The sequence below is a fragment of the Dermochelys coriacea genome, chromosome 3 (genome assembly GCF_009764565.3).
Source record: "Dermochelys coriacea isolate rDerCor1 chromosome 3, rDerCor1.pri.v4, whole genome shotgun sequence".
NCBI lineage: Eukaryota > Metazoa > Chordata > Testudines > Dermochelyidae > Dermochelys > Dermochelys coriacea.
In genome coordinates, this window is record NC_050070.1 from 170459069 (window position 1) to 170570761 (window position 111693).

Genomic DNA, 111693 nt, shown 5'->3' on the forward strand with positions numbered 1-111693 from the left:
TGGAATTTAGGTCTTGGTTGACCGGAGCCAGGATTTGGCAACCTTCATGACACAATGCAAAACACACTTGTTTTCCAAGGCTTTTGCATGGTGAGGGGCAATAAGTGAAAAACAGTAAGGTGGTGAAATTGAAGCCATTCTGCAGCTGTGAAGGTCTGTTATTTTATGATTTTGAGAAAAAATATTTTTATTGTGTGTAATGCATTTATCATGCAACTGAAACATCAAAATAAATATTTATGAATCCAGTTCTAGAGACCTTAGTCAAGCTAAAGAATTTCAGCATTGGGCTCTATGTTTTTTACCACTTTGCAGAATAAGTAAATCCCACAGGAAGGACAGTAAACTTACACCATAGAACTTTCCTTTTCAAGACCATCGAGGCCAGTATTTGTTTGCGATTCCTGATTTTATTCAGCCACCTACTATAAATCATATACTAGTACTGCATACAGAGAATGTCCAAACAATAGACTACAGTAAGCACCATTGTACATTAAAAGATCTGCAGAACACCCAGGAGGATTAGAGGTGTATGTTTAAAAGCAAAGAAGTCTGAAAAGAAATCTTAATGTACCAAAACAGCAACGTTAAAGTGAGAAAGAGTCAGAAATGTAAAAAAGGTGTGGTGTTTAGGAAAAGAGCCAAGTTATTCATTGCAATAGCCAAGTTAAATATGACACAATTCATGTTAACTTGCACCCTCCTTCCTAAGCTCCCAAGCATGGGGTTATGAATTCCAGAGGTGAAACGAACAAATTTGCCCCCTTTTTTTTTTGTCTTGTTTGACTTGGCTTTTGAAATGGCTAACATTTTACTAAATTGGCTGGTTTAACAGATAATCACATCTTTACATGGCTGTCCCTTCCTTTCCATCCCCAAAGCTTTGTGAATGGCTATGTGCTTTTGTCCATCACCTGTAGCTGTGTGTATGTATATCTTGTTTATAAAAAGCTTCTTCTTGTCATTTCTGTATTGCAGGTACCTCACTTCTCTGGTTGCGCTTTGACGTATTCTTCTTGTATCTTAGAGCACTTGAAGTTGGAGATGTCATGTTTCATGTTGGGAAAAATTACCGTTACATTTGTAGCTTGAGATTAGAAAATTAGCTAAAGGAAAAAATGACACATACCTGTAAATACAATAGTATAATTGAGCACCTTATCTTTGGATGTCTCCTGAACATTTCAGAGGTTTCCTCTTAAACATGCTACATGGTCTTGTTGAACAAAAGGCTCTGAAAGTCACCTTTCCTTCCTTATCAGAACCTTCTGAGGGCTTTTCCCTGCTCTTCCCAACCTACATAGCAGCAGCACATACAACAGCTGTATGTTTATCTATTAAACATGAGTTATCCCTTTTTACCAAGACTTCTGCTTAGTGTTGAAAAATTGCAGAGTGCAACGTCACATAAGATTTAAAAGATGGTATGTCAGCTGCTAAGTACCATAGACAGGATGGTGCAATACCATCTTATTTTTAGTAAAGGGTAGGAGGCACTGGTAGTGAAGTATTTTAAAATATAGATATTTCATTATCCAAGGCATCCTGAGGTAGAAAAGGCTGGCCTTATATGAGAGTGAGACAGGGATTCTTCTGGGCTGCCACTCTTCAAAAATATTTGTCATAACAAACTTTTATAAATATTAAGATGGACCTAATATTAAGAAGGGAGTCCCAAGATTAACCCACCTGTAGTTTAACTTATTACAAGTTATCACAAGACTCCCACTGACTTTAATGGAACCAGAAGCAGGCCCTATATTTGACAAAATAAGTGATCTAACTAGTCTTACATTTAGTTACATTGAAAGTGTTAATCAGAGGCACAAAGCTGACCCTGAGATATCTTTATCTTTTCCAGTCACTAAAGAGATGGCTCCAAATCTGTATCCTATCTGTATACCATCCATAGCCCCATTTCTGAAAACAAAGCAGTGTTTAAATAAATCCAGTTAATGGAATAAATTGATGTAGTAAAAACACAAATCTCAAATTATCTCATAATTAACCAAAAATGTTCAGACAGAAAAATCTCTCCCTGTATACAGAAAAGTAACTTTTTTGACCCCTTCATTGTCAATAAATGTCATATAAATAATCAACTGTGAAATCTTCACACAAACAATGTATCAACCATAATCTCTCTATCACCGAGAGTGGTAGGAGGAAATTTATAGAAAGATCAATCAAAAACATTCTGTCAAGGCTTCTGAGTGATCAAGAAGTTTTAGACTCAAGGAGTAGATACTGCCTTTTTGGGAGAAATAACAGGACACCAACAGTGATCTGGACCAGACAATGAGTAAGTTTGCTAGTCTATTCACAGCTATTACAATTCCTCAAGAATATAGTTTCCAGCAGAGATACTAAATAGTATAGAAAGGAAACTCAGCCTTATGTTTTCACAAATTGCAGCCAATACACCCATAAAAGTGCTTTTAAAAAATCAGTCCTGTTCCATTTGGGTTTGTATCAGCTTTTGTTCAAACATTTTTTCCTTGTGAAAGCTCTGCCTCCTGAAGCTACTCCTCTAACCTTACACAGCCTTTTTTGTTTGTCAGACATGCTTCTATCTGATGTGTAGCCACTTTCCACCACAAAAGAAAAGCTTGAAGTGAAAGATGGTCTGTGACCTATACTTTTAAAGACAATGATGTGTGCTCTATCCTATTCGCTTGCTCATTGTTCCAACTTGTTTTTAGCTGAAACACTTTGCAGTGGTTTTGAGAGTGATATTACTGATAAATATATCTCTTTACCATTTCTGCTGCAGTATTCTCATTGTAAGATAACGGTTTGGAGTATTTTTGGTTTGTATTGCTCCTGAGCATTCTCTGTTTCTCAGAAAAAGAAACTATAGTTTATTCTTAGGGACAAGTTTATAAGCCCTGGGAATTTCAGGCATTATTCCTTTAAAAATAACTGCCAGAGGCATTTGATCTTCACTGCTTATAATATTATACATATTATACATATAACTGTTGCTCTTTTATATTGAGCTCTTCATATTAATCCTAGCACGTATACTGCTTGTCATCTTCATGCATTAAGTTTCACAGTGTCCTGTTAGTTTGGCTGATAAACAAGTAAATATCATCACCATTTTACAGACAAAGAGATTAAGTAGCTTGCCCAAGATCCTGGAGGGAATCATTGTCAGAGCTCAGATCAGCAGGCTTTCCATTTTGTGCTCAGAACAATACATCACGCCTCTCTTTCTAAACTTAATTTCCAGTAATAGTCCCACTTTACCAAGCAGCAGGCCATGCTGCAAGCCACATTTGCTTTCCTGAGACGAGAGAATGGGAGGATGACTCTGGTGAGAAATCCTAAATGTCAGAAGTCTTTGGCTGCTGGGTTAATAATTATATTACGGTTTGGGCAAAGAGTTGCTCCTGGCGTAGTCTATTTGGATAACTATGTTTAAGATGACTGGGAGTGCTTTGAGAAAGGGATAGGTGCTCTTTTTTGCTAAATGCATGTTTAAAATAAGTAAATAATTTATCAGTATTTTCTGTCAGTAACTGGTCTCATTTACATCCAACAAGGATGCATTTTCTAAATAGAGGCAAATCAGCAGAAAAGAGTCAGATCAAATAACTGCAGGGTTAGACATACACCTTCTTGGAGAAATTAAAGAAAAAAGTGCACAAATTACTGCAGCTTGAAAGAAGATAATTTATATGGAATTTTTCTGAAAAGGAGAGTAAGTAGATAAAGAATCATGATATTACTGTAAAAACTGTCTAAGACAGGGTACTTATGCTCCCTTTGAAAGAAACATTTGCTAGCTAGGGTTCCTCAGAGTGTTATTCTAAAGCGGAACAACATTCACACTACCTTCGAAGAATTGAGATTTGCAATGTATTTCAAAAGAATAAAATGTGATCTATTAGGCAGGAATATTTTTCAAATAAATAGGTTTTTTAGAACAAACCTAACATTAGCCTCATTTTCCCCCCTTCATTAAAAAAAAATAGTCAATTTTTGTGACTGAAGAAAAAATGAGGAAAAAAGTATTTGCACCCAATACTACAGGTTCTGGGAAAGTTTTCTGCTCTGCTACCTGTTTTGCTCCTGCTGCTTTTGTGGAAAAAAGCAACAGAACACTGCTTGCTACTAGTAACACCTTTAGTATCTGTGAATTTCAAATGGCATGAGCAAAGTAGGGCATTTCCAAATAGTCTTTTTGATTCCCATTCAAAAAATCTGCACTCACTTAAACCTCGCCTGCATGACAGTGCACACACCCACATAAACAGGACATTGTTCTTTGTACATCATGCTTGGAAACCATGTATAAATTTGTACATTAAAAAATCCTGTGGATTTAGAATCATAGAATATAAGGGTTGGAAGGGACTTCAGGAGGTCATCTAGTCCAATCCCCTGCTCAAAGCAGGACCAATCCCCCAATTTTTGCCGCAAATCCCTAAATGGCCCCCTTAAGGATTGAACTCACAACCCTGGGTTTAAGCAGGCCAATGCTCAAACCACTGAGCTACCCCTCCCCCTCTGAGTGGTGGCCCAGAAGCATAGTTTTGTCAACAGCATATAAAATAGATGCACTATAGTTCTGTGAGGTGGAATAGACTACTACTACCTTTACCACTGCAACTCAGCCCTTATCACTGCTTTGGGAGTTAGTGAATAAAAATGAAATAGGCTTTATTTTTTAGGCTTTTTAAAAAAACTTTAGGAGGACATATTTTAGTAATCTTGGAATTTAGTTAATCTTCGCTAGAACCGGTTGTTAAATTTAGAAGCCCTTTTAGAACCGGTTGTTCCGCGAGGGACAACCAGTTCTAAAAGGGCTTTAAATTTAACTGGCCAAAGTGGCACCTTAGGCGCCGACTCCATGGGTGCTCCAGCCCTGGAGCACCCAAGGGGAAAATTTGGTGGGTGCAGAGCACCTACTGGCAGCTTTCCCGCCCCACCCCTGGCCCCAGCTCACCTCCGCTCCACCTCCTCCCCTGAACGCGCCACCCCACTCTGCTTCTCCGCCTCCCTCACCCCCCCGGCTTTCTGCGAATCAGCTGTGGGCACGGGAAACCGGGGCAGGCTGAGAAGCAGGCGGCAGCTTCCCGCTCAGGCCCAGGGAGCAGAGCGGAGGTGAGCTCGGGTGAGGGGGGGCAAGGAGGGCCACCCATGCCGCAGCAGGTAACCCGGGGGGGGGATGTGGGCGCGCAGGGGAACCGCTCCCCACCCAGCTCACCTCCGCCACCAAGGGTCCGGGGGGGTGTGTGTGTCAAAGAACACAGGGAGGTTGGATAGGGGCAGGAGTCCTGGGGGGCAGGGGTAGGCAACAACCCCCTCGTGGGGTGAGGAGGGAACCCGTTAAAATTTTGGCAGCTCATCACTGGTTGGACCTAGAGCAAATCAAACAACCCTGAAAAGGTTTTAGATCAAAATCAGAGAGAGGAAGGATTCTAATTTTACTGAGTAAAATATGTGTAACCAAGAACAGGGATGGATAAGTCATGGTCAATTGATTCAGACCCTGAGTCCAAATTTTGGATCCAGAGGTAGAAGCTGGGCCCTAAGGGGACTAGGTAACAGGACGTAGCATTAGCAGGGCAGGGAGACATCTTACAGCTTCTGTAAATGGGGAGGGCTTTGATTTATTGTGAGACTAGACCCATTATTTATTCCATTTATTCTTAATAGACCGATGCCCCAAAATGGGTGATCTGGACATGCAAGCACATCATGACCAGTGCAGTTCCATTTGAATTTCATGTAGTATTCCCATGCCCATTGTCAGCTCTCAATTAATAATTCGTAACATTCCCTCAGCCCTATGTGCCCCAAGATAGGCCAAGACCCAGATGAGCCACTCCCTAATTTGGGCAGGGTTTTCCTGGATACAAACAGTAAGAAATTTAGATTGTTTTCACATACACAGGCAGGAATGCTGTATGGGCTCGGATGGGGCATCTCTTATATTTCTAGCCCAGAATACAAAATTGCTTCTTCTCCCCGCCCCATCTGTACAAAGTTATTCCTTAATCTTGAAGCAGAAGAGCATTTTCTTGACCCAGACAGGAGAGGTAGCACTTCTGCTCACAGAGACAAACCTACATAAAGGCATTTCCAGGAATAATCAAGGTGTTCCCTCACACAAATAGTCCTACATGGAAATGGCCCACAAGTCTTCGCTCTAGAGAACTTGATCCATCTCTTCTGATTTATTAAATCATGACTAATAGCTCTGACCCGCACACCCTGAAAAATAATATTAAAAGACAGATTGAAAATTTCTGGGACACCATTAATAGTTTAAAAGGTTATTTCATTTCCTATGTCTTATAAAAAGATTAAGAGGTGAGCACCAAGGAATTTGTTCTTTCTTCAGACCAGCTTAAACTACTGCCGCTGGGGAAAATGGGAATTGTTGTGTAAAGCGACCAAGGAGGTAATTCCCAACCAGTCCCTCCCTAACAAACAGGCAGCTGTGAATTACGAGCTTATGGATCCATCAGAGGTTTCTATCCTATCATTAACCATGAAAGCAAAGCTTTATGTAGCTACCAGAGCCCTCAGGTGCAGTTATAGAATCTAAAATGTGTATTTTTTTTTCCATTTTATATATGGAATTCTGGTTACATCCCCATAACAGGTTTCTGCTCACCCTGGACCAACCCATGAAGGCTGCCACTACTGCAGCTACTTTCTAGCTCCCATTCATCACGCTCCTATGAAAGATGGAACCCTAGGATGAGGCTTCTCAGAGGACACCTGGGCTTAATGCCTTCCCTTGGTGTCTTCGCTGTGCCCTCTTCCAACACAGCCCAGCCCAGCCCAGGTCAATATCAACCTCCTATTCTTTGGTGGGAGGATGCACTTATTTCATGCAGGCAAACTTTATGGCCCCTAGGACCTTCATCAAGGTCTGGGCAGGAATAGACCTTGTGATGAATCTTGGCCCAGGCTGATAAGACCCAGAAGTATTTGGCCTATTTTTATGCTTATTTGTAAAGTTTATCTAGTTCACTTTTAAAAGGGGAGGACCTCCAAAACAAATACTCCAATGCTTTTTTAGGCCCCAGCTCAGCAAATCATTAAAGTCAATGGGAATTAAGAAAATGCTTCACTGAATAGGAAAGATTTGGCAAATTGGGGCCTCTAGCTGAAAAAAAGAACCATTGCCACCAGCCCAGCTCTCATAAGCAACCCTACAATAACAAATATCTGTGTGTGTATTATGTGTGTATATTCCTGGTGTGTGTATTATGCAAGGGGAAAACCACAAGATAAGAAAAGATTCCAGTTTAAATATTCCAACATGTTTTCATAGTGAGAATTTTTTTTAATTATGAAAGACTCCTTGACAGTGGAGTTTTAAGTAAATTCTCTACAAAAGTGTATTACTTATTTTTTACCATTTCCTTCATCAGATATTAGCTTTTTCAGAGGAAGCCCAACTTGTCAGACACAAAACGTATATTTCAGATTTGAATAAGATCATTTATTGTTTCTTTCCTCTGAAGAGTATAAACGTGATGGGTAAAATATAAAGAATAATTAGTCCCAGTGGTGAATAAACGCCAAACAATATGTCTTTTCTTTTCACAGTCTGTTAAAAAGTTTGCTGCATCCAGATGCAACTGATTTGAACAACAGTGTGTGCAGGGGCCTGAGAACAGATTTCATGTGAGCAAGTGACAAAATTAAAACTAAAAGGCTTTCCCTGGTACCTGAAATAAGATATAATAAGGAAAAGAGTTTAAACACTAAAGCAGAACATTTGAAAGTGATTGATTCTTGTCTGGACACTTGCTAAATAACGACCAAAGTTGCTGTAGATGGTTGGAATACCTAGTAATAAATACGAAGTAATCAAAGTGGCTTGTACCAATAAATTTTTCAGAGGAGCATTCAATAAGTATCAGCAAGTAGTAACATTAACCATTGCTGCCTAGTAAAACATCTTCATAAGATCATACATGACCTTTCACTTGTTCACACGAGCAAATGAAACCTCTAAGTTACGTAGCAGAAAACTTACTAAATAACAAATTTTAAACATAAGATAGTGAATGATCAAATTCCTGTAGCATTGCACTTCTAGAATATTTAGCTTCAGGTAATAATGAAGCATAGTGATAGATTCAACTTGGATAAATACAAGCTAGCACAACTATGGAAAAATAATCCAAGACAAATATTTAATGAGAAAGAACTATCAGGAACAGTAATGCCAAGAGATTTAAGGTTGATCATAGAAAGTAAATTAAATGTGTGTGCAGTGAGATCACAAGAGACACCAATGCAATTTAGACAGCTAGGGTATGTCTACATTGCAATAAAACACCCACAGCTGGCCCATCTGCAATCATTAATGATCTGGATGATGGGATGGATTGCACCCTCAGCAAGTTCGCAGATGACACAAAGCTGGAGGGAGAGGTAGATATGCTGGAGAGTAGGGATAGGGCCCAGAGTGACCTAGACAAATTGGAGGATTGGACTAAAAGAAAACTGATGAGGTTCAACAAGCATGAGTGCAGAGTCTTGCATTTAGGAAAGAAGAATCCCATGCACTGCTACAGGCTAGGGACCAACTGGCTAAGTGGCAGTTCTGCAGAAAAGGACCTGGGGATTACAGTGGACGGGAAGCTGGATATGAGTCAACAGTGTGCCCTTGTTACCAAGAAGACTAATGGAATATTGGGCTGCATTAGTAGAAGCACTGCCAGCAGATTGAGGGAAGTGATTATTCCCCTCTATTCAGCACTAGTGGGGGCCACATCTCAAGTAATGTGTCCAGTTTTGGGCCCCCCACTACAGAAAAGATGTGGACAAATTGGAGACAGTCCAGTGGAGGGCAAAAAAACAATTAGGGGGCTAGGGCACATGATTTATGAGGAGAGGTAAAGGGAACTGAGCTTATTTAGTCTGCAGAAGAGAAGAGTGAGGGGGGATTTGATAGCAGCCTTCAACTACCTGAAGGGGGGTTCCAAAGAGGATGAAGCTTAGCTGTTCTCAGTGATGGCAGATGACAGAACAAGGAGCAGTGGTCTCAAGTTGAAGTGTGGGAGGTCTTGGTTGGATATTAGGAAAAACTATATCACTAGGAGAGTGGTGAAGCACTGAAATGGGTTGCCTACACAGATGGTGCAATCTCCATCCTTAGAGGTTTTTAAGGCCTGGCTTGACAAAGCCCTGGCTGGGATGATTTAGTTGGGGATTGGTCCTACTTTGAGCAGTGGGTTGGACTACATAACCTCCTGAGGTCTCTTCCAACCCTGATCTTCCATGATTCTATGACTCAAGCTTGAGGGCTTGGACTGCTGGGCTATACAACTGCAGTGTAGACGTTCAAGCTCGGGCTGATGCCCAGGCTCTGGTATCCTGTGAGCCGGTAGGATCCCACAGCCTGGGCAGCCCAAGCCCCACAAGCCCAAGTCAGCTGACACAGGCCACCATGGGTGTTTTAGACATACCCGATGTCAGTAAGTAGTGGGGGTGAGATCTTCCCTATGGCTCTGGTGTCACTGACCCTGGTGTATTACACTTGTTCACATGCACCATTTTATTAGAGCGATATTGGCAAACTGGAGGAAGAGTATCAAAGTAGGGATTCAAAGAAAATATTTGAAGGGCATTAGCACTGTGTAGGGAGAAGAATTATTTAATATGGTATGCTGAGGTAAAAACTAAGAATAATGGGATGAAATGTAGAGAGGGACAATGTCACTTTCCCTACCCTCAACTAACCTCACCTTTAACAACAGTGCTTTCTAATCTGCAGATCTGAAGGCTGCTGAGAAATCAGATAGTATAGGCATGGAAATTTGACCTCTGACCAAGCCCAGAAGGTCATTGTGACACAGTGTATCTGGCCTTTGTGGCTCCCTGTGGGAGGCCCCACAGTCCTACTACACTCCATCCCAGAAAGCAGCGAGGTGGAAGGAAAAGAGCAACAAAAGTGGGTCTTCCAGGGCTGCCTAGAGAGGCCTCACTTGCGCTGTCATCTTGGAAACTAGAGAAACCTGGTCCTCCAATGGCTAGAAGGGCTAGCAACAGCCAATCAGGGCCCTGTTGACTGAGATAAAAGGAGCTGCAAAGGCTTAGTAGTTCAGTCCCGGGCTGGGACCAGAGGAGTTGGCCTCTGAACTTGAGGGACAGCAAGAGCATGTTTTCTGGCTGCATTTTGCATAGGTGGGTTTGCAGGGGGAGAGAGGACCTGAGAAAAGGGTGAAGCTACCCAGGGAAGTAACAGCAATGAATCAAAGTGAGCGGTATGTGGCTGCTGTATATAGGTCCCTGAGTTTGAACCCAGAGTAGTGCACGCCCAGGTTCCCCCACTGACCACAGGTAAAGTGGCATCAATCCCAAGAAAGGGACCGAGTTTATCCAAGAGCCTGAACAAAGGGCTGAATTTAGAGGGCCCATGGCTGAAGACCCTAATGAGGTCAAATATACTGGTTGCTTATTGGACTCTTTACTATCCCCAAAGGGGTGTATTTGGACTTTGTGACTTGATTGCAGAGCCAAGCCACGGTAGACCTACCAAGGTCGGTCTGCAGGGGGCACCAGAGGTGAAAAGAGGACTGTGATACTGCACTCTGCTGCTTGTGCTCCAGAAATAAAGAGGTGCTCCAGAGATGAAGGCTCCTTTACAGACATCCAATGGTACCAAGAGCATTGTCTACAGGCCATCTTTTGTGAGTGGTCACTGTAGGAGTTTAGGTGCAGTTGGGTCACTCAGGGACTTTGCTCAAGAATGGTAGGTTGGAAGTGGGACAATAGTTTGTGAGGTAATTTGCATCAAGTGTAGATTTCCTCAAATTTGACTGGACTGTTGCTTTTTCCAGCCTTGTGTATTTAGGAGGTCTCCTTTCTTCACCTCCCTATGCAAAGAGATCCTTTCCTGGACCCCTGACAGACTCCTTCCTGCATTTTTCCCCATCATGGGGCTCAAACTTAGTAACTGGTCAGAGCCCGACAAGGTTATCTTCAAATGTTGCCGCTATTGGGATTTTCCTGAGGGCTAGAAGCAGCAACTGTTGGAACACTCTGATCTAGTGACACTCTGGAACTCATGAAAAGTGAAGGCAAGGCAGCAGATGGCCTTCACTGCGAAATTCAGAGACCTTTTAGATATATTTCAGCAAAGCAGAAAGGCTGCTGATGAGAAGAAGTGGGTAGTTATCAGAACTGATCCAAAGTTCAATAAGTCTAAGATCCAAATAGATCAACATTTGGAATGATGGTCATGTCACATTTATTTTTCTGAACTGATTTGTGCCTATCTTCATTAGCTTTTTTAAATTTATAAAATTGCTAAGTAAACAATTTGTAATATATGATTACACGTGTAAAACAATTTTAACAGCCCATTTTAACAATGCAAAACATTTCATCCACATGTGATTATTGCTTAAATATATATTAAAAGAACCTGCAGTTTTTAGAACCCTATCATCTGTTCCTTGCAGCAAAATGAGTCCATTAATTGGAAAGATGTTATGATAACAGTCTCTTCGAAACTGATACAGCTCAAACAGAAAGCGATCATCCCAAAACTTTTTCCTGATCAGAGATGAGTACCGAAAATGTTAAAACTCTTTTTGTCAATCAGAAAAGAAAGTATTAAATTGAATTAAATTCTAGGTCTGGGGGGAAAGGGGGGAATCTTGAAGTGTGCATCTTTCCTGAAAACTAAAAATGTTACCTTTCATTCTATAGAGCTTCTGCCTTTGTGTGTCCAAAGTCACATCTACTTGTATTACTGATTAAAATAAGGGTTTTAACGCCTGCTAGTTGTATTGGCTCAGCGATCTGGATTTGATGCTGGCTCCCACAACAGGAGTGGAATTATTAATTAGCTCTAATGGCAAAATCTTTAATTGTGGTAATGCATCAGCCCTTAGGTTGACTTTCAGATCTCAAGTTGAATGTGTGGGCCAGAAAGTTAGAAAGCCATCTTTGTACCTTCATGGGGAGCTGACATAGGTGCTGGAACTAGGAGTGCTGGGGATGCTGCTGCACCCTCTGGTTTGAAGTGGTTTCCATCATATACAGGGTTTACAGTTTGGTTCAATGGCTCTCTGCACCCCCACTATACAAATTGGGAGCAGATATATTGTGGAAGTCCTGGCAAAAGCTATGGATCCCCAAGATGACATTTTTACAGTGCTACTTTCTAAAGTCAAACAGAACTATAAGAAAAAATAAACATTTTGGATGGGCTCCATGAAGGTACTAAGTGCTACAGCAATCCCCAGAACTCCTGCTCAGCTGCTGCCTAACCCTGTGGGTAAAGTCTCTCAGTGCCTATGTTTTTAATATTAAAATTTCCATACGCACTTACATTTCTTCCTCTGGGCATGTGCACTGCTGCCTTCCTCTAGGCATCTGGGCTCCTACCTCCCACCTAAGCCCCAGAGCAATTCATGAACTGGGGAAGATACATGCTTCTCCACCTAAGTCACAGGCAGGGCCTGATCCAGTCAGCATTCTCCGAGGTCACCTAACTCCACACTAACCAAGGCATGGGGACAGGAAGAGGAGGAGGCTTCTTTTATAACCTTTAGCCTTGTGCTTAGGGCACTCAACTGAGATGTGGGAAACCCTTGGAACAAGTCCACCACTCTACCTGATAAGAGTTTTGAACAAGGATCTGCCACCTTGCCTCTGAATGCTCTAACCATTAGGCTATAAAGTTGTTTCACCTCTCTTTCTGGCTCAGTTATTCAAAATGAAACAACTTCAGTAGGAGCCCGAGGGAGCCTCACATCAGAATATCGTATAGTCCAGTAGTAAGGGCGGTCTCCTGAGAGGTGGTAAATCCCTATTTGAATCCCTTCTCATTGGTCGGGGTTGTGGTGGGGTGGCGGGGGGTACATGAACTGCTGGTCTCCCATATCTGGAGTATCCTAATCACTATGATAAAGGCTATCAGGGAGGTACTCCTCCCCACCGCCCAACTATTTTGTGTGGAATTAGGTGGCCTCTGATCAGACCCACAAGCAACTTTCATGGTCAAACTGATCTTCCCCTAGTTTGTGAATCATGAGCCGAGATCCACACCGGGCTGCAGTCCGGACTTAAGCACTGAACTCCAAGAAGGGCTGGGCTTAGCACACACCCCTCTTATTGGTATCTGCCATTAGCTAGTTTCAACAGCTGCCTGTCTACAGTGCTGGCTTTGAAGATTGCATTCTAAGGTGCCTCTCTCTCCCCATTCATTGTATAGGAGTCTAGGCACCTAACTCAGGTTTTGTGGCTTGCAGCATTGTTCCTGTGGTTTTCTAGGAGCCTAAAAGATAGGCATTGTGATATTATAATGCCTAAGTCCCTCTTGTGAATCCAGGCCTTTGCTCCTACTGATTTTTCTGCTTTTCCATGACATAACTGGCAATGAAGCAAACTGCGTGAGCATAAAATTTTTAGCACACACCCAGTCAGATCCTCGACAGCTGTAAATTGGCAGAGCTCCACTGAAGTCAACCATCTGAGAATCTTGCCCTAAAGTCTCAGTATCCATCATGTGCTTAAGTGTTGCCTTGAACTGGGCCTAAATTAGGCAGAACACAGCAAAGGATGACAAAAGGGAATAGGAGAGGGTTGGTTACAACAGTGAAGGATTGGGAGATATGCTCATTACACGCATATTGGAACTAATGTGTATTTGGCACTCTGTCTCTCATCTCCCACTAAAGTCAATGGGAGGTCTGCTAAGGAAGGCCAAGAGCAGTGAGCACTGAGGAGGGATTTGAAAGATAGAGAGGTTTCAAGGCTTAAGGGGAGGAGGAGGGTTTCCACCAGTCTGAGTTTTCCCAGGATCCTCCTTTTTTGAGGTAGCTATCCTGGGAAGCCTGTACACGTGCTCCGTACACACTGCCAGCTGTCCAGTTTTGTGGGCTCCAGATCATCTTGGATATCCAGGGTTTTTTGGTTTTTTTTTTGTATCTCAGAGGTGGCAACCCTAATGAGGGGATTTTCCAGGAATCGAGGTGCAGCCTGAGCACACATGGAACCTCTTAGGAAAAAGAGGTAGAGAGAGTATCAAGACTAATTGAAGTGGCAGAGCATAGCTGGTATGGCGGGAAATAAGAAGCAGATAGATATCAACAGCAGCATGATTGATCTGTGCAGGACCTTTGAAGACCAAACACTCAGTAGTAGGCAACCAATCCTCATGTTAATAAGGCTAAGGATGGTATTTAGCAAGAGGGTTACACAATTTACAGCTGTCTGTTAAGTCACCTACTGTAATCAACAGCAAATTTTGATACACTGTACCAACTATCAGGAAGTTGACTAGGCTTAAGTAACACAAGCAGCATATTGATATCGGTTTAGGTTGATCCTTTCCAAAGTCATTGCATCCAGCCATTAAGGAAGAGGAAGCAGAAATTATAAAGGAGTTTCTGAGCATTGTTGTCCTAATCCACATTCCTGGAATCAATGCCAGGCTTGCATTGCTCACAAGGAAGCCTCTGTTATCCTTGTTATATATTTAAGGAATTCATACTGGACTATCATCACTGAAAATTCCAGACTATGTATTAATATGAAGAGATGATAGGGTAGAGCATTATACACCTGTGAAACTCTCATGAGATTATTTCCTTTTGAAACCAGACTTTAGCCTCTTTGCCTTGAGCCAGTGAAGTTTGGTTATATCACATAAAGCAGGGGTCGGCAACCTTTCAGAAGTGGTATGCTGAGTCTTCATTTATTAACTCTAATTTAAGGTTTTGCGTGCCGGTAATACATTTTAACATTTTAGAAGGTCTCTTTCTACAAGTCTATAATATATAACTAAACTATTGTTGTATGTAAAGTAAATAAGGTTTTTAAAATATTTAAGAAGCTTCATTTAAAATTAAATTAAAATGCAGAGCCCCCCTGGACCAGTGGCCAGGACCCGGGCAGTGTGAGTGCCGCCGAAAATCAGCTCGCGTGCCGCCTTTGGCACACATGCCATAGGTTGACTACCCTGACGTAAAGGATGCCTTTTCTGCCCACCGTCAACACCAGAGAAACAGATACCTTTTTGTTCCTGCTTAAAAGAGTTGGAAAAAGTAGCAAGTTTCAAGAGAGCTACTCATTTCCCTTTGTGACTGGGGACTAATTGCTGCAGCCACAGAAGCCAAAATGACAGGGAATAGAAACAAAAATCCTTACAGTAACAGTATTGGCAGCTAACATAACATAATTATATTATCTGTTGAAGAAGTCATGCTGAAAACTTGTTATATTCCAAAGCATATTTGTTTTTAATGGGTTAAGGCAACATCTTGCTTTAATTTTTCACCACAAATGTCAGAAAATAAATGATTTAAAACAGATGTACAATTCTGGTGCACATTTTATGGCAGCTTTGCTTTAACAGATGCCTTGTATTAATAATGTACAGTTGTGACAGGAAGTGCGGTTTAGATTCCTGGAAAAACATAAAAGCTAATTCCCTTACTCTTTTTCATTGTACCTACTTTCTCAAATGCTAAACTGGTTTTGATTATAGTGAAACCCTATAGTAAGAATAATTTTGTCAGGAGTATTAACTTATCTGTGCTTCTCTTTCTTTGTACATTACTCCACCCTCTGACCTACATTCTGAGCTACCTGCAAACAAATCTAAAGAGCACACACAAAACTATCACAGAACAGCCTGTAATACTATATTGTTCTATATGTTTCTACTGTTTCAATACATACTGTTTATTATCTTCATGAGATATTAAGTTGTTTTGTGGTTCCTCTCCTTTTCATACTGAGTCACTCAGAATTTTCCCCATATCTTTCAGATTAAGAACATTTTAAAAAAATCTTAGACTATAGTAACTAGATAAATCCTGGTAATAGATCTCTAGAGGGAATTTGTTAAAGGCCTAAGTACTGCACTTCCCAGAACACTGCGGTAATATGGATTAATTTAAACAAACGCTCAATTTATTATCTGTATTTCATCACTTGATACCTTCTGAGCAACTGACTTGAAAATGGCTTTTCTTCAGGAATACAGAAGCATATCTTGGTGGATTACAGAAAGAGTTGTAACAAATTAATTTCAGTTATACTGCATTGCCAGAAGATGCATACATCTTATATGTCATTCTATACATAGAAAAGAATGGGAACTATTCAAATAGATATAAATACAGTGGATGCTCTTATTGTATCTAGTGGTCTATATCCTACATGCACCAGAAAAACTTCATTGAAAGTCCTGAATTCAAGAGCAAGAGGCTGATGATTGCTGAAGCATTTATTAACCAAAGCAAGATAAATTAGTTTATTGCCAACTAGAAATTGAAGGGATAATTTTGGAGAACAGCAGGCAATGGAACGGTCCAACACAACAGACGGTTAATATTGTGTTTGGCGCAAAAGTAAGTGACTGGAGGTGAATTAGAAAATTAGAAGAACTTAATAAGAGCTAACTGAACTGCACATAGAGGTGGGGGAAACAAAGGGGAAAAAATTGTCTCCCAAAGTTCAGCCCTCTAAATTCTCCATCAGGACAATGCACTCTCTCTCTCTCATGTAGTCTGTCAGTTCAACTATGATATTTTCATGCTCTCTCTTTTTGTGGATTCCAGAGTGACTCTGAAGTCCAAAGCATGACACACATGCTCATGAGCAGATTGGGCAGACAAAGTCATTGGTGAGTGTCTTGGTAGCTATGGCAGTGGTATGATGCTTTTCCCTTGCAGCTAACAGTCGATTATTTCTGTCCTCTTCAAAGGCTTGGAAAGCTCTGAGTGTTGTGTGTCACCGTGCTGATCTATTAGATGCAGCCTTCTCAAGATCATCCAGTTTTATTGCACCAAAGTTTATGCTGTTATAGTAGCGCTTTCTGGGGAGGCCTGGATTCCAATGTCCTTGTGCCAATTCTCCATAGAAAATTTTTCTGGGGAGTCAATATTCAGGCATCCTAATGATGTGTCCAACCCAGCATAGCTGGATTTTTATTAGCATGGCCTCAATGCTTGTGGTATTTGACTTTTGGAGAACCTCCAGATTGGTAATTTTGACTTGCTAGTGGATCCCCATAATGGTGCACAGAGACCACATATGGAAGGCCTCTAGATGTTTGATGTGCCATTTGTATAACATCCAGGTCTCACAGCAGTAAAGAAGAGATGTGAGCACAAAAGCATTGTAAAGTTATATTTTTGTTGAGAGTGTTATGTTGTGGGATTTCAGGACTTTGTTACGTAGCTTTCCTAGTTACTGAGAAGCTTTCAGTATCCTGTTCATGATCTCTTTGTCAAGAGATCATCACTGGAGATGTTGTTGCCAAGATAGGTAAACATGTCAACTTGCTTTAGTTGGATTCCACTAGTGGAGATGCTCGGGGATGTGGCACGGAGCGGTGAAACTGACTGATGCAACACCAGAGTTTTCTCCAGGCCAATTATAAGGCCAAACAATTTTGATGCTTCAGCAAAGCGATCTACGATGCACTGGAAATCTCCCTCTCTGTGTGTGCTAGGTGAGCACAATCATCTGCAAAGAGTGCTTCTCCTATTAGTAGTTCTGTTAATTTTGATTTTTGCTTTAAGCCTTGTAAGATTGAGTACTGAGCCGTTGTGTCTGTATCTGATGTATATGTCTCTGTTGAACCTGTTTGTAGCATGGTTGAGAACTTGGGTGAAGAAGTCTTTGAACAGTACAGGGCAAGGACACAGCCTTGTTTGACTCCATTTGAAATGGGAAAAGAGTCAATGAGATCTCACTTAAAAAGTACCTGACCTTGCATCCCCTCACAGAATAAACTAATTATCTTTACCAACTTTTTTTTTAAAGTCAAAAACTGCCCCAGGACCGACCCCCGGGGCACTCTGCTTGATACCGATTACCAAGTAGACATCGAGCCATTGATCACTACCTGTTGAGCCAAACAATCTAGCCAGCTTTCTATCCACCTTATAGTCCATTCATCCAATCCATACTTTTCTAACATGTGGCTAGAATACTGAGGGATACCGTAACAAAAGCTTTGCTAAAGTCAAGATATATCATGTCCACTGCTTTCCCCATATCCACAGAGCCAGTTATCTCATCATAGAAGGCAATCAGGTTGGTCAGGCATGATTTGCCCTTGGTGAATCCATGTTGACTGTTCCTGATCACCTTCCTCTCCTCCAAGTGCTTCAAAATGGTTTCCTTGAGGACCTGCTCCATCATTTTTCCAGCAGGCTGTTCTTTCTGTTGTTAGTTGTAATCCATATCAGGGAGTTAAGTTATGTCTCACTCCACAGCTGACAACTGTGATTTTGAGGCATCTTATTACTTAGCCAACAATTCAGTTTTGATCTACAATGTCAAAAAAAAGCTAACTACCCAACTCACTTTCCAACCCTGCAAATGCTGACTTTTTAGTCAAAAAGCCTGCATTCCCAAAAGATGCCACAGTGGGTACATCTACAGTGCAGCTGAGATCATGCTGTGCAGCTCAGGTAGATAGACATGCACTAACACTGCTCAAGTTAGCACACTAGAAATAGCAGTGTAGCCAGGAGTAGCATGGGCAGCAACTCAGGCTAGCTGCCTGAGTACAAACCCAACTAGACCCTTTGGGATGTATTTGGATGGCAGCCTAAATCACTGCCCCGTCATAGAATCATAGAATCATAGAATATCAGGGTTGGAAGGGACCCCAGAAGGTCATCTAGTCCAACCCCCTGCTCAAAGCAGGACCAAGTCCCAGTTAAATCATCCCAGCCAGGGCTTTGTCAAGCCTGACCTTAAAAACCTCTAAGGAAGGAGATTCTACCACCTCCCTAGGTAACGCATTCCAGTGTTTCACCACCCTCTTAGTGAAAAAGTTTTTCCTAATATCCAATCTAAACCTCCCCCATTGCAACTTGAGACCATTACTCCTCGTTCTGTCATCTGCTACCATTGAGAACAGTCTAGAGCCATCCTCTTTGAAACCCCCTTTCAGGTAGTTGAAAGCAGCTATCAAATCCCCCCTCATTCTTCTCTTCTGCAGACTAAACAATCCCAGCTCCCTCAGCCTCTCCTCATAAGTCATGTGCTCTAGACCCCTAATCATTTTTGTTGCCCTTCGTTGTACTCTTTCCAATTTATCCACATCCTTCCTGTAGTGTGGGGCCCAAAACTGGACACAGTACTCCAGATGAGGCCTCACCAGTGTCGAATAGAGGGGAACGATCACGTCCCTCGATCTGCTCGCTATGCCCCTACTTATACAACCCAAAATGCCATTGGCCTTCTTGGCAACAAGGGCACACTGCTGACTCATATCCAGCTTCTCGTCCACTGTCACCCCTAGGTCCTTTTCCGCAGAACTGCTGCCGAGCCATTCGGTCCCTAGTCTGTAGCGGTGCATTGGATTCTTCCATCCTAAGTGCAGGACCCTGCATTTATCCTTATTGAACCTCATTAGATTTCTTTTGGCCCAATCCTCCAATTTGTCTAGGTCCTTCTGTATCCTATCCCTCCCCTCCAGCGTATCTACCACTCCTCCCAGTTTAGTATCATCCTCAAATTTGCTGAGAGTGCAATCCACACCATCCTCCAGATCATTTATGAAGATATTGAACAAAACGGGCCCCAGGACCGACCCCTGGGGCACTCCACTTGACACCGGCTGCCAACTAGACATGGAGCCATTGATCACTACCCGTTGAGCCCGACAATCTAGCCAGCTTTCTACCCACCTTATAGTGCATTCATCCAGCCCATACTTCCTTAACTTGCTGACAAGAATGCTGTGGGAGACCGTGTCAAAAGCTTTGCTAAAGTCAAGAAACAATACATCCACTGCTTTCCCTTCATCCACAGAACCAGTAATCTCATCATAAAAGGCGATTAGATTAGTCAGGCATGACCTTCCCTTGGTGAATCCATGCTGACTGTTCCTGATCACTTTCCTCTCCTCTAAGTGCTTCAGGATTGATTCTTTGAGGACCTGCTCCATGATTTTTCCAGGGACTGAGGTGAGGCTGACCGGCCTGTAGTTCCCAGGATCCTCCTTCTTCCCTTTTTTAAAGATGGGCACTACATTAGCCTTTTTCCAGTCATCCGGGACTTCCCCCGTTCGCCACGAGTTTTCAAAGATAATGGCCAAGGGCTCTGCAATCACAGCCGCCAATTCCTTCAGCACTCTCGGATGCAATTCGTCCGGCCCCATGGACTTGTGCACGTCCAGCTTTTCTAAATAGTCCCTAACCACCTCTATCTCTACAGAGGGCTGGCCATCTCTTCCCCATTTTGTGTTGCCCAGCACAGCAGTCTGGGAGCTGACCTTGTTAGTGAAAACAGAGGCAAAAAAAGCATTGAGTACATTAGCTTTTTCCACATCCTCTGTCACTAGCTTGCCTCCCTCATTCAGTAAGGGGCCCACACTTTCCTTGGCTTTCTTCTTGTTGCCAACATACCTGAAGAAACCCTTCTTGTTACTCTTGACATCTCTTGCTAGCTGCAGCTCCAGGTGCGATTTGGCCCTCCTGATATCTTTCCTACATGCCCGAGCAATATTTTTATACTCTTCCCTGGTCATATGTCCAACCTTCCACTTCTTGTAAGCTTCTTTTTTATGTTTAAGATCCGCTAGGATTTCACCATTAAGCCAAGCTGGTCGCCTGCCATATTTACTATTCTTTCGACTCATCGGGATGGTTTGTCCCTGTAACCTCAACAGGGATTCCTTGAAATACAGCCAGCTCTCCTGGACTCCCTTCCCTTTCATGTTAGTCCCCCAGGGGATCCTGGCCATCTGTTCCCTGAGGGAGTCAAAGTCTGCTTTCCTGAAGTCCAGGGTCCGTATCCTGCTGCTTACCTTTCTTCCCTGCATCAGGATCCTGAACTCCACCAACTCATGGTCACTGCCTCCCAGATTCCCATCCACTTTTGCTTCCCCCACTAATTCTACCCGGTTTGTGAGCAGCAGGTCAAGAAAAGCGCTCCCCCTAGTTGGCTCCCCTAGCACTTGCACCAGGAAATTGTCCCCTACGCTTTCCAAAAACTTCCTGGATTGTCTATGCACCGCTGTATTGCTCTCCCAGCAGATATCAGGAAAATTAAAGTCACCCATGAGAATCAGGGCATGCGATCTAGTAGCTTCCGTGAGTTGCCGGAAGAAAGCCTCATCCACCTCATCCCCCTGGTCCGGTGGTCTATAGCAGACTCCCACCATGACATCACTCTTGTTGCACACACTTCTAAACTTAATCCAGAGACACTCAGGTTTTTCCACAGTTTCGTACCGGAGCTCTGAGCAGTCATACTGCTCCCTTACATACAGTGCTACTCCTCCACCTTTTCTGCCCTGCCTGTCCTTCCTGAACAGTTTATAACCATCCATGACTGTACTCCAGTCATGTGAGTTATCCCACCAAGTCTCTGTTATTCCAATCACGTCATAATTCCTTGACATCACCAGGACCTCCAGTTCTCCCTGCTTGTTTCCAAGGCTTTGTGCATTTGTATATAAGCACTTGAGATAACCTGTTGATCGCCCCTCATTCCCAGTATGAGGCAGGAGCCCTCCCCTCACAGACCTTCCTGCCTGTGCTTCCTCCCGGTATCCCGCTTTCCCACTTACCTCAGGGCTTTGGTCTCCTTCCCCCGGTGAACCTAGTTTAAAGCCCTCCTCACTAGGTTAGCCAGCCTGCTGGCAAAGATGTTCTTCCCTCTCTTCGTAAGATGGAGCCCGTCTCTGCCCAGCACTCCTCCTTCATGGAACACCATCCCATGGTCAAAGAATCCAAAGCCTTCTCTCCGACACCACCTGCGTAGCCATTCGTTGACCTCCACGATTCGACGGTCCCTACCCAGGCCTTTTCCTTCCACGGGGAGGATGGACGAGAACACCACTTGCGCCTCCAACTCCTTTATCCTTCTTCCCAGAGCCACGTAGTCCGCAGTGATCCGCTCAAGGTCATTCTTGGCAGTATCATTGGTGCCCACGTGGAGAAGCAGGAAGGGGTAGCGATCCGAGGGCTTGATGAGTCTCGGCAGTCTCTCCGTCACATCACGAATCTTAGCCCCTGGCAAGCAGCAGACTTCTCGGTTTTCCCGGTCAGGGCGGCAGATAGATGACTCAGTCCCCCGGAGGAGAGAGTCCCCGACCACCACCACCCGCCTTCTCCTCTTGGGAGTGGTGGTCGTGGAACCCCCAACCTCAGGACATCGCATCTCATGCCTCCCAACCAGCGGAGTCTCCTTCCGCTTTCTCCCCCCAGACATATCATCTGGTCCACTCTCCGCAATGGTACCAGTGGAGAGAACATGAAAGCGGTTAGTTACCTGTGTCTGTGTTACTGGAACCCGGACATTCCGCTTACCTCTTCTGGAGGTCACATGTTGCCAAGCTTCTTCACTGGCCTCTTGGCTCCTCTGTGCAACCTGCTCTACATCTTTAGAGCTTTGTGCCCCTAGAAGGCTATCCTGAGTTTGGTCCAGAAAATCCTCAGTCTCTCGTATACAACGCAGGGTCGTTACCTGTTGCTCCAGACCTTCAATCTTCTCTTCCAATATGGAGACCAGCTTGCACTTTGTACAGACAAAGTCGCTTCTGTCCTGTGGAAGAAAGACAAACATGGCACATCCAGTGCAGGTCACAACAGCTGAATCCCCCCCTTCCATATCACCTACCTACTACGGAGCTTCCTCAGAGACGTTGGCAAGATGTAAGCCTCACTGGGCTCACTCCAGGCGAACTCCCAGGCAAACTCCTGCTGTGAGCTGCTCTGCTGTCCCCGCTGCTCCGCTGGTTCGCTGCCGCTCAGCTGGTTCGCGAGGCTCTGGCTATTTTTAAACAGCCAGGCTTCCCTGACGCAAACACACAGACACCCTAATGCCCGCCCCCTGCAGGCTAGCAGCCAATCAGACACTCACTCAGGCTCCCTCCCAGCAAACACACGCTCGGATACTTCCTGCACTTCCAGCACCGTCATAGGTGCTGACTCTCTGCTCCAGCCCTGGAGCACTCACAGAAAAAAAAAATAGTGGCTGCTCAGCACCCGCGGGCAGGCCCTGCTGATCAGCTCCTTCCCCACCCTCACAGTGCCTCCCGCCCACCGCAGATCAGCAGTGGGAAGGAAGCCCTGGGGGAGGGGGCGAAGCGAGAGCAGGGTACGCTCAGGGGAGAGGGTGGAACAGGGTGGGAAGAGGCAGGGCAGGGTGGAGCATGGGCAGGAAGAGGCAGGGTGGGATGGAGGCTTTGGGGACAGAATGGAGTGGTAGCAGGGTCTTGGGCAGAGCAGGGATCGAGCACCCCCAGGGAAATGAGAAAGTCGGCACCTATGACTCATGCTATCCCTGGCTACACTGCTATTTTTAGGGCACTAGCTTGAGCAGAGCTAGAGCCTGGCTGTCTACTGACAAGCATACCCACAGCTGAATTGTTGACATGCCCATAGTAAATAACTGTGGAAACTCTCAGTCACCACCCTGTGGTAATTGTTGGAATTGTGACTTTCAATGGCAGCGATCTACTGTACTTAAAGAGGCTAACCCATAACTTTAACACAGGGTGTGTGAGGGTGGAGCCGCTGTAAACATGTTTTGTTGTTACATTTACACTGATTTTATTATGTGAGGGATATTTTGAGACAGGAAACAGGGCTGAGTCAACCTCACCCCTTGTATTTCATTCTTGAACAATTCCATTAAGCTCGGACTGGCAAGGCATCACACACTGAGACAAAGTCATTTTCTGCATCTTTAATCACTCTTTAGACCCAAGGTAAAAACGTTAAGACCTTTTTGAGACTAGCCTGAGGTATATATCCCAGGTCCATACAGAGAAGCAGTTATGCTAATACCAGGTCCTAGTAAAACAAAATAAAGCTTCTTCACAGGCTTTGTACCAGGAACACCATTTCAGATTTCAATGGAGGGGGGTAAGTTTCAAGAGGAGTCCAGGGGATGCTTAGGCCCTTTAAGCTCTTGGATTTTTTGAAGGTTAAAAATATAGAAGTCAGTCTATTTCAGAAGTATTTGTTGTGATTATTTCCACCACCACCCAGCAGTGTGCCCCACCTCCATACAGCCCCAAATCACATGGAAGTGTCCCTCACCTAGTAGTGCTGCCACACCCATACTCCCCCCAAACAACCTGGCATTGCTTCCCTCCCCATTCCCACTGTACTGCCTCATATCACCTGACAATGCCCCCACTAGGCAGCTCCCCCACCCCTCAAACACACATCCATGGCGCCCATGGACAGAGATAGCAGAAAGGTCAGAGACATGCAGGGGGTTCACAAGGGGGCTCCCTGTTCCATACCCTGCAGGCACCCCACTCACCTAAGTCAGTGCTCCCTGCTGCAGTGTGGGGGTTTCAGCAGGGGGAGCCCCCTTCAACCCTCAGTTGTGGTGACTGACAGCACAATGGACCCATTACTGCTCTCCTGTGAGGGTAGGGCTCAGTGATACAACCCTGGGGTCCACTCAGAGAACCAGCTGCAGCCCATCCTCTGGGCTGCAGTCAGCCTACACACAGTTCATTTACAATCTGGGAAAGCTGCACCATGATTTGGCCAGGGCTCCCCAGGATCATGGGGGGAGGCACATATGTGCCTCCCCACCCAACCTACCTGGCACTACTAGCTTGTATTTATTTTTAATACCAGCTGACTCCAGTTAAAAAGCATGAAAATTAAAGATCAACCAATCACTTTCTACAGCTGTCTTCATCTGAAGCCCAAAAGCACCATGATGAAAACCTTCATCGCTATCCTGGTCTCTCGGACCGAGTCTACAATAGCTTCTCTCGCCCCCAAATTTCCCACTGTTGCTAACAACAGTGCAGCTCCACCAGCGGTGGCTAAAATGAGAGCATTGGTGTATACTGTCCATTGACATTTTAACCACCTAATCCAGAAGACATCCAGATAGGATGCTTAGAACCCAGAGGTGATAATAGCAGCCTCACCATTGCTACCACTGGAGGAGCTTAAATAGTTGTGGCAATAGCGTAAATTTGAGGGAGAAGTCCTACTGTAAACAAGGCCTTGGACCTAGTGATGATTGAACCTGCTTTAAATTTCAAAGTATTATTTTCTGTTTTCCTTGTTGATGAGATAATATATCTAGTCGTTAATGCAAGGGACTGGGATTTGGAAGGCCTGCCTTATACTCACAAATGCCTCTAATGTGACCTTTAGCAAATCACTTAGAATAGGTCTACACTGCAATAAAAGACCCACAGCATGACCACGGCTGGCCCAAGTTAGCTTACTTGGACTCGTTCTGTGGGGCTAAAACTTGCAATGTAGATGTTTGGGCTTGGGCTCTGAGACCCTGCACTCCAACCTGAGCATCTACACTGCAATTTTTAGCCCTAAGAGCCCAAGTCAGTCAACCCAGGCTCTGAGGCTGGAGAGGCCATGGCTTATGTACTCAAAAACCCAGAATGCTGCATACTGTTTTTGTTGCAAACTCTTCCAGTTTAATGTTCCAGCCACATTGGATTCTACAGGAACAAAGGACTGGAAAAATCTGGTTAGAAATCTGGCATGCCATAAGGCGGCAGCAAATCACCAGAGAGCATTCCATAGGTGGAAAGAGCTTGAGATGAGACTAAAGTTAAAGGTCACCATAGATGATCAGCATCAAGAGAAGATTGCATCAGAGTCTCTTTACTGGCAAAATGTTCTGAAAAGGCTCATTGCCATTGTGAGAATGCTTGCTACCCAAAACCTAGCACTGCACGGCACTTCAGATCAGCTGTATGTGCCAAACAATGGGAACTTCCTTAAAATTGTGGAGCTGATGGCTAAGTTTGATGCTGTACTCCAGGAGCATCTAAGAAAAGTCACCACCCAAGAAATGTACACACACCACGACCTTGGAAAAATATATCAAAATGAGATCAGACAGTTACTAGCAACAAAAGTAAAACAGAAGATTGTGGCATATCTGAAGTTAGCAAGATATTACTCTGTTATTCTGGACTGCACACCTGACATCAGCCATACAGAACAAATGACTTTAATGGTGCGTTTTGTAACAACAACATAACCTAGTGAAAATGTCCCCGTAATGGTGACTGTTAGAGAGCATTTTCTAGAATCTATTGACATTGATGATACTACAGGAGCTGGTATGACAAAAGTGCTTCTTAAAAAGCTGGAAGATACGGGAATTGCCATAGCTGACATGACAGCTACGATAATGGTGCCAACATGACAGGAAAGAACAGAAGAGTGCAGACACGGATCCGAGAGTTAAACCCTCAAGCTTTTTTTGTCCCATGCAGTTCTCATTCATTGAACTTGGTGGTCAGTGATGCAGCAGCAGCTTCTAGTGAGGCTGCTGAATTTTTTAATGTAAGTCAAAGCATCTATGTATTTTTCTCTGCATCAACTCATTGATGGCAAATTTTGAAGCAACACCTGGGAACATCCTCTCTGACACTGAAACCACCGAGCGGCACATGATGGGAAAGTCGCGTGGAGGCGATAAAGCCTATCAAAAACCAAATTGGGAAGATAGATGATGCCATACTTGCCATTATGGAAGATAATGCTATGACAGGAACTGTTCGTGGGAGAACAGTGGCAGAGGGAAATGGAATCACCAGAAACATACATAACTTCACACTTCTGTGTGGCTTAGTGTTGTGGCATGACATACTGAAATAAATGTTGCAAGCAAGAGACTCCAAGGTGTTGACCTTGATATATCTGGAGCAATGGAACGACCGGACAAAGCAAGGTCATACCTACAGTCTTACCGGTCAGATGAGGGATTTCAAAACATTCTGAAGAATGCACAGAAGTTGGCAGAGAAATTTAACACTGAAACTATTTTCCCACCCATTCAAGAATACAAGAGTCACAGAAGAAGATGACATTTTGATTATGAGGCATGGGATAATCTGGTAAGACCCCAAACAACAATTCAAAGTTGAAATATTTAACCAGAGCTAGATTGTGCAATACAGTCAGTTGAAGAACGTTTCATTCAGCTCAAGGAATACAACAGTATATTTGGGATGCTGTGTGATATTCCAAAACTTCTCACTATGCCTGAAGAAGACCTACACCAGCAATGCAGGCCACGAGAGATAGTGTTGACACATGATGATATACACGATATTGATGCGAGTGATTTAGGTGATGAACTGAAAGCCCTTTCAAGATACATTTCAGCAGAATCAACTCCAGAGTCTGTTCTGGAATATATGTGCACAAATAAAATGACCACCCCCTTTCCAAGTGCTTTTGTTGCTCTGCGCATACTTCTAACACCTCCTGTAACAGTTGCCAGTGGAGAACGCAGCTTCTCCAAGCTGAAGTTAACAAAAACACATCTACACTCCACAATGACACAGGAGAGGCTGGTCGGCCTTGCAACCATCTCAATAGAGCATAAGGTGGCCTAGACTGTGGACCTTCAGGAAGCAGTTCAAATCTTTGCAACCAAGAAGGCACGGAAAGCACCACTTTGATTATTCAAACAGATATAAATGCCAGTGTTTACTATGCAGACTAGAAAAGTTAACTTTCAAATGCCTGAACAGCAAATGTAAGTGTTACTTAAAATTTTTGAACAAGGCATTTTAAGTTGTTAGTTCTCCTTTATTGGGGTAGGTAGCAGAGCAGTACCATGAGAGGAATAGAACAGGAAGAAGGCAGAATTGAGACCTTTCAAAGTTTTGGCCCAAGCGAGGGGACATGGGGGTGTCATTTGAGCTCCCCACCTCTGGTGCCAAAATGTTGTGGGCCAGCCCTGGCCATGTTTTTTTTATTGCTGTGTAGACATATCTTTAAGTTCAAATTTTCTAAAGGGGCCAAAAAAGTTAGGTGTCTCAGAGATTGGGTGGTCAACTTTAGACACATGCTCAGCATCTCCCAAAAAATCAGACTTTAGCTCTCTTGGTTTGGATACTAACAACTCAAGGCACCCAAATTAGTGGACATTTCACCATGTAGACCTTAATCTCTGTGCCTTAGTTTTCCCTTCTGTAACACAAGGATACTACTACTGCCCTTTAATGTCAAGGGCGTAGTATCCTTACATAAAAAGGATTGTCAGGGTTCCTACAGCATGGGACACGCTGCCATGACTGGGTACAAAGAACTAGTCTGGGGAATTGGACGGACATCTCAGTTGTCCACCAGAGTCTCAGCTTTTATTAAAAAGGTAAAACTCTAGCTGTTATGAAAATCTTCAAAGAATGAAGTATGAATAATTGATGCAGAGATGTTTACCTGAATTAGCAGAGAGCCTGAAATAATAGCTTTGAGTTGTGAACTGTCCCATTCAATTTCAATGGGTGCTAACTCAGATGACAATGGTGTTAATTCATAATGTTAACATTTAGGGTATTTCACTATTGAAAGAACAGAAAAAAAAAGTTAAGTTATATTATGAAGACTTACACCAGCATTTCCTAAAGTGTAAGGAGCCCGCTGTTGGGGGCTGTGAAGGACTAGCTGGAGTGGCACAGAAAACGTATGTGTTAAGATGGGTCGACCTTTAACACCACATTGTGGAGCTGCAAGGGGGCACTATGGTTTCATTTTCCCTCAAATGTAGCACTCAGATTTCAAAAGTTTAGGAAACATTGTCTTAAGTGCAATGTATTTTAGAGGGTTTTTTAATATCACATACACACACACACTCTATATCTCAGACAGAACCCCTGTAGGGAGAAAATCTATGTACCTGCATGATGTTTTCTTGTATTCTTATTGATAGCAATAAAAATAGTTGACAATTATTTTCTGCAGATTACTTATAAGAAGATTAGGTTACACTTATCACACTATATAGTGCTAGAGATAAACTATCCAATTTGAGGATATTGGTTATCCTCCTAGTTAATAGGTATACGGATAGTATTTTCTACTTATATCAATATATTCTGAATTTTCTGTAGTACTCTGTAAAGTTCTTTGAGTAAGAGCATCATGAATATTTGGTAAACAAGTGTACATAGCCAGTGAATTCTACAGCTACAGGTAGCGTTTGTGTTAGTGTGATGTCATACTTTTCATTGATTCCCACTCCATAAATCATTCTCATACTGAAATACATGGGTATAGCATTAATGACAGATAGACTGTTTCATTACAGCTTGTAGAAGAGTCAACTTACTGCTAGTATGGCCTCATTAGGGCTGGGCATAGCACAGCAGGCTCTTCTCAGCGCTCCAGCTGAGTGACTTTAAAGTCTCTCCCCTTTATGTGCCAACTCAAACACCAAAGAACAGAACTTCTTCCATCCTCCTGTGCTTGACCCTGGATCAACTCTTGTCCCCACCCCTGGAACTCTGAAAAGTTCCATCTTGCTTTTATTACAGAGTGCTGCCTCCCAGGTCTTTCTGGAATCACCCCTCCACAGGGGTTGCTGCAGGAGCCTATCCCTTCCTGCTGTCCCACAAACTCCAATCCAGACACACCCCTCCAGTTTCTTCCAGACTCAGGACAAAATGCCTCTTGCCCCAGAACTTCCTCCTGGCTCTAGGGTTCTCTCTGCTTTGAGAAGCAGTGCAAGTGAAGAGGACTCTAGTTTGGTGGTTAGGGCACCCATGTGGGAAATCCAGGATCTGGTCTTGCTGCTTTAATAACTATTTATCAAAAAATGGAAGAAGTTTGAGAAAGATCCACCTCAGACTATCCCATAGCTCAGTGGTTACAATAGTCTTCTGAGCAGTGAGACACCCCTGTTCAAATCCTTGCTCACTTTCAGCCTCAGGGTGAATTTGAGCATGGGTCTCTCACACCCCCTGTGAGCGCTCTAGCTACTGGGCTAAAAGCTTATGGTAGGCACCACCACATCCTCCTCAATTCATTTTGTGAGGAGTGAGGCAGGAACCTCATGCTTTCCCACAAGAATGAATTTAGGTGTCTCAGCTGCCTACGCCAGGAGAGGGTGTTGTGTTTGTGGAAGGAGATTCACTTGGGACCTCAGGTATAGATCATTTGTTACAGATTCAGCTCAGCAACTCAGAGTATGGTGTTACTGTTTAGGTGGCTGTATTAGAATTGCTTACAATTCCTCTTAATGTATCTATTTAGCTAAGCTGAATACACCCACCCCAAGGTGCGCCACTTACCACTGGTCTGGCACCTGTTCTTGATCACTTTGGGGGATTAGCTCCTGAGCCAACACCCCCTTCTACACCATTGCTGTCTCTCCCTCTGGTCTGCAGCCCCAGGAACCGCAGGGCCCTCTTCATGACTCAGCCCTCCAGCAAGGTCACTCAGTATTCCTCCCTTCAAGGGTACCAAAGTCCCTCCTCTCTAGCAGTTCTAAGCAGTCATCCCTTCTACTGCCTTGGTGCCACTCCCTCAGTGGCTGGTATAGGAACCCTGGGGTCACTCTCCACTCCAGGTTCCAGTCCAGAGACCCTCAGCTCAGCAGTTCTGAGCTTTCCTCTCTCAACCCTCACTGTTCCTTCCCTGGCCTGTTTCCTACCACACTTAGTTCCCCTTCTCTCTCTAGGTGTACCAGCTCCAAAGCCCTCAGCCTAAAAAGTGACTACACCTGCTATCTACCTGCAGCCTTCCCCCACCAGACCCTGTCTGTTACTAACTACCTGGCTTTATATAGGCCCCTCAAGTTACTGCACAGCTGAGCCTGCTTTCAATTAGTTCCCTGCTCCCTGGCTCCTCCTCCAGGTGCTGCCTGTGGAGTTAATTGGCCTGCCTGGCCATTTTAATCCCTTTCAATCCTGTTTCAGAGTGGCAGCTGTGTTAGTCTGTATCAGCAAAAAGAACGAGGAGTACTTGTGGCTCCTTAGAGACTAACAAATTTATTTGAGCACAAGCTTTCGTGGGTTATAGCCCACTTCATCGGATGCATGCAGTGGAAAATACAGTAGGAAGATTAGATATAGATATATAGATATATATAGAGAGATATATACACACAGAGAACATGAAAAAATGGGAGTTGCCATACACACTATAATGAGAGTGATGCATCTGATGAAATGGGTTTTAGCCCACAAAAGCTTGTGCTCAAATAAATGTGTTAGTCTCTAAGGTGCCACAAGGACTCCTCATTCTTTTTTCAGTCCTGTGTGGAGTGGCTGCCCCCCCACAACCCCTTAAAGGGATATATCCTCACATCCTCCCTTTTCCAGTTAAGAATTTATGCTACATTAAGCAAAGCAGCTATCTATATATGCTTAAACTTAGCTTGTTACAGTTTTAACAATTCTCAGTCTGTGATGTTTTCTGTGCAGTCTGTTTGATCTGCATGACAACAGGACTGTCTCTGCATCAGTCGGTTCAGCCAACTGCTACTCTGTCACATGCGCCACTTCCCTTTCTGTTTTAGACATTGATGTTCCCTCCTTATCCTCCCTTTCTTTGGGAACATATTATAGATGTCTCCTGTTCCTTCTGTAAATCTGCTCTTCAGGAGTGACCATGTCATGTGACCTTGGAGCCACTGCACCAGTAACTAGTGCCTTTTGTTCCCCATAATTTCTATCATATATACATACAGTATCCCGAGGCTGCAAAAGCTCTACTTGTTGTGATCCTCTGTCACAATACAGTTTTTGTTTTTCTATGTCAGCTTTCTGCAATCCTTTTATGTCATCATGTACATTTTTATCATTTTCTACAAAATTAGGTAGTCTAGTTTTTAGACATCTGTTAAACAGTGGCCTGCTAAACCCAGGGTTGTAAATTCAATCCTTGAGGGGGCCATTTAGGCATCTGTGGCAAAAATTGGGGATTGGTCCTGCATTGAGCAGGGGGTTGGACAAGATGATCTCCTGAGGTCCCTTCCAACACTGGTATTCTATGATTCTGTGATCTCTTCAGGAGATGACCTGTGTCTCGATGCTGCCCTATAGTTAAGCAGGGCCAAGTAAGGATCTGAATTAGATTCTTTCACCCTTTTTAGTAGTCTCATTATTGTTTTTACATCATTCTCAACTAGGCCATTTGACTGTGAGGATCCAGGACTCGCTGTAATATGTTTGAACCCACAGTCTCTTACACATTTTTTGTATTCATATCCTGCAAATTGTTACTCCTGAGGACATTTCTGTGCCAAAACAATTCTGCACACATTTTAAAATTCTGCAAAATTCTGAAAATTTTATTTGACAAATAAATGTGAATGCTCCAGCATGGCATTGGGGAGCAGAGGCCACTGGCTGCACAGAGGTGGGAGATCACTGGGCAGCTCCCCTTCCCACTCCAGGACATGGACTCAGTGGAGAAGCTGCACCCAACCCTGACACAGTGTAAGGATCGGGCCTGCCCCAGAAACACCCTAGGGACCTGCCTCTCCATGCCAGGTCCGCCAGGTGTGGGCAGGCAGGCTCAGCAAGACAGGATCCAAGTGTGGAGGGGGTTAGTGTGGGGGGATCCAGGTGTGGGTTGAGAGGGGTCTGTGTGGGGCAATTTGGGTGTGAGCATCTCAGTGGGGGATCTGGGTGCAGAGGGGATCTGGATGCACAGGGGCTTGTTGGGGGGTTCTGCGTGCAATAGTAATGGGACTCTGCAGGGGCGTCTAGGTGAAAGTGGTTGGGGCTCAGTGGGAGGTGTCAAGGTGTGGGGGGGATAGAGCTTGGCAGAGGGGCCTGGGTTGGAGGGGGGCTGAATGAGGGGTCCAGATGCTGGGGGAGTGGGACTTAGTGGGGTGGGGATCCAGATGCAACTGGCTGGGGCTTGGTGGGATGGGGATCCAGGTGCAGGTGGCTCGTCAAGTGGTCCAGGTGCAGGGGGAGTGGAGCTCATCGGGGGGGTTTTGAGTGCGGGGGGGTGAGGCTCAGCGGGAGGGTCTGGGTATGAGAGGGTCTGGATGCACAGGGGTTGGGTGGATGGGGGAGCAGCTCCCTGCAAAGGGATCCCTCCCCCTGCAGCTGAAGAGCGATGGGTGCAGGAAGCGGGGGAAGAGGGTGTTTGCAGAGCTTCCTGCAGCTAGGGGAGAAATTTGGGGGTGGGTCTGAGCCGGCCCCAGATGCTGTGCAGGGGAAGAGGAAGTCGCATCCTCCCCAGCCCAGCCTGGACTAGCAGCTAAGTCTGGCGCAGGGTAGGAGCCACCAGCCAGGTCTTCCCCAATCCCGCTTCCTGATCCACAGTAATGTACCTCTCTGCCAACTGCCCTGGGCACCCAAATCATACTGTTGGGGAGAGTCACATGACTGCTCTTGTGGCTTCCCTTTGCTTCCCCGTCAGAAAGTCATTTTTCTGTGGGGAAGCAAATAAATCTGTGGGAGGACATACATTCTGTGCATGCACAGTGGCGCAGAATTCCCCCAGGAGTAAAATTGTGAACCATTGTTTGACATTACCACTGCAGGAATATCAAGCCTAGAAGACATTGATATAATGCAGGTTATTACATGCTTTGCCAAGATATTGTCCATACATCAGTCTTGGGAAAGTGTGAGCAACAGTCCTAAATCAAAACATAATTTTTGTCAGCATAATTGAATAAATCAATACCAACATTGTACCAAACTTCTAAAACTTCCTGATGTACCAGCATAGGCTCTTTTGCAGGCGTAGCTTGAATTTTTGATGTTTCTTATTTCTTAATTGTTTTTTCTATACTATCATTCGAGGCCAATACAATATATCTCTGTACCTTCTTTTGCATTATGCAATTCCTAAATGTGCTTCATGAATTCTAATAAGCATGTCAGACAGTAACACTTAGGGGATGATCAATTGGTTGCCTCCAAACAAAATACGATCAATCACTGAAAGTTTTTCTTTTGAAGTGAAAATATGGACTATGTTTATGGTGCCCAAGCCAACCTACTGTTATTGCTTTGATCACTCTTTGCAAGGTCTCATCTTGTGATGTGGCTGCTGAAAACACAGTCCACATTGTCAGAGATTGGGTAGTTTTTCTTTATAAGGTTCATATGCTCTATACAAGATTCTGAATAATTTTCAGCTACAGTATTGTCAAAAACTCTAGATAGAGTGTCCGGTACTACTGGTTTATATTCCTGGTTTATATTCTATTTAGAAATCATATAACTGCAACTGAAAAAACTGTCTCTATATTCTGGGAGGAGTGTCAGCCAGTCCTTTCTTTGCAACGGATATGAAAAATGTATGACTTGTTTCAATGATAACTGGTCACCCATAGATGAACAGATGAACTTTCTTTCAACCATGCACCAAAGCTAAAACCTCCTTCTCAATTTCTGCGTGTTGACACTCAGTTTTAATGAGTCTCCTGGAAGCATGCACCACTGATCTCCAGGATTCATCACAAATTTGTAATAAAGTTGCCCCTATGCCTTCCTTTGAGGCATCTGTCGCAGAGGTGGATTAAGATTTATTGGGGCCCTGGGCACAAAGAACATTTGGGCCCCCCGCCATGAGACCTCCAATCCCTGCTCCTTCCTTTCCCCCCAAGACCCAGCCCTCTGGCCTGGCCAGAAGCCAGGCTGTAGTAAGAGCTACCCAGGGAGCCCTAGCCACTGTGAGAAGCCCTGAACCCTCCACCTGCCCTGCGCTGTGTGCCCTGGGGGGCAGGAACACAGGCCAGGGGCTGCTTTCAGGTATCCTGTGCAAGGCAGGTGGAGGGTCCAGGGCTCCCCACACTGCTCAGGCTCCCTGGGCAGCTGTTACCACATCCTAGGGCAATGGTCCCCAAACTGTGGGGTGTGCCCCCCCAGGGGATCATGGAGGAAAGTTCAGGAGGGAGCGCAGCTCAGCCCTGCTCTGTTCCCAGCTCTGCTCAGGCCCCACCCCTGCCCTGCCCCCAACCCCAGCCATGACTCTGCTCCTGACCATGGCCTCAGCCACAGCTCCAGCCCCACTTCCAGCCACAGCCTCACTCCTGGCACCTGACTGCAGTCCCCAGCACCCTCTCCTAGCTCTGGACTCGCTCCTGGCCCCGGCTCCGAGTGGGGCATGGACTGGGTAAGGAGCAGGGCAACCAAAAGAGTTAGGAGACCCCTGGCCTAGGGTGACCATACGTCCTGTTTTGGCCACGGATGTCCCAATTTTTTTGGCAAGACTGGACATTTATCCTGTTTGTTCTTGGCAACTGATCAACAACCCGGTATGGGGGAGGGGAAGGAAGGGAGAGGGGCTCAGGCCAGCTCCACACAGGGGGAGGAGGAGGAAAAGAGAGGGGTTCAGGGGGAGAAAGGGAGAGGGGCTTGGGCCAGCTCTGCATGGAGAAAGGAGGAGGAAGGAAGAGGGGCTCGACTAGCTCTGTGGCAGGGGAAGAAAGAGGGGCTCAGGCCAGCTCTACCCGGGGGGAGGGAGAATCATCACCCTACCACAGCCCAGCTCCATGTTTCGGCTTAACCAGGTGGTGGGGCCTCAGGAGGAAGAGGAGGAGCAGGGCGGCAGAGCCCCAGGGTTTCAACCTGTTTCAAGTTTTCAAATTCCTTGTCTAGATTGGCCTCCCATGACCACTGATTATTTTTGTGCAAGAGTTCTCTAAGATTGCTGGTTTTAGCCACCAAATTAGATACAAACTTTCCCACAAAGTTGACTACCACTAAGAATCTTTGCACTCCTTCTTTGTCTACTGTGAGTGGTATGTTTGTAATTGCCTGTACTCTGTTAGGATCTACTCAAACTCCATATTCTGTGAGTCTTTCTCCCAGGTATGTGATATCTTGAACCCAAAATTTACATTTCTGCTTGTTTAATTTTAATCCTACTGCTCTAGCCCTTTCCTATACTCTCTTTAACCTGTGGTCAGGTTCTTCTATTGTTCTTCATATTTATGTACAGTAGAACCTCAAAGATATGAACACCAGAGTTACTGACTTACCAGTCAACCGGACACCCTGTGGAACCGCAAGTCCTCAATCAGGCAGTGGCGCAGACCAAAAAAAAAAAGCAAATACTGTACTGCCTTGGGGCTTTAGCCACAGAGGCTGCAGTCGTGAGGTGGGGGAAGGCTTCAGGCTGGGGTGGGAGCGTGTGGCGCTTCTGATGCTCAGGAGCACTGGGGCTCAGGGCTTTAGACCGGGGGAGAGCACTACGGCTTGGGGCTTCAGCCCTGCGGCTCCTTTCCTGGCTTCAGCCCCATGGGGGTGCTGCGGCTCAGGGCTTTAAGTATGAGGGGAGTGCTGGTTTCAGCCCTAGCACTCCCCTTGTAGTAGCTAAAGCCCTAAGCCCTGGCTCCCTGCACCCACTGAAGCCGGGAGCAGAGCCGTGGGGAGCCCCGAGCCCCAGAACTCCATGTGGGGCTGAAGCTGGGAAAGGAACTTATGGGGCTGAAGCCCCGAGCCCCGGTACCCCCGTGAGGCTGAAGCTGGGAGCGGAGCTGCGGGGCTGAAGCCGTGAGCCCCAGTGCTTCCCCCAGGTCTAAAGCACTGAGCCCTGGTGCTCCTGAGGATCAGAAGCCCTGACTCCCGCACCCCGCCTGCCCGTAGCCCTAACCCCACCCCCCCGCATCCTGCAGCTGCAGCTCCAACCCCACACGTGGCTGAAGTCTGTAACCTCATCTTCAGAGTTACGGAATATTTCAGAGTTACGGACAACATCCATTCCTGAGGTGTCTGTAATTCCTGAGGTGTCTGAGGTTCTACTCTATAGCATAGAACATTCTATACTTCAAATATTTGTTGCACTGTCCTATGAAATACCTCTGGTGCAGATCTTAACCCAAATGGCAGACTGCACAAAAGTCATATCTTCCATATGGAGTATTAAAAGTATGTAAACATACACTACTCTCATCTAAGGGGATTTGCCAAAATCCTGCTGATGCAGCCAACATGGAGAAGTATTTAGTACCAGTCATTTCTCTAAAAATTTCTTCCCTAGGTGGCATGGGAAAATATGCTCTTTTGACATACTTGTTAAGTTCTTTAGGGTCTAAGCATAACCTAACAGTTCTGTCTTTTCTACAAAATTACTAATGAATGAACCCATTCTGTAGGCTCTTCTACTTTCATGATGATCTCTGGTGCCACTAATCTTTCTCTTTGTTTTTTCTCAGGTCTAGAGGAACATTCCCAGGGGAATGTATGATGGGACTATTATGTTAGAACATAAGAATGGCGCTGGATCAGACCAAAGGTCCATCTAGCCCAGTAGCCTGTCTTCTGATAGTGGCCAGTGCCAGGTGCCCCAGAGGGAATGAACAGAATAGGTAATCATTAAGTGATCCATCCCCTGTCGCTCATTCCCAGCTTCTGGTAAACAGATACTAGGGCACCCATCCTGGCTAATAGCTATTGATGGACCTATCCTCCATGAATTTATCTAGTTCTCTTTTGAACCCTGTTATGGTCTTGGCCTTCACAACATCCTCTGGCAAGGAGTTCTAGAGGCTGACTGTGCATAGTGTGAAGAAATACTTCCTTTTATTTGTTTTAAACCTGCTGCCTATTAATTTCATTTGGTGACCCCTAGTTCTTGTGTTATGAGAAGGAGTAAACAACACTTCCTTATCTACTTTCTCTACACCAGTCATGATTTTTATAGACCTCAATCACATCTCCCCTTAGCTGTCTCTTTTCCAAGCTGAAAAGTCCCAGTCTTATTAATCTCTCCTCATACGGAAGCCGTTCCATACCCCTAATCAATTTTGCTGCCCTTTTCTGAAGCTTTTCCAGTTCCAGTATATCTTTTTTGAGATGGGGCAACCACATCTGCATGCAGTATTCAAGATGTGGGCGCATGGATTTATATAGAGGTAACATTGACAGGTTCTGTCAATTCTATTTGATATTCTGTTGGCAGTTTTCCCATGCTCGTAAAAACATCCTGAAGCTGTCTCAGTACCTAAGTCCCCTTGCCCCTCTAATGAGTATAGTCTCTATACTAACTCTGGAGCTTGACATGTGTTCAAGCCCAGTATAAGCATATTTTTCCTGGCACAATTACAAATATTATTATTTCAATCTTATCTTTTAATGTTACCTCTACTTCACACATGCCCAGAGGGTATAGGAATGAGCTCTCCACTGCAAGCTCTTAACTTCACTAATGTGAGGTGATGAGTCACTCCTGTGCTAGGCTCCAGTCAATCCACAACCCAGGACCTGGTCATGTTATTCCCAGACCAGGAGGAACAGCAGCTCAGTCTGCTCAGTGTCACTTTTAGGGCTTGGAACTCTCTTCTGCCTGACAGTGGCAACAGACTCCACAAGGCTTAACCTACTACAGCCTTGCTCTTGCTCCAGTCCTGTTCCAGCCCTGCCCTTTCCACAGTTCTGCTCCTAGTCCTGCTCCAACCCCACCCCAGACTCCTGATTCCAGCTCCAGCCACTAAGCCTGACCATCTCCATCCCAGTGTCTGACAACCTGTCAATGTATCCATTTTTTTTCTTCAGACTCTTTAAAATATATTGTGTCAAATTTGAAAGTCACAAAAGTTCCATTCATTTCCAAGGAAACAATCCAATCATTTGGTGCAGCTGCTTCATTCAAAGCTCCTAAAGAAAACTCTTCTTCTGTGCTGCTAGCACTGTTCTCCTCCTGGTACACAACAAGAATACCTTGTTTCTTTTTGTGCACCTGGTGTTCTTGCTTGCACACTCTTGCAAAATGATTGAATTTGTTTGCACTTGTTGAGACATTGACCAAAGGCAGGGTATTGTCGAGGTCTTTGTTGGTATCCGCATCTTGTGCAATTTTTTGTTGTCCTCAGTGAACTCCCTTCTTGCAAAATCACTTGTTGCAAGCTTGTTGTATGTTTCTGCTCTGCACTGCCTTTGTGCTTTCATTTTGTATTGAGGATTTGTAATTCTGCCCATCAAAGAAGTGTCTTGTTTTCCCTCAAAAAATGTCAGTCTGTTCTGCATAACCTCTGCTGCTTGACATAATCTTACTGCCTTTCTAGGTTCATCTTCCAACAGTCTTTAGGTAATCTTTGGATCTCAAACATCTATCACTATTATTGAATCTGTGAGCTGTCCATAATTACATGTTGGCTCAATAGTTTGAGATCCAACATAAATTCTTCAAAGATTCTGAGTTCTCATATGAAATTTATATCTTTCAAAAATTTTGTATGTTTTGGGTATGTGGTGGACTTCAAACTTCTGCATAACTGTGTCATAGCATGCTTGCTCTGCCTGACTTAACTGCACACTATTATAAACATTGAGTGCTTCCAGCCCCACAATATTTAAAAAATAGTTACCTTCTGCTTAACTTCTTTCTCAATGAAGCCGATTGCTCTGACAGGCTGACTCTCTGTTGAAATCTCTGTCAGGTATCTACTGCATTGCTTGATAACTTCAACTCCAGTGGAGCTCTCAATTGCTCCATTTTCTTTATCCCTTTGGTCTTGTACTCTCTTCTCCAATATCTCTTATCTGTCCACTCGGGGTACCAACTGGTGTTTGTGGGTTTTGCTTAAGGAAATTCAGACAGGACATTAAGATGATCATAATATATAGTTTATTATAGATGGGCTACTGCATAGGTGGCTATATTAGAACTGCTTGCAGCTCCCACTAATGTAAGCTGGATACAGTCCTTAAACGGACATATCCTCACAGGGGGGCTCCCACTTGTGGATTGCAAGCAGAGTTAAATGCTTCCCTGCAACCTGTATTTATCTCCATAAGAGGGGTGGGACATAAGACACAGCCCTATTATCTGCAACTTTCATTGGCTAGTTTGGGCAGGGAGCCACCTAACATGCTGGCTTTTTGGATCACATTCTAAGGTACCTATCTCTCCCTATTGTGCAGGGAGCCTAAGCACCTAACTCAGGCTTTGTGGATCACAGTGTTGTTCCTGTGGTTTTCTAGGTGCCTAAAAGTTAGGCACTGCAACACTCAGCATTGCAACACCTAAGTCTCTTTGTGGATCCGAGCCTTAAAACCTCATCAGTGCAGGTATGGAAAAATGTGTACAGAGGTGAAAGTAAGCTGGTCTGGTATGCCATACTGGACCGGCTTCCCCAGGCCAGCCATTTAAAGGGCCTGGGGCTCCTGGCAGCAGCTGGAGCAGAGGTTTGCTGCATCTGGATTTAAAGGGCCTGGGGATTTAAAGGCCCTGCCTCTTCCGGTTGAGGCCCTGCCCCCTGCTCAGGTCTCCGGCATACCGATAAGTCCTTTAAGTTACTTTCACCCCTGAATGTGTATTGACTAATTTATTTACACTAGTAATAATGAAAGCTTAATTAAAACTAACTCTTTGGACAGGTCAATAAACTCTGCTGCAGTTGGTTGATTTCCATCCATTGCTACACAGATTTATTAAGAAACTTAGCTTTTCTGAGAAAGGCTTGCCAAAGATAGTAGACTGTCAATTTTTTATGGTTTACAAAAATATTGACTCTAGGTCATTACAGAACGTGAAATTTCTTGTGAATTTCATGGACTTTCTGTTAAATCAAACTATATGTAGGATCCAGGAGTTGCTCAAAATAACAGATAGAAATTCGCTAATATAGTGCCTGAACACAGAATCTGATTTCAAGGGAGGCACCATGGGAGTTTGGTGAGGATTCAAGCTCTGTAGTTCCTAAATTAAGATAATGACACTGAATCAGCAATATTCTAAGAACAAAGAGAAGGAAAAGTTTAAAAGGTCTGGAAGAGATCTTTATCAGTGCAGATTTTGCTGATTACATCTAAGGTTATACATAACATATGAACAAAAAGGGGAGTTTTGCAAATTAAGGACAATACAATTTGGCACTTTGTTATATTATTTTTGTAAGAGAAGAATTGTAATGTTGCATTCCACTAAAGATTAATAGAGATGTTCTTTCTAGAGACAGGTAACTCGCCTAAGGAGATATGCTTTCTTGTAAGGATTCTTGTACATTTGTTCCCCCGCTCACTTGAGGATCTCCTATAACACATTCCTTCCACTGGGTCCTTTTGCGTTCAGTAAATCTGTTTTGGCAGGAGAGGTACAGATTAATTACCCTTTAGGCATTAAAGTACACCCCAGTCCCATTAGATGTTAATTACATGGCTTCCCTTAGAATTCACAGGTGCTGTTAAGTTTAATATCTTCTCTCTGACTTTGATGGTAAAGAGGTGGATTCTAACCGAGGGCATCTTCTGATGAAGATATAGTATATGGAATTCTCATTGTACATACAGCTATTCTCTGTTGAGTATGTGTATTCTCTAAAGGCCCAATGCTCCTCTCGCACTAGTTTAAATGAGAGGTAACTCCACTCAAGTGAGAGGAGAATGAAGCCTATAGGGTGAAATTCTGGTCTCATCAGCTGAGAAGGTGGTAACAGGGGAGGTCCAGGAGACAGTCCATGGAATGATTACAGAGATGCAGTAGCCCTGAAACCTGTAAGTGGCACAGAAGGAATGTGGGCTCAATTCTAGCCAATAGGCTGGAGTGACAATGGTGAGGAGAAGTGCCGCTGCCTTACTCCCTGGTTCCATTCACCACCCATTCAACCAGCATGAAGCTCAGTTACTCTGCCTTTATGCAGGCAAAGGCAAATCCCAATGGCATTGACAACACATAGCATTCAGTCTGACCTCAAAAACAAGTAGAGCCATTCTAATGACAATTAACTAAAACATTATACCTGCTCCCCTTTACGGATACTGTGTATTTAGCTACTCAGATTTAACTGGTTCTTAGGTGTGAGAATATAGAATGGTATTTTTAATGCAACAAAATGAAGCAAAAATTTCCCATGGGGTGCTTTTTAGAAACTAAAGGCACAGGATTATCAAAAGCATAACATGGCACCTTAGCAGTTAAACACTAGTTAAAGTCAAAAGTGCAATAGTGTCATGAGGCAAAAGATAGTCCTGTGTGGTGCTGGTATGCATGGAGGGCAAGAAGGTATAGAGAGCCTCTTGTGCACAGACTCAGCAGGGTAGGAACCATCCACAGTGCTAACAGAAGGCCCAGCTGAAGTGTGAACCCAAAGACCACATCCTTAAGGGACATGATCTTCAAAATAGTGAGCGTGTCCAGCTCCATAAACCAGCTGCAGTCAGTAGCAAGCACCAGCAGATCACAAACACACACCTTGCTCTGGCCCAGAGGAACAGCTATGCAATTGCATACCAGAGTGTGGTATCCCAGCCCTCAGGATTAGTGAGCTGCATCTATGCTCTCTTTCATTTTGCTGCCTAGTCCAGGATTTGGTCTGGTGTCCTCGATTTACTGTAATTTCATTTGCCAGTAACATCCTATACAGATTTTTCCCTTCAAAGGAAAGCTATTCATCTGTAGTAGCGCATGCAGACATTAATAAGAGAGCAGGTATGGTGGCAAACAGAGGTTTGCTGCACTGACTTAGTCAAACAGAATGACCTTGTCCTAAATTCACTGTAATTCCATTTTGTCAGAATGAATCCCCCATTTGTTCACAAGTCAAGGAGTTGCTCTTGTACTCGAATATCCTCAAGTCCATCCACACCCTCCTGCTCCTGTCTTGCTGTGACAGGAGGCAGTAAAGTGTTCAAAAGGTTCTGCCACTGGACTGCCAATAAACATAACACAGTTACTCAGATACCTACTGACTGCTTCCTAACAAGCGCTGTGCTCACAGAATGGGGTTTAAATTTAGACCAGCCAGCATCCAGCTCAAGCGAAGTGAATATAATCCAAGAACTGATAATGTTGTTAGATAAAACGTCTGAAAGCACCAAGCATGGTAAAGAATAATTTCTTAATGGACCGTGACTTTTTTTTTTAAAAGAGAGATGTCTTTTTTATTATTCTCGTCCTTGCCAGAATGAGCTATCATAGCACAACATCAGAATATGCATGAAGAAACAAGAAAACCAGAATATACATATGCATGGCAATGTCAAATCAAGATAGGGTAAAGGAAAACAAATGCTTGTAGGATTGTGAACATAGTTATTAAGGCAAAATATCACCCATCAGACATTTGTAGAAACTATCCTTAAAGGAAACATTAGGACCTCCATAGATCAGCCCCTAGTTAGAGTATTTAATAGGAGAGAAAGGTAAACTGATCCAATAACCTGAGTTCAAAATAAGAACTACACAAAGATACTGAAAATATCTCTTCCTGAGACTATTACAGCACTTTGGTATATTGCAGAGAAATGGAGGCTGATTTTTATACATGGCCCTTCACCCAGAACAAGGGAATCCCAGGGCTAAGGGCCCATATAAAAGAAGACCAGACCTCATAGGAGGGCCAGTGTTTGCCATCCAGGCCGCCATTATGGATCTACAAGCTCTTTCTCATTGCCACCCCACCGCCTGTACCATACAGTGAGCTCTCTCCTGCACTAGTTTCTCCACCTCCTGAACTCACTGTCTTTTTCCTCCCTCTTCTCTTCACTCCAAGCATAGAAAAGGAGCATTCCACTGGACTTGGTTCACCCTCAGGCTCAGCAGTATTTCCTTGGAGAAAGCTGCTGGCCTTGGAAGGTGATATCTAGTTCCCCACCATTCTTTGTCTTTCCATGGGTGTTGCTAAGCACAGCTTCTTCTAGCACTGTGGTCTAGTCTATGCAATAGCCAGAGGCAGCCATGCTAAGCGTAATCCCTATTTCCCTCCTCCTCTCTCTGCCAACAAGCCTCCATGTTCTGGTGGAGGTGGGCTGCAGACAAGAGGCCAAACAGCCATGTCTCCTTCCTCCTATGCATCTACAGCAGTCCATGAGGGCAAAACCCCAAAAAAGGGTCAGCTTAGAGGTTAGGCGGCAACCTGCATGTGAATTGAAGCTAGTTATTTGAAACTTTGGCCATAGTGCTTGGCAATCTACGGCCTTGTCTACACTACCGGGGTAAGTCGACCTAAGTTATGCTACTTCAGCTATGTGAATAACGTAGCTGGAGTCAATGTAGCTTAGGTCGACTTATTGCAGAGTCTACACTGCACTGCGTCAACGGGAGATGCTCTCCCATCAACTGACATTACTTTTCTTATTCTGGTGGCGTACTCCGGAGTGCACTCTGTGGTTGATTTAGTGGGTAGACCCGCTAAATGAACCCCAGCTACATAGATTGCAGCAACGTTGACACCCGATAAGTGTAGACATGGCCTGTATATACAGACATTTCTAGGGATCACTTCACCCATCACTGAACTTCAGCTGCTTCAGGGGAAATGTGGTGAACAATCTGACAGTTGAGAACAGGCAGCATAGAATACAGTGCCACTTACCAAGGGCTTGTCTACATTACCTGCAGGATCGACAGGCAGCGATCGATCCAGTGGGGGTTGATCTATCGCGTCTAGTCTAGTCGCAATAAATCGACCACTGAGCGCTCTCCCGTTGACTCCGGTATTCCACTGGAGCAAGAGGTATAGGCGGAGTCGATGGGGGAGCGTTGGCTGTTGACTCAACGCAGTGAAGACACCGCAGTGAGTAGATCTAAGTACATTGACTTCAGCTACATTATTCACGTCGCTGAAGTTGCGTGACTTAGATCGATCCTTCCCCCGCCCCCCCCCCCAGTGTAGACCAGGCCCAAGTCTCCAACACCACTTAGAACTGTGTTCCAGGAAAGTTCTGGATTTTCAGGTTACCTGCTTCTATCAGTTTTAATCACCGTAAGTGTTAATTGTTATATTCAGAGGCCTGAAAGCTTTCTGACCAGCTATCTATATCTCATCAATGACCAAATTTCCTATGAGTTCCCTTCCTCTGTGCTGCTGGGGCTTGCACACATTTGTGAAACAGATATGAGACTACATTGCTTATTAATAAGACCTATTTGAAGCAAAACAAAGCACACTAGAGGCCATATTTGAGGGGGGAAATGGACCCCCCACATAACCAAGCTGCTCCAAGTTCTGCCAACTCCGTAGGAATCACTCTGCCATTTGAGGACCGGCTAGAGCACTGTGTAGTCCAGCCCTACCTACTCCTCCCTGCCCCTTTCATGCCTTCAATATACCCCTATCTGAAGGACTAGTAAAGCTTGCTATGTGAGGGGAATACTCAATTGCCCTTATAGAGCAGCTGTCTGGTTTCTTTGTGCTGCAAAGTTGCCAGAGCAGAGGCCTAGAATCTGGCCCAATGTCAATGCATCGTCCCTGTGTTTCAATGGAATATGGTCTGTATGACCCAATGGGCAATCAGATTCCACCCCACCTTTTCCGTTAATTTAAAACTCAACTCCTGCCTGATATTTTTTGCAATATATTTGCATCTAGGGAAATTCCGTTTTGCTAACTGGTATGTAATTCTAGCATGGTTATACGAAGACAAATGAACACAAAATCCCCAAACCTCTTGTATTTCACACCACATGTAGAGAGAACCCCCCAAACAAGCTTATTTGAAGCACTTGTTGTGTCTATTACTTATTTAATTGGCAGTGACTGATAGAGCTCTCTTGGGGAAAAAAAAGATATTTGCACAGACTTTCGTTCTACTTTTGCCAGTTATACCCAAATATTTGAGTGAATTCTAGTCCTTGGAGGGTTTTCTTTTCCCCTTGCATATAAAAGACAATTGCAAGTTTATGAAAATAAGCTCCCAAGAAAAGTTACAAAATAAAGTTTTATTTTATAACAAAAGTATAAATATCATTTAAAAGCCTTCCAGACTTCTGCCATTGGTGGTACTCTAAATTATGGCGATGTTTGTTTGCCTTTTGGAGGGGTTGGGATGGAAGCAAACAACAAACCAAAAATGTTTGCAGTGCTGTTCTAGCCGTTTTGGTCCCAGGATATTAGCAAAACAAAGTGGATGAGGTAATGAGGTAATATCTTCTGTTGACGGAAGAGACGAGCTTTTGAGCTACACAGACCTGAAGAAGAGCTCTGCATAGCTGGAAAGCTAGTCTCTTTCACCAACAGAATTTGGTTCACTAAAAGATATTACCCATCTTGTCTCTCCAAACCAAAATGATCACTTCCACACTCAGGGAGATGACAAATATTTTGCGTGTGTGTTGAGTTCATACAGAACAATGCCATTTTTCAAAGATTTATATACGGTTGAATAGTGTGTGATGGACCTGGAGCTGTTTTCTGATAGTTTATGAACACTGTAGGTTTGCTTGTTGTAAGGGGGTTTACTGTATGAATCCATGGGGTAAATGCAAGAAGAAGCTGACTGCAGGTAGGCAGGAAATAGTATATGGCTTCAGATAGCCACCCATCTACCAACACTTAATGGACAATGCAAGAGCCATTTGCTTTGAAATCTACCTCTGACATGCTGCTGAGCGGTTTGGGGCAGCAGGGCCAGAAGGCCGAAGAAAAGGAGACAGAGGGCTTCTGGTTGGATAAGAGTGATTCTTCCTAGGGAGGGGGCAGTTGACTGGGATCTGTTTGGGGAAACAGACTGATACACACAACCCCCTATTGGAGGGTCTGAAGAAACTAGGACTTCCTAGTTTGCCTTCACAGGATGGAATGGCTTAGGTAAAATAGTCATGTGTGTAAACTTTGTTATTTTAACAGTAATTTCTCTTGTGTTATGCTTTGTTCCTACTGTTAAGATGAAACAATAGTTAGGTGGCAAAGGCTGTCTGGTCATTATTTACCACAGGTTACAAACTCCCAAACGGAAGGACTGCAGGTGCCAAACACATTCAGACCTGCTTGGGTAAGCATGGCTGACCACAGGGGACTGTAACCCAGGGATGAGTCTAAGAGTGGGAGAATTGTGTAATTTCACCCCAGGAGAGGTAAAGGCTTGAGGCCGAAGACCAAGGGGATGCACTCAAACCCGAGAGGAGTCAGAGATGCCACTAACCCTGTAACTATGACATAGTGATCTGAGCAAAAGCATGACTAATGAATACATCTGTGTGATTCAGAAAATGTGATATCTAGAGAGTCAGTCACTCAGATGCAGCCTGATCCCACTATGTTTGGGTAGAGTTAATTCCCACAGATTTCTTGAGTACTTTTTTGTAGGAAAGTAATCTTTAAGTCTATCTTTGCCAAATGGTTTCCTTGAAAAGGAGGTGGACATAAATCTTACAGACTGTTCATCTTGAAATTTTGTTCCAACAAAAGCTTTAGTAGCACTGAACTTCAAGATGGCTCAGAAGTCTCCTGATAAGCTCTGGAGAGCAAATAAAGAGCCAAACTACCTTACTGAGCAGTATGAAGTAGATGCAGTTTTTCAGAATACCTTTCAGTAAAGCATCTTGAATTTCCTCATACTCATCTAATTAAAACACATGACTTATGCATTTTTGCTATGGAGAAATCATCAGGAGTATATAGGAACTGTTCAGACTCTTAGTAACTATTTGTACTGTTTTCCAGAGACTATGTAAATGAAGTGAGTTAACGTCCAAATCTTATAGAAATCACCATATGCCACAAACTGCCTGCACCCTACTCTGTTAACTTAATTTGTGACAGAGAAATATAGGGACTTAATATAGTGGCCCAGACCTGGATTTCATCTTGTCCACCAGACCGTCGCTCATAGCCAGCACTAGTGAAGAAAGTACAATTAGGTTGCCAACCCTCCAGGATTGTTCTGGAGTCTCCAGGAATTAAAGATTAATCTAATTAAAGACACCTTCAGGAATACATCCAACCAAAATTGGCAACCCTAAAGTGCAAGAAGCGTTGCGGTACAATTGGAGGGAGTTCAGAGACTGGTGACAAGACTCCATCTCAGAAAGGATATTGCAGAATCAGAGGGGGCCAAATATGGGTATCGTGTCAAACTTTTGTGACACATCACTTGGATTGATTTAGAAAATGGCCTGTGATAAGTTTCAGAAAGAAAAGGAGTACTTGTGGCACCTTAGAGACTAACAAATTTATTTGAGCATAAGCTTTCGTGAGCTACAGCTCACTTCATCAGATGCATTTGGTGGAAAATACAGTGGGGAGATTTATATACACACACAGAGAACATGAAACAATGAGTTTTATCATACACTGTAAGGAGAGTGATCACTTAAGATGAGCCATCACCAGCAGCGGGGGGGGGAAAGGAGGAAAACCTTTCATGGTGACAAGCAAGGTAGGCTATTTCCAGCAGTTAACAAGAACATCTGAGGAACAGTGGGGGGGGGAGAAATAACATGGGGAAATAGTTTTACTTTGTGAAATGACTCATCCATTCCCAGTCTCTATTCAAGCCTAAGTTAATTGTATCCAGTTTGCAAATTAATTCCAATTCAGCAGTCTCTCGTTGGAGTCTGTTTTTAAAAGTTTTTTTGTTGAAGGATAGCCACCCTCAGGTCTGTAATCAAGTGACTGGAGAGATTGAAGTGTTCTCCAACTGGTTTTTGAATGTTATAATTCTTGACGTCTGATTTGTGTCCATTTATTCTTTTACGTAGAGACTGTCCAGTTTGACCAATGTACATGGCAGAGGGGCATTGCTGGCACATGATGGCATATATCACATTGGTAAATGCGCAGGTGAACGAGCCTCTGATAGTGTGGCTGATGTGATTAGGCTCTATGATGGTGTCCCCTGAATAGATATGTGGACAGAGTTGGCAACGGGCTTTGTTGCAAGGATAGGTTCCTGGGTTAGTGGTTCTGTTGTGTGGTGTGTGGTTGCTGGTGAGTATTTGCTTCAGGTTTGGGGGCTGTCCAAAAGCAAGGACTGGCCCGTCTCCCAAGATCTGTGAGAGTGATGGGTTGTCCTTCAGGATAAGTTGTAGATCCTTGATGATGCATTGGAGAGGTTTTAGTTGGGGCTGAAGGAGATGGCTAGTGGCATTCTGTTATTTTCTTTGTTGGGCCTGTCCTGTAGTAGGTGACTTCTGGGTACTCTTCTGGCTCTGTCAATCTGTTTCTTCACTTCAGCAGGTGGGTATTGTAGTTGTAGGAATGCATGATAGAGATCTTGTAGGTGTTTGTCTCTGTCTGAGGGGTTGGAGCAAATGCGGTTATATCGTAGAGCTTGGCTATAGACAATGGATCGTGTGGTATGATCTGGATGAAAGCTAGAGGCATGTAGGTAGGAATAGTGGTCAGTCGGTTTCCGATATAGGGTGGTGTTTATGTGACCATGGCGTATTAGCACTGTAGTGTCCAGGAAGTGGATCTCTTGTGTGGACTGGTCCAGGCTGAGGTTGATGGTGGGATGGAAATTGTTGAAATCATGGTGGAATTCCTCAAGGGCTTCTTTTCCATGGGTCCAGATGATGATGATGTCATCAATGTAGCACAAGTAGAGTAGGGGCATTAGGAGACGAGAGCTGAGGAAGCGTTGTTCTAAGTCAGCCATAAAAATGTTGGCATACTATGGGGCCATGCGGGTACCCATCGCAGTGCCGCTGATTTGAAGGTATACATTGTCCCCAAATGTGAAATAGTTATGGGTGAGGACAAAGTCACAAAGTTCAGCCACCAGGCTAACCGTGACATTATCAGGGATACTGTTCCTGATGGCTTGTAGTCCATCTTTGTGTGGAATGTTGGTGTAGAGGGCTTTTACATCCATAGTGGCCAGGATGGTGTTTTCTGGAAGATCACCAATGGATTGTAGTTTCCTCAGGAAGTCAGTGGTGTCTCGAAGACAGCTGAGAGTGCTGGTAACGTAGGGCCTAAGGAGGGAGTCTACAGAGCCAGACAATCCTGCTGTCAGGGTGCCAATGCCTGAGATGATGAGACGTCCAGGATTTCCAGGTTTATGGATCTTGGGTAGCAGATAGAATACCCCAGGTCGGGGTTCTAGGGGTGTGTCTGTGCGGATTTGTTCTTGTGCTTTTTCAGGGAGTTTCTTGAGCAAATGCTGTAGTTTCTTTTGGTAACTCTCAGTGGGATCAGAGGGTTAGGGTTAGGGTTAGCTTGTGATAAGTATCTCACATCATGACCTGATTCATAGTAGCTTTTTGGAACTTTGCTGAATACCAGGCAGCTACTGTGCGACATGGTGTATTATTTTGAAGTAATTGGTAGAATGTAAGTTAACATTTGAAGGAAAAACTAGGGGCAGAGTAGGAACAAAGAGAGAATGAAACACAGGACAACCAACAACAGAAAAACAGACTGCCAAAGCCACCACTTACCAGGGGCAATGGCTTCTGACATGCCTGTCAATTTCTGGCATGATGGCAATAGCCTTCCCCTTCCCTGGGAACTACCAAGGGACTTGCACAACATTGTGGATGTATGGGATACCCAATCAGCCTCCACTTCCTTGGGATATGCTCTTGGGTATATTGTACAAATGTGACGCTTGAAGAGATTGTCTGGTGCAGTCATTTATTTGGTAATGATGGCCTGTTTAGGCCTTGGGATTATACAAGCCTACCACACCTTGTTATTAGGTGGGCCTGCTTGCGTTTGGAGGGTTAGAACACTCAGGATTATTGGAGTACTGTACTAAGAGCAGGGAAAACTGGAAAAACTACTTTCATTTCCCCCTATTTAAAAATCACTATCAGGATCTATTGTCTTGTTAAAATCAGTTTAGTGAAGTTACAGCCCCTTGGCCATTTTATACATATTTGCATGTCTGTCCTCATTTTGTTTTGCTCTTTGTTTCTCCCCATTTCATTTAAAACTATAGACCTAATCTGTTTAATTTCGCAGTTGCATAAAATTTGTGCTTTGTTTGACAGAGAATTGGGGAATAAACAGAACGTGTCTGTGTGTTACATACATAGTGACTGAGCAAATAACTGTGGAAGGCTTCAGCAATTGTTACCGTAACTGGTGTTTATGATTAAGCTACTGCAACCACAGTTCTAAAGATCAAATTGCTCCTTTTTGGGCTGAGCCTACACACTTATGCTTTACGATGGACATTCACAGACAAGGGGGAGGGAATCATGCAAAAATGACCGGCATAGGAACATGCAAACTACATGGATTTTTTTCATGCAGCCTAAGTAATAAACACTTGAAATGTATATTTAATGTTCTTTTAAAAAAGAGAGAGACCTTTTATTTGAGAAAAATTCATAAAAAGAACCGGTTCTTCTACAGTTAAGTGTGGCAGTTATACTTAATTTACACACATGCACAGCTAGCTGATTTGCACATACCAGGTGACTGGGTATCAGTGTATCCCAAGATTACCCCCACAAATGGAATAGAGAGATGGATAGTTAGGTACAAACTAAAAGGTGTTCACTTCACCCATAGTCAAACTGATTTCTACCTAAAGACTGTAGGCCATCTGTATAAAGTGAGTCACAGATCACACAACATTAGGAAGTATGCATAGAGTGGAGATACAAGCAGATACAGAACAGAAGCCAGCCACTGTGGGGTCTTGGAAGGTTCAATCTCTTCTCAGTCCTGATCCTTCCTGCACCCACGAGGTTTTCCCTGAAGCTTTTCCTCCTTAGCCTTTCCTCATTCTGCATTTTCATACTAGAGTGTCCATCACCTCCTTCCGCAATGCCTTGTCACAGGAAACCCTGCAGAGAGGCCACAGTAGGACAGCCCACTAACACAGACACCTTACTGCGGGAAGTTCCAGGAAATCCAACTCCAGCCTCAGGGTTTAAAACAGGCTAGACTTTAGTCTTAGCACCATACTGCTTCTTGAGACTGCTTCCTCCCGCTCAGCACGAATGACTTCCGTCAGACACACACACATGCACACACAGGGAATTTATGCAGTAAGTGCATGTAAATTAACATGGGCAACAGCACACAACTCATTTGAAAATATGGCCTACGTCTGCCTGATTATAAAATTTTATCACAAAACTCAGTATTTTCTGGCCTCCAGCTCCTAGCTCTGCACTAAACAGAAATCACTCTGGTAACATTATATGCCCTAACATGACTATCCTCAAATTCTTGGTACAGAAATGCTATCCAACACTCCAGGAACACCTAAAATTCCCACTAAAATTAATGGAAATTTGGGCAGTGCAAGGACTGTAGAATTAGGCCCAAAACTCTCTAAGGTCTGAATTGTGTCTTTAAAGCAAAGTGCTGTACTGGGGGCAGTGTGGCTCCACACTACCCTAGTGAGAGAGTGGGCAGGCATTCTACTTGATGGAGAATTCCTTCCTGAGTTCCCTGGCATGCACAAGGAGCAAACCTGCACTGAATCCCTTCAGAGTATGGAGCATACTCCTGCTAATGTGCTGGTCCCACCCCAGACTACTGTGGAGTGGCAGATGGCAAGGGCCATGGCTGCCGCTCGGAAGTGTGGAGGGCGAGTCCTTGCATGTCCCTGAATACCGGGCCTGCCGTTGTTCCTGGTCCTTATGCAGGCTGTGCAAGCTGTGGGAGCCCTCCCCCATCCACCCAAGAGCCAGGAACAATTTGGCCCTGCATTCTTGTGGCTCTTTAGGGATAGACAAACTGAGTCAGCTGAAATGCTGTCTGTGCTTCTGGAGCCTCCAGCCCCCAAGCCCAGTTTTGATTGAGATCCCACATTTTCTAATTGCCCAACTTTTGACAGCCTGATTCCTTTGTATTTTTGATTATTTGAAAATCTCATTGGCAACTTACATTTTTTCCTGTCTCTAGCAATATTTTCAGAGAGTCCAATCTTGCAGTCATTCCTCAGGACAAAACTCCCACTGACTTCAGCTGAATAGATAAACAAATATGAAAGCTCTTAATCTCAGTTTCTTCCTATTCCCTGTAATCCTGTTCTTACTTAATCACATTTCTTTTTTGCCTATATATGGATCTTTATAATGTAATAGATATTGAATACCATGTCTATGAGTAATTTTGTGAGGCAATTTGAATATCAAAGGACAAAATATACTAGATTAGTAGATGTTACTGTGTCATATTCTTTATGATGGATAATGTACTTCCAGCATCTTGTCTTTCATATTAATAGGGAGTGGGATTCTGTTTTAAGTGACTCATCTGTCAAGAAATTAAAAGTAGATGCTCAAATTTGTAATACAAACATATTTAAGTAAAAAAGGATCTATTTACAAATACATTAATGTGTGCAGTGAACAGTTCATTTACTCCTTTGACATTTGCCCTTATAACATTACAGTTAAAACTTAACACTGTTTAGCCCAGGATTTCCCAGGGGTAAAGGGCCAAAACACAATCCTGAGAATTCTGTGAATTGCTAAGGATATTAAACACTAAGTATAAGATTACAGAGAAACAATGCAGCCATTTTGAGCGGAGCTTTCCCACAGTGAGAGGTTCTGTGAGGCCCAGCTGGTTGTTTTGACTTCAGACACTGACTCAGGGATTGAAAAATTGGACACCACGGGTGAAACAGAGAAACAGTTTGGCAGGCAGAAGAAAATTTTTTTTAACCTTTTCAGTCTTTGTGCTGCTTACTGCACCCGAAAGTCATAGTAGAGTACAAAAACTTGGCTTAGTTCATGTATATCTTGGTTTTAATAACATTTATCTAATTTTAAATGTTTCCTCCTGCCCCTCACTTGTTGTGTTTCATCTTAAAATGAGAGGTTATCTTCAGGTCAGGGATCGTATCTTCCTGAGTGTTCGAACAGCATTTGTCATAATGGGGCCTTGACCCTAGTAGAGACTTGTGGGTGCTACTGTAATACAAATAACATACATGTATAGGAAATTATTATAGATTAAATCTGCAAAATACTTCTATAGAATTTAATTTACTAAAATTCAACAAACCTAATTTTTCAGATTTTTTTCTCGATTTGTTGTTTTCATTATTTAGATTTTTCCACTGGTGACTTGACAGTAGATCAATAATCTTAATAAACTTCTTAAATAATTTAACATTTGTTCAATACAGCTCCCTTTCTAGATAAATATAATTAGTCTAATAATTTATACCACACATAGCTTTAGGGTGACCAGATGTCCCAATTTTATAGGGACAGTCCCAATTTTTGGGTCTTTTTCTGATATAGGCTCCTATTACCGCCTCACCCCCATCCCGATTTTTCACATTTGCTGTCTGGTCACCCTACATGACTTGTCTTCACTGCATTATTAGCTCTAGGAAGAATGTGAATGTTGCCCCTAGTCCAACCATTGTCCACATACAAAAATCTCTAGCTCAAATTCAGTGGTCTTTAAACCTCAAGCTGGCTGGCCATCAGAGTGTATGAGTTGAATTTTGAATGTCAGGGCATGGGCTGAAGCTTGAATGCTACTGATACTCAAGTTAATAATGCTGTGAGAATGCAGCTAAAGGTTATAGCTTGAGTTAACAACTCATCAGATGGTAACCCATTTACTCTATGCTGATCATGTTGTTTTGTAGTGTGGCTGCTTTTACATGAGTTAGGCTAGCTGGAGTGGATAATTTAATATAATTGTTGCAGTAAAGACAAGACTTCTACCTCCATTCTGAATATACACGGGGCAGCAATTTTAGAATTGCACACAGTTACTGAGATTGCATATGCAGTCGTGATAGCTGTGTGTACAAACAGACAAAAGACCAAACAGACACCTAACTGGTAATTTATATGCACAATTATTGTGATTGTTTTGCACATTTGTTTAAAAAAAAAAAACAAAAAAAAACTCAACAACAGGCTCCTGGTGCCTGGAGTTTATTCCCAATGAAAGCAATGGTAGTTTTATTCTCATCGGGATTGCAGCCCTGTAGTCAATCAATCAGTAAATGGCAATTAACAGTGTATTTTATCTGACAGTCAGTGTGGGCTAGTAGATGCAGAAAAGGACCATAAATCAGGATGATTGGGTAGTATTCCTTGCTCTGCCTCTTCCTTGCTGTGTGACAATGGGCAAGTCACTTAATTTCTCTATGCCTCAATTTCCCCAGCTGTAAATTTGCAACAACAATTCCCTACCTCACTGGGTAGTGATGAGTCTGAATTTCCATTTGTAAAGCACTTTGAGGTGCTTGAGTGAAGGGCACATGGTAATCTCAGGATTATCAATTCTAGAACTCAGCCTTGCCAGTATTAAAACAGACGTTTCTGTCTTAACATATCTATTTTTAGGAGTGACATATTTTTGACTAGGGAAGCCTCAGAAGCCTTACTAGTGCTATATAAGTACACTGTGCATGTTTTTTCCCCTTTTTGAGGTGCTAGTATTCAATTTTCTGTCACTATCCACTCACCATTTAGTGAGTACTGACAAATATTATCAACATGTCAAGAAAGAATAAAGTTCTGCCTAGAACCCTTTTACTTTCTCAAGCATGTTGAATTAAGAAAGCTAAAAAAGAAGCAGGGGGGAAGGGGAGAAACAAGGAACACTTCCAAACATAACATAAAAGGTCTTGCCTTAAGACCATGGATTTCCTTTTTGGTACTTTCAAAGAATGTGTCTTTAGTTCTCTTTGGCTGTGGGACAACAGTTGTGGGGTGTGTCTGTGGTTGTTTTTTTTTTCTTTTCACAGTAACTCTATTGTTCAGAAACTGCAGCCAATTTATGGAAAGAGGTGGAATGTTTATGTAACTTACTTTGCTTTAGACAAGAAATAAAAAAAAATGACTGATGGAGGAAGGCCAGTCAAAACAGGATTTTTCTTCCTTTCTGGACACAGATGTTGGGAAAAAAACCAACTCTGTCTTCATGTTAAACTAAACAGCCCTTCCATTTTTAGACCCTTTTTTAATTAAGTAGGTCAGCAAAACAAAAATCAAGCATTTGATTAATGCTGTAGTTCTCGTTTTCAAATATGCCGTGTTTGAGAGCTGCTCTGTTGACATACTCACAACACCATCAACTGGTAAATGAATATATTAGGGTTAGATGATACCAGTTTTGCCAATACCTAGACTGTTGGGTCCCAAATGTACAGTTGGCCAGTACTGCTAGATTGCAGATGTTGAGTGTCTCTTAATAACTAGAATGGAGTTTCCTGCCATTTTCAGATTAGCTGGGCTACACAGAAGATTTACAAAATGAAAACCACAAGAAGCTAGCCAAAAATGACTCCCCCTAATTTAATTGCACCTTCTTTTTGTGATTACAATGGAGAATAATAAAGATCACTGACTGTCTGCAATTTATCCTGCCCTACCAATACAGTATCTTGACAAGTGGCTCCAAGGCTTCTTTAATGCAAATATGCATTTAATACTCTTTGGGCCAAATGCCATTTTCCTTAATTGAGTAAGACTTACATTGACCTCAGCAGAGATATTGCTAAACTAAGGCTTAAATAATTTGGAGCTGTAAGACTTAAAAAAATATTGAAATTGATTTTGGAATAGCTTGTATACCCGGGGCCAAGCCCTCTCTCAGTTAGACTGGCATAACTCACCTGAAGCCAGAAGTGAAACCTGATAGTTTGGGCCAAAATATATATGACAACTGCAAATCATTGAGGTATATGTCTACAGAACAGATTTTGCTCACATAAAATTCTGCTCAGCGTGAAACTCAAGTGGTCTGTGTAGCCACAGACTGAGTTATAGTTTCAGTTCAAGATTTGGTCATATGTTGTTTCAAACAACAAAACATAGACCTGGCCCTGGGACTGCCAACAGAGGTGGACTGAGACCACCAACTTATTACCCACAAGATCTTCAGGTACCCATGACTTTCAGTCTCTTCCATCCTAGAGCAGATCCAAAGCAAAGGACTCCTATCTTCTTACCAACCCCTTGTGGCATTCAGTTCTATTGAAGACAAAGTTGTATCAGTGTAGTTCAGGAGAATTTTGTCCATTTTCATTAGTTATTCCAAATGTAATTTTCAGTTCATAATCAAACATGTATTGGATTGGGTGGTGGGATACTGAGCCAACAGTCCAAATTCTAGTCAGAAATTGCCCCTGGCAATCCAGCCAACTCCAGCGGAATTGCATGAGCATGAAACCAGAGTCTGGCCCAATAAATATATAGAGGCTACTGAGCAGGCATCTGTAGGACATTTAAAACACTTTTCTACAGACTGGGTTGAGTGCTACAGTCATGCATTCCACAGAGCCTCCATTTGCAAAGGGATAGAAATAAAACGTTATTTGGGTTTTAGTTTCTTGGCCTTCATAACTGAAGTCTGAAAACAATTAAAGCCAGTGCCATACCAAATCAGCTATGCAGGCGTTCCTGGATTTTCCCATGGAATTTTTATACAAGAATCAGGCTGCATCTGATGCAAACTAAAACACACAAAGAATTGTGTTGGTCAGAGTCATACCAGCTTGCGGACAAGATTTTGTAGATTTTGCAAATGCATACAAAAATCAATTATAGACATGCAGAAATACCTAGCTAAAAACTATTCACATAAACACAGCTGGAATTTAGAGAACAGCTTACTCACTAAGACACTGAGCCTGCTTGCTAGTAAGGAGGTGTACAGAGAGCTCTGGAGTTCCCTGCCATTCCGGGGGGGGGGGGACACCTGCTGCTGTGCCTTTCAAATAGTGAAGCATCCTACTCCTTGTACACTAAGCCTGCACTGAACCACTGTGGATAGGGTTGGGACACTGGCACTGCCCCTTCCATCCCATTTGCCTCCCTTTGGACGGTGCTCTGCTGTGGAATTTTACTGGGGGGAGCAGTCCCTGTGTATTCTCAGAGAGTGTGTGGACTATGATTGTGGCTGGCTGCTGTCAAGAGGAAGAGATTTCTTGCAGCATCCCCAACCTTTTGTGCCCAGCTGCTGCAGAGGTGAGCAATGTGGCCCCAAAACAGTATTGCTGTAATACCACAACCAATACTAGCATGGAAGGAAAACACCATCCAACTGAGGTCAAGCTAAATGACCATAATGGTCCCTTCAGGACTTCAAAATTGTGAATCAACTGCCACACCCTTCACTCGCATTACTATGGTAAACTCTTGTTTTATTCCACTGAAAATCTGGTCATTTTCAGAGGAGGGGATTTTTGTGGTTCTTTTAAAATCAATACCTTTCACCAGTGCAAATGAGTGCAAAGAGACAGTGTAGTCATTCAGATCCTCATGCAATAAATCCTCTATATTTTGCACTCACAATGGTGAGACCCATTTCAAGTTACCAGAGTTTGTGGATTAGAAAGTATGTGTCTCTCCTTGTTTTTGCATGCCCTAATAGCATATCGAATACAGTTGTGCACTTTTGCCAATTCAGGCACACCATAAGACCCCCATCACCTCCTCCCCATTTGAGGAACAATGAGTATTGTGCAGGACAGTGGCTAAGATCAAGCGTAGTATCAAGCCTGACCCCAGATATACAGTACTTACCCACTTGGGGGTAGAGATAGCTCAGTGGTTTGAGCATTGGCCTGCTAAACCCAGGGTTGTGAGTTCAATCCTTGAAGGGGCCATTTAGAGATCTGGGGCAAAAATTGGGGATTGGTCCTGCTTTGAGCAGGGGGTTGGACTAGATGACCTTGGTCCCTTCCAACCCTGATATTCTTTAACAATGTGAATCAGGAGGCTGACTCTCCATTGGAACTTGCATAGAAACCACTAGCAGTTCTGCCTAGCATAGAAAGAATGTTCCATGAGTTTTAATCCACTATACCTTTTCTGGTTAACTCATATTTTTTAATGAGCCAGACGTTTAGTCAAAAAATACACTGAATTAATCTACAGGGATTCCCCTTATAACATGAATCTTTAGGTGTGAGCTGACAAATGTAAATAACATTATTCTGCCAGGCTTTAAGTATCTCAGTGTCTAATCACTCAACGGAGAAGGAAAAAGAAAAAAAAAAAAAAGAGCACAACCGAAGTGACTTTCTGAGCCCTGTGTTTATGCTCAGTTTTCATCAGATTTTTTTAAACACAAACTGAAGTGCTCTCGTTGCATTTACTTTGGCATTAAAATTCACTCATGCTTTTTGGATCAAAGGGATAATTATGAAGTTGATCTACAACATGTAGCCTAACTTTGTAACTCCCTGTAACCAACTAATGTATATATTTATATGCAACCTGCACAGTGTTATCTTGTTACTGCACACAAAGAGAAATGATCAGCTCAGCAGCTATTGGAGTAATACTACTGCATTTCTCCTGGAGTTTTTTCTCTAGCAAGAGCTTACTTGCAACCACATTCTCCCACTAGAGGTTTGCCAGATTTTCAAAGCAATGTTATATTTAAACAAACGTTTTACCACATTTGTAACTCTAAACAGGGTTTTTCCTCTTGCATAAATGCTATAGCCTGTAAATCCGAGATGGCCCACACCCTACACATTCCTATGTCGCATACGAACAGCCTCTTCTTTAATTACAAGGTGTGGCATTTCTGGACAAGAGACAGCTAATCCTCCAGACGAATGCTATTTACATTTACCCTAGAATTTCTGCACTATGCAAAGCTTTGGATTTGAAAATGCAAAGTTTAAACCTGACTGACAAAATCTTTAGCTCATGGCCACACTTTGATGCTCTTTAGTATCCTGGTTGATCAGCAGTAGCATTATTATAAGGTAGAGGTGTGCTCCAGGTATAGAATTCGGATCCTGATCTAAAATCTCAAAGAGGTGTTTGGATGCAGCATTTTGATTCGTGCTCATATTGATTATAAGATTAACCATCTGCAAATCTACACATGTACAATAAGGGCCCAACTCAGCAAGGTATGCCTAAGTACTTGCCTAACTTTAAGTGCCTTGCTGAATCAAGGACTCAAATAGAAGTCCTGGGAAAATTAAGCTAAAGAATATTCCTAAAGTTATTGGTATCACATACAAATGAGCATAATTGAAAAAGACAAAGGCAAAGCATCACTGATTCCTAACTCCTGCAGACAGGAAAGTCACACTGCACTATAGCTGCAAACTAAAGTTCAGTATATGTAGCACAAGAGTCCACCATCAGGCTCTACTGACAGAGCTAGACAGGCTTTATTGTCATTTATGTTTGTGCACAAGGAGATAGGATGCTTCTGGGGACTTGTCTGATGAAGATCACGTTCAGATCCTGTACGTTTGTTAATGTTTTTGGGAGCCAAGAGGCATCCGATTCCACTTCGCACGCTGCTTAATACCATTTCTCTCATACTATTAAATGGGCTTAACTTTGTTCTCTTCAGTGACTGTGCAGGACAAATATGGAGTGAAGGACTCTTACTTATTAACATAGTAAAGTGCTCACTTCCTCAGTTTTCCTCAGCAGACTGTTAAGTTAGCTGTCCAGCTAACCCAAAATTCCACCTCTACTGGCTAACAAGAGCCAACATCAAACACAGCAAATCCAAATCAGTCTTCACCTGGGTTTCAAGCTTCTCACTAGGGGATTGCATTCAGCTCCCACTTGGGCATGGTATGGGCTCATTTCCCTAAGAAGCAAGTAGATGCTCACTCTGGGCCTCCAGCCCACGCTGCTCCTTTGCCCAAGGCTGCTTCCTCTACCTTGTTCTCCCACTCTGGGCTCCTAATACCAGATTCCCCACCCCCACACACACACATCAAAAGTTGCACAAAGCCAATAAATCGAAACAGCTTCCGCCTAAGCTATCTCAGAGCCCCCTTCCCAGCATTCTTTACGTCCTTCATGAGGCTTCAGCGCTTCTTCTAGCTCCCATCATGTCATTTCAGTGAAAAGATCAAGCCCATCTGCTCTTTCCACATCCTCTCTCCCTTCTGAGACAGGGAAGCTAGTTATATAACCTGCTTCCCTCCCCCATGCACACTTCCCAGCATGCCTCACTATATAGGCCTGCCTCCTCTGGGCTAAAAGCAGGAAAGGGGCACTGCTAGACCTGGAATCCATCTTAAAGGACCCCCATACCTTGTCACAAAAGGTCAGCTGTAGTTGCCACCTGGCTGGTTTGGGTTTTTACACTGCATTGCTGTTTGCCAATGAAAACGTGCTTCTCTCTTCCTCCTCCCAGTTGTAAGCTGTGTGCACACACAGCAGCGCTAGCTGCCACACAATCTCGTAAGTACCTTGCACAGTATCACATGGCTGGGTGTGCTGTTGGCATGGCGCTACACTTGTGTCCTGCTCTGTGTTCTTGTCCCTCAGCATGCCAAAAATGCAGCAAAACTGCTCCTGCTTCTCTTGGCACAGAGGACTGGGAAGCAGGACAGGTGGACCCGAGGCTCACCAATATGGTGGGAAGGCAGGGGCTTCTATTGGAGGGGAAGGTAGGCGGGGCTCCCTTGAGAGCGGAGGCTTCTGGGAAGGGGTGGGTGTAGGGGCTCATAGGCAGTGGAGAGCTGGAGCCGGTTTGTACCAGTTCGCTAGAACCGGTTGTTAAATTTAGAAGCCCTTTTGGAACCAGTTGTCCAACAACTGGTTCTAAAAGGGCTTCTAAATGTAACTGGCCAAAAGTGGCACCTTAGGCACCAACTCCACGGGTGCTCCAGCCCTGGAGCACCCAAGAGGAAAATTTGGTGGGTGCAGAGCACCCACCAGCAGCTCCCCACCCCAGCCCCAGCCCCGGCCCCAGCTCACCTCCGCCTCCTCCCCTGAAGGCGCTGCCCCGCTCTGCTTCTCCACCCCCGCCCCCAGGCTTCCCGCGAATCAGCTGTTCGTGCGGGAAGCTGGGGCAGGCTGAGAAGCAGGTGATGGCTTCCAGGTCAGGCCCAGGGAGGCGGAGGTGAGCTGGGGCGGGGGGGGGGCACGAGTAGGGCCGCCCGCGCCGCAGCAGGTAACCCGGATGGGGGGCACGCAGGGGACCCACTCCCCACCCCAGCTCACCTCCGCTACCCTTGGCCTGAGCGGGAAGCCACCGCCTGCTTCTCAGCCCTCCCTGGCTTCCCACCGAACAGTTGATTTGCGGGAAGGAGAAGCAGAGTGGGGCGGTGCATTCAGGGGAGGTGGCGGAGCGGAGGTGAGGTGATCTGGGGCTGGGCACAAGGTGGGGAGCTGCCGGTGGGTGCTCTGCACCCACCAAATTTTCCCCGTGGGTGCTCCAGCCCCAGAGCACCCAGGGAGTCGGCGCCTAAGGCGCCACTTTTTATGTGATCAGTGGGGGAGCAGCCGCTCCCCCTGCTCCCTCCCCAAGCTATGTTCCCCCACCCCAGGAGTCAGAGGGACCTGCCAGATGCTTCCTGGGAGCTGCCCCAGATAAGCACCTCCGGGACTCCCCACCTCGCCCCCTGGCAGGTGCCTCTGGCTCTTAGGGGCGGGCGGGCACCCACTACGGTGGCCCACGAGACCCTCCTGCCCAGTTCTGGGGGTAGTCAGGGGACAGGGGTAGATGGGCCAAGGGTCCTGGGGAGGCATCAAGGAACATGGGGGGCTTGGATGGGGCAGGAGTCCTGGGGGGTGGGGGTGGGCATCGACCCCCTTGTGGGGTGAGGAGGGAACCCGTTGTTAAGATTTTGGCAGCTCATCACTGCTCATGGGCCAAGGGGGTCAAGCTGTACTGATGGTAGGAGCACCTGAGAAGGGAAGGGGAGGGTCCAGCTGGTAGAGGTGGGGTGCAGTGGTTGATTTTTCTGAGCCTTGGAGCGGGGATTTTGAAAAAGAGAGAGAGAGACAGACAGACAGCATACACTGACACCCACTGATCATAAGGCAATGACTTTATGTGCAAACAGCTTTATGTAGTTTCAATTCACTCTCTCCCCCCACAGGGGTTCTGGGTAGTGTTGGCAATCAAATAGGGTGAGGACTCTGAGTACTACTTTAATACAAAATAATATAAAAACCATAATAATCATCAGTAATTTTGTGGTTGTTCAGCATGACCTGGTAACATCCCCATCTTTAAAGTTCCCCTGCCCTATGACCCGCTGATGAGGAGATCTAGGACAGTTTAGAGCCCAGAACATGTATTGGGATTATTTTTTAATTATTGGCTTTTGTTATCAGCTGTAGACACAAGAGATGCTACTGGATTTCAGTTTCCACAAATTCTGCCTGGGATATGTGCACACTACTTCCATTGTCCCTAAATCAGTCTGTTCTGCAGCCTTTAAAACAAATATCTTTCACCTCATAGTGATTGAAGGCTAGGATTAAGGCTTTGTCTTCTCTGTAGATTTACCTTGCATTCCCCATAACATGCTCTGTGTGCACACATCCCATACCTCTGTCTGTGCCACGTGGTGAGGCAGCCACCATGCCCTGAGGTACAGGGCAGACCCTAAGTTATCTTATCCTGTGTATCCAAAGTAACTTCAGTGAAAACATGCAGCCACACCCAATCTCAACAATTAGTAGATGATGGTTCTCTAGATTCCTTCTCACAAGCCCCCAGGACATCCAATCTGGTATACTATCATGCCATCTACCTGTGTTCTGACCCTGGCTCTTCAAATGCCTCTGCTCAGCATCCTTGGTCCTACACTGCTTGCTCTTTCTCCCGATTCAACCTCATTCATTTCCGGTGTACGAAACAGCAGAAGAATGCCCAATATTGCAGCTACCCGGTCAGAAGCTGACATCGGTATCTTGGTGTATCTTTGGCAACGACCATGACTTGAGGTGCTCAAAGAGGAACAAAGTTATATCTTGGATCAAGCAGACCAGACAGCAGTACAGGGAGAGGATGAAGGGGCTTGAGGTGAAGTACTGGAAGGATAATTCCAAATCCAGTGCTGCCCGACAAGTTCCCTGGTCTACAAGCTGAACCATGTTCTGAGAGGCATGCTGAGCACAGAGCCCCATTTCATCATGTGGGTTTCAAATGTTGTTGATGCCCATGAGGACATGGACACCTCCTCAGCTTCTCAGACAACTGGCCCAGAAAGGGAGAGAACCGCAGCCCCCAAATCACAGGATGTCTTCCTTGGTCTGGACCAGGAAGAACACCAGAGTGGATGAACTCCACAGAGAAGCACTAGGGGAGCATCGCAGCTGGGGCCTCTCTTCCTATTGTTTTGAAGTATATTATGAAATATTTGGATGGGTTTTAGCCTATAATTCTGGCTGCTGCTTTAGCTGTGGACAGATGCAGCGACATTACGCTTGTCCACCACCACGGCCGTTCCTCATTCACTCCAATTCCAACCACGCTACTCAAAATGGCAGACAAGCAGAGAAAACCCCCTCTGCAAACCAACGGGTTACAGTGGCTTAATGTGATAGCTTTTTGCTTTTCCATTAATAACATGCTTTGTGGCCACAGTCCAGGCAAAATGTTACCTGCCATAACACATTCTTTAAAGGCACTAGTAACAAAATACCCCAGCACGTTAAGGCACCCTCTGACTAGTGCAGAAGCTGTTTTATTGCTCATCTGATTACTCTCCAGGAATGGAACACAATGAAATAGAATTTTTTGCTCAGTAAAAATTCCAGGAAGTCTCCGAGATTCCTTCATAAGGCAAACAAACCTCCCTCTGCTTCCCTTGTAATGGACAAATCCTTTCCAGTCATTTATCAGTTCATCTGCCACAGAACGCAGAAAGATTTGTCCTTGCAGAGCTGGAAAGGCTCCTTCCCAAGACTTAGAATAAGTAATAACTGCTCCCTTTTCCATTTTGGAATCTCAAGCAGGACCACGTCTTATAAGCAGCAGCCTGAAAAGGTTTTGATATACTTGCCAATGCTGCTCTGTCTCCCAGGACCTGGACTCCCCTGTGCCTGCTTTTGGGAGAGTTGGAATGTAAAATTAACTCACTATTTCTTTTTCCTGGGAACAGTCCTTTACAAAGCTTCACACCAGGCAGAATTTTGCTGGGTGGGAGAATCAATAAAAGGAATTGCATTCTTTAGAACTAAAAGTTGATACTTTTTATTTACAGCTGTGTACATTGAGAAAGGTTCTAAGCTCTCTAACTTTTTTTCCCCTGTGTCAGTCAGGACCCTCTGCCACAGCAGAAGACTCATTGAGGGAGGGGAGGACAGCAAGGAGACCACTGATTGTCAGTGAAAGGCTTTGGAGTTTGAGGTCAAAGCAATGAAGGACCAGGATTACCTGCTCATGGAGGTGCATAAGGACTGATCCACACACCATAAAAGGAGGAGACAGGAGGAAAAGGGAAAGAAGGACAGTGTGAGGTTGGAGAAGTGAAGGAAGGAGGACAGGAGCCTGAGAAGCTGTTGGCAGAATGTCTCCCCCGTGACTCAGAGATTAAGGAGTGAAATATGGCATGTCAAAGACATGTTTGAGAGACTGTTCAGGCTCATGAGAAAGTCCCAGCAAACCTCCATGGCACCAGTGCCCAAACCCATGGCTGTACCTTGACACTACTCTGTCCCACAACCTATAGTCAACAATGCTTGAGGAACCCAGTCAATGAGCCATGGAACTGCAATATCTGCTGCACTCTGTGCCTGCTCCAGTGCAGGGGAAGGAGATCAGATACATGAAAACCTTGGCACAAATCAATGTTTTTGTACTTGTTTGTAGTTTTTTGCACATCTTTGAACCATGTTAGACTAGCTGGTCTGCCCACATTTTTTAGCTTCAATAAAGTTAGAGAAGGAAATTTTTCTTTAATTCATGCATAGAGACTACTTTTGATTTCAAGGCAACAGCCTTAATGTGCCAGACAACCCAATTAATCAGCCCTAGTTTACTTTTCATGCAGCTCAAGAATGCAAGCACACAAGGCATCCCTTACGGCCTTTGCTTTAACAGACCCAAGGTGCATTTGGTGGTTGTCTGTAAGTAGACCTCAAAATATCATCATCAATCCATTCCATCCCACAGCACTCCCCCTTGTCCTCACATATATTGTGAAGCACCCAACATGCCCCAGTCAAAGGTATGGTGTTAAATACGCTATAGTACAAATAAGTCTGTAAGCAGCGCCAGTCAGCCTCAGGCATGTTCCGTCACACTGGAAATGACACCCCTGCTCAGTGTGTAGTTCACCTGCTGCTTGTCCAAGGGGCCCAAGTCAGGATAAGCTTCAACCACCAGAGTGACAGCAGCAGGTAGGATGGGGTTACCTACAGTCACGGTGATCAGGGACACCCCATTGAGGACTATCATTGGGAGGAGCAATGTACCAGCTTGCCTATACTGAAAGAGGCCAGACCTGAATACCCTGGCATTACGCACCAGGCCAGAGCGTCTGATATAGGTGGCCATGAATATGCCACCCTGTGGTCCACAAGGACGTGCACAACTATGGAGTAGTATTCTTACCTGTTAATATACTTGCTTGCTTGAAATGGCAGGAAAAGGTTGGTATATGCTTGTCATCACTCACACCTGCACAGCTCGGGAACCTCATCCGTTCAAATCCTGCAATTATTTCAGAATATTTCCAAGTTTTACAACCCTGTGGGCTAGCACAGTATAAATTGCCTTGGAAACCTCCATGACCACAGTGCCAGCTGTGGATTTGCCTACCTCAGACGGGTTGTCAACAAATCTGTAACAGCTTGGGGTTGCCAGTTTCCACAAGGCAATAGCAACGTGCTCCTGGACCATTTTTGGCCCTCTCAACTGGCTGTTCTGCTGCTCAAGGGCCAGAGCGAGTGCCTTCACACTGCTCCAGGAATGTGGCTTTCCTCATGTGAGAATTCTGGGCCCACTGTGATGTGATGCCATGTTTCCATCACAATGTGGTTCCACCCTGAGTGCTTGTGAGCCTCGTCCAGAAGCAACAGTCGGCACAGGGGATGGTCTGCTATGAAGAACATCATCAGCTCAGTCTACTCCTCCATGTCCACATGGTCCTGATCTGGGCTTGCTGTTGTGCTTATAAGTGCAGGCCACTGCTTCCATCTTCTCTGGGCAAAGAAAAGCTGCCTCTCAAACACCCACCACTGTCTCTTGGCAGCAGCTTCTGCAGAGACACACCAAAGAAATACTGCCTGCCACTAGAGCAGCCGCTGCTGGCCCCCGTTATTGGGATGAGCAGAATCCATGCCTTTGACACCTAACACCAGCTGGCTCTCTCTCAGGAAATGAATTTCCTGGGCCTAGCCCATTTCCTCCCACAATCTCCAGAGTGGGCAGACAAGCTGACGTACAACACTCTGAGTACAAGCACACTCTGTGCTTACGCCGTGAGTTTTGGTGCTACGAATCACAGGATCTGTGCCCAGATAACTGTATTGCTTCTCAGGGACAGATACAGCACCAGTGTGGACATGGGATATGACAGCAATGCACTGATATCAACAGTGTGGTCGCACTCCAGTGATTTAGGCTGCTGTGCATTGATTAACATTTGACTGCTTAACCCATGTTTAGCCTGCAGTAAGGACAGAGTCTTAAATTATACATGGACTTGAACTAAAACCTGTCTGGATTCAGCTCAAACATCTCCCTATCACAGGCTGAATCCAAACAAAGATTCAGATCTGTATTTCATCGCCAGGCTCAGGAGTGTTCAGATTCAGGTTCTGGCTTGGACCCCATCTCTAGTTTAAACTTTGGTATAAAATTCAGACTTTTTCCATGTGGTGGAATATTAAGTTCCATTTACTAGATAACTAACAAGTAGTTTGTTTACAAAAGAAATGACCTCACTCACTCTCAGTGGAGATCAGACAGGCAATATATGGTGATTAACTACAGAATCAGAGAAACTAAGGTGGAAAAAGACAATTAGGTCATTGTAGTTCCTCCCTAAGGGCAGATCCAGAATTGTTCCTTACAGCATATTCTTCAGCACCTTGTCCAGACTAGTTATAAATGACTCAAGCAAACAGTCTTTCCCAGCTTCCCTTTTGAGGCTATTCCACACTCTGACAGATCTCACTGTTAGGAAACATATCCTTATATTCACCCTAGATTTCTCTCTGCTTATTTCATCCCTCTGCTTCTAGCTATAGCCTTGGAGCATCCTCAGTAGTCCTTCTCCCCATTTGGTCTTTACCCTCTCCAAACACCAGTAGAATGTTATCCATTAGTTGTTTACCTAACATATAAATGTTTGGTCTTTTTGCTTTTCCCCAATGCCGGATTAAGGTATAAGCTAACTCAGCTACAGCTTAGAGCCTCGCAATATGAGGGGCCTCTAAAAAAAGAAAAAAACTGACTCCATTTCCAATTTTATCAAAATCCATTGATAAATAAAGGAGATATGGGAAAAAGAAGATTCTCTAAATATAGACAATTTTGTTCAAATGACAAAAATATGCACATCTGGCTACATAAATACCTTTACCCTACCCTTACCCTTCACTAATTGTTCATTATTGACAGGTGGGAGGCCAGGGCTGAGGAAAAAAACAATAATTGCACTTGTAAAATTAGTATTTCTATGAGTAAGTCTGTTAGTCTCCCAAAGCTGCATTTTGTTGGCCAGCGGCCACCGGTACAATTCTGACTGTGTCTTCAAAACTTATTTACATAAATAAATAATCTCACCACTGATAAAATCGGACAAATGTGAGGTCGGAGACAGCAGTGACATGAAGCAATCCTGCCAAGCTCATATTCGTATGTTAGTGTGTTCTTTCTTCTTTTGATCTGTGCATACATACGTACAATTGTGTGTCTTTCTGCTTCATGCACTATCCATGCTTGACATGATTGAGTTTGCAGGTGATCGTCTTATGGACTTGGGTCGAGTGGATCTTGAGGAGGATAAATTTGTGTTGGCTTCCCTCTGTCAGTTTCAGGAACCTTCACAGTAAATATCAAACGGTGCTGACGAAAGGATAAATAGCAAGTTTTGAGAGAAGTGAAGAAAGATTCTATATTGAGAGAGAGAGAGAGAGAGAGAGAGAGATCAAAATATTCTGAGTACTTGGTGAGCAAGTTATTTTAAACTACGTGCATATACAATTTATAGGCTATTAAAGCCTATAATATTAATGATATTTGCTTGAATATAAGCTAGTTTTTCTCACTCTCTCAATGACTGTCTAGAGATTACCAGTCTTTTCTGGTAAATTCTTTCTTTTTCTTCTGCGCATATAGCTTTTCATCACTCTGTGTCCGAGGTGTTTACTCTTGGGGGAGACAGAGGATAGAGAAGCCAAAGCGAAGAGAGATGGCTGCCTAAAAAAATGGATTTTCTTGGATTTTCTGCTCGACGGGTTTGGAGCGCACAAGATCATATTTTATTATAGGTAGTATGCTATGTAAAAAAATCTTACATAGACTTATAAATCACATATCATATGCATACTACGTTATATTTTTATAGTATGGCAAAAGAAAAATCAACAATTCATTGTTTTGTAGCAAAAATTAAATCACAATAAACATTTGTAAATATATTTTATATACAGTCTGGATTAATTTTGTTAGGGAAATACAAAGTTTATCAAATGTTTTTTCATTTATTCATATGAAAAAAGGATAATTTTCCCTATTCATGGTGTAAAAAAAAAATTATATATCCTCTCTTGTTTTCCTGTGAGAACATAAACAAAATAGCACTAACTTTCACAGAAATATCCCAGTAAAACACAGATTTTTGGCATATATTTATATTAATAAAAATATTATTTGTTGTTGTATAGATATATAAATCTCAACATTTATAATATAAAATTATTTTACTGGTTTCAATAAAAACTGAGTTACTAATTTTAGAACCAATATTAGGTAATTCAACATAACCTTCTAAAAAAACAAAAATTTATTGGAAAAATACAACCCATATACAATTTTCTGATACTTTTCTTATTACCTGGGTGTAATTCAATAGAAACTAACCGTTGAACTTTAAGTTTGTGGGTTATCCCCATCCTATATCCTCTACTGCCATCTTATATCCTCTAAGAGTCTCATTGCTTATTCAGACAAGGAATTCCACAATTTAAATGCCCCAATAGAGAAGAAAAAATTCCTGAAGTCTTCTAGTAAATGCTATTAGTTACTGTATTTTTTTTAATTTTGTATTTTTATATTGTATTGTTTACTTCTACTTTACTTACATATGCAATTAGTTCAAAGAATTTATCTAAAATTTATTTCTGTCATGTCATCGTTACATAGAGGGCTGTTTTTACAACTTTCCCTTTGTATATATGCAGATATAAAGCTTTTGTGTTTATATATTCAATGTCCTGTGAAAATAATAAATTCATTTTATATGGCATGAGGCGTCTTACACATGACATAGCTTAGGGCCTCAGAATGTCATAATCAGGCCCTGCCTTACCCCATTAATGAGTCAATAGTCCATTATTTGTTGCTTTTCACTGTATTTCCACTGGCTTGGCAACATTTTTACTGTAGGCTCCTTCACCAGCTCAGGAAGAATTCAGCACCATGCCCAAGTCTCTTTTAGACCCTTCCTCAGGATACGGTTCATTAATTCAAACACAAAACAAGAAAACAAAGCTACTCCCCAGAATGGGCTGCAGAGGCCAGAGGCCTTTCCCCTTGCACCTCTCTCTCTGCTCCTGGAAAAGGGACACACCTCTTCCCTTAAAGCCCTGCTGAATCATGTGACAGGCGGGCAGGGCTTAGCTCTTTTCTGCCTGTCCCATCCACCATAGTTAAGTATCCATTATAGACCGTAGTATTCCAGGGGGTGATCTGAAAAGTGCCCTGTAGAGAGAGACTGGCAGATCCCTGTAACATAATCGGTTGCTTCTGTGTTGTCTTTTTTGCAGTGCCATGACACATTGCAAGCTCATCCCTCATTTGCTGCCTACTCTGAGATACTGTGCTCAGATACCATAGACATGAGCCTGGGATGGAGAGAGTTCCCCAGCATTGCTCCCTTCCACGTTTCCATTGAACAGTTATATTTTTTCCCTTCAGCTGTATTAGTTTGCATTTTTGTAGGTTGACTCTCATCATGCCATTTCCTGCTCCTTTTTCTGACGCTTGATGAGATACTTAATATTTATACTGATGTGACTGGGATCAGAACCTGTAGTGCTAGAGAATCAATGCAACTTAATGTGACAGAGTGGGAAGTGTAGGTCTCTCACAACATGCTTAATTTTGACAGTTCTACATAATCAGGATATTTTACCTGCAAGAGATGGGCGAAGGCCTGTCTCGAGTCTCCCAGGAATACAGAAGGTGGGTTCTTACTCTAGCTTGGATATTCTGGGCCCGATTCTCCACAGCCTGGCATCTTGTGCAATCATTTACAGCTGTGCAAAGGGATTGTAAAATGCTATCACTGATGTAAGGTAAAAGAAGAATTCAAATAAGGTACCATTGTACAATTACTTTGTACAGGTGTAAATTACTACACAAGGTACAAGGCAGGGGAAAATAAATTCCTTTCTTATGTTCACTCTACTGGTCTATTTTATGCTGGAGCAACATTATATTTTACAAGGGGGAATAACCAAATATTTGTCCTGGATGCTTCACTGTATTGTACAGAATAATGTAGAATTAGACTTTATTGTTGTGTTTTTCTGAATGAAGACCTACTTTCAGCCACCATGACCTCTACTTTAGATTAAGAGAGCACCAAAACAAGACAGAGCAAAGGTTAGGACCCTAGGAGGGAGCACAGGGTGCATGTCTCCTCGCACAAACTACAGCTAGTCTCACTCTGAACTAAACCTGAATTGCCTATAGTGTAGACAGCAGAGTTCATAGCATAGTTTCAAGTTACAGTTCATAGAAAAGAAAGTCTAACAGTTACGTAGCTAAATACACCACAATTATCTCAAAAAGCTATGTAAGTAGTTGGTATTGATCCCCATACTTCTACATTTTCCAAATTCCACGTTTGCTGAAAAGTGAAATTCAGACCAAAAAAACCAGCTATCAGCTTATGGAAAACATCTTGGAGAAAGTATTCAGGGCAGCGGGAAAAATTATTGTTGATGCAGAGAAATATATTTCAACAACACAAACCTTGGTTGTTCAATGTTAAGACTGAGAACATGCATGTGGATATTCTCAATTAATTCTCACATTAGCAGCGCAAGTTGCATGCTTGGAGGCGACAGTAGATGGGGAGAGGCAAATGAGTTCTGTCAAAATCAGAATAGCGCGGAGTGATGCCACAAAGCAGGATCAGGGCATGCACCATGGCAGACTTCCTAGGCATTCTGGCATTGGCCAGGGAAATTACGAAGGTATTTCTTCCCTACTTCACAGCCGAGAGTCTGACATTCTCTCATCCAGTGAAGCAGAGTGCAAAACACCATGAACCAACAGGGTGTTGATGCAGAGCAGAAACATCTCGGTGAGGCTGTGTAACACCGACAGACCCCAGTCGTCAGTGGTGGGATTTAACCAGAGATCACTTGAGCTTAGTGTGTGAGCCTCTACCACATGAGCTAAAAGCCAGCTGGCTCTTAGCTAAGGCTGTAGAGCAGACTCATTTAACTCTCTCTCTTTAAGTGGTCTCGGTGCCACTAGATGGGACAGAACACCACACCCAGGCAGTGTGTGGGTTAGAGCTGCAGCTATAGGGCTAGTCTACACTAGAAGCGCTGCAGCTGCACCACTGTAGTGTATCTGGTGAAGCCACTCTATGCTGAGGAGAGAGAACTCTCCTGTTGGCATCATAAAACCACCTGCATGAGAGGTGGTAGCAATGTCCGTGGGAGAAAAGCTCTCTCACTGACAGTGCTCTCTACACCGGTGCTTAGGTCGGTGTTACTTACGTCGCTCAGGGGGTGGCTTATTCACACTCCTGAGCAATGTAAGTTACACCAACATAACCTGTAGTGTCGGCAAGCCTCTCAGGTTTGAGTGCAGTGGCGAGGGTGGGAGATCTGCCTCTGACAGCCACCTAATGTTTGCAAGTCCGAGGCTCACATCATACAGGTAGGTGAGTTGCTAAGAACAGGTACCAGCAATTCGTGCATCTGAACCAGATTAACTATAAGTAAAAACAGGAACAAACCATGTTCTGTGCTGTTTCAGATGCTGAGCTTGAATCCAATTCCAAGCAGTCCAGACATGGTGCTACCCCATACAATGCAGAGTATGTGCTTCTGGATTTTCTCCTCTGATGAGATGACCTATATTTTTTTAAGGAAACATGGTGGATGAGGTAATGTCTTTATTGGACCAACTTCTGTTGGCGAGAGACACTTTCAAGCTATATAGAGTTCTTCTTCGTATTTGTTACGGACAGACAAGGCTGTCTCAGTGTTTCTGGTTTTTCAGTATAGGGGTAGAATTAATGTTGTTTGGACAACCTTTACTGTCCTACTCCATACTTTCTAATCTTTAGGATATAACTTTAAACAAACTTCCTGGTTTTCTAATACTTGTTTTCTCAATATCTTCAACGTTCCTGTTAAGGTTGTACACCCTGAGACTACTAAGAAGTACTCTCCACTTCAGAAGGAAGCAGTCAACTTCAAATCAAGTCAGTTAAAAAAAAAGTTTAAAGCAGTCCCTCTCCCACAGACCTCTGCCAAGTTGTGTTCTTTCACAATTATATTTTCCTTTTAAAAAAAATGAGAGAAGAAGATTCTCTCTCCTCTGTTGCTGTGTGAAAGACCCAAACAAACAGAGGAAGCAGTGAAATCCACTGTATACAAAGTGCTGTCAAATGCACATTGTAAATAAAATTATATGCAATTATTTCTCTCTCTAATCTCTTTCAGTTATAGTCATTTAAATAGTTACTTGTAAAGGAAGTAGGTAGAACAATTCAGATAGATGGGTGAATTTTAAGTTGACAGTGTCCCATTAACACCAACTTAAATATTTACAAGGAAAATAAAAAATGTAATCCATTGTAATTCATAGGTGTAAAGCCTAAACACTAGGGTGTTTTTGATAATCATTTATAATTGAACATGCCAAATAACTTCTAAAGTCTACTGCAAATGCTTTCTTAAGAATCATAACGTCTTACTGCATTGTCTTTTCTTTGTCCTCACCTGCCCAGGAACAGCACATCTTCATCTGTATATATTGCAGTTATCTACTGCATTGATTCAACAATCCTCTTGTTTAACACACAGTCAAGGCTGAGCCACATGATCCAGTATGCTCTTTGCTTCAATAGTGCCTCTGTGTATCCCTGTTTGACTAGGTTATCCCTCCACAGAGCATCTTCGTGAAGTATATTCAGGTTTCACATGAACAGACAACACAAGTAGGTGACAGGGCTTACATAGGCCCCTGCTGCAATACATACAGCCTCGGGGGTTGACAGAACTAGTCTCCTAATCTAGGATTTACTCTTCTGCCCTGTCAGGGACTCTTGATCCAGGGATAGGAGAGGAAAAAATCTCATATGCGATTTAGGTTTTAAATCCCTCAGTCTGAGAGCATGATGCATCTGTGCACTGCAAATATATCTGACAGCCATTGGAGGATCAGCTTCAAGAAGCCTTACCACTGATCCCCGGCTTTTCTTCCTTCACTCTCTACTCCTGCTCTAACTCCTGGTATATGTAATTTCCCTCAACAGCCAGCTTGACAAGGAACAACCTATACAGCCATCACAAGACACTAGCCAGGTGATGCCAGCACCCAACAGGGGAAACATAGTACAGTTATGATGAGAGGCCAGATTAAAACGAAATGGGGAACTGCGGTGCATGCTATACAAGGGTCACATGGCTTTAATAACTGACTCAATCCAGAATCCCAACCGCAGGCAAGAGGAGACATGTCAGACCTTGGCTATGAAACACAAGAGACAAAGAAGTGGTAGCAGTTCTGGTGAATGTGCCAAAGTAGCTGGCTAAAATGTTTACAGGAGACCCAGGTCAAGAAAAAAGAAATCTAGTCTCTGGGGTTTCTGGTTTGTTTAGCCAAAATAACACATACCAACAAAATCTCTGGCCATATTCCCTGCATGCAATGTAAGAGTTTGTTAAGTCCAAACCAAAGAATATTAAGAGGGCTGCTATTGCTTTCAGACTTTTGCTCAACAAACCTCTCTCTGTGGGGCAGATCCTGAGCTGTTGTCAGTTGTCACAGCTCCATCGTCAGTGAGAGTGTTCAAATTGCTTTAGCTTTTAGGAAAGGGTTTAGTAAATAAATTTGTCTAGTACTACCTGGTATTCAGATTTATGTAACATCCCGAAATGTGTCAAGATATTTGAAAGCTCAGAAATGCACAGTGCAATGCTATAATATGGCTCTTTGTTATGCTAATGATTTCTTCCCTGCCGCTCTTGCGAAGAGAGCCAGCCAGCCCATCAAATAGGAATGAAACCAGTGGGCAACCTTTTTCTTTACCTGCTGCTGCTAAAGGTTTTCTTACCACTAAGCTGGAGGGGCAAAAACCGAGTCTTTCTTGGCACCTGTAAACAAAGCAGAGAGGACAGACAGAACAGTTTCCCATTACACACCCACTGCCACATGGAGTGATCACGGGGGATGAAAAATGAGGCCCGCCTAACACTATGATGCTATAATTTACAATTTTTCTCTTCTCTCCCCCCCTCCCCAATCTCTTTATTCCCCTTGTCAACAGCACTGCGAAGAGGCAGTGTGGCAAAACCACTTATAAAACCTCATATAATCTAGGTACTTCCGGGGCCCCCCTCTGTGTGATTCATGAAGATTTATGATTTTTTATACTCATAATAATCTTATCCAGGAGAATTTACAGTTGAAGGATTGAGGAAGAGAGGGATTAAGTGACTTCCCCAAGGTCAGACAGGGAGTCATGGCAGAGCCAGGAATTGAATGCACATTGCCTGAGTCCCAGCCCCCTAAACAATCCTTCAAGACCCCAAATATTCCACAGCAACAGAGGCCTAAATTTTGCAGCAATGTGCCTGACTCATGTAGCACTCGAGCAGGTGACTGGAAATTCTGTGGTGACTTCATTTAACTTAAAAATGTGAGGTTTTAAATAAATTCAAAATGTCAATAAATAATCCCTAGCCCGTTTTGATATTAAATTAAATTTAGTTTATACAGTTACCACGTCTTCAGTTTTTAACAAGATTTTTCTATCAACAACACAGAACTGCATGGTAAGGGTTGACAAAGGGAAAATGGAGGTTTTGGTAGCTGGGCAGGGCCCACCTGGGTCTTTTGGTACCTTGGGAGGCTTGAAAGACAATTGGGATGATGGGGTAAACTCATCTGGGTGTCTCATTTATAATGATCAGCAGTGAAATAGTTAATGTTGACAAAAGATTGTCAAAAGTTGACAAAAGCGTGTTATTGACCTTACATAACATAACATTTACTAACCCTGTGTATATCAGCTGGCTGTTCACAAAGTAAAGGACCTATAAAGTTTTAAGTCAACTGTTGATCACCTTACTCACAGAAGTGAACTTGTGGTAGCCTGATGGCTAAGAAAATGATTTGTAGGCAGTAGATCTGGTCACATGATTAAGGTGAGCAAGAATTTGCCCTAAAATAATGAAGGCTAAAAGAATGACTGATGATGGCAAAGAGTCTCATAAAGATGTTAGGGATATGCCTCAATGACTGAATAGATCACAGCACAGATAGCCATCGATACCTACATATATAGACAAGATTTTGAGGTTGAAAAATAAACCAGGTGATTTTAAAAAGAATCTGGTAACGTTTTCTGAATTTCACAGGAAAAGAACACCAATAAATACAAAAATTGAGCTGACACCTGCAGTAATCTGTCTCAGAAAGCAATGAAGGTGGCATTGGTCTATGGACAGTGTCTTTTTTTAATTTGTACCATATGTCTGGTTAAGAGGAGGGGACAAAAATTATAACTAATGGGCCAATCCTGTAAGCTAGTATGACTAGTATAGCTTTATCAAAGTCTATGGAGCTACATGGATTCACAGCTGAGGATTCAGCCCAATATATTAATAATTATCTGATAGTAATGAATGTCTTGGTCAAGCCTATGTGATTGGCATGTTGCTTGGAAACAGTCAGTGCCTTTAACTGCTTTAAGAGGCATATAGGGCACATGAAGCAGTTAAAAGAAAAGGAGTACTTATGGCACCTTAGAGACTAACAAATTTATTTGAGCATAAGCTTTCGTGAGCTACAGCTCACTTCTACAGCTACTTTACTTCTACGACAGCTGTAGCTCACAAAAGCTTGTGCTCAAATAAATTTGTTAGTCTCTAAGGTGCCACAAGTACTTCTTTTCTTTTTGCGAATAGAGACTAACATGGCTGCTACTCTGAAACATGAAACAGTTAGTATCACAGGGTTTACTACTTACTGCTGTGGCTTATGGCTCATCTGGAGATTAGTTCTCAACTGATCTGATGTCCCTTCCTTTGGTTGCTCACCCTGTGATATCTCTCACTGTCTGGATTCAAGTTACTCCCTCTTCGTGACGCAGCCCAGGTCACTATTGTACTCCCCTTCTGGGGAAAAATGCACACCAGCCAAATGATCTATCTGCAATCTGAGGCACTCTTCCCATCCACTTCCCAAATTGTACCATTTTCCCAGTGACCAGGAGAGTAATTCAGGCCCATCCGCTACTCTGGGTTTCAACCTACAGACACTATGTCCAGCAACCATAGTCTGCTCAAGCTCTGACCTGCAGCAATTTCCCTAAACTCTTTCCTACCTCTCTACATACCCTCTCTTACCACCAATTTCCTCTCTTTATAAGCCTGGCCCAACTCCTCCCACAGTTGGACTTCATCAGCCATTAGGCCCCTCCAGGTGCAGCATGTTGGCTAATTGGCCTATTTTATCTATTCAGGATTTGTGTGGGATGGACACCCCATCACAGATGGCTATTACCTTGCATCCTTCAAGGAAAATGCTGTGCTCAGAGAAAGAATGAAATGAACAGACCTCAAAGGGTCTATTTGTCTTGTTTCTACATGCTTGGTACATCTGAAAAGATGTTCTCTGTTGTAAACTGGACAACGATGTGGTGCTGTCAGAGAGGAATAACTAGCAGGAGAGATAAGGTGGGTGAGGTAATATCTTTTATTGAACCAACTTCTGTTGGTGAGAGAGAAAAGCTTTAGCTTCAGGTCAAGATATTACCTCACCCACCTTGTCTAATATCCTTAGCCCAACATAGCTACAACAACACTGCATATAGCAGAAGAGATGTCATTTTCCAAGTAAAACAGCATTTCTCATTGATTTTTCCTGGTACCCTAACCTGAGATCTTACGCCTTTTCACTGAGCACATTGCCCTGTTCAGTATGGATCTTGAATGCAAGAGCTTTTGCACTAATGTATACAAACAAGCTTGCAAACTTGCATACATGGCCAATGGGCCCAGCTGAATTTGGTAGGAGAACTTTTCTTAGTTGCTGAGACTTATGAGAATAAAGTCTCCACCATCTTTCTGGAGACATTTGCAAAACTGGAGCATTAAAACACCTTCAGCCTCCGGGCTGCATTTGCAGTATCATAAATTATCTACAGCATTCCATGGCATAAAAGCTTGAGAAAGCAACAAAAAGCTGCACAGTTCTGACTGCAGCAATGTCTGCATAATCACTCAGCTGGGTTCACATGTCTGATCAGAGACATTCCATACCTTACCACAGGCTTCTCTGATATAGAAAGCCACAGACCCTCTGTGGTGAATTCAGCCTAGCCCCACAGCTACAGCAGCTTTGTTTTACACACTCTATGGAGAGCCAAAAGGGGTGGGATTTTCATTCCACCCCCCTAATGAGTCCCTCCACACCCAAAAGTGATCTTTGCTCAATTCACCAGGACTAAAACACTGCCTTACATGGCCTTTGGAACATATTTCACATTTTCAAAATTAATCTGTGCTGGATTAACTGATGCAGAAGCTCTGGGCACAACGCCGGAATGATGTTTACATTAGAGAAAATGGACCTCACAGAGATAGTTTGCAAACATCACAAGGCAAACTTGTGTAAACTCCCATAGTTTAGTCATCTTTTTCCATCTGTCATAGCATTTAAAAGTGATATTCAAAAACACAGGAAATTACTGTATATTCTAAGTGCTCTTGATTGGATTCATTGGCTGTTGTGAAAGATTCACATCTTTATAACCTCCCATATGATTCTTTGCAAGTACTTCTTTAATTGTGTTCTTCTAGCAGACATACTGTCTATACTGCTAGGAAATTTATTATTACTGTTTCACACCACTGTGAAATAACTTTATTACTAAACTGAGTATACTAGATTTTATCTTCATAAAATGAGAATTGCTCCACTTCTTATGAATTGCATGGAGATGAGTGGACAATACAAGAGAACAAATACATTTGAGATCTTTAGCATAATTGTGGTATTCATTTAATAAAAAACATCTGAGATTTCATAGCAGTTTAAACTGTCCATTGAAATTAATGATTCATTTTGATAAAATTTACCAAAGTTTCTATATCTAGACATTGGTCTAAGTAACGTAAACCTGCATCAGAGTGGAGGGATGTATTAGCTGACCTATGCTGTCCCTTCCAGCCCTATATTTCTATGATTGTAAAATAAAAATTGCTTTTAGTTACACCACTGGATTTCCTCTTTATTTCAGGAAGCCAATGAGATTACATAGGTGTAACTGAGTGCAGAATTTAGCCTGGTTTCTCCACTTAAAATATTGGGCTAGATTTACCAATACTAGTCTCTGCCTTTGGGTCATTCTGGCAATATAAATTAGCTATAAACCCAGTTTAGCCAGACAGTTAAACCAGGTTTACAACTGCTTTGTTTTGCCAGACTGGCACAAAGCAACCAGAATGTCTGGGTGAATCTGTCATATCGGTTTAATTCTTCTTTTAAACATTCTAGTCTTCCTGTATTTTTGAACTTGTTCATTGTCTCTGCTGTGCAGAATTGGATCTTCCAATAAGTATGGCAGCGAATGGCACCGCACTGACTAAAAGTTCAAGAGTCTGAATCAAAGGGAAATTTGGTAAGATGGAAAATATGGTAAAAGAGGAAAAGGAAGAAGAATGACCATGGGGTGATGAAACATAAGAACGTAAGAGTGACCATTCTGAGTCAGACCAATAGTCCGTCTAGTCCAGTATCCTGTCTTCCACCAGTGGCTGGTGCCAGATGTTTCAAAGAGAATGAACAGAACAGGGCAATTATTGAGTGATCCATCCCTTGTCATCCATTCCCAGCTTCTTGCAGTCAGATGTTTAGGGCTACCTAGGGCATGGGGTTGTGTCCCTGACCATCTTGGCTAATAGCCATCCACAGACCTATCCTCCATGAACTTTCTAACTCTTTTTTGAACCCTGTTATACTTTTAGCCTTCATGACATCTCCTGGCAACGAGGTCCACAGGCTGCCTGTGAGTTGTGTGAAGAAGTACTTCCTTTTGTTTGTTTTAAACTTGCTGTCTATTAATTTAATTGGGTGACCCCTGGTTCTTGTGTTATGTGAAGGGGTAAATAACATTTCCCTCTTCACTTTTTCCATAGATGAAAACAGCAGTTTCTCTCAATCTTTTGCTCTGGAGGGGTTCATCTCTAGTAGTGAAAGCCTAGCTCTGCTTTCATGGCTCATTCAGCTTTTGCCCCCTCTGCTGAGACTGCCCTCCAGCTTGCCAATTAGTGCCAGTTATGCTGGTAATTTGAGTGATATGGACACTTGTCCTCTGCCCATATTTAAATGCTCGCACTGCGTGCACTTCAAACACCTAAACAACTTCCATTCCAACTATTTTTCCAAGTTATCCTCATAGAAGTTGTACAATGTAAACCCTTTAACAAATACAATAAGTATGAATGAAGCACAATAGTGTTACTGTGTATGTTTTAGAAAAGAAATGCAGTACTTTTTTCAACTGAAATATACTATACATTTCAGTGGGGAATGTATAATCTATTGGGAAGTGATCCTGGAGATAAAACAGCACTTTTATTCTTATCAACAGTAAAATAGACATAGCAACAGAAACACCTTGTTCTGTTTCTATTTTCTGTTGTATTCTAAGACTTGAGATATAAGCATAGAATTGCCTCAATGTTTTATCATATTATATTCTATGAGTAAAGTATCTTTTGGTGCAGAAGAAAACAATTCCTCAATAGATAAGAAGTTCTGACCAGTTCTCTCAAGCAGATAGACTGGTATCAAGGTGGGGAAGATGCATTAAGCTTCACATAAAACATAAAAGAGAAGGGAATGAATATGATCTTGAAAAGAATCAATTGTTGGAAACTTGTGCTAGGAACAAAAGTGTCTTTGGTACTGAATAGTTACAGGGAAAAGACCCTGTCTCCTTAGTATAACTTAAAGCACTACAAAACAAAAATGAAACTACAAAACCCACTATGAATCTCTAAGCTGAAACTCACAACAATAGCTATTATATTTTTGACAGTTTACCCAGGTTGCTTCAGATATACTTTTTCTCTTTAACATAACAATAGTTTGTCCGTTTGAAAAACAAATAGGAATGTTTAGTATACTGTTGAGTTCTACATATTTACTTTCAGCACTTGTTATAGTTTATAAAGAAGGGTAAGGGGACAGACATAAAGGAACACTTAAATTCACATTGCTGTTCTCAGAGAACAGATAAAATAACACCATCTTTGTATAAATTCTGATAGGTCTTAATTTTGTCCAACATTTAGACATACCAAGGTGGTAGGTGACTTAGAAATACATTTTATATACAGAGATAATTATAGAATTGTTTCAGATAATTCCACATTTCAACAACAGAGTGTAACAAGACCCATAAACTAATACCATGGCATTATGGCTTCATACATTGGATGCAGTTTTCTCAAATGGGCCTGAGTGTGCAAAGTGCTGAATACAATGGGACTTGATGGCATTCAGCACCTCACAAGTGGTCACCACTCTGCATGACTGGGCCCTAACAGAATACTGTAGTTTGCAACGTTTGGCCCAATTCTGTCCTTAGCTCTACCTGTACAATCCCAGATGTCCGCTCCTATGCCGCAAACTAATCTTTTACATTTGTCAGCATATCTTAAAATTCTGTTCCAAAGTGTTCTAAAAATGGACAGCTTAGACTTCTGTATTGGTCTGCATCTGTGGTAAAAGAACTGATTGTAATTTAAATCTTTTCAATAATGGAACAATTTGATTAAATGATATTTCCTTGGGGCGGGATTAGGGGACGAATCCAACAGCCATTAAAGATGTAAAATCAAAATGAATTTTGGTCATTTTAATAAATATATACCAAGGAAACCTCACTTTACTACAACAACACATTAGTATACAAGGATCTAATATCTACGCTTAAAACATCAAATGTTTATCAAATACTGAAAAAAAGAGCAGATATTACTAGACTAACTGGGTATAATACAAGAAAATCAGCTTTTAAATAATTGGTCCTTGTGGACAAATGTCTAAATGATGATCCTACTCATACACTGTATGAATGAGATCTATATTTTATAATATTATTAATAATAAAAAAGCTTCTGTCTTGGAGAAATCAGGCATAATCCATATTTCCTCTATTTGTTGTCCGATTCCTGTTACAATGATAACTCTTACAAACACGGCAGTTTTGTCTTAGATCACTAAATAATGGTTATCTCAGTTTTTTTAAAAATTCCCTAGGCATTCAATATCCTTCCTGTAGGAAATACTGCAAATATTGAGGTAACTTTATTTAACTACATATCTAAAGTTGTTGGTGAGCTTCCAAGAGTGACCAGTGGAGGTGTTGATGAAAGATGCCCAATTTGTAATCTTGACTATGGGGTACACATATTACCTGCCATAACGAAAAATAACAGCAGGGGAGGATTAAGAGAGACACTTTGGAATCCATGGCCTACATTCTAAGAGGAACCCAATGCAGCAGTGAATCAGAATCTGATTCTGCACTAATAAACTCCATAGATAAAAGATTGTCTTAAAAGAGTGACTTAAAAGAGTGCTGGACTGTACTTAAAGTGAAATTTATTCCTGTGCAGAGGCCATCACAAGATCTGTGCACTCCTTAAATCCCATTTACACCCAATTTGGAACTGGGCTGCTTCCGTTCACAGAGGTGAATTTCACCCTTAGTGAACAATGGACAGCATGAGCACAGCTAATTGTTCCTAAGGCAAGAACCAATGAGAAAACGCTATTGTTTGGATTCACAATGTCCCGGTCAGGGACAGGCAGCAATAAGGTGTCATCTATGGTTTGGATTTGGCTGGTATGCACAGCACATCCACAGTTGTTCAGGTGGGTGTGGAACCCACAAATTAGGTGGATCCAGGACCCAACATATTCTTAATCACCCCCTGAAAAATGCAATGTGTGTGTTTTTAAAAATGTGCATTTTAAAATGATGTACCTAAGTATGTCCAAATTTTTTGTCTTTAATCATTGAAACTTCAAGCCCTGTTTCTCCAAAATCATCTTTTTTAAAATTAAAACATTTATTTAAGATAAAATCATATCACCACATTATTTATTAACATTGTGCTTTTTGTTTTGTTTTGTTTTAAGTCAACAGCAAAAGTCATATAAAACCCCCACATGCTTTTGCAATCTAAAAGAGAGAAATTATGCTAAACAGAATAAAGTATAAAGCATGCCATTGGTTCATGAACTTCATTATATGGAAGAATTAAAAAAAAAGGATCCTCAGCAACAGACAGTTGCCATAGAAATGCTCAAGCATCTAATGCTTGTTTACAAGACACGTCTCTCTATTGTTTCTTAAATCCCTTCCTAAGGATAGCAAATCAAAAAGCAATCGAGCATCAAAAACGAAGAATAGCGATGTTTGAATAAGAAGTTGAACTCAGTATTTCAAAGATTACAGGTTTCTAATAATATTGATCCATCCTGTTTTTTTCTGTTTAGGTTAATAAATCCCTGCTGTAGCTCAGATTTTATACTTAATTTTCACGCTGGCAAAAATTAAGATAAAAAGTAAGGCACCAAAAAAACCTGCCCTAGATAATAACAAACCACCATAAGCCTCATTAATTATTACAGCTGAGCTGAAAATGTGCAAGTGATTGAGCTGTAGGTGGTATTTCTGCTTAAGATCCCATAAATAGGTATTTCCTTACAATACACCCTATCTTTGTCAGTTTACAAACCTGTTAAATACATGAATTTAACAGTGTCAGTATGAGAGTGTAGAAGCTGTTTAATCCCAGTCCATAGTATCCAGTCTTTTGTCACAACAAATATTGTGTTACAAGAAGCAGAGCACCCTTGCTGGTAATATCAATCTGTTTACCAAACATCTAACTAATTGGTAAACATAATGGAGGTTCCTCTTAATTAATGGCAGACTCAATGTGGGAGGGCATATATAAAAGGGTATGTTTTCCCCATCTGGTTTATTGGTATTTTCAGTAACAAAAGCTAAACGATAGTTGTAAGCAGTAATTCAACTGTGCTCTTTACGAAGTCTCCATATTTATAACTAGCTCACTGATGCAGATCATACAGATGCTTTATGCAATCTGCTCTCCAGTCATTTAAAACTATCTGCAATGTTTGTGGCATGATTGTATCCGTTGTACAAAACTATAAAGAATCCATTCAAAATACAATTTTGATAGATAACATGCTGTGCATGCTTCAGAGTTACAGCAAAAAAGGTGGCTCATATTTTACTTCCTTTGCTGCAGCACATTTTATTACTTGGCAAAGATTCCTTTCCCCTTAAGGACTTTTTCCAAGATTCATTTATGTTGCTCTTGTCATTACATCCAGTCTCAAAATAATCATAAAATTTGCCTTTACATTCAAGAGCAAGGTCGCCTTTCATAGGTTCACAGTTTAGAGTGATACCATCTTGATCAGTTTCGTTACCTCCTTTCTCATCATTTAATTTTGCCTTTTCCTGATTACCATGAGACTCGGCATTAGTAATGAATATTTCGTTAGCAAGAACCTGGTCGTCATGCCTGTAAACAGGGGTGCTGTCGATGCCATAATCCACCTGGTGGGAACAACTTGGCAAAGATATAGGGGAGGAGGAGGAAGAGGAGGAGGAGGAAGAAGAGGAAGAAGAAGTCTCCCCATTAGTATTAACAGAGAAGGGTAAATTTAAATAGTGACTGCTACATTCTTGATAAAAGCAGCAAGTATGGAACTTTTCACACTCCTCTTTTGCCATCCGAAGACGTTTTCTATAAGGACAGTCTTGAGCCATAAACCACTCTTGCGATGAGGGACCACCAAAAGAGCAAGCAGAGAAGCACCAGTTGTTTTGCATGACAATTTCTCCATGGATTCTCTTCATTAAATTGTTTATGAGGACGGATCTCCGTAGGTAGACTTCAGGATCATCAATAAATTTCAGTTTTTCCAAAGACATGTAAAGAATGTGTGCCCGCTCCTCAAAAACAGAAACTGTCTGAAAACGAAAGAGAAGAGGCAAAAAAAGGGGTTAGAGTGTTTTGCTTTATGCAATAAAAAAAATATTAAGCAGCCTATTGGCAGTACGTAAATCCAGCTAACATTTTGGGTGGGCCAAATTTCCTTGGGGATCTCAGCTTGGCCTCTGAATTTATGCACCCATGCATTTAGGGATCCTATTTTTCATGGCCAGAATGTCAGATGTGCACCCATACTGGGGAGGCAAATAGCTAAGTGTTTGATATGTATAGGCAAACATCTGCGTGCGCAAATCCAGGTTTGAGTGACCCAACATTGAATGTGAAAAGCTGGCTCTTTAGTTGCATCCTGTGTAAACTGTAAAGCTACTGTGCAATTTCTCTGAAATGTTTTAGCTGATGTGGTTTTTTATGTGAATGGAGCAGGGAGCAGGCCCTATCCACGGTTGGGCTTCACCAAAGCCACCAGCCTGAAGGGAGGCTTCCTCCTGCATGCCCTCCATACCAAAGGCCTGCTAAGGAGAGCAAGGCCAGCCAGTAACAACAGTGCAGATGGAACGAATGTCAGAACTGCCAGTGAAATAGGCCTCCACAAGGAGGAGTCTCTATTAGTCAAAACGCTTTTACCACGCTATTGTGTGGAAAAATGTTGGCCGCATGGTAAAAACAATCAAATATCACTGCGGCATCTGGAGTGCAGCTGTTGAGCTGAGTACTACACCCAACAATCCCTGGGTCTAGTGGGAGCAAGGTCAGGAAACTAGAAGAGGCTGGGGATTTATGGAAAACTCTGGCCACAAGCACACAGATTTGCTCTCCCTTCTAGGCTCCTGCCAGGATTTCCTTCTCAGCATTGGCAGCATGGTCAGGTTACTACGCCCAAAAGGCCATGGGCTCTGCTCTGTGACCTCTACCATGGGAATCAAAGTGCAGAGGGGTAGTGAATGTTACTCCCAGTAGTATTAACTAATTTCCATTTTTAGCACAGACTTTAATCTGCGTAGGAGTGAAGAAACACATCACACAGGCTGCTCTAATTCCCAATATCTGCACGGGCAGCAAGTTATACGGGGCCGTGGTGCCTGGATTCCAGCAAATTCAGGGTCTGGGGGCCCAGCTCCACCAATGTTTGGGGCTGAGTCTCCCCCCCCCCAGCCCTGGCTGCCACCCCAGCGCTTCCCCCGGAGTGTCCCCTGGCCCCGCCTGCTGTCCCACGCACCTCCCCAGAGCATCCCTGCCACTGTCGGCTACAAGGGAGTGGCGCTGGGGGCAGGCTGAGGCGGCTGCTACACCTGCAGAGGGAGGAGGCCCATATCATCCCTCCCACCCCCGCCCCAGCAGGCAATTCCGAGTTGACTCAGGTGGTGGGGGGGGTAGGGGACATGTTCCTGGCTGGACCTCCTGAGCAGCAGCCTGTGGGCGCTTGGGTGAGTGTCAGGCCAGGGAGGGAGGGCCCTGGGTCTCCCCCCCCAGAGCTCACTGCTGCCAGCAGGAAGAGGGCTGGGGGAGTCCTCCTCTCTGGCCCCCCCAGCCCCAGGGCAGCCTGCCTGCTGCACCCCAAACCCCTCATCCCCAGCCCAGCCCCATGCCCAACACCTCCTCCTATACCCCAACCCTCTGTCCCAGCCCAGAGCCCACACCCAGCACCCAAACCTCTTCCCAGAGCTTGCACCCAGCACCCAAACCCCCTCCTGCACCCAGCACCGGGTGTTACACTTGCATTAACTATTCTATAGACAGAGAGAGGGCTTCAATTTCCAGGACTGTCAAAGTGGTTCTTTTTACAAGCACTAATTCAAACAGATTTTACAATAAAAGAATATATTGGGGGAAGGTTTATCTATATCTCAGCTACTAAATGCACAATGTAGCACTGCCAGAGAAATCAGCCATGATCCAGCAAGGTGCAAGGCAGGGAGCTCAGTACCTTGCAGGATTGAGCGCTTAATAAGCAGGAGCATAAACAGTTTCCCATGAATTGTTAAACATCAATGTATGTGGTCACGTGTCAAATGTAATCTATAACCCCACCCAGGCCCCTTTCGAGAAAAAAAGATGCTGTCTGGGGTTTTAATTTGTTGTTTTGAATTAGGGTTTTTATTTTATAAGTAAGATTCAATTTTGGAGTAGAATATCCTCCCCTTTCAAATAATTCTGTTCCTATGTAGGATTTTATACACCCACCAGGGTATGTTGAGCCGAGCAATCCTGGAAAAAGAGTACTGAAAAAATGGGAGAGCCTGGAGCTTACTTTTGTTAAATTTACATTTTGCATTTTTGGTGTGTAAGCTCTAGAGTAACCTCTGTAAACACAGTTTAAATGTTTTATGAATAAAAAATGTGAGAAAAGTAAGTTATTCGGAGTGTTTATATTTACTGTTATTATAGCTGAACAAACCCCTTTGTTTCTTAAGCTATGTGATGACAATAATAAAATACAACCAAACAAGTGTGAACTATTTGTTTCTATGCAAACAGCTGGATTATTCTCATCATTTGGGTGGAGTATGTCAACTTCTGGAAATGAGTCAAGCAAGTGTTACTAAGTATTTGAAATGCTCAGTACAAAAAAAATCTATTAAAAAACATACTTTATGCGTACAGCTGCTGAGTGGTGGATGAAAATCCTCTTCTTCCACATATTTCCTTTTAAAGTATGTGATCTTGGATGTTGTTATAGGATTTGAAATTCCCCTGTAATGTGATCCTGTGGGTAATAGATCAGATATGACAAATGACATGTGGTTTGCCTGAGGTTCTCCAAACAAAATACTTTTCATTTCCTTTCTCACTACAGGATAAGTCTACCACGTTTGTTTATATATATTTGTAGTGATCACAAATAAACTTTTTACCTTACTAATAAATAACTTATATGATGCAATAGCATGGGCAATTGAAGGTCATTCTGATAGACACTATAGGACATTAGTGCATTTGGCATACTTAGACATTCTCTGTATATTTTTCTTTAATAAAACTTTCATTCTGAATTTACAAGCAGTCCAACAAGTAGTGGCATTCTCCAGTGTATCATGTTCAGATTCCATGGACCATGAGTTACAGAAGAAATTTTATTTTACAGTTGCTAAATATATTCCATACAGCTGGAATAAGATTTAGTAGCTTAAAATAATTTTTCAGAAGTTGATCGTTTTGTGTAAAGCCAGAAGTGGACATGTCAAATTACAACTGACTGTAGCATAGATCAGATCAACAAAAGGTAAGAGTCTCTTTCTGCCTTTCATGATAAAAAAGGTAACATATCTTAGAACAAAAAGAAAAGGAGTACTTGTGGCACCTTAGAGACTAACAAATTTATTAGAGCATAAGCTTTCGTGAGCTACAGCTCACTTCATCGGATGCATTTACGAAAGCTTATGCTCTAATAAATTTGTTAGTCTCTAAGGTGCCACAAGTACTCCTTTTCTTTTTGCGAATACAGACTAACACGGCTGCTACTCTGAAACCTATATCTTAGAACAAATACAGTTTATAGCATCACTCATCATTACTCAATAATTTATTAACTGGCACCCAGAATAGTTACAATCCAAATGTTTATAATATTTTATCTTCACAAAAATCTAAATAAAGATGGCCATGCTTGGACCCCCTTCTTTTCCCCCACCCCGCACCAAAATAGACACCATCTCCATAGGAAGCCCAAGCCCTGTTTTGGCCAATAGGAAATGTATTTATGGCAAATGCCTTGTTATAATAACCAGTTATGTGCAGGGTTCCTTAAGATCCATAGACAAGAAATGACAACTAGCCCGAATGGCATGCCTTGTATCCCTTTGGAGAGTGACTGTAGCATAATATTTCCTGGGCACCAGTCCTCCAATCTATGCATATGCTTCCACAGATGAAATTGAAAGGACCTCCTTTTCATGTAGCCATCTCTTTCCCCCCCCCCCCGGCCCCCCTCCCTAGCCCTTGCTTTAGGAGGAATGAAGGCTGTGCAAGATAAATTGCGGCATGTAGAAGCTGGTGCCAGTGGATCCAGTTCTCTGCCAGAAAAGCACGGGCTTCTTGAATATAGTCAGTACCCCACGGATGACATTCATTTCGCCCAGAGTACTTTTCCCCCTCAGGGTAGGGAGTCCCCAGCCCCACCGTTTGGCCCAGAGAGGCAGAAGGGGAGCCATACCTGCCAGAGGATGACATGGTGCCCTGTCTCCCCGCTGCTGAGGCTCCGAGGGGCTAGCCTTGCCGCCACAGGGCGACTCCCACAGGGTCTGGTACTCCGCGATCTCGGCCGCTCCTCCCGAGACAATGGGCTCGCGGAAGCTCTGCATGGACAGCACCAGAGTCATTGCTGAGCGCCCGAGACCTGCAAGCGGAACACAAGAGCCAGGTCAGCCCGAGCAGCCCCGGGCAAGGGCGAGGCCCCCGGCACCGCAGAGGAGGAGCACGGCTTTCCAGCAGGGACCGTCACTTCTTCGCCATCCTTTTCTTTCCCCCCCCCCTCCCCGCCCCACTTCGTCCTGCCCTCCGGCCACTGCCTCGCCGCTTGCTCTCTCGCCGCGTAATTACGCAGCCCCCCAAACTCTCTTGTTCGCACCAGTGGTGTCTCTATCTTGCTGCAGCGGGTTCGTCTCTTTCTCCGGCTCTCTCTAGTCCATTGCTTATTGTTCTCCGACTCCCCTCCCCCCCCCCGCCCGGGGTCCGTTGATCCAGGTGCCTTTTAAAATGACATTTTTCATCCTTTAGCGGGGGGGGGGACCGCTACTAAAAAGAGTGCCCAGATCACACGCATCGAGGATCCCTCCCTCTCCTCCCCGAGATCCCCCCCATGCACAGATCCTTCCCTCCCACCGCCTTCCACGGAAATAAAGCAAACGAGCAGATCCAAACGATGCTCACAGATTGTATGTAACAAATCAGTTCATTCGCTTCCCATGCTCTCCTTCTCAGCCGCCCTGCCTCGGCAGCCACATCGCGCGCGGGTGTGTCTGTGTGTGTGTGTGTGTGTGTGCGCGTGTGGGTGGGTGCGTGTGTGGGGGTGGGTGGGTGGGTTTGTTTTCTGCTCCCCTGCTCCCAAGCGAAAGACACAGAAGAGACTTAGGTAGTTGTTTCCACTAGCCCCGATCGGACTGCACTGGATCTGCCTCCAGTCAAAACACTGTGAGATGAAGACAGAAAATTGGCTCCAGTTTCAAGCCGTAAGTTGCAGTCCCACAGGAGCCAAGCACAACAGCAGCGAAGCAGGCGGAATATTAAGCAGGAGCCGGGACTCCAGGGCCAGCGCCAGGCAGCGATCTGCCTCCCAGTGCAAACGCAAAGCGAGAGAGCAAACTTCCTGAAAGGGGCAATACCTCGGGCTCACTTTCCCCAGCTCACCTACTTCTTGGCACAGGAGTACAGAACAATGCACTGAGACACAGCCTGGCCCCTCCCGCTCCTCCTCTCTCCAAGAAACTGGGGTTTAGTTTTCTCCTCCTGCGTGTCTCAGGTCGGTGCTACTGCAGGAAGACTAGGATCCAAGGGGAGGCCGGTGGGGAATGGGGAGAGGGCGGGATGTGGTCCCAGCAATTCAAAATGCGAGCTATTAAACTCTGCCTGGCTGGAGAAAGATATCAGAAGCAGCAGAAGTGAGCGATTAAGAAAAATAAATCATTAACATCTGTCAGATACCTTAATAATGCACCCGGAGTGCCACTTTCTTCAGAAATGGGCGAGTGCTGGCTTGCTAGAGAACACTAACAAGAAAAGGAGGACTTGTGGCACCTTAGAGACTAACAAATTTATTTGAGCATAAGCTTTCGTGAGCTACAGCTCACTTCATCGGATTACCAGCTGTAGCTCACGAAAGCTTATGCTCAAATAAATTTGTTAGTCTCTAAGGTGCCACAAATCCTCCTTTTCTTTTTGCGAATACAGACTAACACGGCTGCTGCTCTGAAACCTAGATAACACTGTGGCTCGATCCTGTAGCCCTTACTCAAGTAGCAAATGTACAGTCACTTCAGATTGAATCGTGGGAGTCAGGTGGGGTTTCAACTAAAGTCTCTGGGAGTTTTGGCTGAGGAAGGACTACGGAATCCAACCGTAAATGTGCAATTTCAACTTCCCGCTATGAAACCAAATTATGATGTGGCTTGGAACTCCCTCCGGTACGGGGGAACATACAACATACAGAATATTTTTAGTCCGTATTCTCATTGGTAGCATCTTAGTTAAGCCTTTCTTTTCCCTGGAGAAAGAAACAATGCCCCCGCGGGGAATTATGGCCCACGACCTACCAGCCTCGTCGATTACATTATAGCTATTAGTTACTATATCTTATGTATTTACCATTAGAGTGCCCCCACATGGCCAGAGTAAGAGTAGTTCAGTCTCACCCGGGACTGAGAACCAGCTAAAAATCAAATATATGCTACCGAAAAAGATTATGCTGTCATTGGAAAGCACCCATGAACTGATCTACTCATTAATCTGCCCTGAGCAGTCACTCACAGGCAGACATCAGTCTCCTGGTGCTGGCACCATGTCAAGACTTAGCATTTGTCCTTAGAGAAAAGAGGTTGGAAGAGACCCTCTGCTGCTTTGGAGAAGTCAGGATTTCTTTGCATTTAATAACGTCTTATAAATCAGCATCTCTCGCAGATGCCTTTTTCTGACAGATGTTTTTATTAGAATAAAATTTGGAATCAAAGTTTTCAGTCCTGCTTTTTTTAAAACAATATTTCATTTCAAAGGGGTCTTTCTGTGTTTGAGCACAAACACATAGACAGCACACATGGAAAGAAGAACGGGCAGGGATGCTTTCTGCGCAGTTCTCAGAGTAGAAACAGATTAATCTTGGAAAAATACAATTTTGCAGACTGTTTTTAAAGTTAATTAACTGCGCCTGCTATTTAGAACATACAAAATTAATAGAGGGAAGTTGGTTTAACTTTTATTAACAGCTACTGTCCATGAACAAATTCTGTTCTCTGTAACATTTTATAACATAATAAAAACATAAATAATAATCCATAGCATTTACACAGCATTTAATCTGTTGATCTCCAAGTACTTTACAAAGGTAAGTGTCACTATCCCCAATTTTGCAGCAGAGAAACTAGTTTACATGCACAGAGGTTGAAGCCCAACATTTCAAAAGAGGCCTCTAATTTGGGGTGCCCTTACTTCCCACAAGTCCACTTGTCTTAACAGAGAGTTTCGGGTTCTCAGCACCTCTGAAAATCAGGCTCCTGGGGTCCAAAGTTGGATCCCAAATAAAAGGTAATTTCTGAAAAAAAAAAAAAAGTTTCTAAGCACCACTTCTGCCATGTTTACTCAAGATAAATAATACCTGACTGCCCACAGAAGGACTTCAATATGACTGCTTGCAGGTTAGGATACTATTCATCATGATTAAGGGTGACAGGATTTAGTCCAAGTGCTTTACCAGCCGGACAGCAAATCAGTGGCACAACGAGAAACAGAACCCAGATCCCATTGTCTCCTAGTCACATTCGCAATCCATTTACACTACACTATTGTATGCAATATCTGGATTCAATCCAATTCGCATTTATTTCATTGGGACTTTTCAGAACAACATATGAATGGTGAGCTTCCATTAACACGACTGGATATAAACGGATAAAATATGTATACTGAGTGCACAGTACAGTCACTATACAAAACTGCAGCAAAAGGTTGACATTTAGGGCTGAATTCAAATATTTTTACATCCATTTTGGAGCCTTGTGTGGGCTTCAGTGGCAGTTTTTATTGAACTCAGCCCTTCATCCGTAGGCTACCACAACTTTTCCACGTTGTCAGCCAAATGCATGCAGCAGGAGGACACCCTGAGGCACCTACAGCAGCCTGAAGGTTAAAATGCCAAACTGTTTCTGCATGCAGTTTTATATTGTAAGACTACTATACATTGCTACTCTATTCCATTTGCTAGGATTTTCACTCACTATTCCTTCAGATTCATTATGATGTTAATGAGAGAACTCTAATGATGCCATTCACTTTACAACAAGTCTGATGCAATGGCAATGAAAAGGGCTCTTTGTACAGTTCTGGAATGCCTCTAAAAACAGAAGTTACACTTAAAATGCTTGTTACAATAATGCTGCAGGGTCTCGCTCAGATCAATAAAGACAAAACGAAATAGACTTCCAGTGGCTACTCCATTCTTAACTCCTGAGCTTGTACTGCTCAGGTCTCACTATTTACCATATATTCTGGCAATCCCAAAGTACAAAGGCATGATTTAAGGACAGGAGGGCTTTCTAAACACTGTATCGCCTTGCTTTTCCTAGCTGGATTAAACAATTGTTGAGCCATGTATTTAGGAAATAAATTTGCCCAAATGTTTTGGCTGTACCTGATTAATATTTACATTGATGTGGCACCCAAAAGCCCCATTGTGCTGGGCACTGTCCAACCACCTGCAAACCACAGTCCCTGCTCAAGGGAGTTTACAGTCTCAGAAAACAAGTGCCAGACAAAGGGTGGGGGAAGAGAAATACAGTCAAATATATGTTTCAGAGTAGCAGCCGTGTTAGTCTGTATTCGCAAAAAGAAAAGGAGTACTTGTGGCACCTTAGAGACTAACAAATTTATTAGAGCATAAGCTTTCGTGAGCTACAGCATCAAAATGCATCCGATGAAGTGAGCTGTAGCTCACGAAAGCTTATGCTCTAATAAATTTGTTAGTCTCTAAGGTGCCACAAGTACTCCTTTTCTTTTAGTCAAATATATGCTATGTTTATATATATACATTTACAAAAACTAGAAATAGTGTAAACGAGTCCCTTCCCTCTTCAGTTTAGCATTATGAATTGGCTGCTTTTTTGTAGACAGCAGAGGGGGGCATTGGGGAGGGGGCTGAAGGAGGAAATGGAAGTGCCCTTACAGCTCAGGCAGGGAGGGCTTTCCATGTGTAATGGCAAGATGGGATGCTCATGTGAGAAGCTGGCACACGGGTAAAGCAATGCCGGCGTCATTGCTGGCGTGGGGGAGAGGCGGCGCCACACGAGAGGAGTGGTCGGTAGGGGGCAGCAGAGTTGGGAAGGACTCTGAAGATGAAGCAAAGAAGCTTGAACTGGATGCAGGGAAAGAAGAAGGAGACAGTAGAGGATTCCCTGTGGTCAGGGCAGTGAGCAAGGGAGATGATCCCTCGGTCGCTGTGTTTGAGCTCAGACTGGAAGGATGTGGGGGTATGTCTGGGAGGAAGCTACAGTAAGGAAGACGGGAGATGCTCAAGGCCTGGAGGACACAGCGCGATGAGGATGGGTCATGGCTGCAGCAGCAACAACATTTGTCCATAACCTAGATGCAGCAAGAGAAAGGGAGGAGTCAAAGAAGATTCCTACGTTAAGGGTTTGGCTGACAGGGAGAATGGTTATGTTATCCCCAATGACCGAAAATGAGTCGAGCGGCCAGGGTTTGGTCATGTTCAGTTTGGTAACAGCGAGACTTCCAGGAGGAGAGAGCAGAGACACAAGTCAAGATGTGGGATTGCATCGGGGGGGAACACATCAGAGTGGGAAGGAAGTTCTGTCGTACCTGCTCCTTCTTTGTGATTATTAAATAATATTAATATATAGTAGCATCACAAATGTACCGTGTTTTATACATATAGATTCAGAGCTGGTCCCTACACTGGCCAGCTTTCTGTCAAACAAACAAAGAAAAAGGCACAAGGCAAAGTACTTGACAACGGTTAAGGTGTGGGGATTATTAATGAAGACGAGTAAGCAAGAGTTGACTGAAGAGGTTAGTTTGAAAGAGAAGAGAGAAGATACTTCACAGATCAGAAGGGAGACTGTTTCAGATAGAGGCTGCCTGATAGGAGGTATGGAACAGAGTGTGGAACAAAAAGGTAAAGGGAGAAATAAAGTGAAAGGGGGGAAAAGTGCAAGGAGGAGAAGGGGAAGAAGGAGAAAATGAAACTAGGGATGTAGATGGGAACAAAATCATTCAGGGCCTTGCAGATGTGTGATTTTCCATTCATTCATATGCATGCTGCACTGGATATGTAGATTAAAAGCTACTGGGCATACATATGCATGTGCCAACAGCAGTGACAGAGTTAAGTCAGGTCTGAAATACCTAGACTGCCAGAACAACAGATCTACACGCCAACAGGGTCAATTCATCTCTTCATCCCTCTGAGGTAGATAAACTACAGACCTGCCAAGTCTAGTGTTTTTCCCTGTAGTTTTTGGCCCTTAATTCAGGGAAACTAAAGCAATCCACTATTTTTTTCTGATGCTAGACTCCCAGCTCAGTGCGGGGGGAATTCACATGAAATCAGAGAGTGATTTGTGTGTTTTAAGAAATAGCTCTGGCATGAAAATGCTTCTAAATCATCATCTGCTTCCTTGATTTCTCTCCTAATTTAGATTATCCAAATCCAGATGCTCCAGCCTCTCTCATAAGACCTAATTCTAAGAATATTTTTTCTCATCTTTTTCAATGGACGCGTGCCTCAGATTTTTCATTTAATTCCCTTCCTCCTGCTTTTCTTATGGCAACTTCTTGGGGCTACATTTTCGGGGTTTCTTGGGGCTACTGAGTTGTTCCCTAAGCTTAGACAGCAAACGGTTCCATAGGAGAAAAAATGCACTTTTTGGATTTTTAATTTTTCAGTGTATGACCTTAAGATCTTATTACCACTTATTTTCAGAAGCCAGAACACAACTGTTTTAAATGTTTTGACTTCCTGCATTTCCCTTTGATATTTTGGGGTTAATTAAGTAGTATTAGCAGATACTCCTCCCCATCTGTTTTCTTACTACTTGTCACCATTAAAGAGAAGAAGAATGGCAAGGACAACTTTTTAAATTATTTAATTATTGGGATTTAAACAGAGTATATTGCACCTCTCAGGTGCTCCCTCCAAGTGTGTGTAAATATCTCCCCACTGGGGTTCATTACAGCTAAACTTTAAAATGGGAAGGCAGCTGTTTATGATCGTCTGTACCTGGATTTATGTAAATATATGACAATGTATGCAAATTTGCAATTTTTTTTGTCAGAGGATTTTTCTTCACACAGCGCCCAGTCAACCCATGGAACTCCTTGCCAGAGGATGTTATGAAGGGCAAGACCATAACAGGGTTCAAAAAAGAACTAGATAAATTCATGGAGGATAGGTCCCTCAATGGCTATTAGCCAGAATGGGCAGGAATGGTGTCCCTAGCCTCTGTTTGCCAGAAGCTGGGAATGAGCAACAAGGGATGGATCACTTGATGATTACCTGTTCTGTTCATTCCCTGTGGGGCACCTGGCACTGGCCACTGTCAGAAGACAGGATACTGGACTAGATGGACCTTTGGTCTGACCCAGTAGGGCCATTCTTATGGTCTTATGATTTTAGCAGGTGTGAAACCAGATTCCATGAAGTCTATTATATACTCTTTTCCCAGATGAGTCCTTAAAAACCTTCTATGTTTTATGGGAACAGTAAGATTCCATGGTATTTTTTTAAAAATAAGAATAGATGTTTCTTCCAATGTTCTCAGCCAAAATGTCCATTGGCCTCTGCCATATGCCTCACCACCACCCCACTGGTGGCTGCGTGATTCTTCCAGGTCTATAGAACCCCTGCCTGCCTCCACTGAAGTCCAGGGAAGTTTAGTTTGCAAAACACTTTGGGATCCTGGGTGATGAAAGATGCTCCCGTTACTGTAAACTATAATTAATGTTATTTTAACATAAGTTTTTTTTGTAATTAGTATTTCTAATTAGTTACCCTTTGTAAAGTATGTTGTAGCTGGAAAAGTGCTAGACATTATTATTATTATTACTGAAGTAACAGAAAGAAAAGGGGTCAAGCAAGTCTGGATGGGTTGACAAAGCGAAGCAGTTTAATATCACAGAGTTCCAAAATCACATGCGGTTCTCTTTATTTATTTTTTAAAGACGCACCAATTAAAATTGCTTTCCCAGTTCGCTTTTCATTCCAGTGCAGCGGTACACGAATGTCGCTGGCACCATAAATTAGATGTTTTATGGGATTAATTATATTGCCTTCTTCGCTTTTGTCCGCTGAAGAAAGTAAACCAAAACAAAAAAAGTGTTTTGGAACAAAGAGCAAGTTGTCTTCCACTGTACTGTGTGCTACTTTCCATGAAGAATAAGAGCTATTATTATTCTTTTACAAGTTTCCTTCTAAGGTAGGATTCCAAGGAAATGACTCACAAATATTGGCAACAGGCTTCGAAAATTGGATCCAGTCTTCGCAAAAGCCTGTAGAAGAATACTAGCCCTTCTTATTTCAAAATAAACGTTTCAAATAGGAGATGAACATCAGCTGTGTGTGTGTAAGGAAATGGAGACAGGAACAGAACCCATTTTTCATGTCTCCCCCGCCTCCCCCCGGGGCATGGCTTCTGATGCCATTTTTACTGGAAGCTGGAAATTTTTAATGATTGACTGAGTCATCCTCGGGGGGGGGGGGGAATGAGACCTTCTTGCAACGTGTTATATATGAACACCTCCGACAAGTATTGCGGGATGGAGAGAGGGGTGTACAGTGGAATCGCTCTAAGTAGCATCCATCCAGCACTCAATACCTACCTCCGCGTGCGGTGAGTCAAGGGGAGAGCCTGGAGTCTCCGATTTGCCTTTCCTGCCTGCTTTGAAGTCGGAGCCTTAATACTCCTGTTACATATTTTTGTTCTTTGTGTGAAATTGCCCGGGCAGTGTCTGAGGGGTGACAGGCTGGACCAATGGCTGGTGTAACTGCACAGCTGTATTTTAGAGCCTCGGAAGCGCTCTTCCCCCGAGATCTAGGTGCCTGTGGGCCCCCCCCCCCCCGAAGCTGCCGAGGGGCTGGGCTGCGATCAGAGAGTGGCCCGAGCTCTGCAGGGCTCCGTGGAGTCTCCCCTGCACGCGGCGCTCGCTCAGAGCCTGCTTCTGCTGAAATGCAACGACCTGCCGGGGCTGCACGATGAGGAGCTGGCAGATCCCGCCCAGGTGGATGCCGAGCGCCCTTTGGCCCTGGGGCAAGGGCCCGCCAGCCCCCCGGACAAAGCGAGCCGCGGGAGGGAGGCAGACGATGCCCCCAGCTCGGCGGGGCGCTGGGAGGGAGCCAGGCTCCCGCGCCTTGCTCCTCCCCCGGCTGCCCCTTGCAGCCCGTCTGCGGCCGGCGCGCGCGCCCCCGGGAGCTCGCCAGGCGCCGCGCGCCATCCCCGCGCCCTGCTTACCCGCGCGGCCGGCCGGGCGGCGGCGGCGGCGGCTCCTCCCTCCCGCAGGATCCCGACGGCCGCGAGGCGGGCCCCTGAGCGCCCTCCGCGGCGTGCGCCGCCCCCCGCCTCCCCGCCCGCGGCCAGGAGCGCGCGGAGCCCGGCAGCCCAGCTCGGCGCTGCCCGGGCCCCCCCCCCCAGGGTGGCAGCGGGACCGTGACAGGCAGGGCAGGGAGCCGGGCGAGGGCCCAGGGGCTCGCAGCCTCCCCCTCCCAGCAGGGGGCGCCCGCACGGGCTGCCTCGCCCCTTGCCGGAGTGCGGCCCGCCCGCCTCCCTGCCCCGCGCGCGCGGGCTTCGCGGGCCGCCTGGCCCCCGGGCGCGAGGACGGAGCGAGAGACTCGGGGCCTCGCCCCGGCGGCTCCCTCCCCGCCCCGCGTGCTTGGCCGGTGCCGTTCAGCGCTAGAGCGGTGGGGGGCAGGGAGGGTCCGCGTTTGTACAGCGGGGCGGCAAATAATGATGAGTCAAGCTGGAAATCTTGGTGTTGCTGGAAGTTAAATTGCAATCGGGGGGCGGGGGCGGGCCCCAAGGGAAGGGGGAATCCAGCCAAAGCTTCCTCAAGACACAGCCTGGCCCCTTTCAAAAACCATTTCATGAGGGGACAAGGGCCAGGGTGGCAAGACTTCGCAAGTAAACCATGATTTAGCCTTAGCTTTAAATAAATAATCCATGCACACTACCCTCAGCTTAATCTACAGCAGGGACAGGTAACTCCCACTGGGTTAGGTACATTGGACTTCAAGAGCTCACAGCCAGAGATCTAGCTACCAAAGCACGTGTACAGCACACAAATAAGTGGCTATAGTATTTCTTCATGAATAGTATTTGTTATTTGGATTACTGTAGCACCTAGGAGCCTAAATCATGGGCCGGGATGCCACTGTGTTAGGTGAATGTGCAAGCACAGAACAAAAAGATGGACACTGTTACTGGTACTGTTGCTTACTACTTATGTAGTACTTTTCATCTGTAAAACTCAAAGTGGTTTACAAAAGAGGGTAAGTGCCATTCTCCTACTTTCATAGAGTGAGGGAAATTAAGAGTAGTGAGTTTTTAAGGGCCTGTTTTCTTTACCCATTCAAACTCACTAATCAAATGCCCACCCACTGAGTTCAGCTTTGCAGGGTCAGTCACCAAGTGACTTAACCAAGATCACAAAGTTACTACTGTTTCAGATGTGTAAAACATAAGCTGAAATCTAAAGCACCAAGACTCATTTTTCTTCTTAACCAGGTACCTTAGGAATCAGGAATACAGACCTTGAAAAAGTCAGACTGAGCAAAATCAAGGTAGAATTTCTAAAATTATCTGATTTGCATACTTATTTCTCAGATGTTTAAAATATACTATCATAAATGAGTTTTCTATACTACTTGTCATGCATACATTCTAAAATGTTGGTGCACTCTCATGTTGATAAGTGGTTTTATTTTTTCTTAATGCAGATATAGTTAATTAGATAAAAATAACAAAATTTGATAAGTTAAAATAATTTGTTTTGTATCATAGAATCACTGGGCTGGAAGGAATCTCAAGAAGTCATGAAGTCCAGCCCCCTGGACTGAGGCAGAACCAAGTAAACCTAGACTATCTTCAACAGGTGTTTGTCCAACCTGTTCTTAAAAACTTCTAGTGATAAGGATTCCACAACCTCCCTTGGAAGCCTATTCCCGAGCATAACTAGTTAGAAAGTTTTTCCTAATATCTGACCTAAATTTCCCTGCATATTAAGATCATTTCTTCTCCTACCTTCAGTAGGCCACAGAGAACAATTGATCACAGTCCTCTTTATAACTGCCCTTAACATATTTGATAGCTGTTAAACCTCTCCTCAGTTTGCTTTTCTGAAGACTAAACATACTCATTTTTATTAAGCTTGCCTCATAGATCAGGTTTTCTAAACTTTTATCTTTTTTTTTTTTTGCTCTCCTCTAGACTATTTCTGATTTGTTCACATCTTTCCTAAAGTGTGTGGCCAGAATTGAACACAGTAACTCAGTTGAGACCTCTCCAGTGCCGAGTAGAGTAGGACAGTTGTCTCCCATGTCTTATAAATGACACTCCTGTTAATATACCCCTCAGTGATATTAGCCTTTTTCTCATCTGCATCACACTGTTAACTCATATTCAATTTGTGATCCACTGTAACCCCCAGATCCTTTTCTGAAGTACTGCCACTTAACCTGTTATTCCCCGTTTTATAGCTGTGCATTTGATGTACTTGTAAGTGATGTGCTTCGCACTTTATTGAATTTCATCTTCATGGGCAGCTGGTGACCAGGCTGCCCAGGGAAGCTAACCCCTTCTCTTGTGCCCGAGGCCCTGCCCCTCCCCATGTGCCCCCCCTCCCCTGTAGGAGCCCAAAGCATCCCCACCGCAGGCCCCCCAGGGACAGCCACGCTGGCGCAGCTTTGCAGCCAGCCGATCGGGTGGCCCTGCAGCCATCAGCTTGGTGACACCTGGCCAGGGCATCAACTTGTCTTTTGTCTTTGAGAAACAGGTTTACCCACTTTCGAGGCTTGTCTGGTACACGTACTTCAGTCATGATTTCAGCTTATGTTTATAACTTTACATATAATATTGCTACATGCATTTAACCATGATATTATTGACCAGTGAGTTATTAGTTTTCAAATGGTACCTTAACAAGGCATATTTTATCCAAAGATTATTACAGTAGTGTGTAGGGTGTGAATACAGAGATGTATTGTCACACCCACCGTACAATAATTTAATCTCGACCACATTTCCCTAGTTTGCTTGTGAGACTGTCAAAAGCCTGAGTAAAATTAAGGTATATCATGTCTACAATTTCCCCCCTATCCGCTAGGCCAATAATCCTGTCAAAGGAGGAAATTAGGTTGGTTTGGCATAATTTGTTCTTTCCAAATCCATGCTGGCTATTCCTTATAACCATATTGTCCTGTAGGTGCTTACAAACTGATTGTTTAATAATTTGTTCTAGTATCTTTCCAGGTAACAAAGTTAGGCTGACTGGTCTATAATTTTCCTCTTTTTTCACCTTTTAAAGATAGGTACTATGTTTGCCCTTCTCCAGTCCTCTGGGACCTCACCTGTCCTCCATGAGTTCTCAAAGATAATTGCTAAAGGTTCTGAGATTGCTTCAAATAGTTTTTAAGTACCCTAGGATGAATTTCAGCAGGCCCTTCCAACCTGAATACATCTACCTTATCTAAATATTCTTTAACCTGTTCTTTCCCTATTGTGGCTTGCATCCCTTCACCTCTGTTGTTAATATTAATTGTGTTGACTATCTGGTCATCATTCACCTTTTTAATGGAAAACTGAAACAAAATAGACATTAAACACCTCAGCCTTCTTGATGTCATCAGTTATTAGCTCTCCTTTCACGCTGAGGACCTACACTTTCCTTCATCTTCTTTTGTTCTTAGTGTATTTAAAGAATCTCTTCTTATTGCTTGTTACGTTCATTCCTAGGTGTAACTCATGTTGTGCCTAAGCCTTTCTGATGTTGTCCATACATACTTGTGCTTTTATTTTGTATTCATCCTTTGCATTGTGTCCTTGTTTCCACTTTTTGTAGGTTTCCCTTTGGATTTTCAGTCATTAAAGAGCTCCCCTTGGAGCCATTTTGGTTTCTTACTATTCTTCCTATCTTTCCTTTGTGTTGGGATAGTTTGCAGTTGTGCCTTTAATATTGTCTCCTTGAAAAATGGCCGGCTCTCCTGCATTCCTTTTTTCCTTAGATTTTCTTCCATTGGGACCTTATCTACCCGTTCTCTGAATTTGCTAAAGTTTACTTTTTTGAAGTCCATTTTTCTTATTCCTGCTGTTCTTACTCCTTCCTTTCCTTAGAATCATGAAATCTGTCATTTCCTGATCTCTGATCAGTACAAGGTCTTGTATTTTGAATATTTCCATTATTTGTTCTGGAAATTCCTCATCCACCTCCTCTTCCTGACTTGGTGCTCTACAGTAGACATTACTATGATGTCTCCCCTATTATCTTTACCCAGAGACTTTCAACTGGTCTGCCTCTCACCTCTTTCTGGACTGCGGAACAAGTGTCTATATTCTTGATATATAATGCAACACCTCCTCCCTATTTCTCGACCTGTCCTTTCTGAATAAGCTATCCCCCTCTATACAAATATTCCAGTCATGAGATTTATCCTATCCAGTCTCGGTAATACCAGTAAAATCATAATTTGACTTATGTATTAATACTTCCAGAACTTCTTGTTTATTCCCCATACTCCTGGCATTTGTGTATAGATGTTGAGCAGATTCCTCCACTGACTTCCCTCTTGTCTTTCCTATGACCCAATTATAAATTTCTGTATCCCCCTGCCACGGGGTCCACTCACCCTGTTAGTAGTGCCTCCTGCTGGTTGCTCTGGGGATTAGCTCTTTCCAGGTGCCATGCCCTCCTATCACAGTCTCTTCACTTGTGTTCTCTCACCCTGCGGCCCTTCTTGCTCCAGGAGCTGCAGCTTCCTCTTTGTGACTTGGCCCTTCTGCCAGGTCACTATAGCCCTCTCGTTCCGGGGTATCAAAATCTTTTGGGGTGAACTGTCCCAGGCAGTCTGCTGTCCAGTGTGATCCGTGCCACTTCCCCAGTGGCTGATGGGGGAACCCAGACCTGCCATCTACTCCTTGTTCCAGCTCAGGGGCCCTCTCTTCAGCAGGCAAAGTCTGCCCTACTCCATATCTTGTTGTTTTTCCCCTGAGCCTTTCCTACCTTTTTGGGTCCCTCCCATGCTATGAGTGTGCCAGCCCAAACTCCCTCCTCCTGGGGAGTAACTGTAGGTTACCTATCCCAATAGCCCCAGACTCACCTCCCTCCTTTCAGGGAGTGACTGCAGCCTTCTTCCCTGCAGCCCCCTTTTGCTTTCATCTCCCAGCTTTATACAGGCCCCTCCTGTGCATGTGCAGCTGAGCCTCATTTAATCTGGCCACCTTATCCCCTCCAAGTCTTGTGTGGAGTGGACACCCCATTTCACCCCCACAACATCTAGCCTCCTATTAAGCTTGTCTTTTTTATGTTTACCTGTGGGCTTTTGTCACTTGACCCCTTTGAACCTAGTTTAAAGCTTTCCTCACTAGATTGGCAAGTCAGTGCACGAATATGCTCTTCCCCTTCATGGTCAAGTGGACCCCATCTCTTCCCAGTAGACTTGCTTCCTGGAACAGCATCCCATGGTCAAGGAAGCTGAAGCCCACCCATTGACTTCATCTGCGCAGCCGTGCATTCATCTTCAGGATGCATGTGTCCCTGCCTTGGCCCTTACCCTGAACTTGGAGGATGGACGAAATTCCTTTACCCTGCTCCCAGGGCCCTATAGTCACTGCTGATCCATTCAGGGTCAGGCCTGGCAGTATCATTAGTGCCCATGTGGATGAGCAGCAAGGGGTTGTGGTCTGAGGGATGGATGAGCTTCTGAAATCTTTCTGTAATGTCTCAGATGCAGGCTCCTAGCAGGCAACAGACTTCCAGGGATATCATATCAGGTCGGTGGATGTCTCCTCAGAAGGGAGTCCCTAGCCACCAGCACCTTATGCCTCTTCTTCTTGGGTGTGGTGGCTGTGAGCCTCCCAGCCTTCAGGACAGGTGGATCCTCCTCCTCAGCCACCGGCATCTGCTCCCCGCCTCATGTTGCCAGTACAGCATACTGGTTCTTGAATGCAATGGGATGGGGGACTGACCTGTGGGTGGGGGGGTGGAGCCCTTTCTACACCCTCAGCTGGCTAACATCCTGTCTCCTCCCCGTAGAGCAGTCAGTTGTCGTTCCTCCTCTGGTGCCTCTGTAGTTGGCTAGCATCCTCCATTCAAGATGTTTCCATGTGCACCCTGTCAACGAAGTCCTCAAGCTCTGGGGTGCTATGCAGACAAGACAGCTTCTCCTGCAGTTCTCTTACCTCTTCCTGAGGGACTCCACCAACAGACCTCTCACGTGGGGTGGTTTCCCCCTGCCCGGCTTTCTCCAGCAGGGACATGCAGGCTGCAGTCACAGCAAGTCAGGACCAGGGCCTGGGTGGAAACCTCCAGTAGTTTTGTGAGTTAGCTTCCTCCAACAATGTTGTGTAGCATTAAACGGTGAGCAGAGGCCACTTAAGACAATGTGCTGTCCTACACACAACTTCAGAGTGCCACCCACCTCCTCACAAGCCTAGGACAGCAGATTTGGCCCAGCCACCCCTGCATCATGACAGAGAAGGGGCTGGGCAAAAATCTGCCACCCCAGGCAGCTGCCTACTTTGCCTATAGATAGCGCCACCCCTGATTCTGAGGAATTTGTTCTTGCTGGGACTAAAACTGATAATCCTATGATCTACTGCAGTAGTTCTTCCTCTTGAATTGAAAAAGGGTCTTTGTTTGTTGTTTCTACCATTATTCAGGAATGCTGTCATTACTATGATATAGACAAACATAAAGAGAGGCTGTTGTTTGCAGTGTTGTTGTAGCTGTGTCAGTCCCAGGATATTAGAGAGACAAGCTGGATGAGGTAATCTCTTTTATTGGACCAACTTCTGTTGGTGTGAGAGCCAAGCTTGCAGGCTTACACAGAGCTTTTCTTCAGGTCTGGGAAAGGTATTCAGAGTGTCTCAGCTAAATACAAAGTGGTCCTGCAGAAAATCCTGGGGCAGCAGGACGAAGGATTTCCATTAGGCTGACCTTGCAGTTTCCTTTGCATATTCTCACCAGAAAGGTAAGGATGTAGGGATTTGTAAAAGAGGTAAGTGACATGGACAGTCAAGCCTGAAGAACCCAATTATCTGCAGGGAATTCTGTTTCTTCTCTGTGGGTATGTCTATCCTGCAATAACACCCCCCCACCCCACCCCGCAGTCTGGCCAATGTCAACTGACTCAAGCTCTTGGAACACTGGCATGGGGCTGTAAAACTGCAGTGTAGACTTCAGGTTTGTGCTGGAGCCTTCAGGTTTGTGCTGTGGGACTCTACCCCCATCTGGGGTCCACTCAAAATGTAAAAGAATGGAAATAAGTCAAGGGTAAAGACTTGTCCATTCCTTTCCATCTTTATATTGCCAATGGGAGTTAATAATGCTCTCCAACACTCCATAAGTCTTTCACTTTCATTCCCACAGATGTCAAAAAGCAATACATAACCCATTTTCATCAAACTTGCACTCCAGCGTAAAACCTACAGATGTATAACTGATAGTTGAGCAATCAACATGCAAGAAGCAACACTGTGGCCAAAGGACAGGTCCCAGGGTGCTTTAGATGTCTTGCAGGAGGGGTACAAAGACGATCCAGTGAAAAACTGCCAATGTGGCAATTTTTAAATTTGTGTTATTCTCTATCAATTCATTTTCATCAAATCACCAACTGAAAAGAGCACTCAACGTTTCTATTCCATGGCTTGCTTTTTGCCATGTCACTGGGATTTTTAAAGTAAAGGCTTAGATCTTCAGTTAAAAACTGACCTCTAGCACAACTACAGTTCAGCTACTGCTGTATCACAATTAACTAAAGGTTCCAGTCCCTCCTGGCTCCACATATGATCACCCCACTCCCTTCTTCCATGGCCTCTGTCCTACACATGCTTCCCTATTTTTTCCCACAAAAGAGAGAGACAGAAAAAAAAGTATTTCCTCTCTTCCTTTCCAAGGACCAAATTCTGCCAGCCCCATGGAATCGTTCCTCACCCCATCTCACTCGCTGAATAGTTCCAGTGACTACAATGGGACTACTCAACCGGAGTCAATCTGGCAGAATCTACGCCCAAGAGTAAAGAGCCAATCAGTCCAAAGACAAAACAGACAGTCAGGGTACAATTCCATGGGGCACGAGCCCAATTTGAACACTGCTGAAAACTAGGTGCCAAGTTTCAGTCACAGGCTTGGGAGAGGTTTGTGCAAGGCTAGAGGAAGAATACTCAGAGCTGGAGAGGGGGTTTGTAGTTGATTATGAGCTCAAGCAATTTGTTACTCTGCGATAGGACAATATACTCCATTTGTATTTCATGCGATGTACAGCTCTACTTCTGTTTTTTTCCCTTTAACTATTTGTTTCTTTAGAAAGTTTTAACAAGTTTACAAATCCTTGCCATGTAAGTATCGGAAACAAAACAATAATTACAACAGTTAGCTTTTGTTTAAAGAGAGATTAGACAGAAGTATAGTCATCAGATCTGTTTGTTTAATAGGGTGGTACCATATTACAGCCTGAGCATCATTACAACACCTATTGTTTACAATAGGGGTTCTCAACCTTTTTCTCTCTGAGGCCCCCTTAACATGCTATAAAAATTCCAAGGTGGGGGGAAGGGGTATCGTGGGGCGGGGGCCTGGGCATAGGTGTAGTTTGACTTCTATTTTGGGAGGGCAGGGGCCAGCAGGGCTTGAGCCACCTCCACATGGCGGGGTCCAGGGAGGGTGCACCACCTGCTCCCCCAGACTCACCTCAGCAGGCCACCAGGCCTGTCTCAATTGGTGGGGGGGGGAGCGGAAGGTCACAACCAAAAATTATAACTCAAAGATGGGGGAGGGCTTAGCTCAAAAAGTTTGAAAACAGCTTAGGGAGCAGGGAGGGGGTAGCTAGGGGCTGTTTGCATACAGGGGGTGGCTGTGGGTGCAGGGAGGAGGGCAGCTAGGGACTATGTATGTGTGGGGGGTAGCTCAGGGTGCAGGGAGGGGGGATAGCTGGGGCTGTGTGCATACAGGGGGTGGCTGTGGGTGCAGGGAGGAGGGCAGCTAGGGACTATGTGTGTGGGGGGGTAGCTCAGGGTGCAGGGAGGAGGATAGCTGGGGCTGTGTGCAGACAGGAGGTAGTTCCAGGTTGTAGGGAGAGGGGTATTAGGGGCTGTTTGCTGGGAGGACTCCTCTGCAATCTTTGTTCCCGAAGGGGTCTGCTAGCCATGGAGCTGGGTCTCCCCACCCGGGCAGGCTCTTAGCAGCTGCCTCTGTGGGAGCAAAGGGGGCTGGGAGCTGAGGAGCAGCTTCAACCTGGGGCACCAGCAGGAGAAGAGGGACCGAGGCCGCTGCGTGCACCATGGCACCAGCCAGTGCAGCAGCTGCCCCCCACTGCTTGGCTCCAGTTTCCTGCCTCCGACCTGGCCAGGGGGGCGGGGAGAGGAGATGGGGGGAGGGAGGTGTGGAGCTGCCCCCCGGGACTGTCATGCTCTTGCACTGCAGTTTTTTTCCGGGGAGGGAGAAATGCCCTCCATGTCCCCAACTCTGCCCATGGGCTCAGAGCTTCTGCCCCACAGAGAGCACCGGGGCTTGGGGCTCTGGGATTCAGCTTCAAGCCTCCCAGCTTCAGCCCCACGTGGGGCATGGGGGTAGGTGGGGGGAACACCGAGGTTTGGGGCTTCAGCCCTGCAGGAGGTGCCAGCGATCAGGGCTTCAGCCGCGGGACCCCGCAGCAGCCTTGAAAGAGCTTCCAGACCCCCAGTTGAGAACCACTGGTACACACACAGTTTCACAACAAACAGAGCCCCCCCCCCAAAGGCTAAAGATCTGTACTTTTAAAAGTACATAATTCTGTTGGAGTGTATATACGGAGTCTCTTGCAGTGTGGGTGGTGCCACTTTCAAAAAAACAGCCGCAGCTTCCTGCTGCTGCATAGCATCATTTGAAGAGGGCAATTTTTTTACATAAAAATCCTGTTGTGTCTCAAAATGTATAAAAAGATGATTGACACTTAATAAAAAAAAAGCTTAGGAAACCATTTCTAAAGTGACCAACTCAGGAGGCGTGGGGTGGCGGTGGAGTGGATTGGGTGGGCAGGAAAGAAAGCATGATCAAGGCTGTGAAGTTAAAGCAAAATTAACATGAGAGCCAGAGCTGATCATAGTAAATATAAGGTGTAGGCTAGAGTTGTTGATGCAGTGGAAAAAATATAAGAAAAAGAGTTATTTTTATTTGGATCACAATTGCATGTCTTCTTGAATAATTTGACCATATGTACCGATTCCTTTCTGTGTGTATTCCTAGTATTCAAAGTAGAAAGAAAATGAATGGGGGGATTCATGTAGTAGTACAAGGCATGTCTAAGCTGAGGAAAATTTGAACATTAGCCTTGTCCCAATTACAAAAACAGTGGCTGTTCTGCATTTCATAGTTTAAAAAGTGCTGAAATAAAAGTTTCATATACAGTACATATACTATATGTGTTGTCAGTCATGGTTGACTTTTACCCTCAGTATCTGACTCCTTGTAACATCTGATGCACCTTATGTTCTAACATACGTGGACAATAAATTATGTGATAGACGTCTAAAGTTAGATTAATGAATCTGAATATGAATTTTGGATCTGGATCATATACACAGTGTTTCTATTTGCTATAAAAAGGGTGGAAATGAAAGGACAGTGGACTGTCTTCTACCTTGTGCTTATATAGTATCTAGAACTGTAAGGATAAGGCCTTTTCCTGTAGCCATATTGTACAGCCTAAGGCTGCCATATTAGGAGAGCAGCAGCCATGAGCTAAGAATCAGAAAGTCACAGCCTCACATTCCATCTAAATTACATTAAAGCAATGTAATATTGGGCTGTTAAGAAGGAGATCCTGTCCTAACAGTACCCACCATCACTTAGTGTGACCAGATGTCCCGATTTTATAGGGACAGTCCTGATATTAGGGGCTTTGTCTTATATAGGCGCCTATTACCCCCCACCCCGTCTCGATTTTTAACACTTGCTGTCTGGTCACCCTACCATCACCAGATAGAGAAACAGATCTTAAGGTGGTTAAAGAAAATTTAGTTTGATTGCTTGCCAGACAGAATACTATCACTTATCAGTAACTGTGGTTGTAAAATCCCTATTTCTTTACTGTTTTGTCTTTATGGTCCCCACTTCTCTACTGTTTAGCTGTATAGTCTCAGTCTGGTTCTTTGATTGTTTCTGTCTGTTACGTAATTAATTTTGCTAGGTGTAAATTAATTAAGGTAGTGGGGTAGGATTTGTTAAAGAATTTTGTTACAATATGTTAGGATTGGTTAGTAAAATTTTAGTAAAACAATTGGTTAAAGTACAACTAAGCAGGACTCAAGTTTCACTATATAAACTGGGGTCCAAAAGGAAGTTCTTGGGAACCAACTCCAGGACACAGGCACACAGCACCAAGATCAGAGCTGCTAGATCTCAACACTGCCAAAGACACTGTGCAGAAACTGGAGTTCCCCAGATGACCTGATCCTGACTGGCCATCAGGAAATGGGAGAGGTGAGCATTGTATGTTTAGCGTATGCATTTTGGGGGGGGGGATAATTGTTAATAAATAGAGGTTAAGTAGGATATTACTGTGTAAGGCTCTTTCACTGTTAAAGACCCCTGCAAACCCGCAGAATGTAAAGTTATGCCCTGAGCCCACTGAAGGGTGAGGGTGGGTGCCTAAGTTAACAGGGTTACACCTGAGCCCTAGGAACTGGGTAAAGCTGGGTGCCCTAGAGTGTGGAAGTAACAAGGAATCTTGTGCGGGTAACAGAACAATGGAGCCCCATTCTTCGGTGGCCCTGATGCACTCCTATAATAAACATGATTATTAATTATTATTATTATTATTCTTTATCATCATGCAGAATAAAAAACATGGTGATGCATAGGTTGGACCTTAAAGTGGGTGTAAATCATTAAGGCTCTTTACACTGCCAGAATGGTGTAAAAGGCCTTTAGCATAACTGAGAATCAGCCCCTTGTGTGTATATATTTTTTATTTTACCAGCTCATTGTCAGGTTAAAAATTGTGAAATCAATCAATCAATCAATTCCTGACCCCTGTTATTCTGCTAATTTAGATTAATAAAACTGATTTAAAAAATTTAATTTGAATTTATTTTCTTTTTGGACTTCACTCATTTTAGACAATGAAAACAGTCAAGTCAGTTTCACTCTGCAGTCTTTCTGGCTCTCAGGAACTAGCACAGTGCTTCAGTTGCAAGTTCTACAAAGGAAGGTTTAAACACAAATAAAAGTTATCATTAAATTATTAAAACCCCTTTTTAAAATACAAGATCATTTTAAAGTCTGACATTTTAAAGTCCGATTCTTTTAGGAAGTCTTTTGTTTCCATTAGTAAGGTTATCTTATACTGCAGGTGGTGTTTAAATAAATAAAATAAAATATAACTTACATTCTGGGCTTAGACAGCTTGCCCGAATCCTTTAAACCATAAGAAAGACAATTCCAGTACCAGTGGGACACAATAAAATCAACTGTGTTCTATTTTATGCTGGCAAGACCTCTTTCTTCAGCCACACGCTCTCCAAAGTTGGAAGTAATAATCTCAAATATACAGACAGTCTTTGGGGAGTGGAGCTTTATGGACATGGAAACAACAGCATTTCTCCCAGAAGGGAAGCAACAAGGCTAGAGAGATCTTTCCCGAGTTATACTCTGTCCGGGCAACAGCCTGATATAAAATCATTCTGGGAACAAACAGGATTTCCAGGCTACAAAGAAAGCAAAATAACCATTCATCTGTGTCTGACCTATTAAGTTGATAAGTAACTATTCCTCAGTATTAATAAGAGGGTTATTAAAGTACAGGCCCCAGCTACTCCTCCTAGAGGCCAATTCATGTCTATGTTGGTTCTGCAGAAAGTGATACTGGGGACTCAGCCAGCCTGGAATCAGTGCTCTAGAATGATGATGATAGGGAACACTGGAGGTGCCATCTTTTGAATAAGATGTAATACTAAGATCTTGGTTGCTTGTGTTCATTAAAGATCCCCTGGCGTGTTTTATAAGAGTAGATGTGTTAACTCCAATGCTCTGACTAAATTCCAACTCCATTTACCAACCTATATTCCCCCTGAAATTTCAGTTGATGTGATGTGTGTCATCGCTTCTTCCCCCAAACTGTTATGCAGAACTGCTGTGTACTATTAGGAAGCTTCTATGGTCCAAACTAGAACTGGCTGCATGGTGGGGGTGGGTGAAATGATCTTTGTATATTCATTATCTACTTCCCAGGGTGTTTTGAGGGTTAATTAGTGTTTGGAAAATGCTTAGAGATCCTCAGATGAAAGGCAATATAGAAATGAAAGCATTTTGTTTATTATTAAAGGGCACATTGTACCTAGCAGAGTAGCCAGAGGAGACTCTACCCGTTGTCTTGCTCAGAAATCCATAACAAACAGTTGCATAGACAGGTGTAAGTGAAGGAGATGCAAATACAGACCTTCATGACATTTTAAACTGAGGTTTTTAAAAAAATGTGTAAAATATTTATATACTGTATCACTTCTACTTTTCATGCCCTCAGTAAATGTTTGTCATGCAGTGTTCCTGGAGATATGCATTGTAAATTTCATTGCACCATTTTACAGCTTTTGTTCTTTTGATTGCTGCATTTGCAAATTACATTTAATTTTGATTACCTAGAATGACAATGAACAGTTTAAGTGTATTCTGCACTTCACACTTTTGTTGTAATAGATCTTATGCAGCATGTCTACCCTTTGAGAAAACTTACAGTGAAATTTTATGCATAATTAGACAGAGTAGGATATAGACCAAGAGAAAAATCATTCCTTAAAATATTTCTGCCAGTCAGTCTTTGCCTCAGGCCAGATCACCCCATCCTGCAGAAGACACTTGGAAGGAGGCAGGGGAGAAAATCTCTATGAGAGATTAGCAGGTTTGGGCTCTAGCATATTTGGATCTCAGGGGATCATCTGGAAGCTTCTGCCCTCAAATTAGCTTCAAAGTTCCCCTATCTCTTCCTGCTTCCTGGTAGTGCAGCTCCACTGGAGCCCCCAGTCCATGCTGTATTAACCCCTAACTCCCAAAGTACTCTCGCTAGGATCCAAGCACAGGAAAGGGGAGAGCTCTGTGCAGAGAGCCCTTCTGTGAAACAATTCTCACAGAACAGTCTAGCCCAGGGATAGTCAATAGGCAAACCCTGGGCCAATCCAGACTGCCAGGTGCTTTTTGTTTACTTATTATCATTGGTATTTTTTATTAGTTTCTCTGGAGTCTGGACCTTGACCAAGAAATTTGGACCTTTACAAAAAATAATTGACTATACTTGATCTAGCCCTGTGAAAATAATCAGCAATTTTTATTTTTAATGTTTAAGAGTTGGAAGACCCCTTCCTCGGGAAGTCACATATAATTTAATTAAAAT

General features: G+C 43.7%; 1 protein-coding gene and 1 long non-coding RNA gene across 4 annotated transcripts; both read right to left on the minus strand.

Moving 5' to 3' along the window:
- Window positions 1–49645: 49645 nt before the first annotated feature.
- Window positions 49646–60166, minus strand: LOC122459518. The gene is made up of 3 exons (XR_006280264.1): window positions 60020–60166; window positions 52144–52224; window positions 49646–51092 (listed from the first exon to the last, which is right to left on the minus strand). It is a non-coding gene; the product is annotated as an uncharacterized LOC122459518 (long non-coding RNA).
- An 18211-nt stretch (window positions 60167–78377) lies between these two features.
- SERTAD4 (SERTA domain containing 4) lies at window positions 78378–97651 on the minus strand. Of its 3 annotated transcripts, none has more exons than XM_043511807.1 (4): window positions 97574–97651; window positions 88561–88743; window positions 86999–87114; window positions 78378–84427 (listed from the first exon to the last, which is right to left on the minus strand). In XM_043511807.1, exons 2-4 carry the CDS (start codon window positions 88724–88726, stop codon window positions 83672–83674), a joined length of 1038 nt encoding a protein of 345 aa, XP_043367742.1. In that variant the 5' UTR covers window positions 88727–88743; window positions 97574–97651; the 3' UTR covers window positions 78378–83671. The 3 variants fall into 3 exon arrangements, with proteins under 3 accessions (XP_043367742.1, XP_038252098.1, XP_038252099.1); XM_038396170.2 differs by lacking the exon at window positions 97574–97651 and adding an exon at window positions 89277–89937; XM_038396171.2 differs by lacking the exon at window positions 97574–97651 and adding an exon at window positions 88975–89115.
- Between the last annotated feature and the right edge of the window lie 14042 nt (window positions 97652–111693).

Excerpts from the sequence above, each read along its gene's own strand:
- SERTAD4 (XM_043511807.1), bottom strand. The coding sequence starts at position 88,726 with ATGACTCTGGTGCTGTCCATGCAGAGCTTCCGCGAGCCCATTGTCTCG. Across the intron at positions 87,115-88,560 it reads ACCATGTCATCCTCTGGCAG|GATCACATTACAGGGGAATT; the intron begins GTATGGCTCCCC and ends TATTACCCACAG. Across the intron at positions 84,428-86,998 it reads TCAGCAGCTGTACGCATAAA|ACAGTTTCTGTTTTTGAGGA; the intron begins GTATGTTTTTTA and ends TTTCGTTTTCAG.